This window comes from Saccopteryx bilineata, chromosome 10 (assembly GCF_036850765.1).
Source record: "Saccopteryx bilineata isolate mSacBil1 chromosome 10, mSacBil1_pri_phased_curated, whole genome shotgun sequence".
NCBI classification, from domain to species: domain Eukaryota; kingdom Metazoa; phylum Chordata; class Mammalia; order Chiroptera; family Emballonuridae; genus Saccopteryx; species Saccopteryx bilineata.
Genome location: NC_089499.1, coordinates 70,939,291 through 71,083,469, shown reverse-complemented (window position 1 = coordinate 71,083,469; position 144,179 = coordinate 70,939,291). Strand labels below are relative to the sequence as shown.

Sequence of the window (144,179 nt, the reverse complement as noted above, 5' to 3'; positions counted from 1 at the left end):
GGGGAGGGAGGACATGGGAGGGAGGGAGGGAGAGAGTTAGGGGGAGGGGGAGGGGCACAGAGAACTAGATAGAGGGTGGCGGAGGACAATCTGACTTTGGGTGAGGGTATGCAACATAATTTAATGACAAAATAACCTGGACATGTTTTCTTTGAATATATGTACCCTGATTTATTAATGTCATCCCATTACCATTAATAAAAATTTATAAAGTAAAAAAAAAAAAAAGTGGGTAAGCCCTGGCCAGTTGGCTCAGTGGTAGAGTGTCGGCCTGGCGTGCAGGGGTCCCAGGTTTGATTCCCGGCCAGGGCACACAGGAGAAGCGCCCATCTGCTTCTTCACCCCTCCCCCTCTCCTTCCTCTCTGTCTCTCTCTTCCCCTCCCACAGCCAAGGCTCCATTGGAGTAAAGATGGCCCGGGCGCTGGGGATGGCTCTGTGGCCTCTGCGTCAGGCGCTAGAGTGGCTCTGGTTGCAACATAGCGATGCTCAGGATGGGCAGAGCATTGCCCCTGGTGGGCGTGCCGGGTGGATCCCGGTCTGGCGCATGCGGGAGTCTGTCTGACTGTCTCTCCCCATTTCCAGCTTTAGAAAAATACAAAAAAAAAAAAAGTGGGTAAAAAAGTTTTGTTACATATATACAATAAAATAATATTTAGCAATAAAAAGAATAAAATTATATCATTTGAAATAGCATAGATGGACCTAGAGGATATTGTGCTAAGTGAAATTAACTGGACAAAGACAAATACCATATGATTTTACTTATATGTGGACTATAAAGAACAAAAACAAAAATGAAAAACAAAATAGAAACACATTCAGATTCAAAGAACAGACTGATGATTTCCAGAGAAGAGAGGGTTGATAAACTGGGTGAAAAAGGTAAAAGGATTAAAAAACCCAATTAGTAGTTACAAAATAGTCATGAGGATATAAAGTACAGCATAGGAAATATAGTCAATAATATTGTAATAACTTTGCATGGTGTCAAGTGGGTACTGGAAATAAATACCAGGGGGAATACTTCGTAAAGTATATACTTATCTAAGCACTGTATTATACGCCTGAAACTAATGTTGAATGTAAAATATAATTAAAAACTAAATTAAAAATTTAAAGATAAAGAATGTCATAAGTAATTAGTAATACAACCATGAAAAAGTGTTAACTTTGTGATTGGGAAAAAATTTTGTCTCATATATCTTCCAGGTAGTGGTAAAAATGTTTCATACTGTTATGGAGGGGATATTATTTGATCAACAGTATAATTAAATCTGTATTATTTTGAGGGCACTTAATATTGGAATTTTGCTGAAATATTTGATGTCTATTTAGACACCTAGATATCTAAACTGCAGTCTCCATTTTGATAACACATTCTCCTCTCCATTATGAACCAGACTGGAGTCACACGCTGGACTTGGTTTGCTAGCTCCTTCATTCACTCAGCTAGTCAGTCTCGGTACTCGTTATCCATTGCTGTGTGACATGTCATTCTAAAACTTGGTGGTTTCAAACAATAATAATCATTATATTACCTCTCCTCATTTCTATGGGTCAAATTTTGAAAGGTTTTGCTGGGTGGCATCAGTTTGGGGCCTGTCATGAGGTTTTTGATTTGATGGTGGCTGGAGGTGGTGCACACAGGGCCGGATGGCAGCTCTCTCTCTTTCTATAGTTTCAGGGCTTCTCTGTGTGGGTTAATTTGGACTCCAAAGACAAGATATATAACTTTTATGACCTAGCCTCTGAAGTTATGCAATATCACTTCTACCACAGCCTATTGGTTAGAAATACCTCAAAGCTCATCCACCCAGATCAAAGGAGTGAGAAATTAGTCTGGACCCTGGCAGGTTGGTTCAGTGGATAGAGTGTTGGCCAGCTTGCGAATGTCCTGAGTTCGATCCCCAGTCAGGGCACACATGAAAAGTGACCATTTACTTCTCCTCCCCTCCCTCTCCCTCTTCTCTTCCTCTTCCCTTCTTGCAGCAAGTGGCTTGACTGGTTCAAGTATTGGTCTGGGCTCGGTTGATTCAAACATCAGCCCCAGACAGTAGTTGCTGGGTGGGTCCCGGTCAGGGCACATGTGGGAGTCTGTCTCTCTATCTCCCCTCTTCTTACTTAAGAAAAAAAAAAGAAATTAGTCTGAAACTTTTAATGGGAATATGACTGGATTTTAGTAAAAAAACATGTGGAATAGGAAATATTGGCATCATCTTTAAACATATGATCAGCCATAGTTGCAAATATTTATTGAGAACCCATCATATGTCAAGCTGCATATACACTGGGACTACAGTGAAGAGGGCAGACACGGTCCTTTCTCCTGTGAGGTTTCTATTCTACTGAGGATGAATGAGAGATAAATGGGAAGAAAATAAACAGGAAAGGTAATTTGGATAGTGATAAGTGCTATGGAGAATATTTAAAAAGTGTAGTAACTAGGTTTTGGGAAGCTTCTACATATAAAGGTGGTCAGGACAGGGCTCTTTTAATCATATGACTTAATAATGAGAAAAACAGTCATATGGAGATTTGGGGGAAAAAGAGTTCTGAACAGACAGAAGAGCAAACACAGGGCACGTAATGTTGAAATGAGGCTGGTGCGTTTGAGAAACAGTGAAAGGTCTGGTGTCAGGAGCAGGTGAACAAGGAGGAAGGTGGCATGAGACAAGTCTGAGAAGTAGGCTGAGGCCAGATCACGGAGAGCTTCAAGGCCAAGGTAAGCAGAATGCATTGTGTTCCTGCCCAAGTACAAGGCCATGAGTGCAGACACTTACTCTGCTTATTCAGTACCCAGAATTCTCTGTATTGAGCTAACGCTTGACTAAGATCTTTTGAATCAAGAATAAATGAATAAACACCAAATCTCAAGTCAGCACCCACCCACATCTCCAGGCAAGCTCTCCATGTGGTAAGAACATTTTCCAAGGTTAACAGAGTAGCTGAGATCTCACTTTAAACCTTCAGCTTGAAACTGGCTGGGCTGCACAACTGCGTATGTTACCACCTAAATGACAAGACTTAATAGGGAGCTAATTATAATGTGTCTTTCCCTGCTCATGAATAATTAAATGTTTTATTGTGATGTTACAATTTGAATTTATTATCCTTTGCTATGGAACAAAATTAAACATAATGAGGGCTGTTAGTTTCCTCTTAGATCTGACTGTATCCTGTACTTTATATCATTTTTACCACTTTGATTAATGGGTTTAATTAGTTTGACTAGAATAGTTAGAAATTGGTAGAGGGAGAGATGAGTTTATTAAAATCCTTTTAATTAGACTTCTAGTGCCAAATCTGCACTTATTAATAATGGTACACTATTAGTTAGTTTGGTAGGTAGTTTCCGGAAAGGTAGCCTTGAGATCATTCTTGGTGATACCAGCAGAACTATTAGTTTGACAAACAAAGCATGAGATTACCTAGTCCCACAAGAAGAAGAGCCTTTAGTGTCTCAAGGGGAAGAGAATCCCATGTGGCAGCCCGACACATCCTCTGGCTCCACTCTCTGCCCCACCCCCCACACACCCCTTCTCCCAGCTCTGCCCCAGTGCTGTCCTGCATGGACCACACCGGCTTCCGGCTCCCTGCCTATTGTTTCGATTGGCTGATGGAAGCCCAGCAGGAGATCGGTACTTATTCCTTGGCTTCTGGGGGGTCACTAGGTGTGTCTTAGAAGCTGGGTGTGTTCTTTAACCTAAGATCACACTGCTTCTCCAAAGAACTTTCCCTACACAACTCTCCCTTTGATTTCTGCAAACATCTCCTACTCTTGTCCCCTACAGGCCTCTGAGAGGTAACAGTGCCCTCTCCCCCACAAATTTGGCTCAGGTTGTGGCTTTTCCATACCCTATGCCCAGCTTTGTAGATACTAGTTCCTGTGAAAATGGACCATCCTTGAAATAGCTGTCTCTGAGCCTACTGTTTCCTGCTGGAACCCTGGTTGTTGCCCCCTTGTTCACGCTGTTTGATTTATTTTATTTTAATTTTGTTTCATCAAATTTAAAACTGACACATTATTTAAATAAGCTTCCATGTTCTGTTTGTGAGAAGAGATATTTTAAAAGTTATGCATTTTCATGAATAAGCTTTTTAGCTACTGAAAATGTGTTTTAATGAGAAATAAAGAATTTTTTTGGCAGAGGGTAGCTGGAATACCATCTTTAATAGCTGACACAAGTGCTTTCAAAATTAAACCACTTTTTAAAATTGAAATTTTCTAAAATATATGAAATAAAAATGTCATAATTCTATCAACAAATTTGCTTTTGGGTCACTATTTAAAAAATACCACATCAGTTATTCTCTATAAGATTTCACAGGCTTCAATGTTTATATAAATAGATATTGGAAATTTTATTAATATAAAGACCCATGTAACCTATACACATACACATAAAACTCGCTTCAAGTTTTTTGAAGCCTCAACTGTTTGATCTCAAAATTTATGATGAAACTTGTTAGCAGCAAATTCTGAAAGTGAGTCACAATTTTCTTTTGAAGTTTGCCAGAGAGAAGCTGGCACTTCTCTGTGGGGACAGTCCTCAGGAGCTGGTCTCCTTTGTTTGCCTCCCAACATCCATTTCCATACCTTCTCCACCCCTAGGAGGCTTCACCATGTCCTGTCCCAGCTAGGGGGTGACAGGGGCTGACAACTAGAGGCTAGCAGCATAGATTGAGGGGACTGAGACATGAGCAGGAGTTGTGGGTGAGGGCTTCCAAAACACACTTTAGAAATATGCTTTTTTCCCCAACTCTTTATTTCCCACCTGTAGGGGCTGAAGCTCCAGGAACCATTTTAAAACTGTTACCTCAGGAATGGATTGATATTAAAATAGAAAGGGCAGAAAAAAGGAAAAATTCAGGACACTAACGATGTCTCAGCCCTATAGCAGCAGCCCCAAGTGACTCACCACTGACCATGTTAACCTCCCTCTTGTTCAACCCACTGTTACTTGTAACTTAATGAAATTTCCAAACAATACCCAGAAGAAGCCACCATGGGTACCATTTGTGCCATACTTGAGAACAGATTGACTTATTTTATGATTAAAAGAAATTTCTGAAATATAGGCTTAGGGAAGCTTCCACTCCTGAAATAGAATTAGAATAGACACAAGCTGAGCTTTGTCCTGACCAGATTAGAAAATTCATCAATTTTCAGAACCCCTTGTAAATTTCTGTGCCTAGATCTTTCTCCAGGTTCCTGATATATTGTTCATTCTAATATTTTTTTCACATGATTTATAAATTTTTTCAATAATCTTATTAAATATGACATCCTATGTTGAATTCTTTATAGGCTCATACATGTAATGACTTCTTGAAATTCACAGTGAATCTGCAAAGACAGAGACTGTATATATTGTGTTTTTCAAGTACTGAGTTACAGTGTCCTCAACGGGCATATTGAGACAATGAATAAATAAAAGATCAATTAACAAGTAAATGAAAATAAGTCAGAAGATAAAGACTTTTTAAATTCTAAATGAAACAATGAAGAGAACTATATAATAGAACTTCATTTTGACTTGGGGGTAGTGGTGGAGAGGGGCTAGCTAAATCCTGTGTGTATGTGAGGGGGAGGAGGCAGGAGTTTGGGGAATGAGGGAAATGTCTGTGAGCTCAAATGTCTTGTTCTAGAAGGCAAACTGTGACCCAAGCCAGGAAGAATAGTCTTAACAACCCAAGACAATCTCTACATTCTGGCCAAAAGTATTTAGGTCTACCATGACAAAAACATAAAAAATTATTTTTGATCATTCTTCAATCAACAAATAACTCTAATCATTATGTAATAACAGTGGAGAAATGTGGGCAACATTAACTCATTCCCAACTATGCCCACTACCTTGGACCTCACTGGCCCCCTGCTGGGATTTGTAAGTTTGTTTCAACAAGTAATACCCAAACCCAGGGCCAACACACATCTAAGTGTGTCCAGGATTCGACAGTTTTAAGCATTTTTGCTTTTCTGGTTTCTTGATCCGATGGCTCACTTATGAGAAGAATTATGTAATCATTTGACCCTGGGCCAAAGCCCCAGCTAATGTGGGAGCAAAGCTTCAGCTTTGTGGGGCTGAGTCTGCTGGGCCCAGGAGCTTCCTAGGACTGTCAGAAAGGCGGCATTACTCATATGCCCTTGTTCTAATATATCCTTTTCCTAAGAGATGGATGAGTCTTTGCAGATTAAGCAGTTATTTGCATTTCCCTAGTTCCACATGGGCTTGTTTATAGTGTATCACCAAATGTGCTTCACATTTAATCCAGAGCTTTACCTGGGTTCATGTGCACTCTCCTCTGCTCTGGAGTTCTGAATCACTCTGGTTAGCTCTCGGATTATAAAATCAAATCGACAATCAGTCTGATTTTCTTTCCTCAGAGAGCAACTTTGCTAATATACCTTCCTTCAGATGGTGCTAGGCAGCGAGCAGGTTTGCTGTAGGTGGCAGTAAGATGGATGGCACAGTGTAAAGGACACTGAAAAGTGAGGATGGCACTGGCTGGGTAGTTCAGTAGATAGAGCATCAAACTCACATGACAGAAGTCACAGCTTTGATCCCTGGTCAGGGTACTTACAAGAAGCTGTTAATAATAAAATAATAATAATAAAAATAAAAAAGAAGCATTTAATAAATGCAAAACTAAATGGAACAACTTAATGAAACAAGAAATTGATGCTTTTCTCTTGCTCTGTCAATATCAGTGGAAAAATAAAAAATGACTATTCTAGGGCTCCTCTGTCATCACCCAGTGTCCTGAACTGAGCTAGTGCTCAGAGGCAGCCTTCCCAGACACCACTGCTGCTCTCCCTCCCTCTAGTCCAGGTCTCTGCTCCTGGAGGCCCCTGGACTTTATGAAGCACTTGAAACAAGGTCGAAGCATGCACACACGGGAGGGGAGAATGAGAATATAAGTCACCCCAGTGTTCCCTCAAAATAGAATCTCATCACTTCTAGTTTAAAGTACAATATCATCTTTCACGTCAATACAAACCCATTTGTATAACTTTTAATTTTTTTGTATTTAAGCCTAATTGTTTCTGGATTCTTCTATTCCTTCTCTTCTTACAAGTTCTTCAGGTTCTCACAGGTCAGGCATGACGAAGGTACCATCCCAGCACTGGGGGAAGAGCATCCAATGTGCTTCTGATTCCTGTTGCCTGATTCTGATTCCTCACTGGCCTCCATGGAGATGTCTCTTGGTCTGCTGGTCCCTGGCCATCCTCTGCAAGAGTCTGCTGAGGGGTGCTTGGGCTTGCTTTGGGGGGTGGAGCTCACCTTCATGGCTGTAATCTCTTCCCTGCATCCACAGCCTTCTTCTGGCATTACCATTCTTAGCACAGAAGACCGGAAATGTGATATGCCTGTGAACTGACAATGAATTTGGATACCCTTTTATTCTGATAGAAATATGAGCTCCTTATTCAAAAGAAGATAGTTTCCTACATGTTTTGCCTTTTCAATGATCATCCATAATTTAGAGCGACAGACTCAATCTGCTTATATCTGTGAATCAAAAAGTTACCCATGAACAGGTCTGTTGTTTGTTCAAGAGCTTGATCATTTGGATACATTAAGTGCTATATTTGAAAGAATCAAAATTAGTTACTGTATTTTAACCAAGTGTGTAAATACTTAAACATGTTAATATTTTCTAATAAACATTAGAGTGTATTCTACTATAGATACAGGCGGTTATTACTATTTTTGTTGTTTTTAAATAAAGTAAGACTTCAAAAGACTATCTTGAGGAATTTTAAGTCATGTTTTCCAACTAGGTTTACAAAGAAAAATAGATTTCTGTCATAAAATTAACTAGTCATGTTTAACTATAAGTATCTACATTATGAAGAACATAATTGTCTTGAGCCCAGGAAAACAGAATCCCCACATGGCTCATATTGAATGTGTGCACCCTAAAATATGCACAGAGACTGATATATGCGTTGGAATTACTCAAGCAACTGTATACTGTCCAGGACAAACATCGTGAACATGAACTCAGAATTTTACTAAGTCAAATTGTTACTATAAACAACTAAGGAGTGCCATGGAGTCTCCCCTATTGATCAAGATGGCACAGGGGAGGTTCTTGCACCAGCATTTCAAAGGCTAGACACACGAATAGACAGGGCCTGTGTGTGCCAAAGGCTAGACACATGAATGGATAGGGCCCAAGTGAGTCAAAAGCTATCGAGATAACTGGATGGGCAAAGAAAAAACCCTCTCCTCCTTTCCTTAGAAGAGCCACCCACTTGAGCAGGAAAAGGAGATAGTCTCTGCGACAGGAGCCCACCATTCTCCCAGGTTGTGGCGCCTGATTACAGCTCGTTCCTTTGCACCAGCCCCTGTCCCGCTTTGACTTTCACTGCAGCAGGCTGCCAGACCTTCATTTGCATTGTTCAGTTATAAAATCTTGATTAAAAAAAACCAAAAAACAAAAACTGAAAGCAGAGCAGTAAATAATTTAAAAGAGACGATCTAAAATGAATTTGAATTTAAATGGGGAATATGTTAGACATCTACCTCCTTTCGGATGCATCCATGTTTTACTTGAGTTTATACTGAAATGGACTTGAATACTTAATGGTAAGGGACAAGCTGTGTTATTGGGTAAAATGAGTCTGAAACAAAATATGCAGGCTAAGTGGATTAAAAATCCAGACATAATTTTATTTTCTGTTACTTTTTAGCTTCTAGGAAAGCCTATTATATTAACCACATTTTTCACAGTTCTCAGAGGATATATCTTTTTTTTAAAGATATAAGTGATTCATGATAAATAGTCACAAAGTACAGACAAATACCAGCTTTTATCTCATCAGTCCACATCCACAATCAGCCCACCAATTTGTTCTGTTTCAGACAAAATTGACAATTTGGACTTGACTTAAGTGATCTCTAGTTTTCCAAGTTTGGATTACACTATTTTCTTTGCCAGACATACTTCCTCTGCTCTTATCACATGTTGCAACTCAGAAGGGTGTGGTAGAAATGGCTTCTAGGTTTGAAGCCAATCAGAAATGACAAAAGAGAGAGAGAGAGATAATAGCCAATAATAACTGAGCCCTTCCTCTGTGATGATATTTGTACTAAATGATTGACATGTGGTATCCCATAACACTTAGCATTGTGTTAAGGTTCAGAAACTGCCAGAAATATTTAGACCTTTCAGAGGAGAGACAAATTGAGCTTGTGCCTCAAACACCAGAAAGTACACTTCACTCCCATATTCTAGGAAATCAAAATGTAAGTTTCAAGGGGCACTTTCTGAGCTATCCCCCTACCTTGCACTTTTGTCTTGTTTTGTGACTTTGCACAAGTACCAAAGCAAGTGCATAAAACATAAACCTTAGAGTCAGCATGGGCTTCAGATGGACTAACAAGATCATTGCAGCTTGTTCTGCCTTTGGGTTATCACAGTATTCTCCTCACTCTTCTGTAATGATTTTTTTCCCAACATTGTACGTCACATGTTGTATGTTTGTCTTAATCTCTCTACTGAACTCTAAGCAATTTAAAGGGTTGGGTTTATTTCTCCCTAGAAAAATTAATGCCAAAACATTTAGAGCAGTACCCCACACATGACTAAATCTCAGTAACTATCTTGAACTAAATTTTGCCTGCAAATCATATAGACACAAACACTCTTAACTATCATTTAAGAAACAGTATAGCATAATGGTCAACAACAAACTGCCTGGGCTCAAATCCTGGCTCTGACACTTAAAAACTATTGGGCTTCAGACAAGACTTCCTGTGCCTCAGCTTCCTCCTAAGTAAAACTTTACTAATGATAGGGACTCTTAAATATGTTAATATATATAAAATCCCATAAGCAGTGCCTGGCATGCATGCAGCAAGCACTTTATACTATATCATCACTTTATACTATATCACTATTACTGCTATATCATTCCTAATAAAGTTGTCCATACAAATTACATTGGGTTAAGGTACCAAAGGAAAGGGATATAATAAGAAAGTTTCATGCCTCAAGAAGGATGTTATTTATAAGAAATCACAAGCTTATAAATCTTCCTTCTCTTTTCCACACAGAAAGATATGGGGACCCACTACAGAAATGTAATCTTCTGCTCTCTGTAAAGAGAGTACCTCTGCCCATCCCCCCAAAAATACTCAGACAAAACTTATAGAAAACTAAACAGTGTGTTTTGTTTCTCAAGAGTTTTTGTTGTGCTTTCGTTCTGATTTCAATTCAATTTGAGATAAAGACAAGTCTCAAAAATGTTTTGTGGTTGGTATCTGATCAGGGATAGAAAGCAAATCCAGTGGATAATGCTGTGTCATCAGACAGTGAGAAATAATGATAATTTGGAAAGACATCAGCCTGGCTGATTAGCAGGCAATCAATTACTATTTTTCTTTCCAGTGCTGATTAGGCGCAATATGCTAGACTTACTTGGAAAAGCCCAAGAATAGCAAGAGTTCCACAAACAGACCAGGACTGTCTGTCTTTGTCTAGACCAGGGGTCTCAAACTCAACTCAACATGTGGGCCGCAGAGCAAGATCACAGCCATTTGGCGGGCCGCACTAGGTCTACAAAAGGAAACTGTTACGCAACACTTTTCTCACTGCAGTTGAAAACAAAAAAAAAAATCAGTACAACAAGCACAATTGTATATGCAGTTTACTCAGTGTCACAAAACGACCAGAAATTGTAGTTCGCATCACAACTGCTGTTAACTAAGCTAATATCTAGCTAGGATGCTAGAGAAATGAAAAATACAAGTAGGCCCCTAGGCTTACTTAATTTTATCCAAAATATTTTGAACTTCCTGGATTGGTCTGCGGGCCACACAAAATTGTTTGGCGGGCCGCATGCGGCCCGTGGGCCGCGAGTTTGAGACCCCTGGTCTAGACTGTCTCTCTCCCACCCTTCCCTCTCCTCTCCCCGGTATGTTCTACCCCTCACCAACCAGGAGAAGATTACACGTCAGGGTTAGTAAGGTGCCCAGAGGAGTCCAGCCACTCTTTGTTCTCACACTGTCTTTGCATAAAGGCCTTGTCTCACTTCAGCACTTTGTTTATCACAGGCATTACTGAGTGGAGTTTTTAACACAGTTATTTAACCTTTAGCTGATCAAGAAAAGCAAACAGCCCTGGCCGGTTGGCTCAGCGGTAGAGCGTCGGCCTAGCGTGCGGAGGACCCGGGTTCGATTCCCGGCCAGGGCACACAGGAGAAGCGCCCATTTGCTTCTCCACCCCTCCGCCGCGCTTTCCTCTCTGTCTCTCTCTTCCCCTCCCGCAGCCAAGGCTCCATTGGAGCAAAGATGGCCCGGGCGCTGGGGATGGCTCTGTGGCCTCTGCCTCAGGCGCTAGAGTGGCTCTGGTCGCCAACATGGCGACGCCCCGGAGGGGCAGAGCATCGCCCCCTGGTGGGCAGAGCGTCGCCCCATGGTGGGCGTGCTGGGTGGATCCCGGTCGGGCGCATGCGGGAGTCTGTCTGACTGTCTCTTCCTGTTTCCAGCTTCAGAAAAATGAAAAAAAAAAAAAAAAAAAAAGAAAAGCAAACATTAAGAGTGGATATAGAAGAATTAAAAAATGAAATAAATAATTAAAATGTATTCCCTAGAGAGACTATAGCTATACTGGGCCACAAAAAACATCTCAACAAAAATCCCCAAGTGGAAATTGTACTGGCTTATAGATTTGCAGAGAAAAATGTTGATGTGTTAGAGTCCAAGCTAAATGTTAAGTGGGCTGGCACATGAAAGGGTAAGGGAAAACCCCTCAAAACAGCGGCAGGGGAATGACAACGGGGCAGGCATGGCCAATGGTACATTGTGTGGAGGATATTATATTACCTAAGAGTCTAATAGACAAAGACGAATGTTCCAAGTAGTTCTTGTTTCCTATAGCAACTTTTCATCTTGATCTTAAATGTTGCATCAATTTATTATTAAAAAATTGTTGAGATTCCAAGATAGCAACAGAGTAAGCAGATGTTTCAATTGTCACCTCCTATGATCAAATTGGATTGCAACTTAATTTAAGAACAATTATCGCCTGACCAGGCAGTGGCACAGTGGATAGAGCGTCAGACTGGGATGCGGAGGACCCAGGTTTGAGACCTCAAGATCGCCAGATTGAGCACAGGCTCATCTGGTTTGAGCAAAGCTCGCCAGCTTGGACCCAAGGTCACTGGCTTGAGCAAGGGGTTACTCGGTCTGCTGTAGCCCCACAGTCAAGGCACATATGAGAAAGCAATCAATGAACAACTAAGGTGTTGCAACAAAAAACTGATGATTGATGCTTCTCATCTCTCTCTGTTCCTGTCTGTTTGTCCCTATCTATCCCTCTCTCTGCCTCTGAAAAAAAAAAAAAAAGAGAACAATTACCTTTTTTTTTTTTTATTGTATTTATTTTTAATGGGGTGACATCAGTAAATCAAGATACATATATTCAAAGATAATATGTCCAGGTTATCTTAAAGTTCAATTATGTTGCATACCCATCACCCAAATTCAGATTGTCCTGTCACCCTCTATCTAGTTCTCTTTGTGCCGCTCCCCCTCCCCCTTCCCTCTCCCTCTCCCTCCTCCCCCCGTAACCACCACACTCTTATCAGTGTCTCTTGGTCTCACTTTTATGTCCCATCTACGTATGGAAAAATGCAGTTCCGGGTTTTTTCTGATTTACTTATTTCACTCCATATAATGTTGTCAAGATCCCACCATTTTGCTATAAATGATCCGATGTCATCATTTCTTATGGCTGAGTAGTATTCCATAGTGTATATGTGCCACATCTTCTTTATCCAGTCATCTATTGATGGGCTTTTTGATTGTTTCCATGTCCTGGCCACTGTGAACAATGCTGCAATGAACATGGGGCTGCATGTGTCTTTACGTATCAATGTTTCTGAGTTTTTGGGGTATATACCCAGTAGAGGGATTGCTGGGTCATAAAGTAGTTCTATTTTCAGTTTTTTGAGGAACCACCATACTTTCTTCCATAATGGTTGTACTACTTTACATTCCCACCAACAGTGTATGAGGGTTCCTTTTTCTCCACAGCCTCTCCAACATTTGCTATTACCTGTCTTGTTAATAATAGCTAGTCTAACAGGTGTAAGGTGGTATCTCATTGCAGTTTTGATTTGCATTTCTCTAATAACTAAAGAAGATGAGCATCTTTTCATATATCTGTTGGCCATTTGTATTTCTTCCTGGGAGAAGTGTCTGTTCATATCCTCTTCCCATTTTTTTATTGGATTGTTTGTTTGTTTGTCGTTGAGTTTTATGAGTTCTTTGTATATTTTGGATATTAGGCCCTTATCTGAGCAAGTGTTTAAAAATATCATTTCCCAATTAGGTGGCTGTCTGTTTATCTTGTTATCAATTTCTCTTGCTGAACAAAAACTTCTTAGTCTGATGTAGTCCCATTCATTAATTGTTGCTTTCACTTCTCTTGCCTGTGGAGTCAAATTCATAAAATGCTCTTTAAAGCCCAGGTCCTTGAGTTTGGTACCTATGTCTTCTTCTATGTACTTTATTGTTTCAGGTCTTATGTTTAGATCTTTGATCCATTTTGAGTTAATTTTAGTACAGGGGGACAAACTGTAGTCCAGTTTCATTCTTTTGCATGTGGCTTTCCAGTTTTCCCAGTACCATTTGTTGAAGAGGCTTTCTTTTCTCCATTGAGTGTTGTTGGCCCCTTTATCAAAAATTATTTGACTATATATATGTGGTTTTATTTCTGGGCTTTCTATTCTGTTCCATTGGTCTGAGTGTCTATTTTTCTGCCAATACCATGTTGTTTTGATTGTCGTGGCCCTATAATAGAGTTTGAATTCAGGTATTGTAATGCCCCCAGCTTCATTCCTTTTCTTTAGGATTGCTTTGGCTATTCGGGGCTTTTTATAGTTCCATATAAATCTGATTAATTTTTGCTCCATTTCTTTAAAAAATGTCATTGGAATTTTGATGGGAATTGCATTAAATTTGTATATAGCTTTGGGTAATATGGCCATCTTGATTATATTTATTCTACCTAACCAAGAACAAGGAATATTCTTCCATCTCATAATGTCTTTTTCGATTTCCCTTAACAATGGTTTATAGTTTTCATTGTATAAGTCTTTTACATTCTTTGTTATGTTTATTCCTAGGTATTTTATTTTTTTTGTTGCAATCGTGAAGGGGATTATTCTTTTGAGTTCATTCTCAAATGTTTCATAGTTGGCATATAGAAAGGCTATTGACTTTTGTATGTTAATTTTGTAGCCTGCGACCTTACTGTATTGGCTTATTTTTTCTAGAAGTCTTTTTGTGGATTCTTTGGGGTTTTCGATGTATAGGATCATATCATCTGCAAAAAGTGATACCTTTACTTCTTCTTTTCCGATATGGATGCCTTTTATTTCTTTGTCTTGTCTGATTGCTGTGGCAAGAACCTCTAGTACCACATTAAATAAGAGTGGAGAGAGTGGACAACCCTGTCTTGTTCCTGATTTAAGGGGGAAAGCCTTCAGTTTCGTGCCATTTAGTATGATGTTAGCTGATGGTTTATCATATATGGCCTTTATCATGTTGAGATATTTTCCTTCTATACCCATTTTGTTGAGTCTTAAACATAAAATTGTGATGTATTTTATCAAAAGCCTTTTCTGCATCTATTGATAATATCATGTGGTTCTTTTTCTTTGTTTTGTTGATATGGTGTATTACGTTAACCGTTTTACATATGTTGAACCATCCTTGAGATCCTGGGATGAATCCCACTTGATCATGATGTATTATTTTTTTAATATGTTGTTGTATTCGATTTGCTAGTATTTTGTTTAGTATTTTAGCGTCTGTATTCATTAGAGATATTGGTCTGTAGTTTTCTTTTTTTGTGCCATCTTTGCCTGGTTTTGGTATGAGGGTTATGTTGGCCTCATAAAATGTGTTCGGAAGTATTTCTTCTTCTTCCATTTTTTGGAAGACTTTCAGTAGAATAGGAACCAAGTCTTCTTTGAATGTTTGATAAAATTCGCTGGTATAGCCGTCAGGGCCTGGACTTTTATTTTTAGGGGGGTTTTTAATGTTTTTTTCTATTTCTTCTCTACTGATAGGTCTGTTTAGGCTTTCTGCTTCTTCTTGACTCAGTCTAGGAAGGTTGTATTGTTCTAGGAATTTATCCATTTCTTCTAGGTTGTTGAATTTAGTGGCATACAGTTTTTCATAGTATTCTACAATAATTCTTTGTATATCTACGGTGTCCGCGGTGACTTCTCCTCTTTCATTTTGGATTTTGTTTATATGAGTTCTTTCTCTTTTTTCCTTGGTAAATCTTGCCAAGGGTTTGTCAATTTTGTTGATTTTTTCAAAGAACCAGCTCCTTGTTCTATTAATTTTTTCTATAGTTTTTCTGTTCTCTATTTCATTTATTTCTGCTCTGATTTTTATTATCTCCTTTCTTCGGCTGGTTTTGGGTTGTCTTTGTTCTTCTTTTTCTAGTTCCTTAAGGTGTGAAGTTAAGTGGTTCACTTGGGCTCTCTCTTGTTTGTTCATATATGCCTGAAGTGATATGAACTTCCCTCTTATCACTGCTTTTGCTGCATCCCATAGATTCTGATATGTCATATTATCATTTTCATTAGTCTGTATATATCTTTTGATCTCTGCACTTATTTCTTCTTTGACCCATTCATTCTTTAAAAGTATGTTGTTTAGTTTCCACATTTTTGTGGGATTTTTTCCTCTTTTTTGCAGTTGAATTCTAGTGTCAAGACTTTATGATCAGAAAATATGCTTGGTACTACTTCAATTTTTCTGAATTTGCTGATGTTGTTTTTGTGGCCCAGCATATGGTCAATTCTTGAGAATGATCCATGTACACTGGAGAAAAATGTATACTCAGTCACTTTGGGATGAAATGTCCTGTAGATGTCTATCATATCCAGGTGCTCTAGTGTTTTGTTTAAGGCCACTATGTCTTTGTTGATTCTCTGTTTGGATGACCTATCTAGAGCCGTCAGCGGTGTATTGAAGTCTCCAAGTATGATTGTATTTTTGTCAGTTTTTGTTTTAAGGTCAATAAGTAGCTGTCTTATATATTTTGGTGCTCCTTGGTTTGGTGCATATATATTAAGAATTGTTATGTCTTCTTGATTCAGTGTCCCCTTAGCCATTATGAAATGGCCATTTTTGTCTCTGAGTACTTTTGCTGTCTTGTAGTCAGCATCATCAGATATGAGTATTGCTACGCCTGCTTTTTTGTGGATGTTATTTGCTTGGAGCATTGTTTTCCAGCCTTTCACTTTGAATTTGTTTTTATCCTTGTTACTTAGATGAGTTTCTTGTAGGCAGCATACAGTTGGATTTTCTTTTTTGATCCATTCGGCTACTCTGTGCCTTTTTATTGGTGAGTTTAATCCGTTTACATTTAGTGTAATTATTGACACTTGTGAGTTCCTCATTGCCATTTTATAGATTGCTTTCTGTTAGTTTTGTGCTTTGTTTGATTCTTCTCTTTCGTTTTTCTATCTTTTGTTTTTATTTGGTTGTGTTCCATACATCTTTCCTCTGTTGCTATCTTTTTTAAATCATGTGCTTCTGTGGTGGTTTTTTCAATGGTGGTTACCATTAAGTAATGAAAAGTGTTCCTACCCTGTTCATTGTAGTGCACTATTTTGTGAGTACTTTTGCCCTCCATCGCCCTTTGCTACTGTTATCTTCATCCTCTCCCCCCATTTCTTATTGTTGTCACAGTTTAAAGTTGGTGTTGTTATGTTCTTCTTGGAGCTTTTACTTGTTGTTTTGTTGTTGTTGTTTTTTTATTCTTTGTATCTGATTGGAGAACCCCCTTTAGTATTTCCTGGAGTGGGGGTTTTCTGGTGATAAATTCTCTCATCTTTTCTGTATCTGTGAATGTTTTTATTTCTCCTTCATATTTGAAGGTTAGCTTTGATGGGTATAGTATTCGTGGCTGAAAGTTCCTCTCTTTCAAGACTTTAAATATTGGGGTCCACTCTCTTCTAGCTTGTAGAGTTTCTGTTGAGAAATCTGATGATAATCTAATGGGCCTTCCTTTATATGTTGTATTCTTCTTTTCCCTGGCTGCCTTGAGAATTTTTTCTTTGCAGTTGGTTTGTGCCAATTTTATTATGATGTGCCTTGAAGTAGGTTTGTTGGGGTTAAGAAAACTTGGAGTTCTGTTTGCTTCTAGAATTTGATGTTTTAGTTCTTTCCAGAGGCTTGGGAAGTTCTCATCTATTATTTGTTTGAGTATGTTCTCCATTCCATTTTCTCTCTCTTCTCCCTCTGATATACCTATTATTCTTATGTTATTCTTTTTGATGGAGTCAGATAATTCCTGTAAGGCTATTTCATTTTTTTTAATTTTTGAATCTCTTTCTTCTTCTCTTTGTTGAGCCTCAAGTTGCTTGTCTTCTATTTCGCTGATCCTCTCTTCTATCTGGCCTGTTCTATTAGCTAAGCTTGTTACCTCATTATTCAGCTCATGAATTGAGTTTTTCATCTCTGTTTGATTTGTTTTTATAGTTTCAATTTCCTTGAAGATATACTCTTTGTGTTCATCGAGTTGTTTTCTGAGCTCCCTAAATTGCCTTTCTGTGTTTTCTTGTATATCTCTGAGTATTTTTAGAATTTCTATTTTAAATTCTCTGTCGTTTAACTTCAAGGTTTCCAATATCTTAAATTTTTTCTCCATAGATTTTTCCTCATCTCTCTGTGTTACCTCTCTTTTTTTTGTATCCATGATATTCAATTTTCTCTTCTTTAATGGCATCTGAGGGTGGTTTTCTTGATAGTATTAATGAGATTTTATAAGGAATAAAAGGATAAAAAAATAAAAATAAAAATAAAAATTGCGCTTTTTTTTAAAAAATTAATCATTAAATAAAGAAAAATAAAATAAGATAAAAATTTGAGGAAAAAAAGGGAGAATAATTCCTTCCCCTCCTTTTTTCCTCTCCTCTCCTCTCTCCTCTTTTTTGAGAAAATCTTGTGATGAACTGTGAATTATATTGTACTAAATAGAACAAACAATACCTGTAGTGGAGGGCCTGAATTGGGGAGAAGTTATATAGGGGTAAAGGAAAAAGAAAAAAAAGAAAAAAAAGAAAAGAAAAAAATATTTATATATAAAAAAGGTGGGAGCAGTATAGACCCACAAAAAGCAAATTAGGAAAAAATTTGGGTCAAGAATAAAATGATTTGCTTTTAGGTGTTGGCTGACTCAGAGTTATGATGAGAGGAATAAGAGGGAAACAGGAAAAAGGGGTGGAAAATTAAAAAATTTCTATTGTATTTAGTGGAACAAGAACTAGATAAAATGGAGAGCCAGGGATGGGAGCACTGCTAATGTGTTAAAAAGGTGAAGTAAAAACCCTCCAAAATGCCACAAACTTAAGTTTGAGTCCCAGATAAGATAATTTGTTCGTTATTGAAGTTTGAATGAGAGAAGACGTAAAGGAGAGAGGAAGAGCCTAATATAGAGGGAGAAAAGAGAGAGAGAGAGAGAGAGAGAAAAGATGGAACCACTTAAAGAAGAAAAAAGAAAAAGGAGGAGAGAGAAAGAGAGAGTTAGGGGTTTTGGATTGCAACCCTCATAGAGAGAAAGGAGGAGGAAAGAAAAGATAATGGGAGATGTAACACTTATGGGTAGTGTAGTTCAAAGAGAGCGAGAGTAAGACTGAGAGAGAATTAAATGACCAAATTGGAGTAGAAAAAAAAATCAAGAATGAAGAAAAGAGACACAGACGAACAAATATAATAAAATGGAATAGGTTATAAAATCTGCAGATTATTCTTGATTTTGAGAGGTTGTCGTCTTGCTTTTTCTTTTCTGTCTTTCTGGTCGGTGACTTTGTACCCCGGGTTCTGCCCCTGTGGCACGCTCTGGAAGAGGTTTTCAGTTGATAATTCTCTATGGCGATGTCATGTATTGTGCTTCAGTCTCGTTGGCAGTCGAGGTTCATTAGTGTTTATAGGCTCCAACAGTGAGAGGATCTCTCACTGTGAGAGTGTTCCTGGAGCCTCTCTCCTAGTCTTTCATTCCACAATTAGAAGCCTGATAATCCAGCTATGGAGTTGCTGCTGCCTCTGCCTGGATAGTAAGAGTCTCAAAGAGCTGGCAACTCCCCACTCTATTCCCACTCAGCACAGGGCTCTGAGTAAGGCTCAGTCAGTCAGAGCTGCCAGCATAATCAGGCGTGGCTTCCTCTCACTCAAAGACCTCTGGCTCTGCCCCTCTGTGGGATAACTCGAGTGCCCACTCCTGAGGTGTTCGGAGGAATCTCTTGCCCACTCTCTGTGCGCACCCACCAGGATGTCAGACCAGACAGGTCACACTTTGAGTGAAATCTCTACCCACACGGAAAAGATCGAGCTTTGGAATTGGCTTTCGCTCTATCCTCGTGTGGCTTTCCCAAGGGGCTAGGGCTGCCTGAGATTCCGCTCCTGGCCCACTCACAGACCTGCTCCTCTGTGGGAAAAACACGGGCGCCCACCTCTGAGGAGTTCAGAGGAATCTCCTGTCTACTCTTCCTGCGTGCGCACTGACCAGATTATGAGGCTCAGGTGGGACGCCTCTCACTCTGAGAAAGCCCTCTGCCCACACGGAAAAGTTACTGGGTTGGAATTGGCTTTTGCTCTGTCCCCGTGTGGCTTTCCCAGGGCGCTGGGGCTTCCGCTCCTGGCCCGCTCACAGGCCTCTGACTCTGCTCCTCTGAGGGAAAACACGGGCGCCCACCCCTGAGGAGTTCGGAGGAATCTCCTGCCCACTCTGCGTGCGTGCGCACTGACCAGATTATGAGGCTCAGGTGGGATGCCTCTCGCTCCACGAAAGCCCTCCTCCCGCACAGAAAAGTTCCGCCATTGGAGTTGGCTCCAGCTCCCTCCCCGTGCCCGGTCCCCTCAGGGCGCTGGGGCTCCTAGGAGATGCGGCTTTTTGCCCACACAGAGGCCTCTGACTCTGCTTCTTTGTGGGTTAGCACGGGCGGCGCCCACCCCTGAAGTGTTTGTAGGAATCTCTTGCCCACTAACCACGCCAACCAGGAGATGCAGAAAATGGCTGCCCCACTTGTCTTTCTTTGTCTGGGTTTGGCGCGCGTGTTAGCTTGAATTGCCCAGGTTTTTCCACGGCTTGGATCTCCGTGCCACAGCCTGGTTTGGCTGTTTGTACCGCGGCCTGGATCTATTCACTCCCTATGCCCACCTTAGTTTCTATATTCTCAGTTCTCAGTGAAAGCCATCCTGTTTGGATTAGAGAGGAAGGCGGAGCATTTCTTACTTCTTATTTCCCCCAGAGTTTGACCATATATTTAGCCAATCTTTCGCTCGATCCTACCTTCGGGTGTGTTGTGAAGCATCTGAAGACTCCAAGGATAGGTTTTTCTGTTTCTGGTTGAAGAACTTGTTGAGTTTATGGGGAGATTTTCGGTATCGCTTCCTACTGCGCCATCACTGTGACGTCATCTCCGAACAATTACCTTTGAAAACCAACTTTGGACTAAACAAAAAAGAGTCTATAACCAAGGATCACAAAAGAAGCCACACTAAGACTAGTAGGAAGGGCAAAGACAAGGGAAGAGCTGCCCCGCTCCCAGGAGCGAAGAGCGGCTAAGGGTCCAGAGGGACTCTCACTGTGGGGAGGTTTGCCCTGAGAGGTGTGGATGCTCAATCCAGTACCGAAGCCCCAACCTAGAGTCCCAGAACCTAGAAGAGACACCCACACGGCATTTGGAGGTGAAAAGGGCTGGGTCTCTGTTTGTGAGAAAAAGACGGACCTCTCAGAGACACAGGTTCTGTCTTAAAGGGCCCATGCAAAAGATCTTGTTCACAATCACTTACCCAGTGCTTCAGCAGAGGGAGAGCTGAGAGGACTAGAGTTGTCTGAGGAGAGTGTAAAGTTGGAGGCCCAGGGAGAGACATTGGAGGGGGACGGCCACGGAACCCCTGTGCTGTGTTATTCTCCAATACTGCTGTAGCCATCTTTCCTGATTAGAGCAGTCCCCTCTGAGTGCCATCAGCCTAGAAAAAAGCAATTGCTCTGCCCTTGAGAGCCTCTCCAGCCCCAGTTGTGGATACTGGAACATTCTAAGAGGCCAAGAAGCAGAGGGTGCATCAGTGACTCAGTTTTTTTATATTGAAGCCAGAGTTTTTCCTCACTGGCTCCTGAGTCTAAGACTGGTAATTCCATCTGGCAGGACACCCAGTAGAAACTTTCCAGAGTGTGGGAAGATCACACTTCTGGATTTTAAAAGCCACACCCACTGAACTCCTGGGTTCACATCCTACTGCGGTCTGTGAAAAAAGTCTGGACAGACTGATACCTGGGACCAATTAGCATAGCCACACCCACCACACTTTATAATTCCTGAATTGCTGCAGGCTCTAGACCCTACCAGAGGTTTTTCAGTGGCTGAACCCAACAAATAGCCAGCAGATGTTGCAGGAGGCAGGACTCAGGGAACCTTGGCCTTTTAAGTGGACCTTCCCCCAGGCCCGAGTGGGTAAAAGCCAGCCTAGGTGTGCAGCTTGGTATTTCCATATGCATCTGGGCTCAGCAGAGGCAGCTACAAATTTTGGATTGCTTGTAGCTCCAAGAAGTTTGCTGAGGGCCAGTCAAGGGCAGTGTCTCCCACTGGTCTGCATCGGGTTTCTGCCAGGGAGACCCAGGGCTGGCACATCCAGTGGCTAGCTGCAGAGAGCATCAATTCAAGACCTAACAACCCTTTCTACAGTGGTACCCTAAGAAAGGGCTTCTCAAACCTGTCCCAGGTGAGGCAAGTTCCACTCTCTGTGACCAGCACCAGCACAGTGGCTCATGTGCATTGGATAGGGTGGAACTTCAGAATCAGCCAGCCTGGGTGCTGGATATCCTGCCCTGCTGGGCTAGATTCCACAGGGGGAGGGAGAGAGGCTTGGAGCATGAACATTAAAAATGTGAGTTCCTGTGAGCCTATTATTGGATCTGGTTGAGGGGCTTAGCCATTTTCTGGGAGATACAGTCAGCCCCAGAAAAGGACTCTCTCAGTCTTCCTCCTTGAGACAAGAGTCTCACCAGCTGTAAGAACTTCTGCAGAGAGGACTGTCAGCCTCACTCGATCTGAACCTGCTCTTTACCTTGTTGAGGAGAAATAAAATTTGAGTATCCAGCAGTGACAGAGGGATTAGGCTCTGGAGTAAGGGCCACATTCCCTGTACTGAGCTCCTGATCAAGATACCACTGAAGTACAGGGTTCCACTGACGATATATTCTCAACCTCAGCTACCGTAACCCAACAAGGTTGCAACTTGAACAAGGGTTGGATGGGTGAGTCCAGCCTGAGCCCACTGTGCAGTCTTTCTACAGAAGACTCTGTGGGAAGACCAGGCAGCTGCAAGAGGAGGTGGAGCAGCTGAAAAGTGGAGGCAAATATTATGGAGCTTGGGGCTTTTACAGAGCTGTTGTCATCTCTAAGCAGGAAGAAGCTGATCCTTATACACAGGTTGGTCCTTCCAACACTATCCAGACACAGAAAAAGCAGACACAATAAAAAGAGCAGTAGCTACAAACAGGTAGCCCACAGTGGGTTACAAACAACTGCTGACACTAACCCAAAAAGATCTGGAGCCAACACAATTGGTAGTGGATGATAGACAGCACCAACCCTAGACTCAGCTCGCTACACAAGCAGCACACCCAAAGGAGGAGTTTAGCAGTCACCAGACACTATGGAGAATAAACATGCCAAACAGGACAGACATTGCACAGTGTGTAATATACATGATCAAGGTTGACCCTTAGAACCAGCCAGCCTGAAAGAATAACAATACCCATGAAAGGACCAACTGCATTCAATACTCACATACAACAGGAGGGAAAACAGTACCCTCAAGAAGCATTCCTAGGAAAAGGAAAGCATGTGGCCTGGAGATCAGTAACACAAAGCCTATTTTCCTCATAAAGATACCACAAAAATGTCAAAGTCAGACAGCGCTACCTAATACACAGACAAAATGAGCAGACAAAGAAAAGTGACTCAAATAAATCAACAAAAGAAATCACAGAAAAAGAGAACTAAATGAAATAGAAGTAACCAAACTACCAGAGGCAGAGTTTAAAATAATGATATTTAGGATGCTCAAAAATCTTAGAACAACAATGGATGGTCATAAGAAATACCTAAATAAAGAGATAGTAAGCATCAAAAAGGACAATAAAGTAATAAAAAAGAACTAGTCAGAAATGACAAATACAAGATCAGAAATGAAGAGTGCACTAGAAGGAATCAACAGCAGGCTGGATGAAGCAGAGGATTGAATCAGTGATTTAGAAGACAAGATAAACATAAGTACAGAAGCAGAGCAGCAAAGCAAAAAGAGGCACAAAAAGATCTAGGAAACTCTAAGAGACCTCTGTGACAACATGAAGAGAAACAACATCTGCATAATTGGGGTTCCTGAAGGAGAAGAGAACAAACAAGAGATAAAGAACCTGCTTGAAGAAGTCATAGCTGAATATTTCCTTAAATTGATGAAGGAAAGAGTTAAACAAGTTCAAGAAGCACAGAGAGTTCCATTAAAGAGGAACTCAAGGAGATCTACACCAAGACACATCATAATTAAAATGCCAAAGTTGAGACAAAAAAAGAATATTAAAAGTTGCAAGAGAAAAGCAGTCAATTTCCTACAAAAGAGCCCTTATAAGGATGATATCTGACTTCTCAACAGAAAGACTTGAGACCAGAAAGGATTGGCAAGAAATATTCAAAGTGATGCAAAAAAGAACCTACAACCATGACAACTTTATCCAGCAAGGCTATCATTTAAAATTGTAGGAGAAATAAAAAACCTTCCAGACAAAAAAAAGAAAAACTCAAGTAATTCATTACAACCAAACCAGTATTGCAAGAAATGTTAAGAAGCCTGCTATAAAAAGAGCAAAAAGAAAAAGAAGAGAAAAAAGAAATCGAGAAAAAGAGGATTGTAAATTTAAAGAATAAAATGACAATAAATAATTAGATATCAATAATAACCTTAAATGTAAATGGATTAAATGTTCCAATCAAATGATATAGGGTAGCTGCATGAGTAAGAAAACAGGACCCGTACATATGCTGTCTACAAGAGATCTACATCAGAACAAAAGATACGCATATACTAAAAGGGAAGGGATGGAAATAAAGTATTTCACACAAATGGTAATGAAAACAAAGCAGGGCGTAGCAATACCTATATCTGACAAAATAGCCTTTAAATAAAAGGCTATAGTAAGGGATAAATAAGGTTACTACATAATGATAAAGGGAGCAATCCAACAGGAGGATATAACCCTTGTAAATATTTATGCACCTAATATAAGAGCACCTAAATATATAAAGCAGATTTTGATGGACATAAAAGGTGAGATCAACAGCAATACTATAATAGTAGGGAATTTTAAAACCCCACTATCATAAATGGATAAATTCTCCAAACAGAAGATTAATAAACAGCAGCCTTAAATGAAACATTAGATCAATTGGATTTAATTGATGTCTTTAGAACCTTTCACCCCAAAAAAGCAAAATATACATTTTTTTCAAGTGCTAATGGTACATTATCTAGGGTTGACCACATGTTAGGACACAAAACAAGTCTCAATAAATTTAAAAAGATTGAAATGATATCAAGCACTTTCTCTGATCACAACGGCATAAAACTAGAAATCAATTATAATAGAAAAACTGAAAAACATTCAATCACTTGGAAGCTAAATAGCATGTTATTAAATAACAAATGGGTTAAAAACAAGATCAAGGAAGAAATAAAAATGTCCTTGAAACAAATGAAAAAGAACATACAACAACCCCAAATTTATGGGACACAACTAAAGCAGTCCTAAGAGGGAAGTTCATAGCATTACAGACATACTTTAAGAAGCAAGAAAAAGCTCAATTAAATAACTAAGCTCTGCATCTAAAAAACTAGAAAGAGAACAACAAGTAAAGTCCAGAGGAAGTAGAAGGAAAAAATAACAAAGATCAGAATGAATATAAATGACATAGAGGCTATAAAAAACAATACAAAAAATCAAGAAATCAAGAGCTGGGCCTGACCAGGCAGTGGCACAGTGGATGGAGCGTCAGACTGGGATGACGAGGACCCACGTTCAAGACCCCGAGGTCGCCAGCTTGAGCATAGGCTCATCTGGTTTGAGCAAAAGCTCACCAGCTTGGACCCAAGGTTGCTGGTTCGAGCATGGGGTTGTTCAGTCTGCTGGAGGCCCGCAGTCAGGGCACATATAGGAGAGCAATCAATGAGCAATGAAGGTGTCGCAACAGAAAACATATGATTGATGCTTCTCATCTCTCTCCATTCCTGTCTATCTGTCCCTGTCTATCCCTCTCTCTGACTCTCTCTGTCTTTGTAAAAAAAAAAAAAAGAGAGAGAGCTGGTTGTTTAAAAAGGTAAACAATATTGATGAACTTTTAACCATCAAGGAAAAAAGAGAGGACTCAAATAATATTAGAAATAAAAGTGGAAAAGTAACAACTGATACCACAGTAACCCTTCGTATAAGGGTTGTAAGAAAATACTATGCAAATCTATATGCCAAAAAATTAAACATCCTAGGTGAAATGGATAAATTTCTAGAAACATACTATCTTCTAAAACTCAATCTAGAAGAATCAGAAAACATAAACAGATCAATTACAACAAAAGAAATTAAAACAGTTATCAAAAAACTCTCAGCTAACAAAAGTCCGGGACTGGAGGGCTTCACAGGCAAATTTTATCAAATATTCAAAGAACTAACACCTATCCTTCTCAAACTATTTCAAAAAATTCAAGAGGAGGGAAGACTTTCAAGCTCTTTTGATGTGGCAAACATGATCCTCATTCCAAAACCAGGTAAAGACACAACAAAGAAAGAAAATTATAAGCCAATATCCCTGATGAATATAGATGCTAAAATTCTAAAAAAATATTAGCAAACCGGAACCAGCAGTAAATAAAAAAGATCATACGTCATGATCAAATGGGTGTATTCCAGGGAGGCAAGGCTGGTACAATATTCACAAATCAATATATGTGGTTCACTACATAAACAAAAGGAAGGCTAAAAATCACACGATTATATCAATAGATGCAGAAAAAGCATTTGATAAAATCCAGCACCCATTTATGATCAAAATCTTCAACAAAGTAGGAATACAGGGAACATACCTGAACATAATAAAGGCCATCTGTAACAAACCCACAGCCAACATCATAATCAATGGGCAAAAATTAAAAGCAATCCCCTTAAGATTAGGAACAAGGCAGGGTGCCCCCTTTCACCACTCTTATTCAACATAGTTCTGGAAATCCTAACCATGGCAATCAGACAAGAAGATGAAATAAAAGGCATTCAAATCGGAAAACAAGAAAAAAAAACTATCATTATTTGCTTTTGATAGGATACTGTACATAGAAAACCCTAAAGTATCAGTCAAAAAACTACTAGGTCTGATAAATGAATTTGGCAAGGTGGCAGGGTATAAAATTAATATTCAGAAATCAGTGGCATTTTTATACACCAACAATAAACTGTCTGGAAAAGAAATTAAGGAAACAATCCCCTTTACTATTGCAACAACAACAAAAAATAAACTACCTAGGAGTAAATTTAACCAAGGAGGTGGGTGCGTGCAGATACTGAGCGAGAGATTCCTCCAAGCGCCACGTGAGTGGGCGCCCACCCATGTTACCGGACAGAGGGGCAGAGTCAGAGGTCTTTGTGTGCAGAAGCCCCGCCTAATTTTGCTAGCAGCTGTGACTGATTGAGCCTTACGTGGGTAAGGCCCTGTGCTGAGTGGGAATAGAGTGGGGAGTTGCCAGCTCTTTGAGCCTCTTGCTCTCCAGGCAGAGGCAGCAGCAACCGCATAGCTGGATCATCAGGTTAATTCAGGAAGAAAAGACTAGGAGAGAGGCTCCGGGAACATGGACTCTCTCATTGTCGGAGCCTACAAATGCTAATGAGCCTCGACTGCCAATGAGACTGAAGCCCAATATATGACATCGCCATAGAGACTTATCAACTGCAAACCTCTACCTAGGAATGCCACAGGGGCAGAAGCCAGGGTACAAAGTCACTGACAAGGAAGAGGGAGAGAAAAGAAAAAGCAAGAAGATAACCTCTCAAATTCAAGAATACTCCACAGACTTTATAACATCCCCATTTTATTATATTTGTTCATTTGTTTCTCTTATCTTCATGTCTTGATTATTTTTTTCCTCTTCCTATTTGGTCATTTAATTCTCTGCTGGTCTTACTCTCTCCTCTCCTTGAACTACACTACCCATAAGTGTTACATCTCCCATTATCTTTTCTTTCTTCTTCCTTTCTCTCTATGAGGGTAGCACTCCAAAACCCTTAACTCTCTCTCTCTCTCTCTCTCCTTTTTGTTCTTTTTTCTTCTTTTAGTGGTTCCCTCTTTTTTTTTCTCTTTCTTTTCTCCCTCTATATTAGTTTATTCCTTTCTCCTTTACGTCTCCTCTCATTCAATCCTCAGTAACAAACAAACTATTTTATCTGTGACTCAAAATTATGTTTGTAGCATTTTGGGGGGCTTTTACTTCACTTTTTTAACTCACTAGCAGTGCTCCCAACCCTGGCTCTCCATTTTTATCCAGTTCTTGTTTCACTAAACACAATAGTAATTTTTTTAATTTTTACCCCCATTTTTCTATTTCCCTCTTATTCCTCATCATATCTCTTAGTCAACCAACACCTAAAAGCAAATCATTTTATTCTTGACCCAATTTTTTTCCTTATTTGCATTTTGTGGGTCCATACCCCCTTTTTTGCCTCTTTAATACTTCTCCCCAACTCAGGCCCTCCATTATAGGTATTGTTTGTTCTATTTAGCACAATATAATTCACAATTCACCACAAGATTTTCTCAAGAAGGAGGGGAGAGGAGAGGAAAGAAAAAAAGGAGGAGGGGGAAATAATTTTTTTTTAATTTTTAATTTTTTAAAATTCTTTTTTATTTTTTTAACTTTTTATTTTTTATTAATTCTCATGAATACTATCAACAAAACTACCCTCAGTTGCCATTAAGAAAAAAAAATCGAATATCATGGATACAAAAGAAAGAGAGGTAGATGAGGAAAAATCTATGGAGAAAAAATTTAATATATTGAAAACCTTGGAGCTAAATGACAGAGAATTTAAAATAGAAATCCCAAAAATACTCAGAGATATACAAGAGAACACAAAAAGGCAATTTAGGGAGCTCAGAAAACAACTCAATGAACACAAATATATTACCAAGAAAATTGAAACTATAAAAACAAATCAAACAGAGATGAAAAACTCAATTCACAAGCTAAAAAACGAGGTAACAAGCTTAGCTAATAGAACAGGCCAGATAGAAGGTAGGATTAGTGAAATAGAAGACAAGCAACTTGAGGCACAACAGAGAGAAGAAGAAAGAGACTCAAAAATTAAAAAAAAAATGAGATAGCCCTACAGGAATTACCTGACTCCATCAAAAAGAATAACATAAGAATAATAGGTATATCAGAGGGACAAGAGAGAGAAAATGGAATGGAGAACATATTCAAACAAATAATAGATGAGAACTTCCCAAGCCTGTGGAAAGAACTAAAGCCTCAAATTCAAGAAGCAAACAGAACTCCGAGTTTTTTTAACCCCAACAAACCTACTCCAAGGCACATCATAATGAAATTGGCACAAACCAATGACAAAGAAAAAATTCTCAAGGCAGCCAGGGAAAAGAAGAATACAACATATAAAGGAAGGCCCATTAGATTATCATCTGATTTCTCAACAGAAACTCTACAATCTAGAAGAGAGTGGACCCTAATATTTAAAGTCCTGAAAGAGAGGAACTTTCAGCCACGAATACTATACCCATCAAAGCTATCCTTCAAATACGAAGGAGAAATAAAAACATTCACAGATACAGAAAAGATGAGGGAATTTATCATCAGAAAACCTCCACTCCAGGAATTACTAAAGGGGATACTCCAATCAGATACAAAGAACAAAAGAAAAACAAAACCACAAGTAAAAGCTCCAAGAAGAACACAATAAAACCACATTTAAACTGTGAAAACAACAAAAAAAAAAGGGGGGGGAGAAGATGGAGATTAACAGTAGCAAAGGACGATGGAGTGCAGAAACACTTATAAAATAGTGCACTACAATGAACAGGGTAGGAACACTTTTCATTACTTAATGGTAACCACCATTGAAAAAACCACCACAAAAGCACATGATTTAAAAAAGACAGCAACAGAGGAAAGATGTGTGGAATACAACCAAATAAAAACAAAAGATAGAAAAACGAAAGAAAAGGATCAAACAAGACACAAAACTAACAGAAAGCAATCTATAAAATGGCAATAGGGGACTCACAAGTGTCAATAATTACACTAAATGTAAATGGACTAAACTCACCAATAAAAAGGCACAGAGTAGCAGAATGGATTAAAAAAGAAAATCCAACTGTATGCTGCCTACAAGAAACTCATCTAAACAACAAGGATAAAAACAAATTCAAAGTGAAAGACTGGAAAACAATACTCCAAGCAAATAACATCAAAAAAAAAAAAAGCACACATAACAATATTCATATCTGATAATGCTGACTACAAGACAGCAAAAGTACTCAGAGACAAAAAATGGTCATTTCATAATAGTTAAAGGGACACTGAATCAAGAAGACATGACAATTCTTAATATATATGTACCAAATCAAGGAGCACCAAAATATATAAGAAAGCTACTTATTGACCTTAAAACAAAAACTGACAAAAATACAATCATACTTAGAGATCTCAATACACTGCTGATGGCTCTAGATCGGTCATCCAAACAGAGAATCAATAAAGATATATTGGCCTTAAACAAAACACTAGAGCACCTGGATATGATAGATATCTATAGGACATTTCATCCCAAAGTGACAGAGCATACATTTTTCTCCAGTGTACATGGATCATTCTCAAGAATTGAAATGTTGGGCCACAAAAACAACATCAGCAAATTCAGAAAAATCGAAGTTGTACCAAGCATATTTTCTGATCACAAAACCTTGAAACTAGAATTCAACTGCAAAAAAGAGGAAAAAAATCCCACAAAAATGTGGAAACTAAACAACATATTTTTTAAAAATGAATGAGTCAAAGAAGAAATAAGTGCAGAAATCAAAAGGTATATACAGACAAATGAAAATGACAATACGACATATCAGAATCTACGGGATGCAGCAAAAGCAGTGATAAGAAGGAAATTTATATCACTTCAGGCCTATATGAACAAACAAGAGAGAGCCCAAGTGAACCACTTAACTTCACACCTAAAGGAACTGAAAAAAGAAGAACAAAGACAACCCAAAACAAGCCGAAGAAAGGAGATAATAAAAATCAGAGCAGAAATAAATGAAATAGAGAGCAGAAAAACTATAGAAAAAATTAATAGAACAAGGAGCTGGTTCTTTGAAAAGATCAACAAAATTGACAAACCCCGGGCAAGATTTACCAAGGAAAAAAGAGAAAGAACTCATATAAACAAAATCCAAAATGAAAGAGGAGAAATCACCACAGACATACAAAGAATTATTGTAGAATACTATGAAAAACTTTATGCCACTAAATTCAACAACCTAGAAGAAATGGATAAATTCCTAGAACAATACAACCTTCCTAGACTGAGTCAAGAAGAAGCAGAAAGCCTCAACAGACCTATTAGTAGAGAAGACATAGAAAAAAACATTAAAAACCTCCCCAAAAATAAAAGTCCAGGCCCAGAGAGCTATATTAGCGAATTTTATCAAACATTCAAAGAAGACTTGGTTCCTATTCTACTGAAAGTCTTCCAAAAAATGGAAGAAGAAGAAATACTTCCAAACACATTTTATGAGGCCAACATAACCCTCATACCGAAACCAGGCAAGGATGGCACAAAAAAAGAAAACTACAGACCAATATCTCTAATGAATACAGATGCTAAAATACTAAACAAAATACTGGCAAATCAAATACAACAACATATTAAAAAAATAATACATCATGATCAAGTGGGATTCATCCCAGGATCTCAAGGATGGTTCAACATACGTAAAACGGTTAATGTAATACACGATATCAACAAAACAAAAACCAAAAACCACATGATCTTATCAATAGGTGAAGAAAAGTCATTCAATAAAATACAATACAATTTTATGTTTAAGATTCTCAACAAAATGGGTTTAGAAGGAAAATATCTCAACATGATAAAGGCCATATATGATAAACCATCAGCTAACATCATATTAAATGGCACTAAACTGAAGGCTTTCCCCCTTAAATCAGGAACAAGACAGGGTTGTCCACTCTCTCCACTCTTATTTAATGTGGTACTAGAGGTTCTAGCCAGAGCAATCAGACAAGACAAAGAAAAAAAGGCATCCATATTGGAAAAGAAGAAGTAAAGGTATCACTTTTTGCAGATGATATGATCCTATACATCGAAAACCCCAAAGAATCCACAAAAAGACTACTAGAAACAATAAGCCAATACAGTAAGGTCGCAGGATACAAAATTAACATACAAAAGGCCATAGCCTTTCTATATGCCAACAATAAAACATTTGAGAATGAACTCAAAAAAATAATCCCCTTCACGATTGCAACAAAAAAAATAAAATACCTAGGAATAAACATAGCAAAGAATGTGAAGGACTTATATAATGAAAACTACACATCATTGTTAAGGGAAATTGAAAAAGATATAATGAGGTGGAAGAATATTCCTTATTCCTGGTTAGGAAGAATAAATATAATCAAGATGGCCATATTACCCAAAGCAATATACAAATTTAATTCAGTTCCCATCAAAATTCCAATGACTGTTTTAAAGAAATGGAGCAAAAAATCATCAGATTTATATGGAACTATAAAAACCCCTGAATAGCCAAAGCAATCCTAAAGAAAAGGAATGAAGCTGGGGCATTACAATACCTGACTTCAAACTCTATTATAGGACCACGACAATCAAAACAGCATGGTATTGGCAGAAAAATAGACACTCAGACCAATGGAACAGAATAGAAAGCCCAGAAATAAAACCACAGATATATGGTCAAATAATTTTTGATAATGGGGCCAACAACACACAATGGAGAAAAGAAAGCCTCTTCAACAAATGGTGCTGGGAAAACTGGAAAGCCACATGCAAAAGAATGAAACTGGACTACAGTTTGTACCCTTGTACTAAAATTAATTCAAAATGGATCAAAATCTAAATATAAGGCCTGAAACAATAAAGTACATAGAAGAAGACATAGGTTCTAATCTCATGGACCTTGGTTTTAAAGAGCGTTTTATAAATTTGACTCCAAAGGCAAGAGAAGTGAAGGGAAAAATTAATGAATGGGACTACATCAGACTAAGAAGTTTTTGCTCAGCAAGAGAAACTGATAACAAAATAAACAGACGGCCAACTAAATGGGAAATGATATTTTCAAACAATAGCTCAGATAAGTGCCTAATATCCTAAATATCCAAAGAACTTATAAAACTCAACAACAAACAAACAAATAATCCAATAAAAAAATGGGAAGAGGACATGTACAGACACTTCTCTCAGGAAGAAATATAAATGGCCAACAGATATATGAAAAGATGCTCATCTTCTTTAGTTATTAGAGAAATGCAAATCAAAACTTCTATGAGATACCACCTCATACCTGTTAGATTAGCTATTATTAACAAGATAGGTAATAGCAAATGTTGGAGAGGCTGTGGAGAAAAAGGAACCCTCATTCACTGTTGGTGGGAATGTAAAGTAGTACAACCATTATGGAAGAAAGTATGGTGGTTCCTCAAAAAACTGAAAATAGAACTATCTTATAACCCCGCAATCCCTCTACTGGGTATATACCCCAAAAACTCAGAAACATTGATACGAAAAGACACATGAAGCCCCATGTTCATTGCAGCATTGTTCACAGTGGCCAGGATGTGGAAACAACCAAAAAGCCCTTCAATAGATGACTAGATAAAGAAGATGTGGCACATATACACTATGGAATAGTACTCAGCCATAAGAAATGATGACATCGGATCATTTACAGCAAAATGGTGGGATCTTGATAACATTATACAAAGTGAAATTAGTAAATCAGAAAAACCAGGAACTGTATTATTCCATACATAGGTGGGATATAAAAGCGAGACTAAGAGACATTGATAAGAGTGTGGTGGTTACGGGGGGAGGGGGGAGAGGGTGAGGCAAAGAGAGAGGGAGAGGGGCACAAAGAAAACTAGATAGAAGGTGACAGAGGACAATCTGACTTTGGGTGATGGGTATGCAACATAATTGATTGACAAGACAACTGGACATGTTTTCTTTGAACATATGTACCGTGATTTATTGATGTCACCCTAGTAAAATTAATTTAAAAAAATCTTTACTTTTTAAGCACTGAAAATTAAAATGTAGAAGCAGAAATTGGTATAGATGAATTGTGCTATTTTGTTTTACTAAAAGGTTGAAACAGGGGAGTTGAGAGGCTGGATGTAAACGGTCAAGGAATTAGCAAAACACAAAACAATATTAACCAAAAATAGAAAAAGAAAACAAACAAAAAAGAAATAAGAACAACAACAAAAGAAACGGAAACTAAAAAAAAAAAAAAAAAAAAAAAAAAAAAGAAAAAAAAAAACTCATAGACATGGACAGCAGTGTGGTGATTGCCAGAGGGAAGGGGTGGGGGAGGTAGAGGAGGGTGCAGTGACAGAAACGGTGACAGAAAGAAACTTGACTTTGGGTGGTGAACACACAATACAATATACAGATGATATATTATACAATTGTATGCCTAAAAATGATATAATTTTATTAATCAATGTCAGTTCAATAAATTCAGTAATAAATAAAATGTGCTAAATAAAGTAAAAGTGTGAAACAGTTTTTTAAGATTATTCATTTCAGTTGAATGGCATCTTAGTTTTGACTGGAGGTGAAGCCACTCAGCAGGAAGTTGCCGGCATCCCCTCAGCAGAGCTCTGCTGCAGGATTTCTGAAGCATTTCTAAGTGAGATAATTTTATTTTTCATAGGGTTTCTTATAAAAATTATTGCTTTTCTGTGCATCTAATGAAAATAAAGATATAATAAATAATTTACTATTTTAATTAGGGCATAGATCTTAAAGCAATTATCACATCATTAATAATTCTTTAACAGACTTTCTTGCACAAGATGAATAAAAAGATTTTTACACCATGAAAAATCAATACACATTACTCATTTACATTAACAAAGCTAGACAAAACAATCTGAATCTTCATTAAATTATTTCTCCTGTAAACTAGAGGAGCTTAGAGAGTAATTAGCTATTTATAAACTAGTGAAACTTCATTTAAAAGGCAGAAATTTTATCCATGATGAGGTACTTGTATCAGTGTCACTTAAATGCAGAACTAAATAATATCAAAATGTTAGTGAGTGGAAATAGATTGATATGTTCCATAAGGGGAACTAAGTGATGAAAGACAGCCACCATCATGGTGTTATAATATAAATGATTCACTACTTTATTGAAAAGTAAAAGTCTTACATTTTTTTCACAAAGTTGTAATTAAGGTTCCACCACCTCTCCTACCTCTCCAATCCCTCTGCCTCAATCTGGGTTGTCTTTCAGACAACTTAGCATTTGAGGGACATACAAACTAGTTATCCACCCTTTTTAAAAATTTATTGATTTTTGGAGAGGAAGAGAAAGAGACAGAGATAGAAAGAGAGAGAGAGAGGCACCAACTTGCTGTTCTACTTATTCATACTGTCATTGGTTTTTGTTTGTTTTGAGAGAGGCAGTGAGAGAGTGACAAGAACATTGAGCTGCTCCTGTATGTGCCCTGACTTGGGAATCGAACCGGCAACCTCCACGTTCCAGGACAATGCTCCAGCCAACCAAGCTATCTGACAAGGGTTTTATTTATTGATTGATATTTTGAGAAACAGAGAGAGGAAAAAAATGAGTGAGGAGGGGGAAGGGAAGCATTCATTTGTTTTTTCCAACCACTCGTGCACTCATTGGCTGCTGTGTATCTGTGTCCTGACCAGGTATCAAACCCATAACCTTGTGTGGCATGTGAGGACAATGCTCTAACCAACTGAGCTACCTGGTCAGGGACTGAAGACCAGTGACCTTAAAATACAATCATGAGGGCACCTCAAGTAATATTTTCAGAACTTGGTATTTTCTTTCTTTCTTTCTTTCTTTCTTTCTTTCTTTCTTTCTTTCTTTCTTTCTTTCTTTCTTTCTTTCTTTCTTTCTTTCTTTCTTTCTTTTCTTTCTCTCTCTCTCTCTCTCTCTCTCTCTCTCTCTCTCTCTCTCTCTTTCTTTCTTTCTTTTTTTTCAGTGAGAGGAGGGGAGAGAGTGAGACATAATCCCACATGTGCCCTGACTGGGATCCACCGGCAATCTCATCTGGGGCCAATGCTCAAATCAATGAGCTACTGTTAGCTCCTTAGGCTGATGCCAGGACCAACAAGCCATCCTCAGCACCTAGGGCCACGTGCAAACCAATTGAGTCACTGGCTGTGGGAAGGGAAGAGGGAGAGAACAGGGTGAGGGAGAAGAAGAGAAACAGATGGTCACTTCTGTGCGCCCTAACTGGGAATTGAGCCTGGGATGTCTATATACCTGGCTCTATCCACTGAGCAAACTGGCCACAGCCAGAATGTGTTATTTGTTATTTCTATAATTTCATCAAATATTATTATAGAAGAAAAAAAAAAGAACATTCAAGATTTTATTTTTTTTTTGTCAACAGAAGGGCTATATTGTTATAAAAATCCATTAAGAGGGAGAAAATAATTGGCAACTTAAATTTCAGCCATATTGCCTTCATAAATAATTTGGAGGTTGATATGGATCTTCACACATGAATGCAAAGGGCCCAAAGTCATGAAATGTCCAATTTCTTTGGAGAACAACGGGACTGAATCAACAAATGCATAATTGCAACAGTGACTTTGGATCTTTGTTAGTGTCTGAGATTATTCCTGAGCCCATCAAAGAGACAGATGATGGGAAAGGTGAACACACGTTCTTGTTGGGTTATTTGGTCAAGTTCTCAGTCAACATGGTCAGTTTTAATGAATGCTAAGTAATGTTGATGAAATTAAACCATCAGAAAAGCCAATACGTAATCAAACCAGTCAGTGAACATATGGGTGAAAGAGCTGTTCCTGAGGCCTTGTGATGAATTTGCTCCAGAAGTCTTACAAGAAAATAGAATTTGTGAAGTATTAACTTTTTAAGAAAAATAATTGAATAGCAGCCTTCTGGTTCTATGTTGTCAACTTGGCCATGGAAAACCCGGGTAGAAGGGAGTGGATGGCTCTGTTGCAAGGGACCTTGGAAGGCACTCTCCACATGTGGTGTGAGACATGTTGCTGTCACACATCATGTCATTACAATGAAGTGAATTTAGAATTAGAACACCCAATAATAATTTCTTCTGCTGGAATGCTAGGAGCAGAAGACATGCAAGAGGCAAAGTTCAAAATATTATCGGTTTTCTTCTATTAAGTCTAAAATATTTGGTAAAATAGTTTTTGCCTATAATTCTGCTTGCCATAGGTGGAATTAGCTACATAACTTAGTGTATTTTGAAAATAATAAAATTCCTCAGTCTTACCTACCGGGAAATACAAAGGTATAGATACCAATACAGCATTGCTTACTACCTGAAGGAGGTAATAAAGACTGCTGGTTGTCTTCTTAATATCTACTCTCCCATTCTTCCCAAGTGAGGGAACCATGAATTCTACATGAGTTCATAGCTGCCTGTGGCTTGGTGTGTAACTTCTGCCCACTAATATGTATGGAAAGATTTCATGGGGTATCTTCCTTAAAGGCAACCAGATCATGCCCTTCATCCTCTTGTCTGTCCCACCTCCCTTCTTACATCCTGGAGTGTAGATGAGATGGCTATGGCTGAAGCAGCCATTTTGAACCATGCATTGACTTTGGAAATTGAAGCCATACAGAGTATCAGGATAAAAGAGCTTGGCCCATGAGAACTTCACAGATCAGGAGGGGAGGTTGCGGAGCCCTTACAACTATTGTAGGACAAGTTCATAATCTGCTGTGGCAAGATGGGGTTTGAATTTGGATTCTGTAAAATAGCAGTGACCATGTTCTCTACCGTCAGGGACATGTTTTAACTTGTGAATCTGAAGCCAAATTTCCCACCTTTTTTTTTAATAGTTTCAGAGGTTTATTTATTATTTATTTATTTATTTATTTATTTATTTATTTATTTTACAGAGACAGAGAGAGAGAGAGTCAGAGAGAGGGATATATAGGGAGACAGGAACAGAGAGAGATGAGAAGCATCAATCATCAGTTTTTCGTTGAGACACCTTAGTTGTTCATTGATTGCTTTCTCATATGTGCCTTGACCGCTGGCCTTCAGCAGACTGAGTAACCCCTTGCTCAAGCCAGCGACCTTGGGTCCAAGCTGGTGAGCCTCGCTCAAATCAGATGAGCCCACGCTCAAGCTGGTGACCTCAGGGTCTCAAACCTCCGCATCTCAGTCCGGCGCTCTATCCACTGCACCTCTCTGGTCAGGCTAGTTTCAGAGTTTTGATTTCTAAGTTCTTTTCCATTTCAAGATTTATTGAAATTTTTTAAAATAATTTTCTTCACAAGAGTTTGGCTTTTTTTATTAATGTTTAAAATGTTTTATCTATTTGGAATGAACAGTATTAGAGTAGTATATATAGTAGAGAGTGTGTATAACTTATACTAAAGTTAAATTTCAATGCCCCTCAGGAGAGCATTTTTCAGAACACCCCCACTACTACAGGCAATGTTATTGTTGTCAGAAGGACACAAATTTCTGTTTCACAGAAGAAACACAAATAATCAATAAACCTATGGAAATGTTTATTAGCAATGCTAATAAAAATGTTTGTTTATTAGTCAAAATTAATTATGCTGACTTCAATATGATTAGATAGGTACTTCTCTTATCCTGATGGTGGAAGAAATGTGAATTCCTGTCTGAAAAGCAATTTGGCAATTTGTTACAGGACCATGTAAAAGTTTTATTCTCTAATCTAGTAATTCCAATTTAGAATATCTGCTTTATGGAATTTCTTTGATATTTTGACAAAGAAGTTTAAGGATATTCATCTCAGAATTATTCTTGGTAGTAAAATATTATTTTTTAAAAGTTTGAATGTTTCTCAACAGAAAATTAATTAAATTATGACATATTTATCATTGAGATATTACATGGCTATTACAATAGTGTTTTTGAAATTTTTTTTAATAAAATGAGGTGATTACAATATGATGATGAATAAAAAATAACATATATGCTCTAATCTTAGGCACAGAAAAATAGCTGTGGAATTGCACCATATTGTCATTTACCTCCTTGGAAAGTAAAATTATGGTTAAATTTTATTTTTTGCTTTACATTTTTCTGCATTTTCAAATTTTCTATAATGAAAATGAATTTTTATTGTAATTATTAATAAGGATTAAAATACAGATATGATTCTCAATTTCAGTTTAAACAAAAACAAGAAATAGCATTACTTTCCAAAAAATTGACTTTAACCAAGATTTTTCCTTTCTAGGTCTCCTATATGTAACATTATTACTTTTTTGCTGCCAAATCCAGCATTTTATCTTTCATTAATAACTTCATGAATATAAAATGAGTCATAAATCAATTATGAAAAACTCATGACTGCCTAATGCTTTTGACAATCTTGGTGATCAAACAGCCTAGAAGATGCAGCTTCCAGCATTTAAATGTACCAAACCAGAAAATCTCATGGAAAACTTAGTTACTTCTTTATCTGGTAAATATGATTTCCTGGTTGATTAAATACAGTACTAAACAATCATGAAAGCCTACTGAGCAAAGACTGGTTTTACTAAAGTGGTCTAAAAGTTCAGCAATTCAAGAACACAGAAATATTGACATTTCAGTATTCCAGAATAAGATTGATGGCCTCAGGAAAAAGCAACAGAATTTTGGATAGAATAACATTCTACTGATATGGTTGAGTATAGAATAAAATAGTGCTTTATTCTGACTACTTTTAGGTTTTAATTTCTTATGAAACCCTAGCAAATTTATCTACAAAAGTATTCCTTAGAGCAATATTTATAGTGATGAGAATAGGAGAAAACTTAAGGTCTAACAATTGAGCTTTTTAAATATAAATTGTGTTTTTGTTTTTGTTTTAAATATAAGTGAGAGGCAGGGAGGCAGAGAAACAGATCCCTCCATGCATCCTGACTGTGATCCACTCACGAAGCCCCCTACTCAGCTATGCTTTGCCCATTTTGGGCTACTTCTCTGTTACTTGGCAACAGAGCTATTTTAGTGCCTGAGGTGAGGCCATGGAGCCATCCTCAGAGCCAAAAGCCAACTTATTCTAGCCATTTGGCTGATGGAGGGAGGAGGGGGAGAGAGAAAGAGAAGGAGAAGGAAAAGGGGTGGAGCAGCAGATGGTTGCTTCTCTTGTGTGCCCTGATCAGGAATTGAACCCAGGACTTCCCTAGACCAGGTGGATGCTCTACTGCTGAACCAACTGGCCAGAGCCTAAATTATGTTTCTATATAATAAAAAATTATGTCATCATTTAAAAAGTTGTTGTCAAGGAATACTTAGGGAAAAGAGAAAATGGAAACAACGTATTAAATAAAAACGTGGTTATCAGATTGAAGTCTTATATATGTGTGTGTATAAAATTTTCACATATATATGAAAAACATATCTATATATACACATCCACATGTATATATTTATCTATATATGCAGAGATAGATCTATATATGCATAAAGATAAAATTTTGCCCCCAAACATCATCTGTAATAGTATCATAATTACTTTTTATTGTCTTCATTTTTATTTTCTCTAGTTTCCATTTTTTAATTTAATTTTTACAGTTTTAAAAATTTAAGTATAATTGCTGTACAATCTTACATTGGTTATATTAGTTTCAGTTTTCATACCTTAAAATGTGATCACCTCTACTATCACCTGTTACTGTGCAAACTTATCACAATATTATAGACTATATTCTCTTATCATTCATCCCTCCATCCTCTCCCTTCTGGTGACCATCCCTTTGGTTTCTGTTTCTATGAGTCAGTTTTTATTTGTTTTGTTTTTAGATTCCATACAGAAGTGAATCCATACAGTATTTATTGTTTCCTTCCTGACTTATTTCACTTAACATAATACCATCTATGGTAGATCCCTAGGTGTCCATAGATAGATGAATAGATAAAGAAGATGTGGTCTATATATATAATAGAATATTACACAACTATGAAAAAGAATAAAATTTTGCCATTTGTGGCAACATGGTTTGATCTAGAACAGGGATCAGGAACCTATGGCTCGCGAGCCAGATGTGGCTCTTTTGATGGCTGCATCTGGCTCACAGACAAATATTTAATAAAAAAATAATAACATTAAAAATATAAAACATTCTCATGTATTACAATCCATTCATTTCCTACTGCTCATGTTGATGATTGTGGGTGGCTGGAGCCAATCTCAACTGTCCTCCAGGACAACACCAAATTTTCATTGGATAATGCATAATGTACATGGGTCGTTGTATGGCTCTCATGGAGTTACATTTTAAAATATGTGGCGTTCATGGCTCTCTCAGCCAAAAAGTTTCCCGACCCCTGATCTGCATAAAGACAAAATTTTTGCAATTTCTTGCAACCAAAAATTATAACCCTAAAGTCCTTGTAAACTTCTTACCCATGATTCACTAAAGTAAATTATATTAATAGTAAAGACATACTTTAGTTTGTATTAAAACATAATAACAGAAACTAAATCTCAATAATTCTGAAATATTTATTTATAGAAGTGGGAACAAAAAGCTATTTTAAAACTACCAGCAATTTCTCTTATTGGTAATAATATTGCTCTTTTATGGATGGTAAGAGAAAATGAGCCCTTAAATAGGACTTGCCTCTGATTATTCAAAGGCAAAGCTTTACTGGAGTGGCCAGCAGATGTATTAAGATTAGGAGGAATTAAACTGCTTTGTATGACATTGCAAACATTTATCTTTATTCTGTGTTGAATTATCCCTCTGAGGTTCTGTTTCACTGGGAGGCGAGCACAGAACTTGGAGAAAGGGAGGTGAGGAAGAGAACTTTCTCTTTCTTATTGGGCTGGACCAATGGTGATATGGCAGTTATTTCATAGCCTTGAGGACATCTAGATTCCAACTTTGCAGAACATAATCAAAGTCATTATCAATGAAAAAGGTGATCAAAAATTCCCATGTAAATTCTGTCTTTCCACCTTTCAGAGCCTCCGATCTACTTTCAAATGTAACCCAGAAACAAACAAAAATATGCTCTTTATTAAGGAGTATTAATGAGCTAAGTTTGCAGAGGCTTAATGTTATAGGGATAGCCTGGATAATTAAGACTGACGGATATTTAGGCTTCTCTCTCCTTCCTCATCACCTGACATTGTCTCCTATATCAGTTAGAAATGCATTTAGCTGCAAGTAATAAATTAAAAACCCAACTAACAGTGGCTTAAGCAATGTAGACATTTATTATTCCATGGTACAACAGGGAAGCTGTGTCACTGGTTGTCCCCAGAGACTCAGCCTAGTTTCTTCTTTCCATTTTGTCATTCATAATATGCTAGGTTTTTGTCTTGAGATTGGTGCCTCATGATTGGAGGGTGGTTGCCAGATCCTGACGTTAGATTTTCACGTAAAGACAGAATAATAAGACAATTGTACTTGTCTCTTTTAGTAAGAAATCAAATTCTTGGAACTACCATCCTTACCACCAGTGACTTTCTATTAGGTGTGTCAAATGGACACTCCTGGCTGAAAGAATGGCAAAGTAAATAAGTATTTTTTTTTTCCAGCCCTTTAGGGAGGTGGGTAGTTGTGGGATTCATCAGTTCACACAGATTCAGTGGAACCAATACCTAATTTTTTGTTGAGTTTGGTGAACTGGTTGTTAAAACGGCACTTGTAATCAAGTTTCACCCTAAGATGGGTGCTTGGGCAGCCGACCAATGTGGAAATCACAAATTTACATTCTTTACTCTTTTTTAATGTTCATCTGCGTAACAGCATATTCTAAGCACCCGTAGTAATGTTCATTCTGTCCATAGGCAAAAAAAAATTTGATGGAACTATGCTTGTAATATTTACTTATTTAGTTATTTGTTTGTTTGTTTGTTTATTTGACAGAGAGACACAGAGAGAGGGACAAATAGGGACAGACAGGAAAAGAGAGAGATGAGAAGCATCAATTCTTTGTTGTGGCACCTTAGTTGTTCATCGACTGTTTTCTGATATGTGTTTTGTCCAGGGGGCTATAGCAGAGTGAGTGACCCTTGCTCAAGCCAGTGACCTTAGGCTTCAAGCCAGTGACCTTTGGGGCTCAAGGCAGTGACCATGGGGTCATGTCTATGATCCCATGTTCAAGCCAGTGACCCCATGATCAAGCTGGTGAGCCTGTGTTCAAGCTGGTGACCTCAGGGTTTCAAACCTAGGTCCTCTGCATCCCAGTCCGAGGCTCTATCCACTATGCCACTGCCTGGTCAGGTTTGTAATATTTATTTATTTATTTCATAAAACTCATTATACCTTTGATGAAATACTATATTTTAATTCCCTCATATTTTTTACTTCAGTTCCTTGTTTCTAATATATCAAACACAATGACTATTAGTCTAATTGGCCTACTTCTAAGGGAATGGGCTCCTACTCCCACAGTGAAAAAGTGGTTATGGATAAATCACACAGCTGATGATGCTCAATAAAAGCAAAGAAAATTGCAAGTGAGGATGCCAATCAAGATGCAATGTGGAAATATTTTAAATAATACTTTTATTGCTTTTGTCAGGTATTATTTAGTATTTTTTTGTTAATATTTTAAAACTTTTTTGTAACACAATGTAGTTTTGTGTACCTCTTTTATTGTTCTTATTTAAGTATTAAATACATGAAATAATAAACCACCTTTTAATTTTTTTTAATTTTTTTAATTAATTTATTTATTTTAGAAAGGAGAGAGAGGGAGAGAGACAGAGAGGAGAGAGAGGAGGGGGGAAGAAGCAGGAAGCATCATCTCCCATATGTGCCTTGACCAGGCAAGCCCAGGGTTTCGAACCAGCGACCTCAGCATTTCCAGGTCGATGCTTTATCCACTGCGCCACCACAGGTCAGGCTAAACCACCTTTTGGTATATTTTTTTATACTTAAAAGGGTCATTAGGGCAGAGAACCGGTTGTTAAATTATTTTAACCCCACCACTAGAGGTGAGTTAGGGAGAGAGTGAGCTTCTAAGTGAGTCTTTGTAGCTGAACACATCTCATCCTCTTTTCCATATAGCATTCATATTTACACGACAATTTTTCTATTTCTGGTTGCTCCCCACACTGGTTACAGGACACGTGCATTTTTCCATTTTGTCTGAGAGGTCCAGGCCTATAAACACATAAAATTTGGTAACTGGAATTTTTAAACACAATGACATCTAATGGACAAAATGAACTAACAAGCATAATAGAAACAGACTCATAGAGAGCAGACTGACAGCTGTCAGGGTGAAGGGAGGGTGAAGGCATGGAGGATTTGAGCAAAAAAGAATAAAAGTTGAAAAACAACAGTGTGGTGATTGCCAGAGGGAAGGGGTGGGGGGAGGTAGTGAATGGTATGGGAGGATAAATGGTGATGGAAGGAGACTTTACTGGGTGGAGAGAACATACAATACAGTGTACACATGATGTGTTGTAGCAATGGGCACCTGAAACCTATATAATTTTGTTAACTGGTGTTACCACAATAGATTCAATTTAAAAAAAAACAACACAATAACAAACTTACTGTTGTTTTTGTAAAGCAGAAAACACAAAAAGGCCGACAAGGCCCCTGAACTAGATAACATCAACATTTCTGCCATGGTTAAAAAAAAGGTGGTGGCTTGGACATTGCCGGATTCCTTACCTTGATCGGCTTCCTGTCTGATTTACCCCAGGGCATTAAGAGGGCACAGCTGCTAGAGAGATGGGTCCTGGTGCTGGAAACAATGAATACTTAAGGAGTAGACTAGACACATGCTTCTCAAGTTTTCATTAGTGTCCAACTAACAGCCTGTTTAGACATATTTTCCTGACTGTGTCCCTCATACAATTTTAATGGGCAGATTACTAAATATTTGTTTATGTACAGCATGCATAGAAAAAGAGGAAGATTGTTTTATACCTCCCCCCTCCAATTTCAAGCCAGGTTTTGCTCCCCTAGAGATAATAATGTTTCCATGGAGAAATGCATGTCTATACCATAACCAACGTGTAGGGAGGGGCAGGTGGAGGGGATTAAGGGAAGTACCTGAACTGACACTTGGAGGATAAAAAGATTTATATGCAGATATAGACGGAAAAGCACTAGATATTGTGGGAATGCAGGAAGAAAGCTGAAGAGATGGGAAATTGTTAGGCGTGTATCAGGACACAAAGAAGCAAACAATTCAGCTGGTGTCACAGGGTTAGATGAACAATAAAGAGAAATAGTCCTCAAAGATGTGATAACTCTCAGGTTGTACACTTAGGGATCTCAATACCAGGCTCAAAAGTCTAAACAGTAATAAATGGGTAATTCACCAAAAGGAAGTGAAATCCTCAAGGAGTGATGGTCTGGGTAATAATTTTCAATTTGACTGGTCTCCATGCCTTTATGTTAAAGCAACTGCTTCCAAGTTAAAATTAGAGAGACTCTACCTTAGTGATCTCTACTAGTTCATACAGAATCCCTCTAAGTTCCCACTGGACAGGAACCATTTAACCTGTATGGATAAACAATGATGGGGTAACTAAGCAGCAGTTGAAGCCCTAAAGGAATAGTGAAAAAGAACTGAGTCAGAAGACTCTAGGAATTAGCAAATAGTAACCTCTCCTGTGAGCTTCTCACACAGGACAACACCTAGAAGTTAAGGCATGAATACAAGTTGCTTTGCATTTTACTTTTCTTCCAAAATGGTCATAATTTTGTTGACACAAACACACAAGAGGTTAAGGAGGAGTGACACCATGTTGGTGAGAAGACAAACCTAGTCTTGCTGATACGCTGGAGAGATCCGCCAAGACTGTTCATCCATGTGAAACAACTATTCCAGTACCTCCAAGGTCAGCAGGACCTCTGCTAAAAACAAGCTAAAAAGCTAGTGCATAAATACAAATACATCACGGTCACATTACATATTTAATTTAACCAGCATTGCAGTCAAAATTATGTATTAAACATGAATGCAAAATTTATTTTTTTTTCTCTCTACTTATTTTATTTTTTCTCTCTACTATTATGTCTTTCCTTTAAAATAACTCCCACTTTGAGAAACACACAGAATAAGAGAATTTCAAAAAAGGTATGCATTAAAAATAAAAGTGAAATCTGTTTGGAGAGGGGTCCATTAACGCGTTAAAGCTAGGTAAATTTCCTTGTCTTAGAAATATTAGGTTGATGAAGCAAAAAAGAGAAAATCTAAGCAGATTTTTTCCCACTGAATTTATTGACTCTTCTGCTGTTTTGAGAAAAAAAAAGAGAAAAGATAATTATCCTATAGCAGTAATTTTCAACTTTTTTCATCTCATGGCACACATGAACTAATTACTGTAATTCTATGTCACACCAAAAAATATATTCTATTTTTTGCTACTCTAACAACAACAAAAAGTATAGTTTTCATTTATTCACACCAAATGGCTATTGTGTTGGCTGTTATCATTAAAGAGATCAGTGCACCTGACACTATATAGTCAGGTATTGCATGTTTTAAAAATTCTTGCAGCACACTGGTTGCAAAATCGCTGTCCCATGGGATTGATTGATCCTTTTTCCTTCAGTCTGGGAAACAAATCTGTGTTCAGAGGTACCTAACTCCTCTTCAAATAGAGACAGGAAGCCATTACATAAGATGAGTATCTTTTTATCTCATGATCAGAACATAAGACTTGTAAGTAAGGGCACAAGTTACAATTTCTTAAGCTTAATGGAGATTTCCTAAATTCAGTGCAGTATCCTGGGAAGGATCCTGGATAAAGGGTGCTAGTGGGAAAACTGGTGCACCCCAAATCAGATCTGCCATTAAGAATACGGTATCAGCGTTAATGTGGTTCTGATAAAAGGACTTTGGTTAGGTAAGTTGATACCATTGTACAGGAAACTAGATGAATGTTTCTATACTATCCTCACTACTTTTTCTGTAAATCTAAAATTATTCTAAAAAAATATTTTATTAAAAAATTTTTTTTCCTTGAGAATATCCTTAACATTCCTTGGAGAGAACCATGTTATCTAGTCAGCCTAACCAATCTAGATTTATTTTGATCTTTTTGTATGTAGAATCACTTAATAAATGTTTACTGCATGCAGTTCCACAAATAGTATAGCAAAGTTGCTCTGGATTTAGAACTGGAAATTCCGTATTTGGATTTGTTATGAGCTGTGAAAACCTGTGCAAGTCGTTTAATCCCTGAGCAGCAATCTGTCCCCACTTAACACCTCTTGGGACAGGGACCCTGATGTGCCCATCTTTGTAGCTTCGGTAACACTTCTTAGGGGAATGTAGGTTAAAAAGGGGTTTCGGTGTCAAACAGTTTCAATTTTCAGCTCCTCCACCCACTCACCAAGCCCATTACTTTGGAGCAAAGTGGTGAACATTTCCAAGTCTCCGAGTCTCCATTTCCTCACTGGTGACAGGAACTGTTGAAATGATTAAGAGAGCAAACACAGAGATCTGCATGCCTCCTCCAGAAGGCATCACCGTTCACATGGGAATTAATTTATTTTCAGTCACTATTTAGTCCTTATGTGCAAGACCCCATTCTAAGTGTTTTTCAAGTAGAAACTCATTTTGTTATCAACAGCCTTTGAGGTAGGTATTGTTATTATTATTATTATTTTAATTCAGCAAGAGAAGGGGAGGCAGAAACAGATTCCCACATGCACCCCACCTGGGATTCACCAGGCAAGCTTACTAGGGGTCAATGCTCTGTCCATCTGGGGCACTGCTCCATTGCTCAGGAACTGAGCTCTTCTTAGCACCTAAGGCAGAGGCCATGGGGCCATCCTCAGTGCCCGAGGCCAACTCATTTCAATTGAACCATGGCTGCAGGAAGAAAAGGGAAAGAGAGAGAGAGTGAAGAGTGAAGAAGCAGATGGGCGCTTCTCCTGTGTGCTCTGACTGGGAACTGAACCTGGGACATCCACATGCGAGGTATATGCTGTACCACTGAGCCAACTGGCCAGGGCCAGTATTATTATTATTATCATCCTATTTTAAAAATGAGGAAGTGGAAGTATAATGAAGTTACTTGCCAAGCTCATACAGCTGGTAAGTGGAAGTTCCCTGCAGCTTCTACCCACAAAGTCACCCCCAGGGTGTGTGTCACAAAAGCATTAAGCTCTCATAGACCATATCTACTAAAAGACACTTAAGAACAGATACTGTGCAGGCCATCTTCACTGTGGTACTCCTGAGCTTGCTCAATACACGGTAGGGGTTTAAACACATAATGAAGGAATAAATGAATGCATTGTAGTCCCTCTAAACAGATATGCTGAGTTGAATATCTGGCAACCCATCTCCCAGCATCCCCAACTTTACAGGAGAAGAAAACTGACATTCACCCAGGACCTCCTATATTCCAGTCAAGGGGCTTTGCCTTTTAGGACACTCTATTAAAAAACCAGACGTGAAGATGACGTCAGAGTAATGGCGGGGTAGGAAGCGATACCGATAAATCTCCCCCAAAACTCAACAAGATCTTCAACCAGAAACAGAAAAACCTATACTTGGAGCCTCCAGATGCTTCGCAATACACTCAAAGGTATGGTCGAGTGAAAAATTGGCTAAATATATAACCAAACCCTGAAGGAAATAGGGAGTAAGAAATGCTCCGCCTTCCTCACTAACCTAAACAGGGCGGCTTTCTCTGGTAACTGTGAATATAGAAACTGAGGCAGGCAAAGGGGGTGAATAGATCCAGGCCACGGCACAAACGGCCGAACCAGGCTGTGGCACGGCGATCCAAGCCGAGGAAAAACCGATCCGGTGGCAACCCAGGCAATACAAGCTAACACTCGCGCCAAACCCAAACAAAGAAAGACAAGCGGGGCAGCCATTTTACCCTGGTCGGTGCGCAGTTAGTGGGCGAGAGATTTCTTCCTAAGCCCCGGAAGTGGGTGCCCGTGTTACCCCACAGAGAGGCAGACTCAGAGGCTTTTCTGGGGGCCAAAAGCAGAATCTCTGGGCAGCCCCAGCGCTCTGGGAAAGCCACACACGGGAGGGAGCGAGAACTAATTCCAACGGTGGAAATTATCCGTGCTGGTGGGGGTTTCACTCAGAGGGAAACGCGGCCGGCCTCATATCCTGGTCTGCGCGTGCAGACAGTGAATGAGAGATTCCTCCGAGTGCTTCGGCAATGCGTGCCCGTGTTATCGCTCAGAGGGGCAGAGTCAGGGGCCTTTGTGTGGGCCAAAGCGGAATCTCGGGGCCGCCCCAGAGCCTTGCAAAAGCCGCGCACGGGGACGGAGCGAGACTCAATTCCAACGCTGCAACTTTTCCATGCGGTTGGGGGTTTCACTCAGAGCGTGAGACTGCTGGCCGGATATCCTGGTCTGCGCACGCAGATAGTGAATGAGAGTTTCCTCCAAGCGCCCCGGAAGTGGGCGCCCCGCCTGTGTTACCGGACAAAGTGGCAGAGCCAGAGGTCTTTGAGTGGGCGGAAAGCCCGCCTGATAATGCTAGCAGCTCTGACTGACTGAGCCTTACCCAGAGCCCTGTGCTGAGTGGAAATAGAGTGGGGAGTTGCCAGCTCTTTGAGCCTCTTACTATCCAGGCAGAGGCAGCAGCAACCCCATAGCTGGATTATCAGGCTATTAATTGAGGAAGGAAAGACTAGGAGAAAGGCTCCAGGAACACGGACTCTCTCACTGTCGGAGCCTATAAATGCTAATGAGCCTCAACTGCCACGAGACTAAAGCACAATACATGACATTGCCATAGAGACTTATCAACTGCAAACCTCTACCTGAGCGTGCCAAAGGGGCAGAACCCGGGGCACAGAGTCACTGACCAGGAAGAGGGAGAGAAAAGAAAAAGCAAGAAGATAACCTCTCAAAATCAAGAATAATCTGCAGACTTTATAACCTATCCCATTTTATTATATTTGTTCGTTTGTTTCTCTTATCTTCATTCTTGATACTTTTTTTCCTCCTCCAATTTGGCCGATTAACTCTCTGCCGGTCTTACTCTCTCCTCTCCTTGAACTACACTACCCATAAGTGTTACATCTCCCATTATCTTTTCTCTCCTCTTCCTTTCTCTCTATGAGCGTTGCACTCCAAAACCCTTAACTCTCTCCCTCTCCTTTCTTTTTTCTTCTTTTAGTGGTTCCCTCTTTTTTTCACTCTCTCTTTCTTTTCTATATTTGTTTCTTCCTTTCTCCTTTACATCTCCTCTCATTCAAACCTCAATAACAAACAAATTATCTTATCTGGGACTCAAACTTATGTTTGTGGCATTTTGGGGGTTTTTTACTTCACCTTTTTAATTCACTAGCAGTGCTCCCATCCCTGGCTCTCCATTTTATCTAGTTCTTGTTACACTAAATACAATAGTAATTTTTTAATTTGTCCCCCATTTTTCTGTTTTCCTCTTATTCCTCTCATCATAACTCTTAGACAACCAACACCTAAAAGCAAATCATTTTATTCTTGACCCAAATTTTTTCCTTATTTGCTTTTTGTGGGTCCATACCCTCTTTTTTTTATTTTTTATTTTTTTTTCTTTTTTTTTTTTGCCCCTTTATTACTTTTCCCCAATTCAGGCCCTCCATCAAAGGCATTGTTTGTTATAATTCACAGTTCATCACAAGATTTTCTCAAGAAAGAGGGGAGAGGAGAGGAGAGGAAAAAAGGAGGGGGGGGAATAATTTCCTTTTTAAAAAAATTTTATTTTATTTTATTTTTCTTTATTTCATTATTAATTTTTTTTTAAAAAAACAACTCTTCAATTTTTTATTTTTTTATTATTTTTTTTACTTTTCTTAACTTTTTATTCTTTATTAAATCTCATTAATACTATCAACAAAACCACCCTCAGATGCCATTAAGGAAGAGAAAATCGAATATCATGGATACAAAGAAAGCGAGGTAACACAGCTAGATGAAGAAAAATCAATGGAGAAAAAATTTAATATATTGGAAACCTTGGAGCTAAATGACAGAGAATTCAAGATAGAAATCCTAAAAATCCTCCGAGATATACAAGAAAACACAGAAAGGCAATTTAGGGAGCTCAGAAAACAACTCAATGAACACAAAGAATATATGTCCAAGGAAATTGAAACTATAAAAACAAATCAAACAGAGATGAAAAACTCAATTCACTAGCTGAAAAACAAAGTAACAAGCTTAGCTAATAGAACAGGTCAGATAGAAGAGAGGATTAGTGAAATAGAAGACAAGCAACTTGAGGCACAACAGAGAGAAGAAGAAAGAGACTCAAAAATTTAAAAAAATGACATAGCCCTACAAGAATTATCTGACTCCATCAAAAAGAATAACATAAGAATAATAGGTATATCAGAGGGTAAAGAGAGAGAAAATGGAATGGAGAACATACTCAAACAAATAATAGATGAGAACTTCCCAAGCCTGTGGAAAGAACTAAAGCCTCAAGTTCAAGAAGCAAACAGAACTCCGAGTTTTTTTAACCCCAACAAACCTACTCCAAGGCATATCATAATGAAATTGACACAAACCAACAGCAAAAAAAAAATTCTCAAGGCAGCCAGGGAAAAGAAGAATACAACATATAAAGGAAGGCCCATTAGATTATCATCAGATTTCTCAGCAGAAACTCTACAAGCTAGAAGAGAGTGGACCCCAATATTTAAAGTCCTGAAAGAGAGGAACTTTCAGCCACGAATACTATACCCATCAAAGCTATCCTTCAAATATAAAGGAGAAATAAAAACATTCACAGAAAAGATGAGGGAATTTATCATCAGAAAACCTCCACTACAGGGGGTTTACTAAAGGAGGTTCTCCAATCAGATACAAAGAAAAAAAAAAAACAGAGCCACAAGTAAAAGCTCCAAGAAGAACACAATAAAACCAAATTTAAACTGTGACAACAACAAAAAGAAAGAGGGGGAGAAGATGGAGATTAACAGTAGCAAAGGACGATGGAGTGCAAAAGTACTCACAAAATAGTTCACTACAATGAACAGGGTAGGGACCCTTTTCATTACTCAAAGGTAACCACCATTGAAAAGACCACCACAGAAGCACATGAGATAAAAAAGATAGCAACAGAGGAAAGATGTATGGAATACAACCAAATAAAAACAAAAGATAGAAAAACGAAAGAGAAGGATCAAACAAGACACAAAACTAACAGAAAGCAAGATATAAAATGGCAATAGGGAACTCACAAGTATCAATAATTACACTAAATGTAAACGGATTAAACTCACCAATAAAAAGGCACAGAGCAGCAGAATGGATTAAAAAAGAAAATCCAACTGTATGTTGCCTACAGGAAACTCATCTAAGTAACAAGGATAAAAACAAATTCAAAGTGAAAGGCTGGAAAACAGTAATCTAAACAAATAACATCCAAAAAAAAGCAGGTGTAGCAATACTCATATCGGATAATGCTGACTACAAGACAGGAAAAGTACTCAGAGATAAAAATGGCGATTTCATAATGGCTAAGGGGACACTGAATCAAGAAGACATAACAATTCTTAATATATATGCACCAAACCAAGGAGCACCAAAATATATAAGACAGCTACTTATTGATCTTAAAACAAAAACTGACAAAAATACAATCATACTTGGAGACCTCAATACAACCGCTGACGGCTCTAGATCGGTCATCCAAACAGAGAATCAACAAAGACATAGTGGCCTTAAACAAAACACTAGAGCACCTGGATATGATAGACATCTACAGGACATTTCATCCCAAAGTGACTGAGTATACATTTTTCTCCAGTGTACATGGATCATTCTCAAGAATTGACCATATGCTGGGCCACAAAAACAACATCAGCAAATTCAGAAAAATTGAAGTTGTACCAAGCATATTTTCTGATCATAAATCCTTGAAACTAGAATTCAACTGCAAAAAAGAGGAAAAAATTCCCACAAAAATGTGGAAACTAAATAACATACTTTTAAAAAATGAATGGGTCAAAGAAGAAATAAGTGCAGAGATCAAAAGATATATACAGACAAATGAAAATGGCAATACAACATATCAGAATCTATGGGATGCAGCAAAAGCAGTGATAAGAGGGAAGTTCATATCACTTCAGGCATATATGAACAAACAAGAGAGAGCCCAAGTGAACCACTTAACTTCTCACCTTAAGGAACTAGAAAAAGAAGAACAAAGACAACCCAAAACCAGCCAAAGAAAGGAGATAATAAAAATCAGAGCAGAAATAAATGAATTAGAGAGCAGAAAAACTATAGAAAAAATTAATAGAACAAGGAGCTGGTTCTTTGAAAAGATCAACAAAATTGACAAACCCTTGGCAAGACTTACCAAGGAAAAAAGAGAAAGAACTCATATAAACAAAATCCAAAATGAAAGAGGAGAAATCACTGCGGACACCGTAGATATACAAAGAATTATTGTAGAATACTATGAAAAACTGTATGCCACTAAATTCAACAACCTAGAAGAAATGGATAAATTCCTAGAACAATACAACCTTCCTAGACTGAGTCAAGAAGAAGCAGAAAGCCTAAACAGACCTATTAGTAGAGAAGAAATAGAAAAAAACATTAAAAACCTTCCCAAAAATAATGGTCCAGGCCCTGACGGCTATACCAGCAAATTTTATCAAACTTTCAAAGAAGACTTGGTTCCTATTCTACTCAAAGTCTTCCAAAAAATTGAAGAAGAAGCAATACTTCCAAACACATTTTATGAGGCCAACATAACCCTCATACCGAAACCAGGCAAGGATGGCACAAAAAAAGAAAACTACAGACCAATATCTCTAATGAATACAGATGCTAAAATACTAAACAAAATACTAGCAAATCGAATCCAACAACATATTAAAAAAATAATACATCATGATCAAGTGGGATTCATCCCAGAATCTCAAGGATGGTTCAACATACGTAAAACGGTTAATGTAATACACCATATCAACAAAACAAAGAACAAAAACCACATGATCTTATCAATAGACTTAGAAAAGGCTTTCGATAAAATACAACACAATTTTATGTTTAAGACTCTCAACAAAATGGGTTTAGAAGGAAAATATCTCAACATGATAAAGGCCATATATGATAAACCATCAGCTAACATCATATTAAATGGCACAAAACTGAACGCTTTCCCCCTTAAATCAGGAACAAGACAGGGTTGTCCACTCTCTCCACTCTTATTTAATGTGGTACTAGAGGTTCTAGCCAGAGCAATCAGACAAGACAAAGAAATAAAAGGCATCCATATCGGAAAAGAAGAAGTAAAGGTATCACTTTTTGCAGATGATATCATCCTATACATCGAAAACCCCAAAGAATCCACAAAAAGACTACTAGAAACAATAAGCCAATACAGTAAGGTCGCACGATACAAAATTAACATACAGAAGTCAATAGCCTTTCTATATGCCAACAATGAAACAATTGAGAACGAACTCAAAAGAATAATCCCCTTCACGATTGCAACAAAAAAAAATAAAATACTTAGGAATAAACATAACAAAGAATGTAAAGGACTTATATAATGAAAACTATAAACCATTGTTAAGGGAAATCGAAAAAGATATAATGAGATGGAAGAATATACCTTGTTCTTGGCTAGGAAGAATAAATATAATCAAGATGGCTATATTACCCAAAGCAATATACAAATTTAATGCAATTCCCATCAAACTTCCAATGACGTTTTTTAAAGAAATAGAGCAAAAAATCATCAGATTTATATGGAACTATAAAAAACCCCGAATAGCCAAAGCAATCCTAAAGAAAAAGAATGAAGCTGGGGGCATTACAATACCTGACTTCAAACTCTATAATAGGGCCACGACAATCAAAACAGCATGGTACTGGCAGAAAAATAAACACTCAGACCAATGGAACAGAATAGAAAGTCCAGCAATAAAACCACATATATATAGTCAAATAATTTTTGATAAAGGGGCTAACAACACACAATGGAGAAAAGAAAGCCTCTTCAATAAATGGTGCTGGGAAAACTGGAAAGCCACATGCAAAAGAATGAAACTGGACTACAGTCTCTCCCCCTGTACAAAAATTAACTCAAAATGGATCAAAGATCTAAACATAAGACCTGAAACAATTAAGTACATAGAAGAAGACATAGGTACTCAACTCATGGACCTGGGTTTTAAAGAGCATTTTATGAATTTGACTCCACAGGCAAGAGAAGTGAAGGCAAAAATTAATGAATGGGACTACATCAGACTAAGAAGTTTTTGCTCAGCAAGAGAAACTGATAACAAAATAAACAGAAAGCCAACTAAATGGGAAATGATATTTTCAAACAACAGCTCACATAAGGGCCTAATATCCAAAATATACAAAGAACTCATAAAACTCAACAACAAACAAACAAACAAACAATCCAATAAAAAAATGGGAAGAGGATATGAATAGACACTTCTCCCAGGAAGAAATACAAATGGCCAACAGATATATGAAAAGATGCTCATCTTCTTTAGCTATTAGAGAAATGCAAATCAAAACTACAATGAGATACCACCTCACACCTGTTAGATTAGCTATTATTAGCAAGACAGGTAATAGCAAATGTTGGAGAGGCTGTGGAGAAAAAGGAACCCTCATACACTGTTGGTGCGAATGTAAAGTAGTACAACCATTATGGAAGAAAGTATGATGGTTCCTCAAAAAACTGAAAATAGAACTACGTTATGACCCAGCAATCCCTTTACTGTGTATATATCCCAAAAACTCAGAAACATTGATACGTAAAGACACATGCAGCCCCATGTTTATTGCAGCATTGTTCACAGTGGCCAGGACATGGAAACAACCAAAAATCCCATCAATAGATGACTGGATAAAGAAGATGTGGCACATATACACTATGGAATACTACTCAGCCATAAGAAATGATGACATCGGAACATTTACAGCAAAAATGGTGGGATCTTGATAACATGATACGAAGCGAAATAAGTAAATCAGAAAAAACCAGGAACTGCATTATTCCATACGTAGGTGGGACATAAAAGTGAAACTAAGAGACTTTGATAAGAGTGTGGTGGTTACAGGGGGGAGGGGGGAATGGGAGAGGGAAAGGGGGTGGGGAGGGGCACAAAGAAAACAAGATAGAAGGTGACAGAGGACAATCTGACTTTGGGTGGTGGGTATGCAACATAATTGAACGACAAGATAACCTGGACTTGTTATCTTTGAATATATGTATCCTGATTTATTGATGTCACCCCATTAAAAAAATAAAATTATTAAAAAAAAAAACAAAAAAACCAGACGTGATTCAGCTGTTGGAAAGTAGTTGTATTTACTGGTAGCAACTAAAGGAGACAAGAGATTCATATCCAAAGCTCTGGTTCCTGGAAGGGAGGCTTAATCATTGTTCATATACACAATTTGGTCAATTATATGTTGATTCCTTGGCTACCTTTACCTGGTTGAGTTCCTGTCAGCTCATTCTGTTTACAGCTGCATCGGCAAAATACTGTACTACATTTAACATTTAGCAAGAAATAACATTTAGAGCTGCCCAGACCTTGAGACCCTTGACCTATCTAACAGAACTATCCTATAAGATATATAGGGATATTTCATTTTCCCCCTCAGAGAAATCAGAAAACATAGAGAGAGTACTTAACTTTCCAGTCATGTAGTGAATCAGAAGGACAGCCAGGATCAGAAGCCCAGGATTCCTGCTTGTGGAGCTCAGGCCTTCCCAGTAACCTGGGTGGCCTCCAGATGAGATCACCACCTGGATGTGTTTATCTTTGAAGCGGCTACTTCTTTTCCCGGATCCACTCTCTCAGAGAGATTACCCACCCTCCCCATACTCACACACTATTTCATACTTCATTCTATTCCTCATGTGATATTATTAAATTCTTTACCTTCTGTCCCACTGCCTCACTGGTAAATTCTCAGAGGGCACGGGATTGTCTGTCTTGGTCACAACAGAATCTGATACAGAGTAATTTTTTTTTTTAAAAAAGCTGAATAAATGAATAGACATAAAAAATTCTAGTAATAGTTTATTATCTTTATTATGGTTAGTAGTATCTCCTTTTTTATCAGTTAGGTAAGTAAGTCACTTGGAAAAAAGATGTACATTATAAGATGAAACTTATGGGAAACTGCGAGAATGATTTTGGTTTCAGTCAGATCAAAGTACAATGTCTAAGGAACACCATTGGCAACAAGGAGACCCCACACTTGGGCTAAGGAGGCGCAGGACAGCTGACACCCTGAGTTAGGGTCAGGGCTCAGTTTTCATTCCTTCCAAGTCCTAGTGAGCTCAGAAACAGCCTTCTGCTACGGATCGTAACCTGTCTTAACTCATCTCTCAGGTTTCCATCAGGAAACAACTGGCCTTGATTTATTTTTTATCATGTTATTTACATGTTGCTTGTAAGACTGAAGCATTGATCTTCCTAAGAGATAATGTTAATAGGATCAATAAACCGTGCCTAGCACGTGTCAAAGTGCCACTTCTTCACTAAGCTGGGGCAGGAAGCAATGCAGGCCCACAGCCTCTGCTGCACTCCGCCCACTCCGGGACTTTGAAAGTGGTATGAAGGCACCTTGCTTACTAATTATGAGTGTGCTCAAGCACTTTGATGACCCAGATAACATAGCAAATACAGCACAGTTGAGAACTCCATGGGGAGTCTGGAATCCTAAAGGTATATTTGAAAGCTATCTTTAAATACAGTGCACAGTAGAGTAAAATATGTGAAAGGGGCAGCCAGGGGCCAGGGTCAAGCAAAGGATTAGCTCCCTTGTTGGAACCCTACTTTGAATGATTGGGGGACAAGCCATTTCCCAGGAGGTTTCACCTTTCATCTATTTTCAGAAGTTTCCAGTTCCAGCATGTCCAATGCAGGCTGCAAAAGGCAGCCAGAGGCTCGCTGTTTAGTGGCAGAGCTAATGGGCCGTGTGTCGTCAGGCAGGTTATTTGAACAGCACAAATGTGGTCTCATTTCCTCCTGTTTCAGACTCCAGCAATGCGCAGGCAGGGAGGCTGCTGTCCTGAACACAGGCAGTAAGCGTCTCCCCCACCCTATACCTCCCGGGTCTTTTCCACAGTAACAGCATAAAGCACAGAGTCTAGCTCTTTGGAAGAATCAAGTAGGGTCATCCCTGGAAGCACACGCCTTGGGGTAATTAAAATCCCTCTCACCTGAGCTGATAACCTCTCCACGCATCCCCGGTTCCAGCTCGAAGTTCAGCAGACTCAGCTGGAGCGCTCCTGGAGACTGTCGCTTCCCACGCTGGTGAGGTTGCCGGCAGCAGCATGAGCTGGAATTAGAGAGTGAGAATCCATATTTGAATTTTATTTTTAAAAAACATTTTATTTATTAATTTTTTAGAGAAAGAGGAAGAGAGAAACACAGAGAGAGAGAGAGAGAGAGAGAGCTTTGATTTGTCATTGTTGCTCTTATTCACGCTGTCATTGGCTGATTGTTGTCTGTGCCCTGACTGAGAATCAGCCCACAACCTCAGCATGTTGGGTTCACACTAACCAACTGAGCTTCCAGCCAGGGCCAATAATCCATATTTTTAAATGCTTGCAAGGGATTTTAATAGGACAAAAAAAATTGGCCAAAATGAATTTTTGAAACTTTTTTTTTAACCAATCTGGGGACATAATGTCTACAGAATATTAAGTAAACATTGTATCTAAGAATACAAACTTCCAGTTATAAGACAAATAAGTTCTGGACATCAATGTACAGCACAGTAATTATAGTTAGGAATATTTTATTATAAGCTTCAAAGTTGCTAAGGGTATAGATCTTAATGATCTCACCACAAAAAAGAAATAATCATTATGTGGTGCGATGTCATTTTGCAAAAGTATATTAAATCAACATGTTAGATGTCAATTATATTTTAATAAAGCTGGAAAAGCTAATTTTAAATATGTATAAAAAACTAATAATGTGAGAAAAGTTCAGTTCAAAGGGAAAAATTAATAGCTTGCAAAAACAAGGACAATATTCAGTTGGTAGAGATTCTCTATGAAGTATTAGCACAATCAGAAATTACTTCTGCCTGACCTGTGGTGGCGCAGTGGATAAAATGTCAACCTGGAAATGCTGAGGTCACCGGTTCAAAACCCTGGGCTTGCCTGGTCAAGGCACATATGGGAGTTGATGCTTCCAGCTCCTCCCCACCTTCTCTCTCTCTGTCTCTCTCTCTCTCTCTCTCTCTCTCTCTCCCCCTTTCTCTCTCCTCTCTAAAATGAATAAATAAATTAATTAATTAAAAAAAAAAAGAAATTACTTCTACTCCAAAATAAACTTGTTAGGGTTCAAAGACTAGATAGCTGTGCTATCCGTTCAAATCTTTGTACTGCGTTTTAGAAGTATCAAACTCTTTTTCCAATGTCTATGTTAACAAACAAACAAACAAAAACAACACATTTTCAAAGAGATAATTTGGCAAATAATCTGCTCTAACTTTTATACAATGAAAACTCACTTTCGACTATGTTGTAACTTCTGATATAAACCTTTGTATACTATGTACACCTGCATTATTTCCCAAGTGTGAACCTCAATTCAAATACTATTGTCTTTCATTTCAGTATTTTAAAATATTCTATATCTTTTGATTTTAAAGTTTGATCCATGAATAGAAAGTTTTGTTATCACCTGGGAGTTTGTTGGAAATGCAGAATTTCAGGCCTACTGAATCCCAATTTGCTTTTTAAGGAGATGTCCAGATTATTGCTGGCCTCATTAAAATTTGAGAAGCACTGTTCTAGAATATGGGCTCTCAGGATGAAATTGAGGCAGGATAGTAAGAAGTTAGGAAAATTCCTTGGCAAGTGAAATGAAGAAACTGAGACAGGGTGATTAAACAAAGCTAAAGAATTTAACCAATTTATAGGCAGCTAGTGAATCACATGACTTTATCTTCCCTGACCAAGGACACTTGAGAGCAAATGGTTTACAGCTCTTTTCTCTGACCAAATTGTAAATAGCTTAAATCATCCTGGTCAGGGAGGTAAGTAAAAGAGACTCAATTAGTACCATTTGTGCCAGCCAAACCCAAGGAGAGACGAAGTTGGGGAACAAATAACAAAAACCCAATTAGGGCCAGAGAATGATCTCAAACTCCCCTATATACTCATTTTAATGAATCAACATATTGAAGGACACACCTGGGCAACTAATAACTATAGTGTATTCTGTTGAGACCTCCCCTAGGATTCTCACCTGCAGAAGAGAGATGAAACCCTCTACCAGGCATCCCCAAACTACGGCCCACGGGCCGCAATGCGGCCCCCTGAGGCCATTTATCCAGCCCCCACTGCACTTCCGGAAGGGACACCTCTCTCATTGGTGGTCAGTGAGAGGACCACTGTATCTGGCAGCCCTCCAATGGTCTGAGGGACAGTGAACTGGCCCCCTGTGTAAAAAGTTTGGAGACCCCTGCCTGGATGTGGGGCTGCTGTCTCTCTGGAGCCTGCCCCCACCTTTCCTCACTCTCTAGCACAAATCTTTACTTTCCTTTCCTAAATTCTAAGGATCCTCAAGAGACTTGCAACCAGGGGAGCAGTGGGCAATGGCAGCTTTTCCTGGGCTCACTCCCTGAACCTGTCTCCAAGGCCCGCTTTTCTCTGACTTCCCAGGGAGCCAGTAGCAACCCTGCCATGGCCACTTCTTTCCTGGAACGCTACTAGAGAGCCAACTGCAGAGCCCCACCCAAGCTCTCTCCTGATTCTTCTACCCTAAGTCCTTCCTTTGCTTCACTGTCCCCAACTTTAATAAACATACTCTCAAAATTACCTGGACCTGTGTTGTGAAATCTTTCCTGCACAAAGTCAGAAACCCACACACTACTTGGCCGGCCTGAGGCAGACCCACTCTCGGCTGGGTCCCTTGCCAGTGACAGAATGTCTTGTTCAAACTTTCCATCTTCTATTTGCCTGACTAGATTAAAGGATCAGAATTTTTTACAATTAGTACCAGTGCTATTGTAAAATTCTTTATGGTCTTTGCTTAGTGTTTAAGTCAATGCAAGGACAACCAAGCTGGGTCATTTTGAATTTAGAAAGAGTATGTAGTTTAGTTTTTCTGAATTTATCTGTAACTTGGAGACAGTGTCCTAAATAGGGGGATGGATGGTATAAAGGAATTCAGTGTCCTTTAAATAAATCACAAAGTCACTAAAGAAATAGGTGAAGGTACAAATAAAAAAACTCATCCAAATCTTTCTGAAATGACTTAAAGCCAACCTAAATATGACAGTTCAATTTTAAAACATAGGAAAGTCCTGAGTTTCAAGGGTAACAGTGAAGGTGATACCAGAAATCACTTTTCTTTAGCCTGAGATTAGTCAAACACCCTTTTAAAAAGGTTTTTCACTTTATTAGAATTGTAAGTAAATATTTGAATGAATATGAGCAAAATCTCTGTGATACATAAGGACAAAGTATCGACTCTTCCATTTCTTTTATCTCCAGGCACTGATTTCACAGAAGAATTCAACTATATTTATGACTCATGAACATAACAGTAAAAATGCTTTGTGGATATAAAAACATTTCTTCCCAAGGGCTCAAACTGCATTCTATACATTATCTCATTAATTGCTCCCTTAAATCTTTCTTATTGATTTTTATATTTTTGAACCAACTAGTTCATTATTTTTGCATAGGAAGGAATGAGTTCACCTCTGTTAGAATTTGAGATCTAGGCCCCAAATGGGCAGAGCACCGGCCCCAGATGGGGGTCACCGGGTAAATCTCAGTCAGGGCGCATGTAGGAGTTTGTGTCTCTATCTCCTCTCCTCTAACTTTAAAAATAAAAATAAATATAAAAAATATAAAAATTTGAGATCTAAAGCATTTTTAAAACTGCAATGTTATATCTTAACTGACAAGGGGTTACTATAGTGGTTTCAAAAAAAAGAAGGAAGGAGGGAAGGAAGGAAGGAAGGAAGGAAGGAAAGAAGGGAGGGAGGGAGGGAGGGAGGGAGGGAGGGAGGGAGGGAGGTAGGGAGGGAGGGAGGAAGAAAGGAGACAAAGTCACCTAACAGTATAATATGTTTATTTATATGTGAACTTGCCAAAAGTTCTGATGATATCTTGGGCAGATTTTATCAGGAATGTAAATATTTAACCAATGTACCTTGGCAATATTAACCAGGAAAGATCTGTCTAAAGCTTACAGATGTGCAAATGTCTCATTTTGAAAGGAAAACAAAATACCAACATACATTATTAAATATGATTACTGAAAAAATAATGCAGTGCTAAGGACCAGAGGGGTTTGCCAAAAACCAAGGTCATTGCAAACCAGCCATATTCCTGATATTGACAGAATTACTAGTTTAGTAGAAGAAGGGAATATGTAGATACCATGAACCTTATCTATTAATGATAATTATTCTTTGAGCTCTGCATATGCCAGAAGCAGTGGAGGGGGAGCATTTTATAAACACCTTATTAATCTTTTGAAACCTATGAAAAAGTATCATAACTGACCATCTGTGTATGAGGAAAAGTAATAGTCCACAGTCACAGGATGTTCCTAAAAGTAATCTTTCTATGCATCCCATGGTACTATTTTCAGTGAACTCAATTTGCTTGTGAAATTATATGGCCAATTGTTTTATATCTGAGTGATATAACACTTTGTCCACAACTTTTGTTTTAATATATTTAAAAAAAATTTTCCATTCATTTGAAAGAAAGAGAGAGAAGAAGGGAGAAAGGGAGAGAGAGAGAAGCATCAACTTATTGTTCCATTTAGTTGTGCACTCATTGGTTGCTTCTCATATATGTCCTAGTTGCTTCTCATATATGCCCTGACTAGGGAATGGAACCCATGACCTCAGCACACTGGCACAATGCTCTATTCATTGAGCAAGTGGCAGAGCCTGTTATAGTATTTCTGTTTGAAAGAAAAGACACTCAAACAGAGTGAGATGATAAGAGTAAGGAGTAACCACAATGAGATGCCAGCTGACCCTTGTTAGGATGATTACTACCAAAAAACAAAACAAAACAAACAAACAAAAAACCCCAAAACAAACAAACAAACAAAAAAAAGTGTTGACGAGGATGTTGAGAAATTGAGACCTTTGTGCACTGCTGTGGGAATGTAAATTGGTGCAGCTGCTGTGGAAAACAATATGATGATTTCTCAAAAACCCAAGAAAAATAGAATTACCATGTGATCCAGCAATTCCATGACTGGGTACATATGTGAAAGAATTGGAAGCAGTGTCAAAAAAAACCCAAACCAACTGGAGAGTTAAAAATGATCCAGATAGTATTTTATGATACATTTATATTATGTATTTTTTTCATATTTATTTATTTATTTATTTATTTATTATTAGAGAGAGAGAGAGAGACAGAGACAGAGAAAGAGGAACAGACAGGGATCGACAGGAAAAGAGAAAGATGAGAAGCATCAATTCTTTGTTGCTGCACTTTAGTTGATTGCTTTCTCATACATGCCTTGACCCAGGGTGTTCCAGCTGAGCCAGTGACCCCTTACTCTATGAAGCCAGTGACCTTGGGCTCAAGCCAGCAACCTTGAGCTTAAAGCCAGCAACCATGGGGTCATGTCTATGATTTCATGCTCAAGCCAGTGACCTCGAGGTTTCAAACCTGGGTTCTCAGCATCCCAGTCCAGTGCTCTATCCACTATGCAACTGCCTGGTCAGGCTATATTATGTAGGTTTTTATCAGAATAAAAAAGAGACAAGAGCATACAAATAAAAAAAATGGCTAGAAAATTAGGCCCTGGCTAGTTGGCTCAGTGGATAAAGTGTCAACCCAGTGTATGGATATCCCAGGTTCAATTCTCAATCAAGGCACACAAGAAAAGAAACCATTAGCCCTGGCCGGTTGGCTCAGCGGTAGAGCGTCGGCCTAGCGTGCGGAGGACCCAGGTTCGATTCCCAGCCAGGGCACACAGGAGAAGCGCCCATTTGCTTCTCCACCCCTCCGCCGCGCTTTCCTCTCTGTCTCTCTCTTCCCCTCCCGCAGCCAAGGCTCCATTGGAGCAAAGATGGCCCAGGCGCTGGGGATGGCTCTGTGGCCTCTGCCTCAGGCGCTAGAGTGGCTCTGGTCACAACATGGCGACGCCCAGGATGGGCAGAGCATCACCCCCTGGTGGGCAGAGTGTCACCCCATGGTGGGCGTGCCGGGTGGATCCCGGTCGGGCGCATGCAGGAGTCTGTCTGACTGTCTCTCCCTGTTTCCAGCTTCAGAAAAATGAAAAAAGAAAAGAAAAGAAAAGAAAAGAAACCACCTGCTTCTCTCCTCCTCCTTCTCCTCTTTCTGTCTCTCTTCCTCTCCTGCAGCCAGTGGCCTGATTGGTCTGAACATCAACCTGGGCACTGAGGATAGCTTGGTTGATTTGAACATCGGCCCCAGACAGGGGTTGCCGAGTAGATACCAGTTGGAGTGCATGCAGAAGTCAGTCTCAGTATTTCCCCTCCTCTCACTTAAAATAATAATTAATAATAATAATAATGGCTATAAAATCTAAAAATAGTTCTTGGTCTCTATCAAGGTTAATGTAACATAATAGAAGAATAAAAAGACAAAGAACAATAGTTCTATCACTCCCTAGCTGTGATTTATAGGATGTCACCTTTTGATATTACTGAGGCACAATCTTCACATCTGTAAAAGAAATTAATATCTATTTTTGGCCCTGGCCAGGTGGCTCAGTGGATAAATCATCATCCCAGCACATTGAAGTAATGGATTTGATCCCCAGTTGGGGCATATACAAGAAGCAATCAATGAGTGCACAACTAAATGGAACATCTAAGTGAAACAATGACTTGATGCTTCTCTTTCTCCCTCTCCTCCCCTCAAAACAGTGGGAAAATTAAAACTAATAATATCTATCTTGGCCTCCTAGTAGGCTGGCATGAGACTTCAAACCGGAAGTGTTTTATAAGCTTATAAATCCTCTCTCAGTTTGCTTCACCTAATTCCATTGGTTTTACTCCAGTCTGTATGCTTCTGTCTCTTAATCTAGATTTCAGCTCATGTTCTCTTGGACCCATACATTCAACTTCCTCTACCTGAATGTCTCAGGAGGCACTCAGGTTTAAAATTTTCTAAACTGGATTTATTATTCTCTCAGTCCCATTCCTTCCCCAGGAGCCTTGTTTTATTGTATGGCATCATCCCCTTGTATTTCCTTCTTCCCTCCAGGTGATGCTTACATCCAGTCCAAGGCAAAGTACTGCCCATTTTTTCACTCACCTTTTTACTTAGGATTTCTTGGAGTCTCTTCCTAGCCAACTTCTATTTACCCTGTGGAGCTAAGTTTATACTCCACCATCTCCGGGAAGCCTTCCTGATATCCCCAAACCCACATCAGATACACTACCATTGTGCTTTCATTTATTAATCTATCACTACCTGTCACAATGTACCTGTCATAATGCACAGGAATGACCTGTTTATCAGAATTCCCATTAGCTAGAAAGCCCAGGGAAAAGATAGAAACTACATCCATTTTACCTCTCTGTCACAGAGGCTGTCTGTTGGCCGATAGTGCACCAGGCATTAGAATGTGAACTGTGAACAAAACAAACATGATCCGATCCTGGCCCTCACAGAACCTCTCATCTAGATGGGAGACAGACAATAAGAAGTGAAAGAAAAAATTTGAAAATAGGTAAATTAGACAATATTGAGTGGAAGAGACCTACTTTAGCTGAACAAGCAACAAAGACCTTTGCTTAAAGGTGTCATTTAAGCCAGGACCTGGTCTTTGAGAAGAAACCAGCCATGCCTTGGCAAAGAGGAGTGTCCATATGAAGGAACAGTCTATGTGAAGACCTGTAGGCAGTAGAATGTGTGAGGAGTTTGGAAAATTGCAAAAACCTAGCGTGGCTACAGTATGCAGGAAAAGGGGAGATGAAGAAGGATAGGGAAACATGCATCATGCTATCACCTTAAACTTGATCTGCAGGACAATGGAGAGCTCTGAAAAATGTTAAGTAATGATAGAATAGATATGACCCAATTTAGTTCTTAAAAAAAGAGCATTCTGACCAACTCTGAAAACCAGCAACTAAAAGAAAGTACGCAGGCATTTATCCTCCTTTTCTGTATGAACTAAATTTATTAGAGTAGCCAAAGAACCCTAGTTGATGAAAAATAGTTCTTTACAAAAGAATTTTAGTTATTAAATATTAACAAAGTGGTAGAATTATAAAAACACCACTTTAGAACCCCAAAATAAAATAATTCATTCAGATAATAGTTATTAACAGATAGAATTACTATGTGGAAGGTTGTATAGGACTTTTATCATGGAGGGATAATAAGATGGCCACTTCCTGAACCCACTAATCAACCATAGCAACAATGATCTGATGTAGTATGACATACAAAGAGACTGCAAAAATAAGTGTTTTTGCCAAATAATTGAATTAGAAACTATTCAAACTTTTAGAGTTAACTTACTTTATGGGGAATATAGAGGGTAGGGAAAAAGTTAAACCAAGTTGTTTCTAGGATAAGTCAACAGTATAAAAAAATAAAAGTACATAATAATTATCCAAATCTTAGTTATTGTGGAATTTAAAGAGATCACCTAGCATATGTGAGGATAAAGTGTTAGAAGAGTCCCAAAGTGTAAGCAGAGAAACCATTCATCTGGTCTACAAGGGACATGGCGATAGCTTGGACTGAGGAGAACAGCACACACCTGTCCTCAGTAAAGACTGTGGGAAATGAAGCAATGATAATGATATAAGTTTTGCACACACACACACTCACACATATCCATTTTAAAACAAATGTCAGAAAGTAGAATGTGATCTTTTTGAAAACCACATTAACTTCAAAACAAAATTCATTAGGAAGAGGATTTCTAGACTTGGGAAACATATAATTGTTCAGGTCAAGATTCCAAGATGGCAACTGAGTAGGCAGACGTTCCAACTGCCACCTCCCAGGACCAAATTGGATTACAACTCAAATTAAGAACAATTATCATGAAAAACCAACTTTGGACTAAACGAAGAGGAGTCTATAACCAAGGATCACTGAAAAATCCTCACCAAGACTGCTAGGAAGGGAGGAGACATGAAAGGGCTGCCCTGCTCCCAGGAACAAGTGGCAGCCCAGAGGGACTCTCATGGTGGGGTGGGCTGCTCTGAGAAGTGTGGGTTCTCAGCCCCAGGCCTGGTGCCCAGCCTAGAGCCCCAGAGCCTAGAAGAGGCAACCAGGTAGCATTTAGCTGTGAAAAGAGTCGGATTCCTGTCTGCGAGAAAGAGACAGAGCTCTCAGACGCAAATTCAGTTTTAAAGGGCCTGCGCAGAACACCTCATTCACAGCTACTTTCCCAGGGCTCTGGGTCAGGGAGAGCTGAGAGGACTGGAGTTGCAGGAAGAGAGTGTAAAGTTGGAGGCCTAGGGGCAGATACAGTGACAATGACCAGAACACCTGTGCTGAGTCATTCTCCAATACTGAGGTGGACATTTCTATGGAAGAGCCACTCCCTTAGTTCAGCATCAATCATGGGAAAGGCAGATGCCCCACCCTTGGAAATATCACCAGCTGCAGCCAGGGCATAGGGTTGTTCAGAAAGATGAAGAAGGAGGGGCGAGTCAGTGACTCAGGTTTCCAGTGAGACCCAAGCTACACCTCCCTTCTCCAATGCACCCCAACCACAGAGAACTGGTGGGCAGACCCCACCTCTAATTCACAGAGGCCATACCCACTGCACTCTTGTGGCCACACTCTATGGAGGTTTGTAAATAAAAATCTAGATAGAGTGACAACTGGGAAAAAAAGCAGGCCACGCCAACTACCCATCTTAACCCATGGATCCCTGCTGAGCCCAGTAAACAGCAAAAAGTAAAAGGCAGCAGAAAGAGAAATTCAAGGAAATTCAGACTTTTCTGAAGCTCACCTTGTTGGGAAGAAATAAAATTCGAGTTTCCAGCATGGGCTCAGGGATTAGGCACTGAAGTAGAGGCCAGAATCCCTGTACTGAGCTACTGCTCAAGAGACTCCTGAAGTAGGGGGTCCCACTAATGTTATATTTCTAACCTCAGCTGCCCTAACCCAACAAGCTTGAAATCTCTACAGGCATTGGTTAGGTGAGGCCAATCAGACCCACACTACAGTCTTTCAACAGAGGACTCTGGAAAGATGAGGCAGCTGCAAGAGGAGCTGGAACAGCTGAAAAACAGAGAAAAATCTTTCAGAGCTTGCAGCATTTATGGAGCTGCTGACAACTCTAAGCAGGAGGAAACTGATCCTTATAGACAGGTTGACACCTACCACACTATCCAGGCACAAAAATCACCAACACAAACAGAAAAAAGAGCAGTAGCTGCTGACAAGTAGCCCACAACAAAATACAAACAACAGATGATGCCAACCCAAGAAGATCTAGAATCAACACAACTGATAGCTGGAGGCAGACAACTTATACCCTAGATCTGGCTAGCTATTCAAACAGCACACCCAAAGAAGTAGTCTATACCCAGAAAAAATGAGAAGACAGAGAAATGCAATCCAAATGAATCAACAGAGAAATCCCCAGAAACAGAACTGTATGACATGGAAGTAACCAAATTATCAGATGCAGTTAAAAATAATGATTGTTAGAATGCTTAAGGATCTTAGAGCAACAGTGGATGGATATAATGAGCACCTAAATAAAGTGATAGCAATCATCAAAAAGAACATTGAAATCATAAAAAGAATCAGTCAGAAATGACAAATACAATAAGAGAAATAAAGAGTACACTAGAAGTAATTAACAGCAGGCTGGATGAAACAGAGAATTGAATCAGCGATTTAGAGCACAAGATAAAAGCATGGAAGAAGAGCAGCAAAAAGAAAAGAGGCTCAAAAAGTCTGAGGAAACTCTAAGAGAGTTCTGTGACAATATGAAGAGAAACAATATTTGCATCATAGGGGTTCCTAAAAAAAATGAAAAAGAACAAGGGATAGAGAACCTGACTGAAAAAAATATAGCTGAAAACTTCCCTAAATTGATGAAGGAAAAAGTCACACAAGTTCAAGAAGCACAGAAGAGTACCATTAAAGAGGAACCCAAGGAGGCCTACACCAAGACACATCATAATTAAAATACCAAAGTTTAGAGATTAAAAAATACTAAAAACTGAAGGAGAAAAGAAATTACCTACAGAGGAGCCCACATAAGAATGGCATCAGATTTTTCAACAGAAACACTTGAGGCCAAAAGGGAATGGCAAGAAATATTCAAAGTAATGCAAAACAAGAGCTTACACCAAGACTTCTTTATCCACCAAGGCTATCATTTAAAATTGAAGGAGAAACAAAAAGCTTCCCAGACTCCCCCCCCCAAAAAAAATCTAAAGGAATTCATTACAACTAAACCAGTTCTGCAAGAAATGTTAAGGGACATGCTGTAAACAGAGCAAAAAAAAAAAAATCTAAAGCTATAAAAAGAGTATTGAAGATTTAAAGAATGAAATGGCAATAAACAACTACATATCAATAATAACCTTAAATGTAAATGGATTAAATGCTTCAATCAAAAGACATAGGGTAGCTGCATGGATAAGAAAACAGGACCCGTTCATATGCTGTCTAAAAGAGATTCACCTCAGAACAAAATATACACATAGATTGAAAGTGAAGGGATGGAAAAAAGTATTCACACAAAACGGAAAGGAAAAATAAGTTGGGGTAGCAATACTTAAATATCTGAAAAAATAGACTTTAAAACAAAGGCTATAGTAAAGGATAAATAAGGTCACTACATAATGAAAAAGGTAGCAATCCAATAGGAAGATAGATATAACCATTATAAATATCTATGTGCCTAATATAGGAGCACTTAAATATATAAAGCAGATTTTGATGGACATAAAGGGCGAGATCAACAAATACTATAATAGTAGAGGATTTTAATACCCCACTAACATCAATGGATAGATTTTCAAGACAGAAAATAAACAAAGAAACAGCAGACTTAAAGGACACACTAGATCAACTATATTTAATAGATATCTTCAGAACCTTTCACCCTAAAGCAGCGGAATATACATTCTTTTCAAGCTCTCATTGTACATTCTATGAAAAAAACCACATGCTATGACACAAAATGAGTCTCAATAAATTTAAGAAAATTGAAATCATATGAAACATCTTCTCTGATCACAATGCCCTGAAACTAGAAATCAACTATTGAATACAATAGTAAAACTAAAAAACATTCAAACACTTGGAGACTAAATAGCATGTTATTAAATAACAAATGGGTTAACAATGAGATCAAGGAAGAAATAAAAAATTTCCTTGAAACAAATGAAAATGAACGTACAACACCTCAAAATTTATGGGACACAACAAAAGCAGTCCTGAGAGGGAAGTTCATAGCATTACAGGCATACTTTAAGAAGCAAGAAAAAGCTCAAATAAATAACTTCACACTGCACCTAAAAGAACTAGAAAAAGAACAGCAAGTAAAGCCCAGAGGAAGTAGAAGAAAGGAAATAATAAAGATCAGAGTGGAAATAAATGACATAGAGGCTAAAAATACAATACAGAAGATCAGTGAAACCAAGAGTTGGTTCATTGAAAATATAAAAAAGATTGATGACCCTTTAACCAGACTCACCAAAAAAAAACACAAAAAAAAAACAGAGAGAGGACTCAAATAAATAAAATTAGAAATGGGAGTGTAGAAGTAACAACTGACACAGCAGAAATACAAAGGATTGTAAGAAAATACTATAAAAAACTGTATGCCAAAAAAATTAGACCACGTAGGTGGAATGGACAAATTCCTTAAAACATATAATCTTTCAAAAATCAATCTGGAAAAATCAGGAAACCTAAACAGACCAATTACAACCAATGAGGTTGAAACAATTATCAAAAAAAAAACCCCAACAAACAAAAATTCTGGGCCAGATGGCTTCACAGGCAAATTTTACTAAATATTCAAAGAAGAACTAACTCCTATCCTTCTCAAGCTATTTCAAAAAATTCAAGAGGAGGGAAGACTTTCAAGCTTCTTTTATGAAGCGAGCATAATCCTCATTCCAAAACCAGGCAAAGACACTACAAAGAAAGAAAACTATAGGCCAATATCCCTGATGAATTTAGATGCTAAAGTCCTCAACAAAATATTACCAAACCAGATCCAGCAATACATGAAAAAAAAAAATCATACATCATGATCAAGTGGGATTTACTCTGGGGAGGCAAGACTGGCACAATATTCACAAATCAATCAATGTGATTCATCATATAAAAAAAAAAGGAAGGAGAAAAATCACATGATAATATCAATAGATGCAGAAAAAGCATTTGATAAAATCCAGCATCGATTTATAATCAAAACTCTTAGCAAAGTGAGAATACAGGGAACATACCTCAACATTATAATGGTCATCTGTGACAAACCCACAGCCAACATCATACTCAATGGGCAAAAATTAAGATCACAAACAAGGAAGGGGTGCCCCCTTTCATCATTCTTATTCAATATAGTTCTGGAAGTCCTAGCCACAGCAATCAGACAACAAGAAGAAATAAAAGACATCCAATTTGGAAAGAAAAAGTAAAACTATCATTATTGGATGATGCTATGGTACTGTACATAGAAAATTCTAAAGTCTCAGTCAAAGAACTATTGCATCTGATAAATGAATTCAACAAGGTGACAAGATATAAAATTAATGTTCAGAAATGAGTGGCATTTTTATACACAATGAACTGTCTGAAAGAGAAATTAAGGAAAAAATCCCCTTCACTATTGCAACAAAAAAAAATAATAAAGTACCTAGGAGTAAATTTAACCAAGGAGATTAAAGACATGTACTTGGAAAATTATAAAACATTGATAAAAGAAATCAAGGAAGATACAAACAAGTGTAAGTATATACTGTGTTCATGGATAGGAAGAATAAACATCATTAAAATGTCTACATTACCCAAAGCAATCTATAAATTTAATGTAATTCCTTTTAAAATACCAATGGCATACTTCAAAGATATAGAACAAATATTCCAGAAATTTATATGGGACAAAAAAGAACATGAATATCCTCAGCAATCTTGAAAAAGAATAATAAAATAGATGGTATCACACTTCCTGATATCAAGTTATATTACAAGGCCATTGTACTCAAACAGCTTGGTACTGGCATAAGAACAGGCATATAGATCAATGGAACAGAACAGAGAACCCAGAAATAAACCGGCACCTTTATGGAGAATTGATATTTAATAAAGGAGGTAAGGAAATACAATGGAGTAAAGACAGTCTCTTTAACAAATGGTGTTGGGAAAATTGGACATGTAGTTGCAAAGAAATAAAACTAGACCACCAACTTACACCATTCACAAAAATTAACTCTAAATGGATAAAAGACTTAAATGTAAGCCATAAAACCATAAGCATCTTAGAAGAAAACATAGGCAGTAAGCTCTCCAACATCTCTCACAGCAATATATTTGCTGATTTATCTCCACTGGCAAGTGAAATAAAGAACAGGGTGAACTATATCAAACTAAATAGCTTTTGCATAGCTAAAGACAATATGAAGAAAATTAAAAGACAAACCACACAATGGGAGAACATATTCAACAATACATCTGGCAAGGGGTTAATAACAAAAGTTTATAAAGAAGTTGTAAAACTCAACACCAGGAAGGTAAACACTCCAATAAAAAATGGGCAAAAGAAATGAGTAGACACTTTTCTGAAGAGGACATACAAATGGCCATAGGCATATGAAAAATGTTCAACATCACCAATCATTAGAGAAATGCAAATTAAAACCAGGATGAGATACCACCTCACACCTGTCAGAATGGCCCTCATTAACAAAACAACACATAATAAGTGCTGGAGAGAATGTGGAGAAAAAGGAACCCTCCTGCACTGCTGGTGGGAATGCAGACTGGTGCAGCCACTGTGGAAAAGAGTATGAAGATTCCTCAAAAAATTAAAAATGGAACTGCCTTTTGACCCAGCCATCCCACTTTTAGGAATATATCCTAAGAATACCAAATCACTAATTCAGATGAAGAAATGCACCCCCATGTTTATTGTAGCATTGTTTACAATAGCCAAGATCTAGAAAAAGCTCAAGTGTCCATCAGTGTATGAGTGGATTGAAAAGGTGGTAAGAGCACACAATGGAATACTATGTGTCCATGAAAAAGAAGGAATCTTACTTTTTGCGACAACATGGATGGACTTGGAATGTATTATTCTAAGTTAAATAAGCCAGGAAGAGAAATAAAAATATCATATGACCTCACTTATATGAGGAATCTAATGAACAATGTAAACTGAGGAATGAAATAGAGGTAGAGGCAGGATCAAAGGGACCAGAGGGAAAGCAGTCAGAGGGAAAGGGGACGAGAGGATGGGATCAAGAAGGAAAACTGATTAGTAAAATTATATATACAGAGCACAGAGGTATAGAAGCAGGACAGCAAATCCTGAAGGGAAGGGGAGAGGGCATTGAGGTAAGGAAATAAAATGGGTATCAAGGGGAAAATGGGGGTGGGGGTAAGGGAGATATATTTGGTGGGACACTTGAATCTATGTAAGAACAATAAATTAAAATCAATAAAAATTTTTTTAAAATTGTTCAGGTCATACTTTGCTTAAATAAATCTTCCCCTAACAGGAATTCAAAGATTATGGTACTGGAAACTTTTGATGAAAGTTGCTATTGCTAAGATTCCTTTTGTGGTTATGACTACAGTGTTTGTTTTTTCATATTATTAGACAGGATAAAAGTTAGCCATGTAAATTAATGGTCCTGCCCTCATATGATTTACCTGCCAAGGTGTTCTCCTGGGGGGATACAAGGAGATGCTACTTCAGTGCATGGATGTGTGTATGTATCTAAGTCACTTGCACAAAACTTCAACATTATTTTTTTAAGACTTGTTATTTGACTCGAATTAAAACATAATTTTCTGGGTTTGTCCTTTGTCCCTTTTATTTGGTAGAGACTTCAGCATCCTTAGCATCATGTGATTAGATCTTTGTTTAATGGAAACCACATTTTGAAACAAACCCAAGCACCATGGCAAGATGGAAAGCTCAGAAAGGCACAACCTCTCCTTCCTGGAGAGACCCTGAGTTGTATCAAAGTCGTTTCATGAGAGAAAACTTGGCCAGTCTCCCAGAGGTCAGGCTTCACATTGTTCCTTTATTGAATTGTTGATTCTGAGAAAGTTCTCCCTCTTTGTATGTTGCTATATTTTAAAAATCAGTTACAGACCAAGTGGTAGAATTTAAGAAATACTATTTTTCAGCCCCCAAGTGAAATCACTGATTCAGATAATACTCAAGCTTGGACAAACCTACTAGCTGAAAGGTACTAGACAAAGCTGCTGGTGGACCAGGGTCAGGGTAAGGAAGTCTAGGAGTGGGCCCTCAGGCAGTATGAAGCAACTGTTCCTGGTGCGTGTGCTGAGGCCCCAGTTGTGAGGCTGAGTGAACTGCTGAGTCCTGTAGATCTTGAAGGAAAAGACAAACATCTGTGTAATAACCTTCACCACAAACACTCCCACCTGGAACTGCCACCCCTTAGAAATGTGTTTGGGTTGAATAAAGGTAGAAACAGACCAAATACCAATTGTAGGGGTTTTTCTTAAAAATGACATTAGATCCATACAATAGATCACATTGTAATTACTAATTGTATGGGACAATATTTACAGACTTTAAATGATGTCCATTGTATATTTCGGTGAAAAGGCAGATTAACCAGCAGTATGTGTGGTAAAATTCTATTTTTATATAAAATGGAATATTTTTATGTGGAAAAATTTGAACATTCTTTATACTGAAAGGTAATAGGTATTATTGGGGGTCATGTTTCTTGTGTTCTATATTCTCCTTTGCTTAGTAAATTCTCTGTTTTCCTAAAATGTATTCCTTATATACTTTAGAAAAGGTGCACAGGAAAAGATTTTATGGCATGACATCAGAGAAATGGTAGTGTGAGAGATACTCCCAATCTCTCCTCTTGAAATTTTAAAAAATTCTACAATGATATGCAGAGAAAAACATCCAGATGAACCTGAAATAAACACACACCAGATAGACAAAGGTATGATTCCATGAGACAGCATTCCAAAGATTAAATCCGCTCACAGAAGAAAAAAGCTGGAGGACACAGTTTTTCTCTTTCATCACTGATCTGAAGGAGGGAGGCACTTTTAGTGTGGGCTTTGTTTTGAAGCCAGAAGAAGAGGAGAGACTGAGGGGAAAGAGCCAAAATAAGGCAGGCAACCAAGACCAGAAGGTGGCCAGTTCCTGGCGTCTGCCACAACTGTTGAAATTAGCATCACTGGGTGTGCACAAAGCCTGTGCTGTGCTCACAAAAGCTGCGCAAATAGCTCATGGAGATTGGTCCATGGGGTGCTGAGGTGCTCTTGATCTGCAATCTGAGCCCCACTTTGCTCCCTAAGCATGGGCACCAGCTCGCTGCACGCAGCCCCTGCCCTGCCCAGGGCAGCACTTTGAGAGGTATTGGAGGAGGAACCAGGCTGTGTCACCTCAGCCTCCCAGGTCCCGCATTGCTCTCCTTGCTGTGCAAACAGCAGTGGTGGTGGATCTCCCTGAGCTGAGTCTCAAGGCTGCTTTCTCCTGTGAGAGGCAAGAGTGCCTGTGCACTTGATCCCCTGCTCTACTGAAATGTGGTGAGGGGTGCTGGAAGACACCAGATGGCCATTGCTAGAGCCATAAAATTCCAAAGCCCTAACAACAAGCCCCTCCTACCAACGTGACTGCAGCCCTGACTACATCGTTAAAACAGTAACCTCAGCAGAACTCCGTTCAAGAATCTTGTAGAGGCAAATCTTGTAGTACAGCGCTTTCTGCCAGAAAAAAAAAAAAAAAGAATTGCCTCTCAAAACTGGAAAAATATACTTTTCTTTCTGCTTTTTCTCATTTTTTAATAAATAAATTTTTATTTTAATGAGGTGACATCAATAAATCAGGGTACATATATTCAAAGAAAACATGTCCAGGCCATCCTGTCATTCATTTCTGCTGCATACCCATCACCCAAAGTCAGACTGTCCTCCGTCACCCTCCAGCCAGTCCTCTCTGTGCCCCTCCCCTACCCCCTCCTCCTCTCCCTCTTCCCTCCCCCACCCCCCATAACCACCACACTCCCATCCACATCTCCTAGTCCCGCCTTTATGTCCCACAAATGTATGGAATCCTGCAGTTCTTGCTTTTTTCTGATTTACCCATTTCACTCCATATAATGTTATCAAGATCCCACCACTTTGTTGTAAGTGATCCGATGTCATCATTTCTTATACCATGGTGTATATGTGCCACATCTTCTTTATCCAGTCTTCTATTTTTTTTTTACAGTGATTAAAGCCTTTAAGCAAACTCTTGGCCAATACAGCAAGAATCTATAAAAGAGTAGTGTCCTTAACATGTTCACCAAGTCCAAGTTGGCCCCAACACTATGCCAAATCCCTGAAAAATGCAACCCAACCCCAGTTCAATCTGTTATGAGCTGTCACAAGGAGCAGGAGTCCAGGAAAAGTCCACATCCAGGAAAAATCCGCATGGCACTGGAATTGTTGTCACAATTCTATACATTGCAGCTCATGTCCAAGTCCCAATGACCGCTGTTTCTAGCTGGTAATGATTCAGGTAGACTAGAAAAGCCATCTGCAGCGTGTGTGGAGATAGAGCTTCTGTTCTCCTCTGCCTGGAGAGATGAGACCAGGTTGCTTTTCCCTGGAGCTCTGCGAAATGTGGCTTGGTAAAGAGAACCTTGGGATACACTAAGCTGGATGGCAAAGGTAGATTCATAATAGAAGTTGGCAAAAGGGGGAAAGAGAGCTCTAAATTAGGAGTAGGTCCCAGCCTGAAATATGGGTGGGACATTGAGGTAGGAGGAATAAAAGAAACACTATATATTAAACAAAGCAGCAGAAAATAGGACTATCAACACCCACAACAGAGATCTTCGAGGGAAGAATAAAAAACCTGACTATTTAGGCAAGACATAGTTAGGTGGCCCTTGTGCAAATGAGATTGATCAGTTTACCTGCTTCTTGGAAGAAATACCCTAGGCTCATCCACAGTGTCGTAGATGGGGCTGACAGCCCTGGGCACCTTCAGCCTTCAGTGGCAAACCCCAACATTCTGCACAAGGTTAGGTCATAGGTGGCTGGAGCAGGGCTGGAAGAGACTGAACCCTCCCTTAGAGGAGCGAGGGAGAAGCCTACCTTCCAGTGTCCCTGTTTCCTCACAGCAGAGGCATGTAAGTTTGGCAGGCTTTAGCTCAATGACCTTCCTTTCCACTATTGAAGCAGGACTCAGATGGCATCCTATGAGACCCCTTTGGGGCATTGGAGCCTTTAAGGGCATATCCTAAAAGCTGGAATTTCCCCTGATCTCTAATGGGCTTTTTCTGCCTCTTGGTATCTTGAAGGCCATGCTCAGAAGATCTCGCTGAGGGGTTTGAGGATCCCCATCTGCCTATATAAATTTTTTTCATATATCTGGAGCTATTTGGAAAAAGACAAAACAGTGTTATTAGCTGGATCAAATAAAAGAAGGTAGTAGTTTGCAGGAGAAAAAGATTTGGTGTCTCCTGTTCATCAGCATTCAAAAGAAATTTAATTTTTTTTAAAGTAAAAAGCATGATATGGTAGACCCATAGGAGTTCCAGGATATGACTCCCCCTTTTAAATTTTTTTAAATCGACCTTAAAATATTTTGAGTACACTTTACTAATACCTTGACCTTAAAGATTGTAAGAATGACAAAACATAGTAAATGCTTTTGCTCCATATACAGGAGCATTGTCAGTTTAACAGTTTAGGAAATCCAATAATAGAACAGTGCATACAGACAATGAGCTATAACATGCTTGCAGCCTCTCCTGTCCTGACAGAGGTTACCATAAATCCAGAATATGTATCCACTGTAACATGGACATAGGACTGTTTTCCAAATTAAGGTATATGAGTAACATCCATTTGCCAAAGTTGTCCTGGTATGGGTCCTTGAGGGTTAACTCCAAATGAAGGGGCAGATTGTAGTACAGGACCCCTTGGACAGGATTTCCCAATCTGCCATGCTGCTTCCCAAGAAAGTTGAAACTGTTTACACAGGGTTGCAGCGTTCTGATGATGAATAGTATGAGACCAAATTGCTCGATCTGTCATGGTTGCTCCAAATAATTTTCTTTAGGGGAGCTTGATCAACAAGGGCATTCCTAGGCCCTGGCCGGTTGGCTCAGTGGTAGAGCATCATCCTGGCATGCAGGAGTCCAGGTTTGATTCCCAGCCAGGGAACACAAGAGAAGCACCCATCTGCTTCTCCATCCCTCCCTCTCTCCTTCCCCTCTGTCTCTCTCCTCCCCTCCCGCAGCCAAGGCTCCATTGGAGCAAAGTTGGCCTGGGCGCTGAGGATGGCTCTGTGGCCTCTGCCTCAGGCACTAGAATGGCTCTGGTTGCAACAGAGCAACACCCCAGATGGGCAGGGCATCCCCCCCTGGTAGGTGTGCCGGGTGGATCCTGGTCAGGCGCATGCGGGAGTCTGTCTGACTTCCTCCCCATTTCCAACTACAGAAAAATACAAAAAAAAAAAAGGGGCATTCCCTTGTGCTAAAGTTCCAGGGAGTATGGAGTGAGCTCGAGTATGTCCTATAAAACATGGAGCTTTATGTTGACATACAAGTCTTTGAAGAAGGAGAAACTGCTGAAATAGTTCATCAGCATTTGTCCCTAAGACAGCAGTCTTTATAGTGGAAATACCATAAGTAAATATTTGCTGTCTGTATATAGATTAAAGGAGGAATATGGCAAATGCTAAAAAGCCATGATAATGGCATATAATTCTAGACTTTGAGCTGATTTTAAGTTGACAGTTTCAGTATAAAGTTGTCCATTGATTTGCAAGAGCAATTTGCCATTTAGTGGAAGTTTCCCAGAGCCATTGTTGTTGATCCTTTGAAAAAAGGAACAACAATAATTTTGAGGCTCAAAACCTATAAGATGTAAGGGTCACCTATGCCCCTTGATAATCCAGGAGGCAACAAGATCAAAATATGGAAGTGTATTCCATGGGCTATTAGATGGTTCAATGTGCCCAAGCTGTAGCTGCTCTTGTACCAATTGAGCAGCTGGACTATGTTTCTCCTGAGAAAGGGGCCATTGGTCTACCCATACAGGATTATCTGATTTCCAAGTAATTGGGTCTGCACAATGCATTATTGGGGTAGCAGGAGCTACCAAGGCCCCTATGCAAAATTTTGATATCCTAATCCACATCTTCTGGTATTGGGTGCCATTTCTATGGGTGTGAGAATTCCTAGCTGTTCTTTCCCTAGTCCCTTGGTGGGCAAAAATCCCTGATCAAGCATCTGAGTACTGACTAAACCATTAGGACTGACAAGAAACACTCCTATATTTTTCAAAACATCTCTACCCCACAAATTAACTGGCCATCCAGAAAGCACATAAGGCTTTAAAAAATCCAGAATGACCTTAATATTACCAATGTAGAAAACTAGAACTTTGATGAGGGGATTTACTCTGTCCTATACCTTATAATTCTGTGGCTGCTGCATGAGTGGGCCAGGAAGGAGGCCAGTGTAGCTTAGCAATAACAGATACATCAGCTCCAGTATCTAAAAGTTCTTTAAATTTATGCTCATGTATTGTTAATTCCATTTCAGGGCGTTCCTGACCTATTTTTTTTTAATATAATTGGCAAAATCGGACGTCATGGAAATGGCGCCATGAGCAGCGTGTCCGACAGATCTGCCCAAAATTTCAACAAATTTATCAACTAGAAACAGAAAAATTTATCCTCGGAGCATTCCAGAGTTCCACACGCACTGAAAGCGAAAGGACTGTTATCACTTGAATCTCAGAGATGGGTTGAAGCGGAGGGGGTGGAGCAGGGGTCCCCAAACTTTTTACACAGGGGGCCAGTTCACTGTCCCTCAGACTGTTGGGGGGCCACCACATATAGTGCTCCTCTCACTGACCACCAGTGAAAGAGGTGCCCCTTTCTGGAAATGCGGCAGGAGCTGTATAAATGGTTTCAGGGGGCCACCTGCAGCCCGCTGGCCATAGTTTGGGGAAGCCTGGTAGTGCACGGACGTTCATTCAAGCCAAGGAGGGAGTACGCTTGTGGTGAGTCAACCCACGCGTGCAACTGCCCGCTCACACTCGGGGAGCAACAGCCTGAGCGCTGAGAGCAGCCGCCCGCATGCCGAGAGAAACCAAGCGTGCGCCCCCTGCTGCGGTCCAGTTGCAGAGCCTTGCACTGTGAGCGTCCCCAGTGGCCCAAGCACTGCAAGTGAGAGTCCCCAGCCACCAGCGTGCCCAGAGCATTCCATTCGTTCGCGTACCCTGAACATCCCACTCGCCCACACGCCCAGAGCACCCCACTCGCCTACACACCCAGAGTACCCCATTCTCCCGCGCGCCCAGTGACCCCAGCCACCAGGGGCAAGGCAAGTGGGAAGGGCGCCAAAGCTATCTTCCCCACTCCGGAGATTCTCTCCGTGGGTGGGGCACCTCACTCAGCCATTCAAGCTAACAATCAAGCATTGGGAGAGGGGCGAGGGCAGCTTGAAATACTTTCTGGAGCACAGCTGCAGGTCCAATCACTGAAATTAGCTTAACCCACGAAATCTGTGCATCCACGGGGCTCTAATTGATAAGATCTCTCTCAGTTCAGCGATCCAAGACAAGAGGCCTGATATTTTTTAGTGCCTCTCGCTAAAGGGGCGGGGGCAACTTCTGATTGACAGAGCCTTCATATTCAGGGATATACGCTAACAAGAGGGACTTGGCAGATATTAAGATCTGTACAGCAAAGCAACGACTAGTGCCTCTTCTTCCCAGCCAAAACAGGCTACAAAGTGTGGAAAGCCTGGGTTGAGTGGTCCAACTGAATGATAGGCAATGAACAGTCACCTTGACAACAACTGACTCTCAGCCCTGCCTGATTACGCTGGAGGCTCTGACTGCCAGAGCCTTACCCAGAGCCTTGCGCTGAGCAGGGATAGAGTGGGGATTTCCCAGCTCTTTGAGCCTCTTACTCCCCAGGCAGAAGCAGTGGCAGCCTCATAGCTGGATCACCAGGCTGCTAATTCAGGAAGGGGAGACTAGGAGAGAGACTCTGGGAAAGCAAACTCTCTCATTGTTGGACCCTGCAAATGCCAACAAGCCTTGACTACCAATGAGACTAAAGCCAATTATATCACGTTGCCATAGAATCCCATCAACTGCAAATCCCTACCTAAGCGTGACACAGGGGCAGAGCCTGGGGTACAGAGTCACCGACCAGGAAGAGGGAGAGAAAAGAAAAAGGAAGAAGTTAACCTCTCAAAATCAAGAAAAATCCACAGACTTTCATACTTGTTCCACTATTTTTTTGTTGATGTTGTTTGTTTCTTCTATCTTATTGCCTTTATTATTATTACTTCTATTTCCTCCAACTTGGTCCTTTTATTCTCTGCCCATCTTATGCTTCCCTTTTCTTGAACTACACTACCCATGAGTGTTACATTTTATTTCTTTTCTTCATCCTTACTCTCCTTTAGGGTTACACTCCAAAGCCCTTAACTCTCACTCTCTCCCCTTTTGTTTTATTTTTCTTTTCCTTTTTTTCTTCTTCGTTTTTCGCTTTTTCTAATTTTTTCCTTTCTATTCATTTCTTCTTTTCTCCTTTTACTTTTCCTCCCATTCAATCCTCAATCATGAACAAATTATTTAATTTGGAACTCAAGGTTTTTTTGGTTTCTTTTTTTTGCTTTTGTTTTTGGTTTTCTTTTGTTTGTTTGTTTTTGTGGCATTTTGGGTACTTTTTACTTTGCTTTGTACTCATTAGCATTCCTCCCAACCCAAGCTCTCCATTGTATATAGTCTTTGCTCCACTTAATACATCAGATTTTTACTTATTCTTTTTATTTTTTTTCTTCTTTAATTATTATTTTTTTCTCCTTTTTTCTGTTTCCCTCTTATTCCTCTCATTATATCTTAGTCGACAATCACTTACAAGCAAATCATTTTATACTTGTCTAAGATGTTCTCCATTTTTTTGCATTTAGTAGGCCTCTACTCCCTTTTTTGCCCCTTGAACTCTTCACCCCAAATCAGGCCCTCCGTTATAGGCAGTTTTTGTTCCATTTAGCATAATATAATTTACAGGTCATCATGATATTTCCCTAAGGAGGGGAGAGGAGGGGAAGAGAAGAAAGAAAAAAGGGGGAAAAAATAAATTATTATTGTTTTTTTTTTGTGGGGTGTTTTTCTTTCTTTTTTTTCCTTTTTATTCTTTATTAATTCTAATTAGTGCTATCAACAAGACCACACTCAGGTGCCAATAAAAAAAAGGAAATTGAATATTATGGATACAAAAGATAGAGAGGAAACAAAAATAGATCTGGAAAAACCTATGGAGAAAAGATTAAACATATTGGAAACCTTGGAGCTAAATGACAGAGAAATTAAAATAGAAATCCTAAAAATATTCAGAGATATACAAGAAAACACAGAAAGGCAATTTAGGGAGCTCAGAAAACAACTCAACGATCACAAAGAATATATTACCAAGGAAATTGAAACTATAAAAACAAATCAAACAGAAATGAAAAACTCAATTCACGAGCTGAAAAATGAGGTAACAAGCTTAGCTAATAGAACAGCCCAGATAGAATATAGGATTAGTGAAATAGAAGACAAGCAACTTAAGGCACAACAGAGAGAAGAAGAAAGAGACTCAAAAATAATAAAAAACGAGAAAGCCCTACAGGAATTGTCTGACTCCATCAGAAAGAATAACATAAGAATAATAGGTATATCAGAGGGAGAAGAGAAAGAAAATGGAATGGAGAATATACTCAAACAAAAAATAGATGAGAACTTCCCAAGCCTGTGGAAAGAACTAAAGCCTCAAATTCAAGAAGCAAACAGAACTCCGAGTTTTCTTAACCCCAACAAACCCACTCAAAGGTACATCATAATGAAGATGACACAAACCAATGACAAAGAAAAAATTCTCAAGGCAGCCAGGGAAAAGAAGAGTACAACATATAAAGGAAGGCCTATTAGATTATCATCAGATTTCTCAGCAGAAACTCTACAAGCTAGAAGGGAATGGACGACAATATTTAAAGCCCTGAAAGACAGGAACTTTCGGCCAAGAACACTATACCCATCAAAGCTATCCTTCAAGTACAAAGTAGATATAAAAACATTCACAAATACAGAAAAGATGAGAGAATTTATCATCAGAAAGCCCCCACTCCAGGAAAGACTAAAGAGAGTTTTCCAACCAGATTCAAAGAACAAAACAAAACCACAAGTAACAGCTCCACCAAGAACACAATAAAAACAAATTTATACTGTGACAACAAAAGAAAAAAAAGGGGGGAGAGGATGGAGATTAACAGTAGCAAAGGACGATGAAGCGCAGAAATACTCATAAGATAGGGTACTACAATGAATATGGTAGGTACCCTTTGCATTACTTAATGGTAACCACCCTTAAAAAAACCACCACAAAAACACTTAAAAAAGGTAGCAACAGAGGAAAGAAGTATAGAATACAAACAAAAACAAATGATAGAGAAACAAAAGAGAAGAATCAAACAAGATACAAAACTAACAGAAAGCAATTTATAAAATGGCAATAGCGAACCCACAAGTATCAATAATTACACTAAATGTAAATGGATTAAACTTACCAATAAAAAGACACAGAGCAGCAAAATGGATTTAAAAAGAAAATCCAACTGTATGCTGCCTACAAGAAACACATCTAAGCAACAAGGATAAAAACAAATTCAAAGTGAAAGGCTGGAAAACAATACTCCAAGCAAACAACACCCCAAAAATAGCAGGTGTAGCAATCCTCATATCTAATAATGCTGACTACAAGACAGAAAAAGTACTCAGAGACAAAAATGGTCATTTCATAATGATTAAGGAAACACTGAATCAAGAAGACATAACAATCCTTAATATATATGCACCAAACCAAGGAGCACCAAAATATATAAGACAGCTACTTATTGACCTTCAAAGAAAAACTGACAAAAATACAATCATACTTGGAGACCTCAATACACCGCTGACGGCTCTAGATCGGTCATCAAAACAGAGAATCAATAAAGATATAGTGGCCTTAAATGAAATACTAGAACACCTGGATACGATAGACATCTACAGGACACTTCATCCCAAAGCAACAAAGTATACATTTTTCTCTAGTGTACATGGAACATTCTCAAGAATTGACCATATGTTGGGCCACAAAGACAATATCAGCAAATTTAGAAAAATTGAAATTGTACCAAGCATATTCTCTGATCATAAAGCCTTGAAACTAGAATTCAGCTGCAAAAAAGGGGGGGAAAAACCCACAAAAATGTGGAAACTAAACAACATACTTCTAAAAAATGAATGAGTCAAAGAAGAAATAAGTGCAGAGATCAAAAGATATATACAGACAAATGAAAATGAAAATACTACATATCAGAATCTCTGGGATGAAGCAAAAGCAATAATAAGAGGAAAGTTCATATCACTTCCGACCTATATGAACAAACAAGAGAGAGCCCAAGTATACCACTTAGCTTCACACCTTAAGGAATAAGAAAAAGAAGAACAAAGACAACCCAAAAACAGCCAAAGAAAGGAGATAATAAAAATCAGAGCAGAAATAAACAAAATAGAGAACAGAAAAACTATAGAAAAAAACAATAAAACAAGCAGCTGGTTCTTTGAAAAGATCAACAAAATTGACAAACCCTTGGCAAGACTCACCAAGGAAATAAGGCACAGGACTCAAATAAATAAAATCCAAAATGAAAGAGGAGAAATCACCACAAAAATCATAGATATACAAAGAATTATTTTAGAGTACTATGAAAATCTATATGCCACCAAATACAACAATCTAGAAGAAATGGATAAATTCCTAGAAAAATATAACCTTCCTAGACTGAGTCATGAAGAAGCAGAAAGCCTAAACAGACCAATCAGCAGGGAGGAAATAGAAAAAACTATTAAAAACCTCCCCAAAAATAAAAGTCCAGTCCCAGACGGTTAAACTAGTGAATTCTATCAAACATTCAAAGAAGACTTGGTTCCTATTCTACTCAAAGTCTTCCAAAAAATTGAAGAAGAAGCAATACTTCCAAACACATTTTATGAGGCCAACATAACCCTCATACCGAAACCTGGCAAGGATGGCACAAAGAAAGAAAACTACAGACCAATATCTCTAATGAATACAGATGCTAAAATACTAAACAAAATACTGGCAAATCAAATACAACAACATATTAAAAAAATAATACATCATGATCAAGTGGGATTCATCCCAAAATTTCAAGGATGGTTCAACATATGTAAAACAGTTAATGTAATACACCATATCAACAAAACAAAGAACAAAAACCACATGATCTTATCAATAGATGCAGAAAAGGCTTTTGATAAAATACAACACAATTTTATGTTTAAGACTCTCAACAAAATGGGTATACAAGGAAAATATCTTAACATGATAAAGACCATATATGATAAACCACCAGCCAACATCATATTAAATGGCATAAAACTGAGGACTTTCCACCTTAAATCAGGAACAAGACAGGGTTTTCCACTCTCTCCACTCTTATTTAACGTGGTGCTAGAAGTTCTGGCCAGAGCAATCAGACAAGACAAAGAAATAAAAGGCATCCATATCGAAAATGAAGAAGTAAAGCTATCACTTTTTGCTGATGATATGATCCTATACATCGAAAACCCGAAGGACTCCACAAAAAGATTACTAGGAACAATAAACCAATACAGTAAAGTCGTAGGATACAAAATTAACATACAAAAGTCCATAGCCTTTCTATATGCCAACAATGAGATATTAGAAAACGAACTCAAAAAAATAATCCCCTTCACGATTGCAACAAAAAAAATAAAATACCTAGGAATAAACATAACAAAGAATGTAAAGGACCTATATAACGAAAACTATAAGGCATTGTTAAGAGAAATAGAAAAAGACACAATGAGATGGAAAAATATTCCTTGTTCCTGGATAGGAAGAATAAATATAATTAAAATGGCCATATTACCCAAAGCAATATATAAATTTAATGCAATTCCCATTAAAATTTCTATGACATTTTTTAAAGAAATGGAACAAAAAATCATCAGATTTATATAGAACTATAAAAACCCCCGAATAGCCAAAGCAATCCTAAAGAAAAAGAATGAAGCTGGGGGCATTACAATACCTGAATTTAAACTATATTATAGGGCCATGATAATCAAAACAGCATGATATTGGCAGAAAAATAGACACTCAGACCAATGGAACAGAATAGAAAGTCCAGAAATAAAACCACATATATATGGTCAAATAATCTTTGATAAAGGGGCCAACAACACACAATGGAGAAAAGAAAGCCTCTTCAACAAATGGTGTTGGGAAAACTAGAAAGCCACATGCAAAAAAATGAAACTCGACTACAGTTTGTCCCCGTGTACTAAAATTAATTCAAAATGGATCAAAGACCTAAATATAAGACCTGAAACAATAAAGTCCATAGAAGAAGACATAGGTACTAAACTCATGGACCTGGGTTTTAAAGAACATTTTATGAACCTGACTCCAATGGCAAGGAAAGTGAAGGCAAAGATAAATGAATGGGACTACATCAGAATAAAAAGTTTTTGCTCAGCAAGAGAAACTGATATCAAAATAAACAGACAGCCAACTAAATGGGAAATGATATTTTCAAACAGATATCATTAGGCTCAGATAAGGGCCTAATATCCAAAATTTACAAAGAACTCATAAAACTCAACAACAAACAAACAAACAATCCAATAAAAAAATGGGAAGAGGACATGAACAGACACTTCTCCCAGGAAGAAATACAAATGGCCAACAGATATATGAAAAGATGCTCAGCTTCATTAGTTATTAGAGAAATGCAAATCAAAACTACAATGAGATACCACCTCACCCCTGTTAGATTAGCTATTATCAACAAGACGGGTAATAGCAAATGTTGGAGAGGCTGCGGAGAAAGGGAACTCTCATCCACTGTTGGTGGGACTTTAAAGTAGTACAACCATTATGGAATAAAGTATGGTGGTTCCTCAAAAAACTGAAAATAGAACTACCTTATGACCCAGCAATCCCTCTACTAGGTATATACCCCAAAACCTCAGAAACATTGATACGTAAAGACACATGGAGCCCCGTGTTCTTTGCAGCACTGTTCACAGTGGCCAAGACATGGAAACAACCAAAAAGCCCTTCAATAGAAGACTGGATAAAGAAGATGTGGCACATATACACTATGGAATACTACTCAGCCATAAGAAATGATAACATCAGATCATTTACAGCAAAATGGTGGGATCTTGATAACATTATTCGGAGTGAAATAAGTAAATCAGAAAAAAACAAGAACTACATGATTCCATACATTGGTGGAACATAAAAATGAGACTAAGAGACATGGACAAGAGTGTGATGGTTACCAGGGGTGGGGGGAAGGAGGACGCAGGAGGGAAGGGGGGAGAGAGTTAGGGGGAGGGGGAGGGGCACAGAGAAAACTAGATAGAGGGTGACAGAGGACAATCTGACTCTGGGCGAGGAGTATGCAACATAATTTAATGACAAGATAACCTAGACATGTTTTCTTTGAATATATGTACCCTGATTTATTAATGTCATCCCATTAACATTAATAAAAATTTATTTTAAAAAATTGGCAAAATCAAGGAGCCAAATCACCCATTTGCGTGGGACCCGTTTTGCAGATGTGGCCTACGAAGCAGAATTAGCATCCTTATACTATTCTTCTAACTGCCTGAATTAGCCATGAGACACATTCCTTTTTTTTTTTTTTTTTGATTAATTCTGATGGGGCGACATTGCTAAAATTGTCTTCCATCACCCTCTAACTGGTTTTCTTTGTGCCTCTCCCCTCCCCCAACCCATTCCTCTTCCCCCCCCCACCCTGTAACCCCAACACTGTTGTCCATGGCTCTGAGTCTCATTTTTATGTCCCACCTATGTATGGAATTATATAGTTCTTAGTTTTTTCTGATTTACTTATTTTGCTCAGTATGTTATTAAGGTCCATCCATGTTGTTGTAAAAGATCCAATGTCATAATTTCTTATGGCTGAGTAGTATTCCATATTATACACATACCAAAGCTTTTTAATCCACTCATCCTCTGACGGACACTTGGGCTGTTTCCAGGTCTTTGCTATTGTGAAAAATGCTGCCATAAACATTCTTCTTTTCAAACAGTGCTATGGTGTTCTTGGGGTATATTCCTAACAGTGGTATAGCTGGGTCAAAAGGCAGTTTAATTTTTAATTTCTTGATGAATCTCCATACTGTTTTCCACACTGACTGCACTAGTCTGCATTCCCACCAGCAGTGCTGGAGGGTTCCCTTATCTCCACATCATCGCCAGCACTTATTTTGTGTTGTTTTGTTGATGAGCGCCATTCTGACTGGTGTGAAGTGATATCTCATTGTGGTTTTAATTTGCATTTCTCTAATAATTAGTCATGTTGAGCATTTTTTCATATGTCTATTGGCCATCTGTGTGTCCTCTTTGGAGAAGCATCTATTCATTTCTTTTGCCCATTTTTGGATTGGATTGTTTGTCTTCCTGGTATTAAGTTTTACAAGTTCTTTATAAATTTTGGTTATTAACCCCTTATCAGACTCACTGTCAAATATATTCTCCCATTGTGTAGTTTGTCTTTTTATTCTGTTCTTATTGTCTTTAGCTGTGCAGAAACTTTTTATTTTGATAAAGTCCCATTTGTTTATCCTGTCTTTTATTTCACTTGCCTGTGGAGACAAATCAGCAAATATATTGCTGGGAGAGATGTCAGAGAGCTTATTACCTATGTTTTCTTCTAAGATGCTTAGGGTTTTACAGCTTCCATTTAAGTCTTTTATTCATTTTGAGTTTATTTTTGTGAATGGTGTAAGTTGGTGGTCTAGTTTCATTTTTTTGCAAGTAGCTGTCCAATTTTCCCAACACCATTTGTTGAAGAGGCTGTCTTTACTCCAATGTATGCTCTTACCTCCTTTGTAAAGTATCAGTTGTCCATAAAAGTGTGAGTTTATTTCTGGGTTCTCAGTTCTGTTCCATTGATCTATATACCTGTTCTTATGCCAGTACCAGGCTGTTTTGAGTACAATGGCCTTATAGTATAACTTGATATCCAAAAGGGTGATACCTCCCGCTTTATTCTTCCTTTTCAAGATTGCTGAGGATATTCGTGTTCTCTTTTGGTTCCATATAAATTTTGGAATATGTGTTCTATATCTTTGAAGTAAGTCATTGATATTTTAATCGGTATTGCATAGAATTTATAAATTGCTTTGAGTAATGTAGACATTTTAATGATGTTTATTCTTCCTAACAATGAGCACAGTATATGCTTCCACTTGTTTGTATCTTCCCTGATTTCTTTTATCAATGTTTTATCATTTTCCGAGTACAAGTCTTTAATCTCCCTGGGTAAATTTATTCGTAGGTACTTTGTTTTTTTGGTTGCAATGGTAAAGGGGATTGATTCCTTAATTTGTCTTTCTGACAGTTCATTGTTAGTGTATAAAAATGCCTCTGATTTCTCAGTATTAATTTTATATTGTGCCACCTTGATGAATTCATTTATCAGGTCTAGTACTTTTTTGACTGAGATTTTAGGGTTTTCTATATACAATATCATATCATCTGCAAATAATAATAGTTTTACTTCTTCTTTTCCAATTTGGATGCCTTTTATTTCTTTTTCTTGTCTGATTGCTGTAGCTAGGACTTCAGAACTATGTTGAATAAGAGTGGTGAAAGTGGGCAACCTGCCTTGTTCCTGATCTTAAGGGGATTGCCTTTAATTTTTGCCCACTGAGTATGATATTGGCTGTGGGTTTGTCATAGATGGTCTTTATCATGTTGAGGTATGTTCCCTGTATTTCCACTTTGCTGAGAATTTTGATCATGAATGGGTGCTGGATTTTATCAAATGCTTTTTCTGTATCTATTGAAATTATCATGTGGTTTTTCTTCTTCATTTGTTTATGTGATGAATCTCATTGATTGATTTGTGAATATTGTACCAGCCTTGCCTCTCCTGAATAAATCTCACTTGATCATGGTGTATGATTTTTTTCATATATTGCTGGATCCGGTTTGCTAATATTTTGTTGAGGATTTTTGTATCTAAATTCATTAGGTATATTGGCCTATAATTTTTTGTGTGTGTGTTGTCTTTGCCTGGCTTTGGAATCAGAATTATCATTGCCTCATAAAAGGAGCTTGGAAGTCTTCCTTCCTCTTGAATTTTTCGAAATAGCTTGAGAAGGATAGGAGTTAGTTTTTCTTTGACTATTTTTTAGAATTCACTTGTGAAGCCATCAGGCCCAGGACTTTTCTTTTTTGGGAGTTTTTTGATAACTGTTTCAATCTCATTTGTTGTAATTGATCTGTTTAGGTTTTCTGATTCTTCCAGATTAATTTTTGGAAGATTCTCTGCTTCAAGGAATTTGTCCATTTCATCTAGGTTGTCTAGTTATTTGGCGTACAGTTCTTCATAGTATTTTCTTACAATATTTTGTATTTCTGTTGTGTCAGTTGTTATTTCTCCACTCTCATTTCTAATTTTATTTATTTGAGTCCTCTCTCTTTTTTTCTTGGTGAGTCTCGTTAAAGGTTCATCGATCTTGTTTACCTTTTCAAAGAACCAGCTCCTGGTTTCATTGATCCTCTGTATTGTTGTTTTAGCTTCTATGTCATTTATTTCTGCTCTTATCTTTATTATTTTCTTCCTTCTACTAGCTCTGGGCTTTACTTGCTGTTCTTTTTCTAGATCTTTTAGATGTAGGGTCAAGTTGTTTATTTGAGCTTTTTCTAGCTTCTTGAGGTATGCCTATAATGCTATAAACTTCCCTCTCAGGACTGCTTTTGCTGTGTCCCATAAATTTTGAGTTGATGTATGCTCATTATCATTTGTTTCTAGGAATTTTTAAATTTCTCTTTGATCTCATTGTTTACCATTCATTATTTAATAACATGCTATTTAGTTTCCAAGTGTTTGAGTATTTTTCAGTTTTTCTGTTGTGATTCATTTCTAGTTTCATGCCGTTGTGATCAGAGAAAGTGCTCGATATGATTTCAATCTTCTTAAATTTGTTAAGACCACTTTTGTGCCCTAACATGTGGTCTATCCTAGAGAATGTACTATGAGCACTTAAAAAGAATGTATATTCTGCTGTTTTAGGGTGAAAAGTTCTGAAGACATCTATTAAATTGAGTTGATCTAATATGTCCTTTAAGTATGTTGTTTCTTTGTTAATTTTCTTTCTTGAGTATCTATCTAATGATGTTAATGGGGTATTGAAATCCCCTACTATTATAGTATTGCTGTTGATCTCACCCTTTAAATCCATCAATGTCTGCTTTATATATTTAGGTGCTCCTATATTAGGTGCATAGATATTTATAACAGTTATATCTTCCTTTTGGATTGCTTCCTATATCATTATGTAATGACCTTCTTTATCTCTAACTATAGTCTTTGTTTTAAAGTTCATTTTTTCTGATATAAGTATTGCTACCACAGCTTTTTTTTTCATTTCCATTTGCATGAAATATAATATTTTTTTCCATCCTTTTATCTTCAGTCTATGTGCATCTTTTGGTTTAAGGTGTGTCTCCTGTAGACAACATATGTATGGGTCCTGTTTTGTTATCCATGCAGCTACCCTATGTCTTTTGATCGAGTCATTTAATCCATTTACATTTAAGGTTATTATTGATATGTAGTTGTTTATTGCCATTTTATTCTTTAAAACTGTATTCCTCTTTTGCTATATTTTTTTTCTTCTTTGATCTGTTTACAACAGATCCCTTAGCATTTCTTGTAGCCTTGGTTTGGTTGTAGTGAATTTCTTGAGGTTTTTTTTGTCTGTAAAGCTTTTTATTTCTCCTTCAATTTTAAATGATAACCTTGCTGGATAAAGTAGTCTTGGTTGTAGGTTCTTGTTCTGCATTACTTTGAATATTTCTTGCCATTCCCTTCTGGCCTCAAGTGTTTCTATTGAGAAGTCAGAAGTCATCCTTATGGGGGCTCCTTTGTAGGTGATAGTCTTTTTTTCTCTATCAGCTTTTAATATTTTCTCTTTATCACTTAGCTTTGGTATTTTAATTATGTGTCTTGGTGTTGATTTCTTTAGGTTTCTCCTTAATGGAGTTCTCTGTGCTTCCTGAACATGTGAGATGTTTTCCTGACTTAATTGAGGGAAGTTTTCAGCTATGATATGCTTGAACAAAGTCTCTATCCCTTGTTCTTTCTCTTCTTCTTCAGGAACCCCTATGATGCAGATGTTATTTCTCTTCATGTTGTCACAGAGCTCTCTATGAGTTTCCTCAGACTTTTTGAGTCTCTTTTCTTTTTCTGCTCTGCTTCTGTGCCTTTATTTATCATGTCCTCTAACTCGCTGATTCCATTCTCCACTTCATCCATACTGCTTTTAATTTCTTCCATTGTGTTCTTTATTTCAGTTATTGTATTTGTCATTTCTAATTCTTTTTTATTATTTCAATGTCCTTTTTTATATTTGCTATCTCTTTATTTAGGTTTTTGTAATGACCATCTATTGTTGTTCTAATATCTTTGAGCATCCTAACAATCATTATTTTAAACTCTGCATCTGGTAATTTGGTTATATCTGATTAATTTAGGTCCTTTTCTGGGGATTTCTCTTGGTTCATTTTTGTTGCATTTCTCTGCCTCCGCATTTTCTCTGTGTAAAGGAAGGTTTTGGCCCCTGGATTCAACTGGGTATGGCTTCTGTTCCCTAGGTATGGTCTGTCTGCAGGCATGCCACCCCCTGTTCTGTTGCTGCCTAGGGCTTTTGCGTTTGTGCATTGCCGGTGCCTGCCCACTGGGGCTGTGGCTGTGGTTTCCACCTCTCCTTCATGGGAATGGCTCTACTCACATGCTCGGGTGCACAAGCCTTGGTGGCCTTGGCCTTTGCCCCACCCCCATGGGTGGCGTTATGCTTAGTCCTGAGGGCACTGGCGAGCACCTTTGCTCAGCTGCAGGTCTCCGCCTGTATCCGGGCTTCTCCCCACCCTTGCAGGAGGAGCTTGCTCATGGTATGGCTGCTAGCCTTGGCTCTACTGGCCGGGCAAGACTGAGTGCCCACGTTCAGCTCAGTAGCAGAACTCAGCCTGTTCTGGTCTTTTGGCTCCACCCTCGCATGAGGAACCAGCTCCCAAGTCAGTCCAGAAGCCTCAGTTCCACAGGCAGGGCAAGGCTGTGCCCCTGCACCCTTGCTCAAGAGCTGGTCTTCACCCCTTTCGGGGTTCCTGCCCTTCTTCTGCAGGCTGGATTACAGGCTGCCGGCAGCTGGGCTTGACTGCTTTTGCATGCCTACTCCTCCCCAGCTGGGCAAGGCTGAGATCACATGTGATCCTAGTGGTGACCAGCAGGCTTCCGCCCCTGCCGACAGAACCGTGCCTCCACATCCCGCTGCCGCCCACCCTCTGGGGAGTCCTTAACTGTGTGAGTTGTGGGCGCTGCAGCTCAGACCCTAACACTCACTACTGTTGCCCCGAAAGCTCCCTCCTTTTAAGCATCTCTGCTCTCAGTGCCATGGGGGAGCTTGTTTGGCTGCTCTCCTGCTTCCCTTTGCTGGTATTGCTGTTTCCGGGGGAAATATTCACTTCAGATTTGGGGAGTGACTCGACTGGGGTTAGGGTGGCTGTCTCCCAAAATGTTTCTCCCTGTGCCTCCTAGATTATACTCTCTAGCTGCTACTCTGGTATTCTCCTCTCTCTCTATCCCCCAGAGCCCTGGGTGAGTGGTTGTGAAAAAGGTGTTTTGCACAGTCCCTTTAAGAAGATTCCTGGGTCTGGGAAATCAGACTCTTTCTCACAAACAGTATCCTGACCTGTTTCCAGCTAAATACTTTCCTTACACCTCTTCTGGGCTCTGGGGCTGCAGGCTGGGGCTTTGTTCCTGGGACTCAGGACCCTCCCCTCTCTGCTAAACTCACTTCCTGCCATGCGAGTCTCTTTTGGCTGTTGTTCATTCTGGGGAGCTGGGCAGCCCTCTCTGTGTTTCTGCTTTTCCTACCGGTCTCGGTGTGGCTTCTTCAGTGTTCCTTGGTTGAAGAGTCCTATTAGTTTAGTCCAAAGTTGGTTTTTTCAGATGATAGTTCTTAAAATTAGTTTTTAATCTACTTTGGTTCTGGGAGGTGGATGTTGGTACGTCCACCTACTCCAGCGCCATCTTGTCTTCCCCTTTTTCTCATTTTTTCTTCTTCATTTACTCTTTTTTCTTTTTTTTCCATTTGAGCTTCATTATTGTTGGTTGTTATATTTTTTATTCTTTGTTTTTGCAAGGGTTTGATTTCTGACACTTTCTTCTTTACTTCCTTTTTTCTCTCTACCCTTTTCTTCACATTCTCCCTTATTTTTTCCTCTTTTTTTTCTTTAATCTGAATGTCATTTTTTATCAAATTAATATATTAGAACTCATACTTCTTTTTGTGGTATCTTGCTTGTTTTTTACTTCATTGTTTCTTTATTCTTTCATTTTTCCTAAGTCTCTGCTTCTTGTTATCTGTAGCTTCTGTACTACTTATTATTTATAAAATTTTAATTTTTTCACAGTATTTTTTCAATTTTTTTTAATCTCTTGTTAGTGTTATTAACAATACCACTTTCAAATGCCTTCAAGAAAAAAGGAATAAAATATGGATATACAAACAGAGACATAGCTCAGAGAGATGATGAAAAATCTCCAGAAAAAAATCTCAATTACATGAGATTGGAGCTAAATGAAATAAAATACAAAATCAAAGTTCTAAAAATACTCAACAAGATATAGGAAAACACTCAAAGACAATTTAGTGAGATCAAAGAAAAAAAACAACTTAATGAACAAAAAGATACTTCACCAAGGCAATTGAAACTATAAAAAAGAACCAAAAAGAGATGGAAAAGTCAACATATGAATTGAAGAGTAAGGTAACAAGTTTAGCTAATACAACAGGCCAGATAGAGGAGAGAATTAGTGACATTGAAGACAGGCAACTAGAGATACAACAGAGAGAAAAAGAGAGAAACTCACAAATAAAAAACAGTAAGAAAATACTACAAGAATTGTCTGACTCCATCAGAAAGAACAATATAAGAAACTGACCACAAAATAGACAGCCAACTAAATGGGAGATGATATTTTCAAACAACAGCTCAGATAAGGGCCTAATATCCAAAATATGAAAAGAACTCACAAAACTCAGCAACAAACAAGCAAAGAATCCAATTTAAAAAATCGGAAGAGGACATGAACAGACACTTCTCCCAGGGAGAAATACAAATAGCCAATAGATATATTAAAAGATGCTTATTGCCTAACCAGGTGGTGGTTCAGTGGATAGAGTGTTGAACTGGGATGCAGAGGACCCAGGTTTGAGACCCTGAGGTTGCCAGCTTGAGCAAGGGGTTACTCGGTCTGCTGAAGGCCCACGGTCAAGGCAATGAACAACTAAGGTGTTGCAACAAAAAACTGATGATTGATGCTTCTCATTTCTCTCTGTTTCTGTCTGTCTGTCCCTATCTATCCCTCTCTCTGACTCTCTCTTTCTGTCTCTGAAAAAAAAAGATGCTCATCTTTGCTAGATATTAAAAAATGCAAATCAAAACTAAAATGAGATACCACCTGTTAGATTAGCCGTTATCAACAAGACAGGTAATAACAAATGTTGGAGAGGCTGTGGAGAAAAAGGAACCCTCATTCACTGTTGGTGGGAATGTAAAGTAGTACAACCATTATGAAAGAAAGTAGGGTGGTTCCTGAAAAAATTAAGACTAGAACTACCATAGGACCCAGCAATCCCTCTACTGGGTATATATCCCCAAAACTCAGAAACTGTGGTACGTAAAGACACATGCACCCCCATGTTCATTGCAACATTGTTCACGGTGGCCAAGACATGGAAACAACCAAAATGCCCTTCAACAGAGGATTGGATAAAGAAGATATATACCATGGAATACTACTCAAATACATACAATGGAATACTACTCAGCTATAAGAAATGATGACATAGTATCATTTACAACAACATGGATGGATGTTGATGACATTATACTGAGTGAAATAAGTAAATTAGAAAAAGCTAAGACATGTATGATTCCATACATAGGTGAGACACAAAATTGAGACTTATGGACATAGATAAGAGTGCAGTGGTTACCAGGGGGAGAGGAAGAAAAGAGAGGGAGGGAGAGGGTCATAAAGAGAAACAAATATAAGGTGATGGAGGATGATTTGACTTTGGATGATGGGTATACAACATAATTAATTGACTGTCTAAACAATGTGGAGATGTTTTCTCTAAATCTATGTACTCTAGTTGACCAATGTCATCCTGTTCAATTTAATTATCTAAATAAAAATAAATAAATTATAAAAATAGAAAAGGTATATGTAAGGTCGGTGGATAATGGGGGATGGTCACGTAGGTGACTCAGGAACTTTGGCTAGGACTGCCCACAACCAAGCACTCCAAAAGAAACTTCTCAGGAGCTCTTTCAAAAAGAGTGACACCTCTGTCAGCCAGTGAGATTTCACTACATCATATTAGTTCAACCACCCTAGGGACCTTTTAAATATCTCTCATGCGTGTTACTCCTTGCAACTTGTCTAGCTTCTGTCCCTCGGGCTAGGGAATCTCGTCAGGCGGGAAATGCCCTGTAGTCAATAAAGCCTTTTATTATTCCACACTTCATGGCTCCTGCCCCTTTCTTCTTTTTCGGTGGAGAAAAATACCTTACATTTTGGTGCCGAGAACCTGGGAGGAATTGAAGTCCGCAAAGACCTCTCCTCTCCCCGTCCCCTCTGAGAAAGAACCAGGATCTCCGACCTTCCACCTACTTCGGTGCACAGTGCAGTAAGTCCCCTGCCTCCAACCACCCTTGAGTTCTTTCCACCAAGACTCCCTGTCTGGAAACCATAGTTACATCAGGGAAGTCTTTCTGTTCCAAGTGCGTGTGCCCATGGAGACGTCCTGAGCACTTCCACTTTACCTTATCCATTCATGGCCAGAGCTTGAGTTTGGGGATGCCAGTTCTCAAATCTGACCACTCTGAGGACTGAGGGCAGCTGAGGGGACACAGGAATCTCCCTCCCTAAAGAAGAAGAGACTGTTCTTCTTCTCTGCTGTGGCCAGGCTACAGAACCCACTGAATTAGCCTCCTGAAGAGAATTTCAGTTTTAACACCCTCACCAATTTAACTATCACCAAAAAAAAAAAAAAAAAAAAAGCTGGGAGCTGGTTGGAGATCCCTTACATACAGGGCTTCTAATTATTTGTGCACCCATCCTTAATCCCTGTGCCGCCTCTTCCACCATGCGGGCACTTTTTTCTGGTCAGAGAAACCTCATCTAAAACCTCCACCCCTAATCTTTCCTTCTCGGCAGACTCCCAACTCTTTCCCTTCTGCCTGACCCCTGGGAGTGCCCCCCTCTTGGGACTTCTCTCTGGTCCCTCTGCACACCTCTTTCACTCAGTTATCTTCCTTCTGATAGCCCCCTCCCCTCCTTTAACAAAAACCAGTTTCTTATTCACCACTACCATTCTCTTTCTCCTCCCCTGCTGGCCAGGGGCCCCTCCCTTCTCCACTGTATTCTTAAGTCCCTCCTCTGTCAGTCCACTCTTCACCTACTATTGGCTCTTACACTGCTTTTCAGGACCCCAAGGCCCAACCACAATTTTCTTGCTGGAAGTTTTGACCCTGTCCTGCCTCTGGCTCCAGCGTTTCTGGCTGGATCTGGGTGCCAGGCTCCCCACGAGCACCCCTCCTCTTATCCTCAACCCCCAAACCCCTATCTGGGAACTGTGAACATGGCATTTAAAGTTTTTAATGGTCTCAACTAATAGAAACAGGCCAAGGCTGTTCGCCAGGCCCACATGCAGCAGAAGGTAACACTCCAAACCCAGGCTCTTATGGCAACCCTGAGACCAGCAGAGTAACAGAGGCAAGGCACAGGAAGCGCCTGACCCAAATCCAAGCCACAAAAAGAAATCCCACCAGCAGCTTGCTTTAAGTATGACAAGCAGAGTCACTGGTCCCAGCAGGGCCCCTGCCCACAGCTTCCCACTGAGCCCTACCCTAATTGCAAGCAGCCTAGTTACTGGTGGAGCAATTGCCCCTTCGGGCAATGGGCTTTTTCTTAGCACCTCTACATGGAGGACAAGCGCCTGAATGGGAGGCCAATTTAGCCAGGTAGGTGCATCACTCAAACTCCTAGGACACGGCCTGGACTCGGAGAACCCAGGGTATGCTGCAACTAATGGGTAAGTCCATCTCATTTCTTGTGGACAAGGGCACTACCTTCTCTGTTTTGCCATCACACTCTGGATCTCTAGTTTCCTCATGGGTCTCGGTTATGGGAATGGATGGGACCCTTTCCTTTCCCCTTTTTACGCCACTCCTGACATGCAGTTTTGCCTCAAGCTTGCCCCTATGCAAAACCACTGGCAGTCAGAACCACTGGACTCCATCTATCTCCAGCTCACCAAAAGGCTGGACCCTACAAATCCCCCTATTACTCCTCTTTTTTTTTTAAATCCTTACAGGATCACATCCACAAAGTTTCTCAACTCACAGCCAAACAGATGTTCCTTCTGACACCCCTCAAAGCCACCACCTTCCCCACGATGCCCTTAATCAGCAGGAAGTAGCCAGACAAATAAATGGCTCCCCTATTCTATTTAACACAAAAAGTCAGAATGTAAAGTTGGTGGATAATGGAGGATGGTCATGTGGGTAATTCAGGAACTTTGGCTAGGACTGCCCACAACCAAGCACACCAAAAGAAACTTCCCAGGATCCCTTTCGAAAAGAGCGACACCTCCATCAGCCAGTGAGATTTCACCACATCACACTCAACCACCCTAGGGACCCTTAAAATATCTCTCATGTGGGTCACTCCTTGCAACTTGCCTAGCCTCTGTCCCCGGGGCCGGGGAACCTCTCAGGTGGGAAGCGCTCTGACTCAATATAACCTTTTATTATTCCACACTTCATGGCTCCAGCCCCTTCCTCCTTTCTCGGCAAGGAAAAATACCTTGCAGTATACACTTGCCTAATGTGGCAAATCTCAATTTTTGTGTGTGTGTGTGTGTGTGTGACAGAGACAGAGAAAGTCAGTGAGAGGGACAAACAGACAGGAAAGGAAAGAGATAAGAAGCATCAATTCCTCATTGTGGCACCTTAGCTGTTTATTGACTGCTTTCTCATGTGTGCCTTGACCGGGAGGCAACAGCACACTGAGTCACCCCTTGCTCAAGCCTGTGACTTTGGGCTCAAGTTGGTGAGCCTTGCTCAAACCACATGAGCCCACACTCAAACTGGCGACCTTGGGGTTTCAAACCTGGGTTCTCTGTGTCCTAGTCAGACACTCTATCCACTTTGCCACCTCCTGGTCAGGCAAATCTGCACATTTAAAGTACAAATAGTGCATTGAAGTGACAACAGAAAAGCTGTATTTGGGGAATTAATGGGAAAAGTGGGTTCTAATGTCAACTCTTTTCTTGGGGTAATGGGTATATACAGCAAAGTTTCCCAAATTTTTCTATTGGATGTTCAGAAATGTTTTTAGTGTTTTGTTTGTTTGTTTGTTTGTTTGTTTGCTTGTTGGAAGGGAGAAGGTGAGGAGAGGAGGTTAGCCTGCACTAAAATATTAGAAAAAAACATGAGGCTTATAAATGTAAATGGATTTCTTTACTGCAGAATTTCTCAGAACCGTGAGTACATTAATGTTTATAGTTATAGAATGTTTCAAGAGAAAGAAATATTTTTTGACTCCTGAATCCTATGCTTCTCTTAACTCAATAACTCATTGGGACATAGTTTGGGGACCCCAATACCATGAAGATGATGGTAGAAGTTCTGAGACAGCTCTATTTATGTCATTTGATTTTGTAAAGCAGTGATTTCCTTTAGTTTTAGCTTCTTCATTTGTAAAATAAGAACAATACAGCCTAACTTTAGATATGAATGAGAGGCAGTTAACTTCATTTGTGAAAGGCGGTTCAGTTTCTGAAACAATTTATTTACATATACTGTCTTAGGAAATGATTTTTGTTTGTTTGTTTGTTTGTTTTGTATTTTTCTGAAGTGAGATGCAGGGAGGCAAAGAGACAGACTCCCACATATGCCCAACCAGGATCCACCCGGCATGCCCACCAGGGCAATGCTCTGCCCATCTGGGGCGTTGCTTCATTGCAACCAGAGCCATTCTAGCGCCTGAGGCAGAGGCCATGGAGCCATCCTCAGCGCCTGGGCCAACTTTGCTCCAATGGAGCCTTGGCTGCGGGAGGGAAAGAGAACGAGAGAAAGAAGAGGGGGAAGGGCGGAGAAGCAGATGTGCGCTTCTCCTGTGTGTCCTGACCGGGAATTGAACCTGGGGACTTCCACATGAAGGCCGATGCTATACGGCTGAGTCATACAGCCAGGGCTAGGAAACATTTTAATGAAATGTTTCTAAAAGTGTTTTGGAAGTCTGAGGTATACTGCATGAGGTCAAAACAACATTCAATAACAGCAGCAACTAAATGATATACTATCATCTAGTCCAGGTATTAGTAGATTTATTTTGAAAAGAGCTAGATAATTTTTTTGGCTTTATGGGCATGCAGTCTCTGTCACAACTCATGTCTTTCTCGTAGCATGAAAATAGTTGTATACATGAAGCCATTAATGGGCCTTTGTTTGACAGAGTCTGTGTTTTATTTACAAAAACAGCCAGTGGCTGTCCTTTACCAAGCCCAGATACTCCACTGAGGGGTACACCAAGAACTTGTTTTTGACATGGGATTCATGGATCTGGGTCCTTTTTAGAGACAGATTCCTTCACCAAGTTTCCTTCATTAACTGTGGGTTGACTGTGCTTCTCTTCCGCCATCCCTTCCAAAGAAGAGGAAAACGAGGGGGGACCCCAACAGCGATGAAGAACAAGGAACATAGACACTCATTTAGACTCAAAGAAAACAAATTATGTTTGTTTTTCTGATTAAAATTAAGAACATTTGATAATTTATGTGAGTAACTTGGAGGAGGGCAGCTTTAAGTATGTTTATTTTTAACATCATTACTTATCATTTGTGAGGGGGAAAATAGATGAAAATTGTTGTCTAAATTAAAAGGAATAAGCCCCTGGAGGAAAAGAAAGCACACAGAGCTTTGAAGAAGCTCTTCGGTTTGTGTTGTTATGTACCAATATTTTAAATATTAAATTGAATTAATTAACATCAGCCATTTAGCCAAATTAGTCAAAAATGTTGAACCACTTTCTTAATATCATCCTATCTAATATTTTAACCTTACAGAACCATTACTAAAGACTCACAGCAATTTTTTCTTTGTTTTTTTTTTTTTTTAGTCAGTGAGAGGAGGGGAGGCAGAGACCAACTCCCACATGCACCCTAATCGGGATCCCCCTGCAAGCCTGCTAGGGGGTGATCCTCTGCCCATATGGGGCCTTGCTTTGTTACAACTGGAGCCATTTTTTAACACCTGAGGTGGAGGCCATAGAGCCATCCTCAGCACCCGGGGCCAACTTGTTCCAGTCGAGCCATGGCTGCAGGAGGGGAAGAGAAGAGAGAGAGAAAAAGAGAAAAGGGAAGGGTGGAGAAGCAGATGGTCATGTCTACTGTGTGCCCTGACAGGGAATCAAACCTAAGACATCTACACGCTGGGCCAATGCTCTAGAGCCAACCGGCCAGGGCCCGGACTCACAGTTTTTAAACACATATCCTAGCATTCTTTAACAACTTTAACCTTCCTACACTAAAAGAAATGCAGGGTGGCCCAGAAGCTACCGGAAGTTGTCTAATTTGTAGGCACTTGGTGAGCTCTGCTATGGTACATATTTCTCCATCTTAATGTCCTTCCCCCCTAAGGACCAAAAGGAGAGAAAGTTAAAACCCCGAGCAAGATATGCAGTGAGTTGGGGGAGGACAGGCTGACAGAGCCATCATTAATAATTTAATAATTGAAACATGCTCTCCAAAGCTGAGTGCCTCACAGGCTGCCCATGTTCTGGTGACACGGAAGCAAGTGTGAGCCAAGGGAGACATTTAGGGAAGCTGACAGAGTCCCTTGGGGGAAATTCTGATCAAAGGAACTCTTAAGGCAGGCTTCCAAGGGTCAAACTGAGGTCCTTTGTTCTTTTTACTTTATTTAAAAACGTTTAAATGGATTTTTAGAGAGAGAGGAAGAGAGAGAGACAGAGACTGACACACAGAGAGAAACATTGATTTGTTGTTCCACTTATTGGTTGATTCTTGTATTATTCCCTGACTGGGGATTGAACGCACAACCTCAGTATGTCAGGAAGATGTTCTGATCAACTGAGCTACCCAGCCAGGGCTTTTAAAAAATCTCCGTATTTGGACATTTTGTTGGCATATATGTTAATAATTAAATATGTATTTACCTAGCTGAGCAGAAACTTTAATTCTCTCTTAACCTTCTAAACTTAGTTTTCTGACAGGTTTAAATCATAGAATGTCACTAAATATAAGTGGAAGCTCCACATAAGTGTCATAAATGAGTCTGCCCAGATCATTGTGCCCTCCCTAGGAACTGGCACAAGACTTGGAACAGAACAGGTCCTCATTTTGAATTGATATATTCGTATATTTCTGTACTCATTCAGGCCCTGCATTTGCCAGTAAACTTTAAAGCTGAAAGGATCATTAGTGCAAAATAATTTGATTTAATTCCTCATTTTGCGAAACTGAGGGTCAGAGAAGCTAAAAAGGCACTCACATAAAACACTGTGCAATATCAAACTGTGGACAGAAGAAAGGGAAAATCAGAGCCAGCTTTTTGTCGCCAGACAAGTTCTCCTTTGCTATTTTATACCTCAAGTCCGAGGGTTTGAAAATGGCACTTTATGTACCAAATGCCTATATGTCAAATCTTCTAAAATGCCTACTTTCTCAAATAAATTATTTTCTTCACTTCTGTTCAGTGGATTTTTTTATATCATGCCCTAAACTCTCCCAAATCAAGGCCTTATAATGAGGACAAAAAGCTCTACAGCTTCATACACATGGGCATTTGAATCTCAAGTCCAGACTCTGCCATTATAGCTGCTGGCATGGTCTGAATCACTTCGACAGCAGCACCCTGGAAGTAATAGAAAAAGGTCATATTTTGTTGTCATTAGCATCGCTCTCAGAGTGCCAGGAGCATTAGACGATGGGTTTTGTATCTCATTTCATTCATTCATCCATTTACTCATGCAGCCCCTATTGTCTATCAAGCACTGGATGCAGTAGGGAAAGCTGATACAAAAGCAAATATATAATAAAAAATTACAATCAAGTAAGAGAAGACTTCATAGTCCAGTGAGGGTTCCAAGGACGTAGTGTCCCTTTGGGCTAGGGGGTTTGCAGCATGAAGGATTCACGGAAAGGTAAGCAGATAGCAGGTATGGATGACAAGTGAGGAGACTCTGGCAAAGGTGGGATATGAGGCTGAGAGCAACCCTTCCAGGCAGGCACACTGAGTGTGACAGACATGTCCTGTCTTGCTGGGGAAGTGGACCCTGCTCACACTGCCTAGAGGAGGATTTAAGACAGACAGGTCAGGGATTAGAGCTGGCACAGTTGAAGGGGCCAGATGCAGCAGGATCTTGTGTGGCATGCCAAGAAATTAGACTTTTCTATAACTTTTGTTGTTAATATGAATCCACGGAATGGAAGAGCATGATTCTGGCAACTGCTTGGGAGTTGGAGTCCAGGAAGGAGTGAAGACAGGGCAGCAACAACTAGATAAAAAACTCGGGCTGAGCGTCTCACTAAGGCCGCCTCTGCCATAACATCAGTCTCTGGGGCTAGGACTTCAGTCACACTCAGTACACCAAACCCCTGGCAGACAGCGGGCACTCGGGAAATAGTGTGTTAAATGAACAGCAAGCACAGGACTGCATTTTGGATGTCTGTTTAAAGGAATATATTTCCTAATTAGGTCACACAGGCTGAAAATTTCCATACTCTTTATTGAACCACAAATTAGATTTTTTAATCATTATAAGGGAAAGAACAAGGATAAAAATAAAAACAAAAGGGACATTTATTTTTCTAATGAAGCTCAGTTGTTAGCATCAGTATCTTAAATACAGTGCATGAGAGAAGGCTGACAATTTATTCTGCAAGGAAAGGGTAACCAGTTTTACAAACTAGAAAGACAGCCTTACAAACACTTCGACTACAATGCTAGTTAGATTACAAAGATAGTCAACTAGGTGATTTTGATCCTTTATTCCTCAAAAAACAAAACACCATGGGCCTAACCTGTGGTGGTGCAGTGGATAAAGCATCGACCTGGAAATGCTGAGGTCGCCAGTTCAAAACCCTGGGCTTGCCTGGTCAAGGCACATATGGGAGTTGATAATTCCAGCTCCTCCCCCCTTCTCTCTCTCTGTCTCTCCTATCTCTCTCTCTCTCTCTCTCCCTCTCCTCTCTAAAATGAATAAATAAAAAATTTAAAAATATTTTTTAAAAAAGTTTTAAAAAAAAACAACACCATGAAGTAAAGAGCATTTTTAAATACAGGGCAGCCTGGGCTCAGGGAAGGTAAATAATTTGCTCAAGGTCACACAACTAGCAAGTGGCAGAGCTGCAACTTGAATCTATGCCCCGGTGTCTGCCTGAAGTCCGTCCTCTGTACCAGGATTACAGACTGGACTTAGCAAATATTGGTGATGCCCTTCATTCTGGCAAACCTTGATTGCTCACTTTGAGCCTCAGTCTTTTCCTGTTATTGTGGAAACCAGAAGTGATCTTGAGAGATGAGTAAGGCATGGATTATGGTCACCCTTTGACAAATTAAAGGACTAGTACTAGACAGGATGGCATAGTCCTAAAGAGGTTTAACAAAAGATTTCGGTTCAAATCACAGTCGTGTTACTTCCTTGACTATGTGACCCTGAAAAAAATCGCTTAGCCTCTTCTGAGCCTCGGTTTCCTTACTTACCAAATGGAAATACCACAGCACCTACTTCATAGAGTGGGAGATAGGAAGAAATGTGACAATGCCCGCAGGAACCTCAAATAGCCGCTACACACTGACTGCTCAATAAATGTTAGATGTTAGTAGTATTGTTCCCAGCCTACTGCTAGCTGAGAGGAACTGTAGAGTGAAATAAATTATTTCAATTCAGTTCAGTTCCATCCATTCAAATTTCCTTCAGCCACTGATTACTGGGTGCCCAGCGAGCCACAGTGCTCTAGGATACGAGCACCTTGATGCCTAGTCCTGTGTGTTTCTCCTTATATTCTAATTCATCATTACTGAAACCACAGTCTTATGTCAGGGTGAACAGCTTGTGGCATTAACATCATCCATATCTCTGGGTGGCATTCACTGTTCTCCAAAAGCACTTCTTCCTGTCTGCTGTTTTCCTCCACCCTATCCTCCTCTTGAAAAACAAAGACTTCTCATCTTTTCTCCTGTCTTTATCTTTGGAATCTGTGTCTCAGGTACCCATAGGGCATGGTTAGCCCTGCTTCTAGGTCTAAAAACAGGAAACCAGTGGCCCTAGTAATTTTCCTTTCGCGGAGTGCAGCTTTTTGAAAGCTCTATGATGGAAAAAGCTGCAAGATTTCCATGCACGTGGGAATGGCACTGGTCACAGCCACGAAGTGAGTCAGAGTCAGCATGTCGTCTCCCACTGATACCAGTGACAACACACAACACTTTCAAAAGCCATGACCAAGATCGATAACAGGGCTCTTCAGTGACCCTCCTGGCAAAAAGGATTGTACCTGAGCTCTCAAGTTGATGCAAGTTTAAGATGCATCATCTATGAAAGGTACAAAGCACCTCCCCTGAGTATTTTTGCTCCCACCTGCTCAGGAGGATTAGAAGGACTGACTCTTGCTACACAAGCATCACTCTTAAAATGTGTCATTATCATACTTTATGGCCTAGGCAGGGCCACTGCTTACTCGCCTTTCCATTTTCTTTACACTCTAGTTGTCCCTGTGAGATATCTGTAAAAGTGCGTATGCCTGGAGGTCAAATCTTTACTTCCTGGCATGTGGTTTCAAACAGAGTCTAAAACAACGGGAGTATCTGTGAATCTATTTGCCTCCCTATGCCCCCCCCCCATGCCAGGAAGGAGGAATGAGCTTCCTGACTCTGTTTATTGCATAAAAAGTAAGGAAGGAGATTTAAAAGGTAAGACAAACATACAGGCCTTCTTCTAAATACTTTGGTTTGAGTTGACACAGCAAGAAAACCATCTCCTTAGATGCCGTGAGGTTGCCCCAGATACTCTGTCATTCCAGTGCCCAAAGATGACATAATAGTCAATTTGGAGGTGATTCATGGCACTCCTGGCAGGACTGATAAGCAGAAGCTGCACAAATATCCGTCTTGTAGCACACGATGACTTTCTTTTCAGTATGACAACACCAGCCCCTTTAAAACAATATATCAAACTAGTTTGGAAGTTACAAACATAATTTCAGGCCCTGAAAAACTTTACGTTCTGGTTCAGCCAACAGCTGTTACAACAAACAGGTGCCCAAACTGGTTGTGTTTACCTGACCTTCATATCTCAACCTAGATACAGGTTCTGTCCTCATTTCCTGGCCACGTGTGTAAAGGTAAAAGGTATTAGTTATTGTTTAAGGTCGATGTTCAGTTCTGTGTGCTAGTTTCCCTCTTTAAAGGCATTTTATCAACTCAAGTGCAGGTAAGGACTCTGAGCCGGACAAGAGCTTTCCTTATCAAAACTTTGCTAACTGCCAGCATATACTTAGGAGCCCTGGAATTGTTACCTTATGTAATCCTCCAGATGGCTTTCCAAGACAGATTCCCTTATTATGCCCACTTTTGCCTGCTTTTTGGGTCTCTTACCTGTTTTTCTAAGATTTTTCAAAGGTTTAGACACGGGCTTATTTAATTTTATCCAATTTTTTTTTTTTTTTTTTTTTTTTTTTTTTTGGTATTTTTCTGAAGCTGGAAACGGGGAGAGACAGTCAGACAGACTCCCGCATGCGCCCAACCGGGATCCACCCGGCACGCCCACCAGGGGCGACGCTCTGCCCACCAGGGGGCGATGCTCTGCCCCTCCGGGGCGTCGCTCTGCCGCGACCAGAGCCACTCTAGCGCCTGGGGCAGAGGCCAAGGAGCCTCCCCAGCGCCCGGGCCATCTTTGCTCCAATGGAGCCTTGGCTGCGGGAGGGGAAGAGAGAGACAGAGAGGAAGGAGGGTGGGGGGTGGAGAAGCAAATGGGCGCTTCTCCTATGTGCCCTGGCTGGGAATCGAACCCGGGTCCCCCGCACGCCAGGCCGGCGCTCTACCGCTGAGCCAACCGGCCAGGGCCTATCCAAAATATTTTGAACTTCGTGGATTAGTCTGCGGGCCGCACAAAATTGTTCGGCGGGCCGCATGTGGCCCACAGGCCACACATTTAAGACCCCTGGTTTAGAGGAAACTTCAGACACTATGTTGCCGTGAGAGCTGATGAACTCATCACTCTCAGTATCCCAGACAAGCAGCAGCTCGAGAGGGTTCACTGAGCATCACTGGGAGAGAGAATCCCACAGGAGGGTGCTTCCAGCCAGGCTCATCTTGAGACTAGTACCCAAGCCAACTACTGTTTCCACTGAAATAAATTACTCAGGATCACTTGACACCTGAATTCAGTCAATGTTTGGGGGTCTCTCCACAGTCAATCCTTTTTGACACAGCCTGAACCATTTTCAGAATGTTGTGAGAACTCTCTGAGGTCATGCCCTCAAATTTAAACCTTACTTTAGTCAGTAAAATCTCACTCCACTCCTCCTCTTAGCTTCAGTTTTCTCGTCTGTGAATGAAATTATTACAGTCATTATACAGACACTTTTGGGAGCTTATTATGTGCCAGATCCTGTTCTAAGTCTTGACATTATCTTATTAAAATGTCACAACAATCTGATGAAGGAGGAACTATTATTACCACTGTGGGAGGGGACACAGCCATGCTAATTAGGTGGTTCACTGTGTTCATAGCTAGTGAGTGATAGCTTTGAGATTTGAAACCTCGTGCACTGATATCAAAGTTCCTTCCCATGTCCATTACCTCCCCGGTTCTCAGACGTGTGTGTGCATCAGAGTTACTTGGATGGCTGATGTCCCTGTAACTGGACACTGACAGTGTGATGATAGCAATGGAGTTAAGAGCAACTAAGGCCCTGATCGGGAGGCTCAATAGATAAAGCGTCAACCTGGCACACCAGAGGTCCCGGGTTTGATCCCCGGTCAGAGCATGTATGAGAAGCAATCAATGAGTATGCAATTAAATGGAAAAACTAAGTGAAACAATGAGTTGGTGCTTCTCTCTCTCTCTCCCTTCCTCTGCCTCTGTCTCTCTCTCAAATCAATGGAAAAATTTAAAAAATAAAAAAGAGCAACTAAAGACAACAGTTGATCAGAATCATAAATAAAAATGGATTCAATTCAAAAGGACAGGCTAGTAATTAAAGTCATGGTTTGCCTAATAGTCAAAAATAGTCCTAAATGAGTAGTTCTCTTACTACATCTTACCAGTAAACTTGAGCTGAAATATATATTCATAAATTTATTGGTCTAGATTCTAGACTCTAGAATATTTCACCCTGAAGTAGTAAATTTGGCCTATGCCCAGTGGCCTCATATTCAAAGCAGGCTTATTTGTGCCTTCAGGAAGAAATATGATTTTTGACACTTTCACCACTAATAATTGGGATTTAATTCTGTTAAGCTATCCTTTCGAATGAGATAGGGATAGTGACATATGTGAGGCAGAAAGACTCTGGAATTCATTATTTTCACCACTCACTGCCTTTCATCTGTGTTTTCATTGCCCCCTTGATGATCTTAACAAGAAATGGTATATGGAGAGAAGACTAATAACAATAACAACATCAAATTACCATTTATTTCACTCATATCCTCCCTCAACATGACTAATAGTGCGTTAAGTAATACTTTACCAGTCAATATCCCCATTTTATAGATGAGAACTTCAGGGTTTTCAGAGGGTTCACAGCTAGAAAGTAGCAAAGCTAGTGCTCAAGCCCATGTCCCCTTGAAATAAAAACATACACACGGAAAGCTTAGCTCCCAAGGCAGCCACGGTGGAGCGGTGCTCCTGTTTTCTCCACACGGCACTGTACATTAAAAAGGAAGTGGCTGGAGGTCCAAAGACAGGCAATGGATAAAGCCCCTTTTTTGCATCTTCCCCCCTGTTAAAGCACTTCGGAAACCATTTTGTTCCAGCTCAATGGGTGTAAACAACAGTTGTTAGCTTAGTGACCATTGGCTTGGTATTAGTGAGTAGGGGCATTTCATATTGCATATTATATGCAGAAACCAGGCAGCTTTTTTCAAATGTCCATAGAGGTGATGCCCAAATGCAGAAAATAAAAGTTTTTTCTTAAATTTTATTTATTGATTTTAGAGAGAGAGAGAGAGAGAAATTGGTGTGGCGGGGGAGAGGGTGAGGAACAGAAAGCATCAACTTGTAGTAGTTGCTTTTCGTATGTTTAAAAGCCTGCGGTTTTGAACCAGCAACCTCAGCATTCCAGGTTGATGCTCCATCCACTGTGCCACCACAGGTCAGGAGAAAGTTTCTCAATAAACACAAAAAGATTTTTTACCCTTCTCTCCTTTCAGACTTGTGCAATTCCCGCTCTTCTCTCTCTCCTCTGTGAAAAAATATCAATCAATAAAAAAAATGATGTTCAACATCATGAGGCACCAGGGAAATGCAGACCAGAACCACAACGAGACAGCACTTCACACCCTCGAGGCTGGCTGCCACCCCAGAGACAACACGTGTTGGTGGGAATGTGAAGAAACTGGAATCTTCATCCATGGTTCGTGGAAATGCAAAGTGTACAACCACTTTGGAAAATCAATTTGCCATTTTCTCGACAGGCTAAACATAGAGTTATCATATGACCCAGAAAAGACACTCTTAACTATCCCAAAAGAAATGAAAATATATGCTCATGTAAAGATTTTTGCGTAAATATGTAAGAAAACATTATTTATCAAAGAGTGGAGACAATTCTGCAGTCAGCCAACAAGTGAATGAGGGGATAAAATATATTAGTATTTCCATATAATAAAACCAAGTAAGCAATAAAAAGGAATGGAGTGGTGATGCATGCACTACAACATGGATGGTCCTCAAAGACATTGTGCTAAGGGAAGGAAGCCAGCACAAAAGACCAGGTATGGTGGGATTTCATTTATATGAAATGTCCAGCACAGGGACATCTACAGAGAAGGAGAGTAGGAGAGTAGCTGCCGGGAGCTGAGGCTGGGAACACGGAAGGACAGCAGGTGAATTCAGTGGATGCTTCTGGGTAATGGGAGACATTCTAAAACTGGATTGTGGCAATGGGGGCAAAACTGTAGATGTACTAAAGTCATTTAACTGTATGCTTAAATTGGAGAATAAAGTAGCTAAGTCTTATGATACATAAATTACACCTCAATAAAGTGGTTCTAAAAAAAATTCCCAATGTCCCTCTCAATTAAAGTAAATAAAAGTTGGTGGAGTGAGATTAGGCATTGGTCATGATTAAACTCCCTGAAGGAAATCCCATATGCAAGGAGGGTTGAGAACCAGGGGTCCATCACCATGTTACTCAAAGTGTGGCCCAGGCCAGCAGCGTGGTGTCACTTGCCAGCTGGTTAGAAATGTGAACTGCGAAGCCCCAGACCTGCTGAGTTGGAATCTGCATCAAATACGATCCCCTTGTGAGGCAGGTGCTTGTTCGAGTTTGAGAACCACTGCGCTGCTGCATTGCCTTTATTATTACTGTATTTGTTTTATGTATTTCTTTACTTCTTTGCTGTTGAAAATTCTGCGATGCCCTGAATTAAATTATAGTAGGCCTGAGGGTGGAAGAAAGAGACAAGGAGGTTTAACCAATTAACAAATGCAGGGCAAAACCAGCTTTCTTGAGTGTGTGCTGGAACTTTAACTTCCAGATGGTTGTGTCCCCAGTAATCTAGAGAGAATAGCTGAATAGACTAGGCACGACCACAGGTTGCTCACACATGAACTTTCCTGACCATTGCCCACCCCAATTCAAAGGAGCAAACACTTCTTCCTTACGGACGTGGCACCTGTCCCACGGCCAGCCCCGCTGCACCTCCTCCCAGCGCTTTGCTGTAGTTGATGTAAATTCTTTCAGAACAACTTAGATCTTTCTTCTCCTACTTGATGCATAAGAAGAGGCCATCAATCCCACTCAGAGAATATGCTGTCTCTCCACCTGGCGCTGCTGCTCTGGCTAGCACATGGCTTAATAAACCTTTTCTTTTAGGAAAGCCATGAAAATCTTTTGATTACCACTGGCTGTCTCCAGGACAGTTGGCACGAGACCACAGAGACTGCAGTGTGACCAGAGCTTCCATCAAGTTCCGAGAAGGCAGCTGCCCTGTCGGCTTGCTCATGGTTGCGTCTCTATGCCAAGCAGAATCCCTGCCACAGACCTGGTATAAAATTATACACTTGCGGAATGAATAAATAATCACCACATTCTGCCCCACCCCCTTTTCTATTGAAGTACTAATATGTTCAAGACCTGGATGAAAGGTGCCTTTTACTAGCTCGCCAGGAAAAGTCAGTTTGCCCTGCTCTGTGATGTTGCTGGTCTTCTGTTCATTCATTAGAACTGTAACGGGCAGCCAACATCAGCCAATGGAGCTGTGTCACAAAGGTTTGGAGAGTATTCTACTATTGTGAGAGTAGAACATTATTGTGTCTACCTTATAAGGACACAATGGTGAACAATAGTGTTATGGTCCCTGTTCTCTCAGAACTTAAATATGTCACTGTAGGAAAAGACCTTAACTAAGAATTAACATGCTGGCCATCTTTGCATGTCAGAAAGTGCCAACCTTATCCTTCCTATTGTTCATCCACCTAGTTTTTCTGTAGTTTTCTTTGCTTTTCAAATATTTTCCAGGGAAATCAATGCTTCTTGGTAAAGCAAGCTGAGGGCAAATGCAGGCTCCCAAACACACCATCGTACAATCTAATTCGTACACGCTTTCTCCTGGATGGAAGCTAACCTCTTAGTTTGGATTCTCCTAATGCAGATGCTGAGAGGGAGACTGTAGTGTGAATAATATATTTGGGAGGCCCAGGAACACCAAGAGGGGAGTAGGTGCAACAAGAAAGGAATGAAGTCCATGAAACAATGTGCTGTCTAGTCAGATGCCATTGTGAAGAACTGGAGCTCACCCAGCTGGGTGTGAGGGAAAACCAACCACCAAGCACACTGCAGAGAATGGTCCTGCTGAGGGCAAAGAAGCTGACATACTTCTACTGGCTTCCCATCTGTTGTTGGCTGAAGGCTGCTTCTGGAAGCATTCACTTTCCAGCATTTCAGATCTACCAAGAGTGTCCCTTCATCAGGGGAGAAAATAGGTGTATAAAATAATAAGCAGCCTTCAACCCTAGCCAGGTTACTCAGTAGATAGAGCATCATCTCAACACACTGAGGTCCAGGTTCAATTCCCGGTTAGGGCACATATGAGATGCAACTAATGAGTGTTCAGCTAAGTGTAATAATGAGTAATTTTTTTTTCTCTCTCTTCCTACTTTTTTTATCTCTTAAATGAATGAAAAACAAATAAGCAGCCTTTTGTAAGTAGGATACATGCCAAGGAAATATTCTTTGAGAATTGAGAATATTGGGAGGAAATGACAGATACTTTACCCCGAGTCCTAGGATGTGAATGAACAAGGAACAAGGCTAACCTTGGAGAACTGAGGTGTTTGGGTTCCAGGGTTCTGGTCAGTCACAGAGAAGTAATTTTACCTCAGGAAGGCAGAGTCAGTAGCTGGCAAAACGGAGAAAAAGCAAGTTGAGTTCAATGGAAATGACATTTCATTTACCTTGTTACCCACTCCGACAGCCATCTACAGCGCCCGCTGAGGAAACATCAGTGACCACTGGCCCTACCTTTGTACTTAAGCTAATGTTACAACTTTCTAGATACAGCTGCAAACCTTATCTGGGTGTGTTCTTATGAGTGTATAGTGTTTGGGGGAGGGAGAGGTCAATAGGAAGGGGGGGTGGAGGGAGGGTGGAGCTCAGGACTGCCGTTGAGGGGCTGTCACTAAGTCAAGCTGGAAGAGCTGAGTCCAAGTCCACCACGCTGTCCTCTTGTTTCCATGTGTCAATCTTCCCAGCATAGGCCTTTGGTGGCAAACCAAATATTTTATTACATTACTTATTTTCCAATTTCAAGCATCTCCTTAGCTGGATGCTTAGATGCTATATTTTCCAGAAGTTCAAAGACATTGTCCTGTTCATCTTCTGCCATGATAGCCTTACATATTGCACACTGACTTTGGGACCAAAACATGTGCGGTCCAAGGACACCGTCTTACCACTGGCTTATGGCACCTGGAGATGGTGGAAACACAGACCTCTCAACTCAGCTGAACTAAACTTCAGCCTCTCCAGGCTCCCTGGAGTTTATTCAGCACTTGCTGGGTGACTGCAGATTAGATTCACCCTACTGTAGGGGACCCCATCGAAGGATGATTCTTTGAAGGGAGCAGAGTGGAAGAGCACAGTGGGAGACAGCACCTGCAGCCTCTCATGAGCCCCAAGCCCCATGCTCACTAGCCAATGTGCTGGAAGGTGACTGGCATTAAGCACAACCATGGCAACATTTACATTCCAATAACCCCCTGCTCCTAGTTTCAGGCAAAGTTGCTCAGTTCCAGTCTTCTTGACACTGATGTTACCGATTGGTGACACAACTCATTTCTGTGTGCCTTTGTGCCCACCCATGTAAGTGAGATAAGAAGGGTGAAGGGTGGCATGAACTGTAGTTTTAGCTACTCTCCTTGACAGAGATGAGGCACATTTCTGGAGACACTGTGCTCTCTGCGCTCACACAGGCCCGGGGATTGGTGATCGAGGCAGAGCTTCCTGTGATGAGATTGGTTGGGTTGAAAGGCAGTGCTCATGAGCTGGTTGAAACAAGCCAATGCTCTTTTTACTTTGCTGAACACAGCATCTTAGGGTTAAGAGTCTGGTCCATCCTCCTTCTTGATGTAGGAACTACTTCTACACTCATCAAAGGTGATCAGCCACCACTTCCACTTACGCCAAGAGCAGCAAGCTCAGTAGCCTCCAGCAACAAGGATGATAGATCAATGAGTGAGACGGAGCTGAACCTAACACCACAGGGACAGGTGGGGTCTGAGGATGAAGCGCACGCTCCACGGAAGGGGAGCTTCTCATCCTGTAGTTGTTGAAATGTAGAACAGGGAAGGGTGGGGGATGAGCAATTCTCTCACTTACAATGATTTTGAAACATCAAAATTTAAGAAAACACTGAGTGGGCAAACAATATCTATCTATATGCAAGTGGTGGTCTGCAGGCCACCAATTTACAGCCCTGGTTTACGTAGATAACAGGGAACACTCCTCACTAAGCAATCCTTGATGTAACAACTGCTTTCATGGACTCATCTCCTAGCAAGCATCTTGTACTATTAGCCCTATTCATGTTTTTCACTCATTCAACAAAATTTTTTAAAGCACTTATTATGTTCTAGGCATAGGGTTCTCAACCAGGGCTTATGAGGAATCCCTGGGGATAGCTCAGGAATATGACAAGCTTTCTCCTGAAGAGTTCCTGTTACCTGTCAGAGGATGCCATATGTATTTCCCCATGTATAAGATGCCCCACTTTTAAAAACTTTGGGGTCTAAAATCTGGATGCGTCTTATATAGTGGTTCTAGATTTTTTTCACTTGCATTTCCTGCTTTTTCGCACTTGTTTTTACGCTCATTGTTGATGACAGTGATTCGTCATCAGACACAGGTGAGGACAAGCTAATGGATGGGAGTTTTGACAGCGATGAGGAGTTGTATGAATTTTATGATGAATAAAACAATAAAACTTGAGTTCAATAACTTTATGTAATATATTTTTTTTTCAAATTTTGGGCCCCCAAATTAAGATGTGTCTTAACATGGGTGCGTCTTATACATGGGGAGTATGGAAATTCCCTGCCCTCCCTTCCTAGCTCCAGCAGTCCGTTTTCTCCAGCCCTTTCTAACGTGTCAGGGTTTCTCTTTTCATTTTCAGCTGGATAATATCCTTCTTAAAATGTGGCAAAACAACTCTAAAGTACTAGTTATGGAGCCTTATTCTGGATGTGTTATGATTCATAAATTTTGTTAAGTAATTTGCTGAAAATATGTAAATGTATTGCTGTTCAGTATGCCTACCACCTTTTATGGTTTGCCTGGGTTTGGTGTAGACATACATCTTCATTTCTAAGAATCCTGAGACATAAAGCGCTCCGTGGATATCTCTGCACCCAGCAACTACAATCTGTTTTCACACTTGTCAAAACATCATGGCACATGTACATGCATAGCTAAGCTTATTTGCTTTCTGTGCTTGTATTTCCAAAGGTCACAGATTTCATGCCGAAGTGCTCCGTAATGTAAGTACTTCCAGGAGCACTTGAGGAAAATAACATTAATTGCCTGTGACTCTAATTGGCTTTGTGAGAGTAGCCAGGCCAGTGGCTGGGAAAAGACAGCCCAGAACAGCTGTCAAATACACAACCTGGCAGGCAGGCATCCGCTGCCCAGAGCCCTTCCTGCCTAGAACTGACATTCAAGAGGCCCACACAGACCCAGTGATAAGAAAATTTCCCTCTGTGTGATAATTTTCAAATCTGCTTAATTTAAAGGGGTTTTGGTGGAATATGCAAAACAGGCCACATTTTAGCTGTGGCTGGCAGCAAGCTACACTTGGAGGAGCCAAACCCCAAACCTGCTAAGTCATTAGCTGAGTGTTCAGGAATGTACACAATAATTAGATTACATTATTTATCCAGCATTTGGTAGGTACATATTTGTATAATTAGAGATGATTTGGGGAGGACCAAATGAAAATCAACAACCTCAATCTGCCAAGAATAATATACATTAGCAACCATACATGCATACTCAAATGATGGTCCCATTTCTCTCCTGTCTGGACACGCACTAGAAATTGGGCATATGCTCTATATCTTATTACAGGTATCTTGCTTGTTTGTTTTGTATTTTCACCGCTTGTTATCTATGAGATGAAGAAGCACAGGCCTGTAAGAATTATGGGAGTTAGAAGTCAGCCATTCTGGCCCAGGGATTGTGTAGTTGAAGGAAAACCATTCTGAGAATCAGGAGATTACTGTCTAAATCCTGAATCTTACTGCTTAACACTGACCAAATAACTGAACTATCAAAATGATTTTCAGGGCAATTCAAATGCTTATAAAAGAATGAACTGAAAAAATATGAAGTAGTATTGAGCTACTGTCATTACTGTGGCTGTAGTTTCCAGAAACAACTCCATTCTAAATTCTTAACATGTAGTTACAACTGTCTCTCATTGTTTTTGTTTGTTTGTTTTTAACCAGAACTTCGGGATCAGTTGTCAAAGCCACTTTTACTAATGTGCCAGTCAGCTTTGCTCTCTCCCACAGCTGTCTCCGATAGGTCAGTGGGCGAAACCGAGCCCATAGAGACATTTTATTGACCTACAATGTTTTGTTTTTGTTTGTTAAATTGCTTTGCTTCCTCACATTTCATAGATGAGCTTTTTCAGATTGATATTTTCATTTGGTATTTTGATATGAAAGTTCAGATTTCTTACTTCTTTTGAAAAATGAGAAGATTTGGCAACATTGGCTTGGATTCCTGCAGTGGCAATGGCTGAGGCTGAGTGGCAGCTGCCTGGAGCTGTGCGTGCTCCACTGCCGGCCGCCAGGCTGCCCTTGCCACGCCTTCTGTCTAAACCCCACAAGCATGTAAGTGTCATCTCGCCACGCCTTCTGTCTAAACCCCACAAGCATGTAAGTGTCATCTCGCCACGCCTTCTGTCTAAACCCCACAAGCATGTAAGTGTCATCTCGCCATACCTTCTGTCTAAACCCCATGAGCATGTAAGTGTCATCTCCTGCTCTCCCCTTGTTTGGTTCAGAAAGAAATGGCTCTCTAAAATATCAAAATGCATGAAAACAAGAAGAATAAAAAGAAGCAATGGCAGATAAGCAAGTCACTGGACATTAATAAATAGAACAGATACCAACAGCTCTGATAAAAAGCAGAAGAACAAAGTGGTTAAAAGTATGAACAAAATACTAACACAATACCAAATCATGGCTTCAGCCCTTACTGGTTTAGGAAAGTTACTTAAGCTCACTGGGCTTGTTTTCTCTCCTGAAATAGGAAAATAATAATTGTTTTTAGAATTTATTTGGATAACAAGGATTTATTAAGTACCCACTATGTACCAGAACCTCTTTTAGGCACTGGTAATGCAACAATAATCCAAAAAAGTCTGTATTCATGTGGCTCACATTAAACGAATGAGTCGATTTTAAGCACCTAGAACAATGTTCGGCACATAATAAATACTTAATACATGTTAGTTGTTATTATCATTGTTAACAATATGCTGTCTACTAAAAAGTAATTATGTAAATCAAGAGTAGTAAATCTGTTTAAGCTTGTATTTACTTCCTGGTAGTGGTTAGAAAGACAGTATTAAGAATGGACAGCATCTGAATGGATCAGCACAAAGGAGTACTGGTCACTGATGTCTGGCATGGGCTTGGTACATGGACATGGAAGTTTGCCTTCCTGAATTAAAGAATACCTCATTTCTGTAAATTTCTGCCTCTCTTGTAAGTGTTACAGTCTTTTTGAGACTCCTTATTCAAAGAGAGACAAAATAATCATCTCCAAGTTATTTTCTTTTTCTCAGGCAGCCCAGAAGGGCAAGGCATGTCCCCCTGCTGTGGAGCCCCGAGAACAAGCCTGGCCCGGGGCCACTGCCTGTGATGGAGGGGCGCTGAAGTCTGTTCCAGCAGCCAGCTGTAAAGACGAGCCTCTCACAACTGCAAACTCACTTCGAGGGAACCCAAACGCCTACCCAGGGAGGATACATTCCTTTTCAATAAAATATTTAAAAGGAAAGAAAAGGGAAAAAAAGAACATTGGAACAAATCACACCACAAAATCCAAGAGTTAACCCCCAGCTGGCCTGGAAGCTGAAACTCTCTGTGGCAACCGGTGCCTTACCTGACGTCTCAGGTTTGATCCCCCCAAGCGCCATTCCAGACTAGGCAAGGGTGGGAAGTCACTGCAGGCTTCCTCCTGCTCAGACAAGTCCAAATGTTCACGCTTTGCAAACTCCACAGGGGCGAGATGAACTAAAACCTTTCCCAACAATATTAAATGTAAACTGCCATGGTCCCTTGAAGCTGCACCTGCCACCCCAGCCCAGGGCTTCTCAATGTCTTCCGTCAGAATCACACACGGCAGCCAAGTTCACAGCTGCTGATAGAAGAAGCCACTGGGAAACAAAAGACAGGAAGAAGGTCTGGGCCTCCAGGTTAAAGATGAGCAGCCAAGGCAACATCCTGTCATCAAGCAGACACATGCAGTAATGTTGGGGGACGGTCTCTGCACAGTGGCTCAGACATGGTCCTCTGGGTCATCCATCTTTGCACCGCAGAGGCGGGGTGTTTGAAAACGATTCTTTCTAGGCTTCTCATCCACATTCCATCAGAGTCCCAGAGCATCCATTCTGTCCCCATCCACAGAAAACAAACATATCTATGGAAGGTAGGGAGACCTTCTGAAAAATGTGCCGCACCATGCGTGGCCTCTCTCATCCTCCTGTTCCTACATGGCTCTCCGGCTTGCTTTTCAGAGAGTTCTCATGGTACACACATTACTACCAGTCCGTCCCCCCCCCCCCCCCCCCCGCAGTCTCTAAGCACTTTGAGCGCACAGACTGGATCTGTATTTTTACTACCCTGTCTCCATACTCTATCTAGCAGAGGGCTCAGTAAATTTCTCTTTGAAGGTCCGCATAGTAACTGTTTTTGGCTTTGTGGACCAGGTCTCCTTTGGGACGGCTCGACTCTGTCATTGCAGCTTGACTCAGCCACAGCCATTATGTGGACAAATGGACTTGCCCGTGTTCCAACAAAACGTCATTCACCAAACCTGGTGGCAGGCTGCATCTGGACTGTGCCGCGGTTTACCACCCTCTGACCTAACACAGTAAACCATTCATTAATCTACCTTAAGTATAAAATAATCACTGTTCATCTTTATGCTGCATCCCAACAAGGACTAAAGACAAGTACTATGGTGATTAAAAATCGTGATGGTGGGCTAGCTGCTAAAAGGGGCTCAGGGGCTTCTAGGGCTGGAAATATTCCATGTTGTGATTGGGGGCCAGTTATCCAGTGAATTACTTTGTGAAAGTTAATCAAATCATGCTCTTAAATTTGAGTACTCTTCTGCATGCATGTTATACTCTCAAATAATGTGTAAGTTAAGAAATAAACACAGAAATAAAATAAATAAAAGCAAGGCATCTCTGCCTGCTAGATTTCCTTAATGACAGGTAATGAAAAAAAGTTACTTTACTTAACTAAGTCTAAGTATAGACCTAGGGAACTCAAGCTAAAATATGGCTTTTTAGCCTGTCAATGCAATAGACAAAGTTAATGTTCTGCTTATGAAATTACCGTTACTATGAAGGAGAGCTGAATTCTTTAACCTTTCTGAAGTTCCCAGTTTTACTTCCCCAGAGTAATCATTTCTATCCCACAATTCTTTTGTGAGGATCAAACTAGATAATGTATACAAAATGCTTCAAACAGTGTCTGGCATCAATATTAGGGAAAAGGACAGTCAGGGAAAGAAGGTGTGCTGCTGAGTTTCGTTTGCCCCGCACCTGCCCCATCCTCCTCTGCTCGGGGCCTGAGGTTGGCTGGCCTGGGCCATGGCCGGGCTCCCTGGGCTCTGACTCCTACGTGAGAACGGAGGCACGGGAGAGAGCCAGGTGAGGTGTGCACATCTGCTGCTCCTCCAAGCAGCACCCCTGAATGAAATAATGTCAAAACACTCCTTTTCACGCAGCTGCTTTGTCTGCAAAGCCCTTGCTCCCTCCGGCCCATGTGTGCTAACAGCTCCCTCCTGACAATAGCCCTGGCTGCTGGGACATTCCTGTGGTCTTCCCTGCACTGTACCCACATCTTTGTCTTTTGTTTCCAATGCATCAAACATTCAACAGGAAAGTAAATTCAAATACAAGCGAAGCCAGTAAATTTCTAGAAAGAGTACATTGTGCTTTCTTTTGACTGACCAGTGAAAGTTGGGAAAATTAAGGGGTATTTTTCTCTAGGTCCAGTACAAAATGGTTATAATCTTTGTTTACCAGATCTGGGCTTCCTTGCTTCAGGAGCTCATTAAGCCTGAGTTTGCATTTCAGGGATGAAAGTGGCAGTTACCAGCCAATGTGGAGATACAGGCCTGGTTGGGCATAGATTTCCCAGGAGGCAAGCTGGCTCTGGGAGCTGTCTGGTCTGCATGCAGGAGCAATGTGAGGTTGTGTGAGAGCCCGGGCTCACCCCCATTCTGGTGGAGTAGTTATGGAGGCCAAAGGCCTGAACTATCAAGCTCAGGGGTTTGTGATCTCAGCAGAGCACTCTCACTACAAGCCTCTTGCGAACTTTCCGGAGCTGCCTCTTGCAATGTACACTTGGTCTTCCAGAATGGATGCTATGGCAGTGACCATGATGTGTTCACCGTTAGAAGCCTCAGGATTTCCCTAAAATCTCAAAAGAGAGTAGAGCTGCCTTTTAAACTATTACTGGTTACGCACAGACTATACCTCACTGCCTCTGATTCTGTGCAACTTGAGTTGGGACCTTAAACTGCATCTGTAGTGCCAACACTGATGTGAGCAGTCCAGTGAGCACAGGGATGTACGCTAATCATCTCCATTTTGCAAAGGAGAAAAATGGAGCTAACATTCTCTAGCTCAAGGCATGTGGGGTCAATACTTGTTGAGTAAGAAAACCAAACTAGTTGCTGTTTCCTGTGCATAGGGTATATTTAGACCCACTTTAGAAGTACAATTCTTATGTGATTTTGGAGAGTCCTGCCCAAATCTAAATGTCTGCAAAATTCTAAGAACAGAGCTGTCTTCCACTTCTTCCCAATCAAGTAAGCTGGAACACTGTCGCCAGCAAAAGTGCTTCCCCAAATGCTTATTCAGTCAGGCTGGTCTGGGCCCTTAGTTATGAAAGCGCCGGCAAAACGAAGAAATGTGGCCCATCTTGCTATAAGGAACTACACTTAGAAAGTCAAGCGGAACAATCAACATGGCTGCTCACAAAGTCAGCAAAAAGTGTTTATATAGTTAATCTTCAGCATGGCAGTTCCATCATAGATATAGTGTCAAATGTGCCAAGGGAATGAATGTAAACTGTAGGTGCAAAGCAATTCACCTTGTGCATCACCAGCACTTCCACCTGCCCCCACATGCACACCAATAACTGTCTGAGGGTTGTAAGTAAAGAGTTACTGGTCTTCAGGAAGATGCAAGCCTGCATACTGAGTCCCGAGAGGAAACAACGAGGACAAAGCAATGGCCTCACAACACCCCGGCCTTAGGAGATGTCAAAGAAGTCCCAAAGCAATGGCCCAGCATTCCCAGGGGACAGGGGAAGCCTAGCTAAGTGGCTTATTCTGTCTCTTGCCTCTTTCTGTTGCTGACAGTCTCCTTGATGTTGACCCCGACACTGTTGGAAGGAAGGTTACTGGAAGACGGGCATCCCAGCAGAGAATGAGGCAGACTCGCTTCAGTTCCAGATCGCACTGGAAATAGATGCTCTTCCTCCTGTGAAACGGGAAGTGTCCTAGCTATTTTCTTTCTGACACTCTGGGGAAAAAAAAAAAAAAGAAAGACACAACATTTTAAAAGGATCTAGAAATACAAAGATCTTAGTCAGGCAAAATGTTTCAGATAATTGTAACCAGGAGAGTGCCCTCTGGTGTACCTTTGCTCCAAAGTTCACTTCTCAGTTTTCTTTGTCTTTCTGTCTACTCCAAGAAAATGCAAATAGTGGGCTTTCTCTGTTTTGCCAAATGCTCATCCTTGGTTTGGCAATCATTTCCTTTGAATCTTTAGTAAAAGTCACAGGTATTGATGGGATTCAGTGTTACCATCTTTTTTTTCCCATAATTCAGTTTTGTCTCCCATCAGAACATTATTTTTCAGTTTTCGCAGAATGCATACCTTTGAGTATAATTATTATTTTAACCATCCCATTAAGTAAAATGTCTGTGTGTGGGAATTTGGATTATTGAGAGCTAATAAAAAAACTACTTTTTTAATGCCTGTTGTTGAAAATCTTTCTCTAAAATGTCTAACTTCCTTTGCCTTCCTTCATTTCATTTTCATTTCTATAGACCAAAGACCCTCATAAATATTATCACACAAATATTTAAGTTTATATACATATAAAAGGAAATTGATATAAGCAATCACATCTGCAAGGGGGTAAGACTACATCAGTTTCAGATACCTGCCATCATAACTATGATTTAACACTAAGTTGAGCTCTGAGCTCCCTGGCAGGCAAAGCAAAATAAGAAATAGCTTGCATGGGGAGACTCAAATTTAGTAACAGTGGATCAATCTGGTGTCATATTATTGAACCACTGTGATTTGGGCAAACTAAAATCTCTTCCCTCTCTTCCTATCCACCCCTCCACACAAATATTTAACTTAATTAATTAACTCCTTTGATTAAAATTAAACCTATGTTGAGATTATTTTAGATTTTAAAGGTCATCAATGGCAAATCAGTGCAATTACAGTCTAATTTTCACTCTCATTTCCATCTTTTTCCTTACAAATATTTTAGCTAGTTTGACATAGTAATCTTGAAACCTTTTCTCTTCCCCTTGCCCAAATGCTTCAGAGATCACTTAAGTATTACATAACTCAGAGACCCAAAGATGAGTCAAAAATGACAGTACTGCCTGACTGGTGGTGGCACAGTGGATAGAGCATCAACCTGGGATAGTGAGATCCTAGATTCAAAACCCCTAGTTTACTGGCTTGAACTTTGGCCCATGCAGCTTGAGCACAGGCTCACCAGCTTGAGTGTGGGTTCATCGGCTTGAGCGTGGGATTATAGACATGATTTCATGGTCACTGATTTGAGCCCTAAGGTCACTGGCTTGAGCCCAAGATCACTGGCTTGAGCAAGGGGTCACTGGTTTATCTGGAGCCCCCTAGTCAAGGCTGTATGAGAAGTAATCAATGAATAACTAAAGTGCCACAACTACAAATTGATGCTTCCCATCTCTCTTCCTCTTCCTCTCTCTCTTTCTCTCATTCTCTGAGAAAGAAAATATTAGTACCATACTGGTTTAAGATGCTATAGGAACAATGCACCAAACTGGATTCTCTAGGAGACTTCAGAAAGTACCAAAGCCTGATTTTTTTGAATTTCAAATTCTGCATGGTTGAAGGAGATAAATTATGCTAACATAAGGACCAATTCTTTTTAACTTGAAACCAGATCTCAAATATTTAGTTTTATTACCTATAACTATAAAATTTTCATAGAACTTAGTATTTCGATATCTAGACTTTTATCTTGCATGCAAAAAAATCATAATGATCCTTGGCCAGATTATCTGTTCTAATTTTTAGCTTATAACCTGGTGGGATGTGTCTAATATCCCAGGTAAGTGCTCCTCATTCTTCTGCAATACTAGCCCAGGAAATTAGTAATAACCAGAAAGTCCCTGTCTTATTTGCTTTTTTAATATTTCACCTACTATAATGCCTTTAATTTCTAATTTTAATCTTTGGGGTTTAAAATATACGTGTTGTGAAATGCAGACCTTCTCAGCTATTATAAGTGAATATAGCTTTTTAATCATATAAAAAACAAATCTAGCCTGCCCAGACAGTGGCGCAGTGGATAGAGTGTCAAACTGGGATGCAGAGGACCCAGGTTCGAAACCCCGAGGTCGCTGGCTTGAGCACGGGCTCATCTGGTTTGAGCAAGGCTCACCAGCTTGAGCCTAAGGTTGTTGGCTTGAGCAAGGGGTCACTTGGTCAAGGCCTCCCCCGGTCAAGGCACATATGAGAAATCAGTCAATGAACAGCTAAGGTGCCATAACGAAGAATTGATGCTTCTCATCTCTCTCTCTCTTCCTGTCTGTCTTTATCTGTCCCTCTCTCTGTCTCTGTCAAAAAAAAAGAAAAGAAAAAGAAAAAATAAGTCTACAGGTCACAAAAATTAGGGGATATTTCAAAATGAATATGAAGCAATAAAATATCCCCTAATTTTTATGAACAGTGTATATTCAGTGGCAAAATCACAAGATCTGATGTCAGGAGTTCGTATTTGATTCATGGTTCTTCACTCTCCTTCCCAAATATACTCAAATTTCTTAGCCTTTCTTTTCTCACCTTTAAAATGAATATAACAACAATAATGCCTCTATAAAGATTGATTTGAAGATTAGTATGCATATATGAGAAAATTTGTGAACAATAAATTTTCATTCACTTCTTATGTATTGTATTTTTAGGCTAAAGTGGTTTTCTGAAAATAAAGACAGAAAGTCACAATGATAACAGGAAACATTATGAAATACTTACTATGTGCTAGGCATTCTACTAAGCACTTTAAATACATGCACTCATTTGAACCTCACATCCACCTTAGTGCAGTACTATATTATTATTTACCCCATCTTCCAGGTGAGGAACCTGAGGTACAGGAAGAATTATAAGCTTGCCCAAGGTCACACAGTCAGTAAATGTTATAGCTAGGAATCCAACTCAAGCATTAAATGTGCAGGCTTGTAATCATTTTCCTGTATGTCCTCAGCATGTGGCTATAATAAGTGTTTTGTATTGGGGATATATTGTTTTTAAGTGAGGAAAGGGGAGATAGTGAGACAGACTACTGCATGCACTCCGATCAGGATCCATCCAGCAACCCCCATCTGGGACTGATGCTCAAATCAACCAAGCTATCCTTAGCACCTGAGGTCGATGCGTGAACCAATAAAGCCACTAGCTGAGGATGGGGAACAGGGAGTGGAAGGGAAGCAGATGGTCGCTTTTCCTGTATGCCCTGACCAAAGATTGAACCTGGGATATTCACACACCAGACTGACACTCTATCTACTAAGCCAACTGGCCAGGGCCAGGTATACTAATAAATGTATATATACACATACAAAAAGAATACTGTCATTAAATAAGTTTAGGAAGCACAAGGTTAAACAAAGTTTAATGATTAATGATTGCAAGGTTAAACAAAGTTTAACCTTGTCTACGTGACTTCTCACATCCTGAAACATGCACTATGGATACCTAGGAATGTGGTATAGTTGGCAGTTCTTCCCAAGACCAAGTTGAACCAAGCCTGTCACTTCATGAGCCATCTCAAAAGACCAGTGTTCTATGGAACACATTTGACAGTGCTGAGATATAAGGTATAATGAAAATAAACAAGCAGCAATGATATACCACTGAGAATTTGTAAAACAATGCTTGAAGTAGGAGAGACAAGCATATATTATCCATTTATACACAATCTTCATTTCACAAATGACCTAACACATTAACAGGTTACCCAAATCATAAAAGGTAAGCATTATAATTCTCTTTTGAAAATGCATGTGTAAAGGACACTTTTGTTTTGAAGGAGCTGCAGGAGATATGTACTGCTCACAAAAATTAGGGGATATTTCAAAATGAGTATAAAGCTATAAAATATCTCCTAATTTTTGTGAGCAGTATATTTTTTCCTCCTTAGGATGGTTTTCTGGGGCTGACATTTGGAGAAGAAAAGACACTTAAGAAGATGCTGAGATTTCACTTGTCGCTGGCAGAGATCACCCTAGGGCAGGACTGAGGCAGCTCTAGGAACCAGTCGTCTGCAAGTCATTAATGATTGCAAGACGATCAGTTCACCCCTCCCAGGCACTTCTCTTCCTGGGCATCTGGAAAGACCTCCAGGACTGTGGAGAGAGGAGAATGGGAGTGGCTCCAAATGACTCTTAGTCCATGCTCACCTTTAGAGAAACCCTCCCTGTCCCGAGGTAATGAATCTTTGCTTAATAAATTCTTCACTCTGTTACCAATACAACTTACTGTGACTCCTAACACTCTACACATACACACTAGCTTAACACACAGACAAAAGTAAAATAGCTTAAAGATGTATGAATCTTTTCACTCTCATTTAGTAATAAACCAAAGGAAAAAGGTTGTGGTGAACAAATATTTGACCCACTTTTTAGAACTCCATGAGGACTTATTACCCATGCTGGACATGGTCCAACATACCATCAGCATTAGCCCATGCATCACTGAGCCTGTACCATACTATGCGCCTACTCTGTATATTCAAGCGCGGTAAATCCATGGGTTACATTAGGGTATTGCTGGTGGAATGAGGCTAGAATTTCAAAAATCTGGAAGTTCATATGAAATAGATAGTGAGAAAGAACATCCCTATCTGCATTTTAGCCACATAGAGTAACTCCTCTGGATGATTTAGAAATTTAAAGGAGAGATTTTGTTATCCTCATTTTTCCCTTCAGTCTTACTATCCAGATGTCTCTTGCCTAGAATTCACTTCACTTCATTCTGTCTAAGCACCCTCTTCTCGTGGTCTAACCTTTTAAAAGAACAAACAGTAGAAGTATATATGGAGACCAAACTCTCACAACAAACATTTCTTATTTAGAACTGAAATGGCTTTAAAAAACCACTTATCCCTGCCGGGTTTCTAATCACATGGATGCAGACTGGCACCTCTGGATGGAATCAATCAACTGTCTTCTTGAAGTACCTTGTAGGAGATCAATGGTGTCTAACATAACATGTATTCCTCAGTGGCATGGAGTTTACTCAGGCAAAATGCCTGAGACAGATCAAGAGTTCCTGGAGTACAGTGAGCCAATGGTGTCCTTTATCTAGAGATGAATCTGTTAGGCACATTACTTAACAGGTTGAAATAAAACTGATTCCAGTTGTAATAAAATAGTTAATCTTTCTAGGAGAGTACAAAAGTAGCCTGGAGAGAAAGTAAAAGAACTGGTTTGGAATGGACATTTTTGGTTAACTCTGGTATCAGCTGGGTCCTCTGAGAAGTGAATGTAAAGGCTGAGTTAGGCGTACAGAAGATTTTTGGGGAAGTGACATTTGTGAAAGGAAAAGGGAAAAAGCCAAATTGGGCAGGAAGGAACTTCAGACCTTACATAAATCTGGAAGCCCAAAAGGACTCTGCAGAGCATAGGCTGCCTTTTCAAGGGGTCTTCCACTGGTGGAAAAGGTTAAGCCCTTGCACCACTATGCTGCTCAGTCATTGGCTACTGCTACCCTGAAAAGAACATGATCTTGTCTCCAAAGCTAGGGTCCACTGAAGGAGGTAACAGCTGGAGACAATCAGCTAACTACACATCTTGCCACTGAACAAGGAGTCCTTTCTTAAAGGGAGATCTCAATTATACATCTCCCAACACTCATTCTATCTCTTCCTTATTGTGGAACAGATCTATGAAATAAGTTGAGGCAGAAGAGCCTCTAATCATGCTCTCTGAACATGGGGTCTCTCATTGATACCAGATGCTAAAAATATGAATAAAGAAGCACACGGATTGAAAGCTCATTACATATGGCTACAAAAGGCATTGGTGGTCTCTTTGAGTTCTGAGTAAAATCTTTTAGAACAGAACCTATTTATAAGTAGAGGGGCTTTCTAGATATAGCTTATGGGTTCAGACAACATATTAATTCATTACCAATCAATAATAATTTAAGGTAATATAACTAAAAAGTAACTGCCACCTTGGAGAAACAAGATCAGAAAATGGAATATATGACAGATATACATTTATGAAGAAAACAGCTTCTAGGCAAAAACTGACAAACACAGTCATAATGAGAAATTTAATCACCTCTCTTTTCACCACTAGTAAATGAAGCAGACAAAATGATTAAAATATATAAAGCATTTGAGCATTAATAGTTAATACTCATTAATTAAAAGTATAGTCTATGCTGATTTGTCTCATTAGACATTAGCCTTACAGAAACAGCTTCAAAAGCAAAGAGAAAGAGAAAAGAACTATAGAAATTTCTGAATTATTCACCTTTTTTCTTTTTTTATGATTCCCATTAGAAATATCTGTCCTGTCCTCATAGGCTTCCTGCAGCCACAGCATGCACGTGTCTGTGCTCCACCCACAGCAAACACTGTCCTCCTCCCCATGCCTGGTACACGTGCGTTTATCCCAGTGCTCTCTGTCCTTGGGCAGCTGAGACTACACCTGTATCACAGCTGTTGGGTGCCTTTGCCAATGGCACAGTCAACTATAGTGCTCACAAAAATTAGGAGATATTTCAAAATGAATATGAAGCTATAAAATATCCTCTAAATTTTGTGAGCAGTATAGATTCACAGGACACAGGTCATTGGTCTTTATGGATTTTACACTTGCAATTCTAATTACACAGAATGTAGCTCTTCACGATTTTCCTGAAGCCTAAACTTCTGATTCAGGTGAATTGAACTTGTAAGTGAACTTAGCAGGCAGCCCAGCACCCACCTGTCTACTGGCCTCATTTTCTACTCATTAGAGCATGAGAACTTACATTTTTAAATCACACATTACTGCATTTTATGGGAGAAAGTTCATGTTTGAGGGGTATTTTAAATTTGGTCATTTTCAAAGGTTTTTCCCAACTCTTGTTGAGTTTAATTTTTTTTAAGTTCAATATAATGAATCTATGTAGAACCCTTCTCCCCACATAAATAATGTGATTTTTTAAAGATTTATGAATAATTTCTAAAAATGAACCAATTCTAACTCACAAAACAAACAAAAACACACACAAATACTTAGAATTTGCATTCCACCGACTATATCCTCTTAACAATTGAAATAGATCTCAGTGACAAATATTTAACTCAAAGATTCCCCCCATACATTAAGAAGAATATCAGGCAGCATCCCAACAGGAAACAGATGGTTCATTCAAATGAGGATAATCCAAGGAGGGGCTAATGAAGGGAATATTTAAAAGATGCGGGCAGATGTAGGAAAACCACAAAAAACAGTGTAGAACTCCAGGATTAATGGTACCTTTCTTGGCTCTGAAGAGGCAGGATACAGAAAAGAAAATCAAAAGGCATCAGGTGAGGGGCAGCTGCTTTGGAGTCCACCAGTCAGCCTCAGTGTTCAGAAGAAATGCTTGACTTTGGATTCTTTTCCGCTGGAATTAGATAGTCCAAACTGTGATCTGAAAATTTCCTATTTTTACTCTGGACAACCCCTCCCAGACCTTTCCCGTGATATCAGTAAATTCGAGCTGCACCATCAAACAGTCATCTCCATTTTTAAATCTGTGGATACATTCAGGCTTGAGTGAGTCCCGACATTTAAGTCAAGAGTTCTTTATATAGGCCACTGAGGTATCTATATAAACCAGGAACTTAAAACTTGCTTTAAAAACACAATAAACTTTTGTAGCAAGTCATCTCCAAACATCATTATACCACTGCCTCCACTGCATGCAGTCATCGATTGCACCTCACCACGGCAGAAGCTGTCCCATAATTCCTGGAGTGTGACAGCTTGGAACTTCGTACTAATTCATTTTGCATTAGTGTTTAGCAGCATAAAATCTTGACTCCTGGCACCAAGAAGTAAATTATTCTTGTAGTACTATACTTAGATGCTTTGAGTTTAATTATCTTTTAATTTCCAGGTCATGTTATTACCATGAGGTAACATGATTTTGCAAATTTATTTACACCCATAAAAATGCCTTTGGAAATGAATGTTGCTAAATTGGTCCCTTGTAAAGAGCTCTTTGTGGTTGTTTAAAAAAATAGAAACCTTTCCTACTGGAAAATGTGGGCTGCTCAAATGCCTGTTCCTTTAGAAGTTAAGAATCAGTCTTGAGTTAAAAATGTAAGGGCACCTAAAGAGAAGTCAAGAGGTCTTTGAGTGGCCATGTAGGCAGGTAGTAGCTTGTAAGAAAGAAAACCATTACAGTAAAAACGTCAGATATAAGAGTGGTCAGACCTGGGCCAGGAATTTAGTCAAAGTCTGAAATATTGGTAATGTTTAAGATTGAAAGGTCATACATTTATAAATAATTAACAAGTTTTGTTCATTAAAAATTCACAAAAGTCTGAAATGACCTGAATATTGTACTTGGTAGACACTATTCAATTCTGTTTTCAATATATTTACATAACATATGGGAATAAAGTGAGAAGTAAGGCATTATTGGTCTCCAGGAGGACTCAAAACTGTACCCTTCCTTTCTCATTCCGAAACTGATTCTTACCTCCCTAGGATCGGCAGAAAGAAAGTTGGCTTACCAAGGAGGGGAGAATTGCTAAAATTTAAGAATTTTGATAAGAAAACTTCTGGTGGGAATAAATGTTAGGTCACATGTAGGCATGGCCTCTTTTCTCTTTCTTCTTGAGCTCCAAAAACATGATAAGAACTTAGGGCTGTTCCTGAAGGGCCTGGCATCGCTCTGTCTCTCCTTGGGGACTCCCTCTCCTCCTGTTACATAGTTTTGGAAGGGAATCTAGCCCACCTTGGTCCAGCTCCACTGCCCATTGTTGGTGGAAACCAGGCCTATCATCTCATTGTGATTGAACCAGAGTCCTGTCTTTGAGCTTTTAGTCAAGGAGGGACAAGTAGAACCATCCTCACAGCCTACTTTAGCTGAGGCTGATCAAGCCTAATTGGCTTTGAAGGAAAAAACACTTCAATTTAATCAAGATGTCTCATTAGAATCTTGCCTTGGTGTTTAGGTTCAACCACAGTGATACCTAGCCACCCCATCACTGGCTACTATTCCTAAGCATGTATCTGTCATGAGGAACTCATGGGAAAAATGGGTAGCTATCCACGGCAGAATTTGTATGTCCCTATGGCCCTTGACCATGGGAATAACATGTAGTATATTAAACACCGCAAAGTATAACATCCACTAATTAAGGGTCCTATATAGAAGTGCATGATCAATTTCTATGAAACTATGGCTTATTCTTCTCAATCTATATTTTCTCCCTCTGAGGGCTTTGCCTCCATTCTTTTGCCTTTAATACTGGCCTTTTCCTTCTCTCCACTTAATCCCCCAGTACTTGCTCACTACTTCTCACTCAGCTACTTACTCCACCTGTTCCCCCTTTATCACCCTTGACTTCCAGCCTCTACAGCACTGCTAACCCGTGTTTCTTACCACCCAAGAAATATCAGTGAGTTCTCACATAGAACATTTTACTGTCCATCTGAAAGCAAAGAAAAAGGGCATGCTAACTTTCAAATAAAATGAGTTTACCAATAACCAAAAATTGATTATTCTCTGACTTATATTGACCATTCTCAGACTGAAATGCCTACAAGTGGTTCCCAGGTCACAAACTTTGGCATTTTCATATATTAAGTTACCTTTAGAGAGGGTAAATTTTACCTTTAAATGGCCTTATATGCTAAAAATGTCACTGAATGTTTAAAAAGTGACATTGCCACATTTAAATACTGCCAAATAATACTTCAAGATAAATATTTCACTCATATTGTTTTATTTATTTTTTGCATTCCAGAAAATGTAAGCAATTAGTACATATACTGAACACTAGAACCAGAAAGACAGATATTTAGCAGTTTGATGTTTTATTAAAGTTAAAGCAGCTGGTGGAGCTTTGGCAACTGAAACTATATCCCAACTTGCTGAAAGTCTCTAACATAGTACTGCTCTGGGGGCAAGAAGGCTGTCATGTGAATTTAAATTGTGAGCAGCGGTTGTTTATTTCTGTGAAACTTCAGGCTAGAATTTTATCTGGAGGGCTAAGTCTTATCCATGGCTGCTTATTGATTTTGTAATTTCTGGAAATTTTCTGCATTTCTGAAAAATATTTCTATAAAACTTAGACTGCATTCTGCTAAAGAAAAATGTAAATTCACGACTCTATGTCAAAGTAATTATTGTTACTAAGGACCTCAGATATAGTTGCCAAAGACAAACCTAAATTTATAATGATAGGAAGTATCATGGGACAGTGTCCCTCAAGGGCTAAGGAGACAGCATCCCGGGAATAAAAAAAAAGCTACCATGGTGGTGAATGAACTGTGGTTTCTTCATCAAGTTGAGCCTCTCTCTCTTAAGGGAAATATACATGCAATCATTACATTACCATACTAATTTGGTATGTTTATATAAGGTACTATGTGACTACAAAGAAGACACAACAAATTTGGCCTAGTCAAGCTGAATGGCAGGCCAGTGATGGGGTTAATGGTTAATGAGAGACCTCACAGGGGAGGAGGTGTTTAGGCTGAATCTTAGGATTGGATTGAAAATTGTCTGGTGAACAGAAGGGAAAAGGATCATGCCACACAGAACAAATGAGGGTATTAGAAAGGGTCTGTACAAAATATGCGAGTACTCTATTAGAAAAATCTGATAAATTTTCATGGTCCCTTCTAGAGACCTGGCACATTCCTGTTCATGGTCCCTTCTAGAGACCTGGCACATTCTCAGCTCCTGAAAGGAGAGACTCTATGTACCTGAAATCTGCTTGTGCTAATTGGATCACAGAGGATCCTTATCCAACGTGTTGGTTGTTAAGTTACCCAGATGGTCGTCAGAGAATCTGAGCAAATAGGCTGGTGGTACTTCAGCTTTATGGTGATTGCACCAGGCACCATGCAGGGTACAGAGCAGAGGAAGCTGGGCCAAAGATAAGCAAGACTGAATAGACTCACAGAAAAAACAATAATGAAAGAAGCACATGTATTTTGTTTCTTGACTTTGGTTACTATAGCAAGGGATGAAAAACTATGGCCCTTGGGACAGTTCAGCCTAGGATCTGTTTTTACAATATTAAGGATCATAAAGGAGGATGACAAACATGGTCAACAGCCTACATGGCCCACAGAGCTTTTATAGAAAAAGTCTGCCAACTCTTACATGGTAGCAACAACACCCACCAAACTAAGCCTCTTCTAACAAGAAAGGTTCATTTTTCACTCATCCTGCCTAGTACTATGGAGCTCTGCATGAAGTCTCCTTCTCCAGGAAGGAGGCTGTAGATGTCCCCCATACTGAGCACCCATCAATGGCTGTGGCAAAGGGAAAGAGCCTGGAAGTCTTGCACCAGCAATTAAGTGCTCCTGTCTGGATGGGACCCACAACGCAACCACGCAATACATGATAGCCACAGACCTAAGTGGAAAAGTGATCTTACCAGGTACCCCAAAGGTAGAGAACCAGAAATATTTGACCAGCAGCACTAAAGACTAAAGAAGATGCCTGAAAATTGTTGTGTCCACACCAGCACTACTTTGGATAAATTATGGTTCCTTGGTATGGCAAAGGGCCTTAAATAAAGGGAACATTCAGGATGGGGCTACAAAGTTAGGTCGGAATCATATTGGAGGGGTCTCACATGTCATGCTAAAGAGTTCATGGTTTTTCCTTTTGTTCAATGGCAGGTTGTAATGGAGTTTAGTTAATAGGAAAAGGAACCACTATCTGTTTTAACCAAGGAGTTACATGTTAGATCAGGATTTTATAAATATCACTTCAGTTAACATATGGAAATGCTGACTGGAAGATTTGCTGAATGAATAATGAGCCAACATGGAAGCCAGTTAGAAAACTGTTGCAGTGGACAAGGTACAAGAAGTACATGTAGATTTGAAATGAAACAGTGTTTGTGGGTCTAAGCAGAATTGACTGAAAAAATATGGCATAAAAATTAGCATTTGCAGGACTCGTTGCCAAGGAAAGTGGGTGGCAATCGGGAGTGAGGAAGCCTGATGTCACAGCTTGGACAACGGACAATTAAGACTACTCGTTTAGACAGGAGGGTGGAGGAGAAAACAGTCCGCAGGCCTGTGTGCCATACATGCTTTCTGGAGAGTCTAAGGCTGCCATTTGACCTAATCATCTGCCTACAGTTCTCTCTCCTTGAATTTTACTTTCTGGGTCAGTAATGAGTAAACTTCATATCTTCAGTTCCTTTCAAACTGTGACCCCCCAAGAGTGTTTCTCCTGTTTCTTGATTTTCTGAGTGCCAGCTGGATGGTGTTTTTAGATTTCTATCCTGCAAGCTACCATTTTGAAATGAACTGAGGCATATAGCAAAATTTATCCCTAATTTATTTCTTTAATTCATCTTGACCACTACGCCCTCAGTTACTTGTCCTGGAACTGAGCGTGCAAAAATGGAAGACTTTTACTTTGCTGTAGCTTAACTCAGATTTTTCTTTGTGGAATAAATTAGAGGTGAAGTTTTATGCACAATAATAGTTAATTAAACAAGTTAATGTATATAAGGCAGGTGAAAATACAGATAATTGTTTTAAAAACAGGTAGAACACAGGTCTTTTGGAATATGCTGAAGATGAAGGTTTATGCAATGAAATTAAAGGCACAAGTTGTGGCCCTGACTGGTTAGCTCAGTTGGTTAGTGCATCGTCATGTAATGCCAAGGCCTTGGGTTCCATCCCCAGTCAAGCCACACACAGGAAGCAGCCAATGAATCCCAACAAAGTAGGGGATTGAATGCTCCTCCTTCTTTCTCTCCCCTTTTTCTTTCTGTCTCCCTAAATTCAAGCAATAAAAATAAAAAATAATATTTTAAAAGCATAGGTCATGGGACACATCTTTATTATATGTGGCTTAAGTGTCTGTTTGTTGCCGATAGCTTATTGGTTGCTTGTGTAACTGTACTAGCCAATGGGGTGAAGTTGCCACGGCTGAACGCAAATTGAGCGTGTCAGGGGGAAGGTGAACATTTGTTTGCATTGGCAATCATCTATTTTACATAAAAACTACGTCTTAACGTAATTTCTTTTAAGAATGCCTCCTAGGGCCCTGGCCGGTTGGCTCAGTGGTAGAGTGTCAGTCTGGCGTGCAGGGGTCCTGGGTTCGATTCCCGGCCAGGGCACACAGGAGAAGTGCCCATCTGCTTCTCCACCCCTCCCCCTCTCCTTCCTCTCTGTCTCTCTCTTCCCCTCCCGCAGCGAGACTCCATTGGAGCAAAGATGGCCCGGGCGCTGGGGATGGCTCCTTGGCCTCTGCCCCAGGCGCTAGAGTGGCTCTGGTCGCAACAGAGTGACGCCCCGGAGGGGCAGAGCATCGCTTCCTGGTGGGCAGAGCATCGCCCCCTGGTGGGCGTGCCGGGTGGATCCCGGTCGGGCGCATGCGGGAGTCTATCTGACTGTCTCTCCCCGTTTCCAGCTTCAGAAAAATACAAAAAAAAAAAAAAAAAAGAATGCCTCCTAGAAAATACAACACTGAAGAGGAGAGAAAAGGAGCTAAAGCTGCACAAAAAGGGCTTTCTCAACAAAAAGAAACCACTGAGCAGAGAAAGACAAGGCTTGCTTCAGTTGCAGAGCAAATGCGTCTTTCTCGGCAAAATGAGACTGATGAGCATAGAGAAACAAGGCTTACCTCAGATGCAAGACAAAAAAGCCTGTCTCGACATAATGAGTCCCTTGAACAAAGGCAGGAGAGAAATGCAAAAAAATGACAGAGTAATGCTGACCGAAACGCAAAAAGGATTAAAACCCTGGGTAATTCAGTTTGAATTAGCAGACACCTTTGCACAAATCATTTTAATTACAATTTATAATATCTAGAACAGCGGTCATTTTGTATGACTGCCGGGCTTTCTAGTAATATCATATGCCTGTGCAGGGATGGACTGAAAAGCATTAGTGTACCAATATTGTAGCCCTTTTCATAGTGCATTGAACTATGGACCACTAATAGGGATCAAAGCAATGAACATATCCTATAACGTCATTGACTATATGTACTATGTAATATCAATAAACCATATATTATATATATTTTTTATGTGTTTCCAGACTTTGTAGGCCTCCCTGTTAGTAAGTTATAATTGTGATATCCCTCACATGTCACTTTCTCCACTCAGACACTCTTTTCTGCTCTGTACCACAGGAAGTAAAACGCTGAAAACTGTAATTCCCAGGTTCCTTTGCTAATGGGAGGCAACGCTAAAGACTGCAGGGCAGAAAGAAAGCAGCCGCCGAGCTATTGGTCCTCTCTTTTCTGCTCAGGTGGCATGATGTCAGTGGCTGCATCTCTTGCATGTTTCCAGTTCCTGCCGGCACACAGTTCCTCTGTGCTCTCACTCTCTCTGGGAAAACTCCTCTTTTAGCCCCAGCCCACCTGAGTAGCTGCTTCTGCAGAATTTCAGTTTTCACCTGCCAGTCCCAGCCACATAGTCCCCTGGGCATCCTTGATTCCTGGATGCTGATACCATCATCTGCTGTCCCAGCCCCTCTTATTCTACCTGTATGGCACTTCTTGCATTTGCTAAACTCCAAGTTGGCTCACCTTTCCCTGTCTGCTCTCAGCTCTAACAACACCTCTGCAATTAGATGCCTAGATACTTTTTTCAACTTCACTATTGAGATATACTTGATAAATAAAATTATGATATATTTCTATCATAATATATAGAAACAAAACTGTACTGTATTTAAAGTGTATAGGTCCTGGCCTGGTAGCTCAGTTGGTTAGAGCAGTGTTCCCCAATCCCCGGGCCGCGGACTGGTACTGGTCCATGGGCCATTTGGTACCAGTCTGCAGAGAAAGAATAAATAACTTACATTATTTTCGTTTTATTTATATTTAAGTCTGAACAATGTTTTAGTTTTTAAAAATGACCAGATTCCCTCTGTTACATCTGTCTAAGATTCACTCTTGACTCTTATCTTGGTCACGTGATACATTTATCCATCCCACCTTAAAGGCCAGTCCATGAAAATATTCTCTGACATTAAACTGGTCCATGGCCCAAACAAGGTTGGGGACCACTGGGTTAGAGTGTCGTACCAAAATACCAATGTTGGGGGTTCCATTCCCCATCAGGGAACATACAGGAAATGACCAATGAACACACAATTACGTGGAACAACAAATGAATGCTTCTTTCTTTCTCTCTTTCTCTCTCTCCCTTTCTTTCTCTGTCTCTCTAAGAACAATCAATAAATAAAAGTAAATAAATACAGTGTAGCGCATGATCAGGAGAAAGGGTTCCCACAGTTAAGCTTATTGCCACCAGACCTCCGTACTAATCCCCTTTTGTTGAGTACTGGCAGAGACCCCGTGCAGTCCAGGAAGATGAACTATATAGCATGTGAGATGGCTTCCATGGGTTCCTGAGGCTCTGAGGCTCTGTCAGCGACACAGACATGAAAACACAAGATTCTGAAGCTGGGCTGTGATGGCGAGAAGTCTGCACTTCAGAGGACCATGTGCTGATGGGCACTTCAAAAGTAAGATCAGACAGGCTGGTTGGGCTCCTCTTCTTCTTGCTCCATCCACTCCCTCAACTTTTGCCCTTCTCAGAGTGCATTCTCAAGCAATAATGGAAAACCCATTTACAAACTACTATCCTCATCCTTACACTAAAACAACCCTTGGAGAAACTTGGCTGCTCCTCTGAGAATAAAACAGAACAAAAGAGAGACTTTAATAGATTAATAAATTATTGGAAGCTAAATCACTGTGCAAATAGCATCCTTTAGAGCAATCTTTCTATGTCTTTTGTAGGACTGAAAAATGAGCTTCTCTAACCTCAATTAAGTTGCCTGACTCTGAATATATTTGATTTTTTTTCAGACATGAGAGAACAACTCATTTTGCTAGAATCAAAGGGCTTAGAAAACATGGGCCATGTAAATGCAGGACATGAACAGAGGTGACAGAGCTCGCAAGTTAATGCCACGAACCTATGACTCCAACAAGACCCGGTTTTGAATGCTAGCTCTTCTGCCTCCTAGCTGTGTGACTTTGGGCAAGTTATTTAAATGTTTGTGCCTTAGTTTTCCTAACTGTAAAATGGAGATAATAGCACCTATGTTCTTTGGATAACTGTGAAGATTAAATGAGCAAATTTTTTAAATTGATCTAAGTACCATGCCTGGTTCTCATCAAGATCTAAGCAAGAAAAGAGCCAGAGGAACACGAAGGCTTAGAATCTGACTTCAATTCTCTGGAATGAGTAAGAAGTACTGAAGGCGTTTATCCCACATGTAGAATGCTGGGCCCCCAACTGTGAAATTCTGATTCAAAAGGTCTGAGGGTGGATGTTAAAAATCAGAACTTTTCATAGATTCATACTCAAAAGATTTGAATGCCTAGGGACCAAATATCTCACTGTGAGAAACACTCTCATTTTTACTTCATTTTAACCTATTTGCAAAATTTCCTTTGGTACCACTAGTTCCTTTACAGTAGCGACTTATCTGAATTCTAAAGTTGTTTCCTTAATTCATCATATTAGGAGAACAGAAAGGAAATCAGACAGAATGGACAACTAGTGGTTAAAATCTCAATGACCATGTATCTTTGGCCAAGCAACTTCATCACTTGAAACCTTAGTTTACTCATCTAAAAACAGGATAATAATATTTTTCCTGTATACTTCTCAGGGCTGCTAAAAGTATCCATGGAGAAAAAGAAAACATTTTTCAAAGCAGAAGTCATGACACCACTGTGAGTTGTTTTATTATATGGAAGCAGGTTGATTAGTCTCAATTTACTGAGGTATAAACACAGATGGGTTGAATTTTTTTCTTTGCTACTCACCATGCATTGTCAAAGCTCACCTTTCTCACTATTGCACTAGCTCCTTTAATATCGGTCATTTTCATCAATGACTTTCCAGTTATGTTTGGTTATTTAAGCAGTCTCATTTAAATGAACACGTAGTCTGCCCATCTTCACTCTCATATTCTTTTCATCCCAGTTTTTCCTCTTCCCATCTTTCCAGCACAGGCTAGACTTATACTAACCTTGCTTCTCTGCCTCAGAACAGGGAGGGAGAAAGTTAATGTTCCCTATGTCCTGAGATCATGGCAGTGTCACACTGGCTGCTCTCTTCATAGGTGTTAATGGCCCCTTCCTAACGTGAACTACCCTAAGTGAGATTGACTAGGTTGATCTTTCTCTGTGTTAAAAGCTGATAGCTCATGGTCTGAAGAGTCCTTGTATGTCAGTGCAGTTCCCATCAGGCCAACTTGGCAAGGGACTCAATCCCAACCAGCTTTCATGGTCTTGATTATTCCTCACAGGATCCGCCCACATTTTCCTGTCAGTGCCATCACTCACATCCTTCTGACACAGGCCCCTTTGCCCCAAACCTAAGTGGTCTCCAGCCAGTCTGAGGCCCTCATTTGCACCTTTTCTCCACCACATGTGCCGTGCATTGGCTTCATCTTAGGGACATCCACCACACCCTGTAGTAATGCCTGTATCTCACATTGGGAGCACCAGTATAAGCAGTGAGTTCGACTCTTGGGAGACAACCAGTGGTGAATACGATGTTTCCTTTTTTTTCTTGCAAAACTTACAAGCTTTCAAAAGTTATTTTCTTACTCATTGCCCCCTCTATACTTCAGCTTCAGGTAGAAAAACCAAATGAGTCCTACCCTTCTCTTATTTCTCCACAAAAAGAGAAGTGACAGCCAAGTGAAGTTCTATTAAACCAGCTTGTTCTCAGCAAATTCTGAGACAGCTGCAACCTGGCCAATGTGCGTGTGCAAGGTGTGCTTTGGTCTCAGGTAGAGATGACAACTAATTCATCAAAAAGATCTACTTAAGACCCCACAGTATGTGGTCAATGATAATTAATCAACATTAGGCAAATGATAACCACTGCACTGTGGAAACAGGTCAATAATATCATAACTCTGTATGAGCCAGGTGGGTACTTGAAGTATTGGGGACCCCTCTGTAAAGCACATAATTGTCTAACCATTATGCTGTACATCTGAAACTAATACAAAATAATATTGAATATGAACTGTAATTTAAAAATTATAAAAATAGAAAGAATAGCCAGAATGTTTCAGGAGTCTCAGATCATGGGGCTGTAGCAGTCATTAGGGCTGATACGTCTGGTCTCCCCATTGTGTACATGGTAAGACTTTACTTTTTTGCCCCTTTTAAGTTAGAAGTCATGTGGCTTGATATGGTCATGAAACTGTATCAGTTCTGGGAAGAAAGCTCCAGGACCTAGGGGTCCATCCCACATTCCTGCTGCCCTTGCCATAACAACCAGCAACGTGTCTGTATCACTAAACAAGGATGACCTTTAGTGAGGACATGAAGTGTGACATGTATATTTTGGACCTCTGAGACCTTTGGAGTGACACTGCAGCATAATTTAGTCTACAGTGACTAATCCACGGGAGTAGGATCTAAATAGAAATCTCCACAGAGAACCCAGCCAGTCTGGTGTAATGAACGCACAATGAACAAGCAGAGTGTCACAGACCTGCCTCATCATAGAGGACCTGAGAATAACTGAGAACAGGGGACACAGCACATCTGGCTGCAGAGAATAAGGGACAATCTCGATGACTACTTTTATTAGCAGTGGTCAAACTTCTCACTTACTTGCAAAACTGCACGATACGGTCTCCTACTATTGATGCTCTGGTGACAAAGGAGTAAGTTCTGGTGGTGGAAGTGTGCCAGGTCTGGGAATTCAGTACAAGCTTAAGTAAATATCAATAATGGAAATATTTATCTTTTTTATTGAAGGTTCAGTGTTTTGTTTTGTTTGCTTTATTTGGTAACACTTGGCAAAATTGTCTAAAAAACATTTCCAAATTTTAATAATTTGGAAAGATCCTCTTAAAAAGCAATAAGGCATAAATGAATGAAAATACAATCCATAGATGAGGAAAATATTTGTAAAACACGTATCTGATAGAAGACTTGTAGTTACCACAGACAAAGAACCCATAAAACTCAGCAATAAGAAAACAGCTAAGCTAATTTTAAAAATAGGCAAAAAATTTGAGCAGACACCTCACCAAAGAAAGTATATGGGTGGCAAATGAGCATGTGAAGAGATGTTCAACATCATACATGATTAAGGAATTTCAACATAAAGTACCATTGAGATGCCTCTATGCATCTATGAAAATGGCAAAAAGTTAAAAAACAAACAAACACCTGACAACATTAAATGCTGGAAAGTATGTGGAACAAGAGGAAGTCTCATCCACTGCTGGTGGAAATGCAAAATACTGTAACTCTATAAAGCAGTTTGGCAGTTTCTTACTATATGATCTAGCAATTGCACTCCAAGGTGATACTTGGTGTGTTTTGGGAGAAACGGCTCAACTACTAGCAGTTGGATTGAGTAAAAAAATAATTTTGTACATTAAAAGAGCAATATTTTGGAATTGGGCAATTTAGCTCTGTCACTTTGCAGACTGTGGGATCTTGGACAGAATAATTAATTGTGCTGGGTTCATATTTTAGAACTTCCTCTAGATTGAAAATAACTATATAACATTCAGAGAGTTGCTTTAAAAATTAAATGACAGAATATGTAAATAGTCCTAAGCACTGTGACTAGCTCAATACCTGGCAAGATAAGTGTCATGCAGACAAGGTTTAGAGAGAGAGAGAAGGAAGCAAAAAGAAGAGAAAGAAGAAATAACTAATTTGAGACTTTAAAGGGGTCCAGAATATTTCAGGTTTTCTTATTCAGTTACTATCTTTACTATCATCAGCAATATAAGGCTCTAAGTTTAAGTCAAACCCTATAGATTTGGAAAATAATAGAAAAATGTAGAATCTTCAAAAATGATTTTAAGTTGTATATAAATCATATTGAAACTGCTCCTTTTTATAGTAGATGGGAAATCCATCTAACTAAACCTTTAAAAAAATCTCAATATTTTCTCAAATAAAACATTAAGTTTTGGGGGAAAGTTGATATTTTGCCTCAGTTTCCACCTTTGTTTTCATTTTCTGTACCTATGAAGAAAAGTTAAAATCTAATTTGAACAATAGAATTTGAATGTAGTTTTTAAAAAAGCATTCCACTTGATTCTTTTACAACTTCCTGATGCGAGCCTGCGTACTCAGAAACCGAGGAGCAGTGGAACGCCCCAGTTTCCACAGCGAGGGCTGAAATGCTGTAATTGTCATAAAGAAAGTCTTGTGCCCTGGATTTTCTGGAGAACCTCTATTTTAAGCGACTCATCTTATTATTCTGTTTCAGGGACTCTATTTTTTCAAAGTCCTGATTTTTACCTGGATGCCAAACTATAAGAAGTCATATGCTTTGGCACTGCATCAGGTCTAGTATTTAAAGTGCTAGCGGAAACTCAGAAACACATTACTTAATTTGACTGGGGATAAAACTGAGGGCCAAAGAAGGTAAAAAAAAAAAGTTGTTCCCAACTTCCAGATAGTACTTGATAAGCCAGAAGTGCATCTAGATCAGTGTGACTCAGAGATCACACTTTTACCCACTCATTTACTTTCTGGGTTCTTGAAACCAGTTGTTCAGTCCTTGGGATGAATCCCATTCAAAAGTACAATTCATTGGGCAAAATTAATTTGAAGAGAGTCCCATTCTTTTCTCAAATCTGTTAAGAATATCAAAGAACAGTTCAAACCCATGAAATCCTTATGCCTCTAATACCCTCATAGCATAACTATCCAGAAACAACCTTCAAAATATCCTCCCAGCTCCTTCCACTCCAGGCAGGTGGCTTTCTTCTCACCTGGTTACATCAACCTCTCAGCACTGCAGGATCCTCCCAGCTCCTTCCACTCCAGGCAGGTGGCTTTCTTCTCACCTGGTTACATCAACCTCTCAGCACTGCAGGATCCTCCCAGCTCCTTCCACTCCAGGCAGGTGGCTTTCTTCTCACCTGGTTACATCAACCTCTCAGCACTGCAGGCCTGAGTCCTGGACTTTTTCTTCCTTCTTCTCTTTTCACTGTCCACTCCAACCCACACTACTAACTGCATTCCCCCAACTTTGCATCCCCAAACCTAGATTCTTATGAAGTCCAAATTTCCTTAAAAGGATCTTCTTTATTTTAAGTAAATATTGGGAGGAGAGAATTGTTGAGCCTTCTCAAATTGTAAATGCTAGTATTTTGTCTTTCTTCACACTTGTGAGATCTTTCAAGTCAGGCCCTAACTTTCACTCATTTCCAAATCTCTCATGTACAGTTCCTGGTTACTGTCCTAGAATGCATTCCAGGGACAACCCTACTTTCTAACATTATATATTCAGGCTTTTGTGGTAAGGCTTTGTTGCACTCAGAAATTTAGGAAACCTATGTTTCCAACAATGATTCCTGGGACACTCGTTCAATTTTTATCAGCCATTATGGCAGATCACATTTTCCAAAACTTGCTGCAATACCATCTACCTCATCATACATGCTTTTCTTACAATGTGACTTTGGTACTCCTCCATCAGGAAGGAAAGTTGATGTCCTCTCCCCTAGATCCTGAGTAAACTTTTGTAATGGCCTCAACCAAAAGAATACAGTGTAAGTGGCAGTGACCAAAGCTAGAACAGAAAATACAGTGGGACTTCCACCTTTCTCTTGGGCCCCTCCCTTGAGCAAGTAATGGCCATGAATTGCAAATAGTCAAGCATCCTGTGAAGAGAATCTGGAGCCCCCAATCAACAACAGCCAGCACTAATTTACTAAGCACCTGAGTCACTTTGAAAGTGAACCCTTCAGCCCTTGTTAAGCTTTTAGATGCCTGTAACCTCAGCCAACATAAGATCACCACTGCATGAGCAATTCCACCGAGAACATCTATTTAATCCCTTTTCAAATATCTGATCAACAGAAACTGGGAGGGGGAAAAATATATCTATATAGCTGATTAAGTCAATAAATGTTGGGTTGATTTTATGCAGCAATAAATGAATAAAGCAACCATTAATGCCTAATCTTAAATTTGTCCCAGCATTAAATTAGTCAGTCTAGGCTAAGTTTAATGTAGCTTTTAGGGAAGGAAGAGTTTCGAAAGGTATGACCAGGATGGGGGTGGGGAGGATTGAGAGAATTTAATTTTTTCTCATTTAAGCCTTGAATGAACTTTGTATCATTCAGGGATCATAATATTTAAACCCTGTGACTTCCTTCCTGTGTTGGGAGGAAAATCCACCTACCAGATATGGGCAAACAGGGGCTCTGGAGCTCTAGCAGTAACCCCACAGTCATTTCAAGGTCAAGGAGGCACTTTGTTGCTTTGGGGGACACAGGCCGAACTGGCAACCATCAAGAGATGTAAGGATCCTGAGAAAGGAATGCAGCATGCTGTCAAGAAGGTTCAGACAGGTTATGGGAAAATGCATCATTTTCAAATAAGCCACTTTCTTGGGAGGAAGGATAAAAGAAGGTATTTTATGTCTACAGAAACACCATTTTTGCTTTCCCTATTTTTCTCCCTTCTCCTGGGAAGCCATGTCCTTTCTGTGGCTCAGGCTCGCTCTCTGCATGGCCTAGAATATCTCATCAAACACAGGAAAGTGAGCTTACTACAAAGCTTTCGGAAAAAGTGGAGCTGAAATTTCATTTTCTGAGACACTTACCTTCCTATTGAAACTGGAAGCAGTAAACAGCTAGATGGGGGAGACTTGTTTTGAAATGTTTCTGAATCAGTTTGACCCCTTTTATCTGTAAGGAGGAAAGGATCACACAGACTTCTTCAAGCTATGAAGGTTATTATAAGAATAAATACAGTAATAAGTGAGACATAGACTAATAGATATTACTTTGGTTCTTGACACACAGATACATGAAATACCATATTCTTCAATTTTTCTAAATCAGACCTCTCCTCACGCCCACATCAGTGGAAGACTTTAATCCTCTTGGAGAAATAGATGAAAAAAACTTTGGAATCTATGGAAGTTCAGTAAGCTTGGAAAAGAGCCTTTGGTATTCACAGCCCATTGTGGGTAGCAGCTAGAATATTTATTGACTAAATTTCTGTAACTCATTCAGAACCACTTGTGCAGCCTCTCTCTTTAGGAT

The 144,179-nt window shown here is 39.7% G+C and overlaps 1 long non-coding RNA gene across 1 annotated transcript; it reads right to left on the bottom strand.

Annotated features, from left to right (window-relative positions):
* Positions 1-47,031: 47,031 nt before the first annotated feature.
* On the bottom strand, positions 47,032-127,535 carry LOC136314693 (uncharacterized). Its single transcript, XR_010727352.1, has 5 exons — positions 127,443-127,535; positions 121,004-121,185; positions 112,172-112,254; positions 57,474-57,564; positions 47,032-47,162 (listed from the first exon to the last, which is right to left on the bottom strand). It is a non-coding gene; the product is annotated as an uncharacterized lncRNA (long non-coding RNA).
* Between the last annotated feature and the right edge of the window lie 16,644 nt (positions 127,536-144,179).